The sequence below is a fragment of the Lissotriton vulgaris genome, chromosome 1_1, assembly GCF_964263255.1.
Source record: "Lissotriton vulgaris chromosome 1_1, aLisVul1.2, whole genome shotgun sequence".
NCBI classification, from domain to species: domain Eukaryota; kingdom Metazoa; phylum Chordata; class Amphibia; order Caudata; family Salamandridae; genus Lissotriton; species Lissotriton vulgaris.
In genome coordinates this window covers 947,595,037-947,739,215 of record NC_141685.1, presented here as the reverse complement: position 1 = coordinate 947,739,215, position 144,179 = coordinate 947,595,037, and the positions used below count along the sequence as shown (strand labels likewise).

General features: G+C 47.2%; 1 protein-coding gene across 1 annotated transcript; it reads right to left on the bottom strand.

Annotated features, from left to right (window-relative positions):
* Positions 1-30,402: 30,402 nt before the first annotated feature.
* Positions 30,403-136,601, bottom strand: LOC147748251 (uncharacterized). Its single transcript, XM_086959264.1, has 5 exons — positions 136,379-136,601; positions 49,582-49,687; positions 49,084-49,190; positions 48,783-48,955; positions 30,403-32,299 (listed from the first exon to the last, which is right to left on the bottom strand). Exons 1-5 carry the CDS (start codon positions 136,482-136,484, stop codon positions 32,021-32,023), a joined length of 771 nt encoding a protein of 256 aa, XP_086815390.1. The 5' UTR covers positions 136,485-136,601; the 3' UTR covers positions 30,403-32,020.
* Between the last annotated feature and the right edge of the window lie 7,578 nt (positions 136,602-144,179).

The following is a 144,179-nucleotide window of genomic DNA, read 5'->3' as shown; positions in this document are numbered from 1 at the left end:
AGATGGCTGCTCAGGTGGTCCCAGAAGGATAATAACATATATAAACGTTATCCGCTAATAGAATTAGCATTTACAAAACCTTTGAAATTTATTGAAAAAAAATATAGGTTTCACGCATGATATAGTTAGGAATTCGCATTTAAAAAACCTTGCAAATTCACTGAAAAAAACATAGGTTTCAAGCCTTATATAGTTAGGAATTAGCATTTAAAAAACCTTGCAGTGAATGTGTGTGTAGACCTAGGAATCAGTGAGTGCGTATGTAGTAACTGGTATTGGTGTGTCAATGGTTTCAAGAATGGTAGTCTGTATTGAACACTGGGTGTATCAAAGGTTATATTAGAGTGTGAGGCGGTGCATCGTATTATCACATGAATGATATCATCAGTGATGTCAAATGAGATGTCATCAGTGAAGTCATCAGTGAGGTCATTTGAGATGTCATGACTGATGTCACTGACCATGTCATGAGTGATGTAATATGTAACATCATCAGCAGTGCTTTGCGGGCATGCGAGTTATAGTTAGCTGAACTAACTACAACGGGGGAATTTCTATGGTTTTGTAGGAGTGAAATGTCCAACTAACTATAACGCCCCTGAAACCTATGTTTTTTTCAGTGAATATATATATATATATTACCTACTGGCGGTCGCCAGTAGGTATATATAGTTAGGACCTAGTTACCATAGGAAATTCCGAACATTCTATTGGGAATAACTTTGGCGCCGATTGAGGGATCTGCCAGTAATTTTCCTTAAATTTGCCTCGCTGCGCTCCGCTCCTTTCCTGAAAGTTTCGGGGGGATTCGTCAAGCGGGGGCCAACAAAAAATTGGGACATTCTGACAAGGCTACAGCTCAAACGGCTGAACGGAATTATACCAGATTTGGCAAAATGGTAGGGACTGGTATGCAGAAGTGCCTTTGTATGTGTGGTGTAAATCCCTCCAGTAGTTCTTGAGAAAATTGAATTTGAAATTTTTCAAATGGCATTTTCTATGGGACCTTTAGAGACGGCTACAGCCCGAACGGCTGAACGGAATTACACCAAACTTGGCAAAATGGTAGGGACAGGTATGCAGTAGTGCCTTTTCTATATTTGGTGAAAATCCCTCCAGTAGTTGTTGAGAAAATGAATTTGAGCAAATTATAGATCTATATGCGCTCAACATTCTATTGGGAATAACTTTTGCGCCGATTGAGGAATCTGTGTGCAATTTTCCAGAATTTTGGCCAACTCCGCTCCTTCCTTGAAAGTTTTGGGGGGATTCGTCAAGCGTGGGCCGAAAGGGGGGTCCCAAAACGTGTTTTCCCCATGTTAATTTCCATAGGGACCTTTAGACACGGCTACAGCCCAAACGGCTGAATGGAATTACACCAAACTTGGCAAAATGGTAGGGCCTGGTATGCAGATGTGCATTTGCTATGTTTGGTGAAAATCCCTCCAGTAGTTCTTGAGAAAATTGAATTTGATCAAATTATATATCTATATGCGCTCACCGTACGCGCACCGTATGCGTACGGAACGCGTACGTTCGCATACCCTTACATGCGCGAGCGAGTTTCTGATTGGCTGGCAGTCGACTGTCAACATTCCAAACTGTCCAAACCAGGAAGTGTTGGCCACCATCTTGTTTTTCAGGAGAACTGAGGCACAAGAGAGCCCAAAACAAGAGTGGAAAACACAAAAAGGGGGCAGGGTAGAGACCCCCCAACCCTCTAGCCCTTCTCAGGGAAAAATATATATATACACACATACATACACACACACAAATTTATCATTTGTTATTAGAACGAGCTATGGAGGGGGGGGGGGAGGGTCTCTCCCACCAGTTTACAGAAACATCTTGTCAAATTAAACTCATTGGTTAGATGTACCTGACTAACCCAACTTCCAAACTAACTCATAAATACAAGAACGAGAGATGAAGCAAAAAACGAAGTATGACATAATTACACTTGTGAGAAGTTGGCCTGATATATAATGTTCACTATTCTAGTGAGCACTTTGTATCAGTCCAAACAACCCTTATGGTGATTGGTTGTAAGTCAACCTTATAGACCAGCTATCCTAGTAGCGTGGATACGAGCAGTCTTCGGGCTAAACTCTAGAGGGCGTGTTAAGCCAGCTGTTATACCATCACATATACCCCTTGACCACCAAGTGAAAGGACACCACACAAGTGTTATGAAAATAAACAGTGTATTTATTTAGATCACAACAGCCCTGTACTCTTTATGAGGACAGGGTACTAAGCACACAACAAAACTCTTACAAAAATACTTTAAGTTGCAGAATTTACACAAATTCCCGAGGGGCACGAAAAACCATATACTATGGAAGTGGAATGCGAAATTACTAGCAGGTAAGTACTGTACTAATAGGCTTTGGAATCGCTAGGACTACGTTACTGAACCTTCAGATTACTAGTAGGAGGCCTAGGGGACTCGGGTGCAGAGTGTGCACTCTCACGCGGGATGCGGGACAAAGTCTATGGGAGCTAGTAAAGGCAAAGTTAGTGTTCTCGGGCGAACCCGATAAGGTAGGTCGAAAACGACAGTGGATCTGGACCCTTGGATAGTGAGGCTATGCTGGGGCACCGAAATGCCGAAGTTACCTAGCCCAGGGGCTGCGGCTGCATAGGTCTGAAGAGACGTCGGGAATCCTCGTTGACGAACCAGGAGCCTGAAGAAAGAGTTGCTGGCAGGCGACCAGTGAAGATTGTTCGGAGTGATCCAAGCCTGGATCAAAGATGGATGACACCTGAAAGCAGAGGGGACCAAGTACTTGACCACTAGCCAGTGATCAGATGGCACCAGGAGGGCACCGGATGGTAGTCACCTCGACCAGGTGAGTGGGCGACGCTGGGCTCTGCAGTCTCACGGACCAGGAGGCGTTGTCGGCGACCAGGAGGGAGGTGCGAGCTGTCCCACGATGGTTGATGCTGTCGACGTTGCTGGACCCCGGATTGGGGCAACGAGTCTTGGCAAATTCAAGCCCACGCGGTGGACCTAAAATGGCGTCTGGAGTGGACCAGGAGGGTCCGGTGTGCTCCTCTTTTGGAAGGGAGCAAGGGCCAATCTGGAGCAACCAGACCAGCAGTGGTGATGTCGTCGGGCGTTGTCGGGAAGGCCACAAGCCAGCGGGCTAGTAGCCAGACAACGCGGTGAGCAGCAAAAAGCAGAAGGGCCCCACGCAGATCGTGGAGATGCTGGGGGGCTGGACTTCGGTGCTGGAGCTGCTCAGGGTCGGGGCTTCTCGGACCCCAAAGCACTCACCAGAGGATCCCTCGGCGGTCGTGCTGGATAGAAGTCTTGCAGTTCTGATGATGGCCGGTCCCTCGAGGTCTCGTCGCACCTACGGTTCTCAGCTTAGCTGTAGAGGTAGGTAGAGGTCAGAGGTGCCAGGGAAGCCGGGTCTCGTCGTGCTGGTCGGTCGGATTCCGGAGGAAGGACGTGCAGCAAACCGCAGAGTTCTTAGATGGTGCCTGCGGATGCAGGGTGACTACTCCTTAGCCACAAGGGAGAAATCTTGAGAAGAAGTCGAGAGTCCCTTTCGTAGAAAGTAGTTTCTTGATTCAAAGATGATCTAATTTGGAAGGGTCCCCGCTCCTGCCTTTATCCTAAAGAAAGGGGTGGGTACGCGACTAGGTCCTGCCCTAGGGGTGGGACCAGGAAGGGGGGTGGTTACACCCCTCTCCCATGCATGACTTTCCCCAGGCCAGGGGCTGGTGTGCCCCTGGAACTGGTTCTAGACGGCAGATGCATAGTGAGCACCGGGGTGCCACTTGCAGTCACCTTCCTGTAAAGCCCTGCCTACCCAGGATACACAAAACCCTGTCTGGGATGGTGCTAGCACCGCCCCTGACAGGAAACCCTTTGTCCAAGCTCTCCTCGCTGGAAGGACTCCCAGGAGCAGGAGGTCAGACTCGTGTCTGTGGTGGCAGCATCCATTTTGTGGAGCTGAGGCTTGAGTTAACTTTAACCGGGGTTCACAGTTACATACATGTCGTGTCCCTCTAGAAGGGTGGAATGCTAACTCCGTCGCCAGAATTGGCGAGGGGTTAGTATTCCAATTCGTATGACACCTTACTCGACATGTTTTGATAAAGCAATACCAAAGATAGCATTTAACCGCGAGGATTAAATGCACTTAAGAGTATATGGTATGCGTTATCATGGAACAGCTATTAGGACTTAGTTCCGCAAGCTGCAAACGGGCTCAGCTCATGCCAGAGCACCATTTCACACGATTCCAAGCACTCTGCCTTCAGGATTGTCAAGGCCTGCCATAGGAGTGACTGATAGGAATCCGTGTGTCCATTTTTAGGGTTAGATATAGGTATACTATATCTAAAGCAAGGGGTGATTACACCACCTTGCCCCAGCTGTCGTGCAGCCAGTTGTGTCAGATTTAGATGGCCATCCAGGGGTGGCATAATACATGCTTCAGCCCCTGGTAGGCCCTGGGTACACCTATGCCCTGAGTTACAGGGTCTGATAAGGTGGCCCGGTACCAATTGGATAATGCACCTAAGGTACACATGTCAATTTAGTGAGAGAACAGCTAGGCTGTGGGTCTGATTGGCAGGCCCACAGCCAGAGAAAGTCGTAAACCAGTGAAACAAAAGCAAAAAATCTGGGTGATCATAGGATTGCAGACCCTACTCTCCTACAACACTCATGTACAAAAATATTATATTGCTCATATCAATATTAGATGCTCAGCACTTTTGGCTGTGACCCTCCGGTGTGCTGTGTACCTCCTTAGTTTCAAAGTGTATGTGCTCCTTCCAGGATACATTATGAAACCTTGCTGGTTTCGCCCACAAATATTTTCATTGGTATAAGTCAGCCCAGATTCTGAACACTGTCACCCAGCCTCGCAGCGCTGAGAAATGGCACTCTACTCCCCTCTCCCAAGTGCCGGGGTTGAGTTCAGCAGCTATGCCCAAGGCATATACCTTAGCGCCATATCGCCAGGATCCGTGCCAGAGTCTAGAATAGGTTTTGTACAGGAAGGCTACCCTTCCTGTGCAAAATACTATGCCTAGACATGTCCAAAACCATTTCCTGTTTTATATGTGTGCTGCACAGTGCAGCATGATTGCAAAGTTGGAAAAGCACGGAGAAATATAAACATTTCTCCATTTAACAACTGCTTTTCAGCGGCGTTAATTTTTGTCGATAAATCCTTTCTAATAATGTTGGTGAATAGGGTTTAGTGTCAAAAAGTATGGTTGGTTGCATGGGAACGCCCATGTGCCACTCATGTAACACCCTATTAACGCAAAGTAATGAAAAAAAACAGAATTTCTGGCTGCTTTTCATTACTTTACCATAAAAACCAACACAAATATTTATTTGCTTTGGTTTGTGAATCCTAAAACGTGTTTAGCATCAGTTTAGCGTTAAAAAAAGTAAGGCTGACCCGACGCTAAACCTTTGAGAATCTGGGCCCTCGTCTTAATAATAATATAACAACCCAGTCAGAACCTCAGCGAAGCCCAGGTGATACAAATTTGCCAGTGAAGTTATCTATCTTCTACTTACAGTCGTGTGACCTGGCCAGATGCGGTAAGGGGGTGCCCCTAAATATCACTGACCATTATTAAAAAAAAAAAAGAAATGAATAAAAAGTGCGTAAAAGGCCCGACTAAACATAAAAAATTGGAAACTATGTCATACATTGCAACACGTCTCTAATTATTTGTCTGTGTGTGACTTACGTCAGTGGTTAGTCAGCGACTAATCGTCGATATGCACTAACATGACAGGTAAAGTCTAAGAGGTGACCATATAGATTTGATTCTATTTATGCCACCATCAAAGGTATAGATTAGCTTTTATTTATGCCATCAGACAAAAGCAAAAACCTGGAGATGTCTTGCAGTGTATGACATATTCTACAAATGTTTAAGAACAACTGAGGTCACATATGAGTAGAGAGACAGAAGCATCAACGAAGACCAGTCAGTAAAGCAGCCATCATCATAACAAAATGACGTAAGGTCTCGTATTTATTCAACCCATTCCATACACCCGCGATTCTGCGCCTGTGCGGCAGAATCGCGAGTGGGCGGGTTTATGACGGCCCCCAGCCATCATCAGCACACGAGCACCGTAGTGCATGAAGGCTGGGGGCCGTCATCAGCATGCAAGGGGTTAAGCATTCGCTCTCAAAACACGGATGCATATTTTTCTACCACTAGAGGGTGCTGCACCCTTACGGAAGAGGCAAGGGTCCCCATCACTCTGTTCAGTTTTCAGCTCTGTCTCATTATCATCCAGTTTCACTGGTGGTTACCAGCAGGTTGACTGATGACTGAATTGTAGGTATGCATGAAAGGCTCCTCGAGCTAATGTCTTTCATTTCCAGGGAGTTGATCAAAAAGCAGAAAGGCGATGACCACAGAAGGATATGTATCGGACTCAAGTCAGACAGTCTGAGAAGGGTAAACTTGTAGAGATGCCAAGCACCAGAACTTGTAAGCAAACTCCAGAAAAAGACAAACAAAGCACCAACATCAATCAAAACGTTAATATGACACAGTCGCCATCACCACTACTTATGCTCAGGGAGTGTTCTCTTTTTCCTTATATTAAAAGATAAAGGGCCCCATGCATCAACATAAAGAATTGCAATTCCTTAATAGCGATTTTTCAGAAATCGCTATTTAGGAATCGCCATTCTTTATGCATGCAAACATCGCTAAAAAAATTGAGATTCCAACATATTCCTTAATTGCAAATTGCGATTCGCAATTCAGGAATAGCTTCCTATTAATTCCTATATGCCTAGACGCCCATAGGAATGAATGGGAATTGCATGCGCAATTTCCGAATACCAAATAGGTACTCGAAAATTGCGCATGCAATTTCAAGGGTGCCAAAAGGACACCCTGAGACACCCCTGAAATTTCCAAGTGACCTCATGTTGCGCACAAACATACCTCAAGGGCATGTGTGTTTATGAAATGGAACTTTGAAAAATGCACTTTAGTGCATTTTTCAAAGTTTTTGCAAATTGCCATCAACTTTAAATTGATGGTAATTTGCGATCCCTAATTGCGAAATCGCAATTTAAAATTGCATCATGCATTGCATTTAGGGAATCGCAATTTGCAATTCCCTAAATGCATTCACAATTTAAGTAATCGCCAACTTTGCGATTACTTAAATTGCGAATTTGCATTTGGGTTATTGTATCCCAAATTCAAAAATACCGGTCGCAAAGGGGCAGATTCTGTGAATCTGCCCCTTTGTGACTGGTATTTAGAATGATGCATGTGCCCCAAAGTGTTATCCGGGGAGGGTCTCATGTAAATCCTGTGTATGTTTAATGATTGATAGAACCGGCACCATTGGCGTGGGTCTCCCTTCCATTTTTTCGGTTGCCTCATGTATTTTTGCTGGTGTTGTATGCTTTGGGCACTGTGTCACTGCTATCCAGTGCCACAGTGCAAGTGCTCCCTATTGTAAATTGATGTACTAATCAGTGGTTCCATGTTTGGCTATTTGGTTTACTTGTCAGACCCTAGTCTAGTGCACGGAGTGTGCCCAGGGCGTGTAATCCAAATGCTGCTGGTGGCCCTGCAGCACTGGTTGTGCCACCCACAGAAGCAGCCTTGTAAAATATGTCTAAGGTTTGCCATTGCAGAGCCTGCGTGCAGTCTGGTACTGTCATGCTGAATGGGCAAGTGCACCCACTTCCAGTCCCTAAACCTTCCCTTTTCTTCATATCAGTCACCCCTATGGTAGGCCCAAGGGCAGGGTGCATTGTAAGTATAAGGTAGGACAAGCCCTGATGTGTGTGGCATGTCCTAATAGTGAATTACAGCCATTTTCGTTTTTCACCATTGCAAGGCTACCTGTTCTCCATAGGCCAGAATGGGCTGTAGAGTCATTACATTTTATAATCCTAACTGTCTCAGAGACCATGGTAGAAATTAGAGTTTAGTATACCTGGACTTAGAATAATAAAATACATCTTTTAGTGAAGTTTATTTTAATATTCTGTGTTTGCAAATACCACTTTTAGAAAGTAGGTATTTGCATGTCTAACCATTCAAACTTGCCTCTGCTAGTTTGTGTATTCCTATGTCTGGTTTTGTGAGTGACAGGGTTGGGGAATTCCAGGAGACAGGCTGAGTCACCCAGTGGTGAATAGAGAGATCTGCATCTAGATGGGAGGGAGGAGTTGTACCTGAAATTTGAATAGGGCTGTGCCTGCCTTCCACAATGCTGGCTCCACCCCCTGGGGAGCGGCTGATGTCTCTGCCCTGCACACTGAAAGAAGAGGAGTCCTGTAAACAAAGTGCTCCAGGACTGTACTTGCCTTTCACAATGCTGGCTCCACCTCCTGTGGGGCGTCGGATGTGCCTGCCCTGCACTGTGAAAGGAAAGAAGTCTGGTAAACAGAGTGCCTCAGAACTGGTTTGGACTGGGCAAAGGCCCCTCTCCCATCAGAGAACAAAGGATTTTGGGGTATAAATATTGGGATCCTGATCCCATGAAATTAGATAATCTTTGGACTACAAGAAGGAACCTTTACTGAGGAGAGGAACCTGAAAAAACTGAGGAGAGACTATTCCCAAGCTGAAGTATTGCTTGGGGGATTGGCCTGCAGTGGTTGCCTTACTGCCAAAGGAAGGAGAAAATAACTTTGTGTACTTTGCTTTCAACTTGTGAAGGATCACCAACTTCTTGGGAAAGAGCTTGCCTCCTGCTGAAGTCTCAGGGACAACAGACTTCACTCCCCAGTACCCCACAGTTCTTTTGGAAGTGCCTGCTGCTGTTTTGGGCCTTCTGAGGAATTGCGTGTTGCAAGGAGTTAGAAGCGTGACTCAACGAGAAGAAGCTCGTCGCAACTCTGAAGGAGGGTGTCGCCGCTGGAACTGTCGCACTGCACCACATCGGAGAGAAGCGTGCCGTAACGAGAGAAAAAGCATGTCGCCGTCGATGCTGCAGATGTCGCAACTCCGAAGGAGGGTGTCGCCGCTGCAGTTATCGCACTGCACCAGGAGAAGAATCTCGCAACGAGGTCGGAGAGTGACACCATCGCTGTGCCTGCCGTCACAACTCCGAAGGAGGGTGTTGTCGCTGGAACTGTCGCATTGCACCACATTGACCAAAAGCACCTAGCATCCCCAAGAAGAGCTCCGCCGTCAGAGCTGCTGCCGTCGCATCTTGGATGTCGACACTGTAATTGTTGCATCGAGTGGAAGCTTCACGCATCGTGGAGAAGAGCGTTGCCGCTGGAGCTGTTGCAGTCACATCGTAAGGGTGTACCAGCTGCAGTCCACGCATCAAACCGAGGACTTCTCTCATCCCTGAGAAGCGTGCCGCATCTGGAAGATCTTCACGTCTTTATTTCTTTGCACCTGACTTTGCCGCATTTCCCATCGCTGCGACATTGCTGGTCATGGAAGCGCAATGCAACTTAAGGTACATTGACGCAGACTGTCACATCTAAGAACTGAACTGAACTAAGCTTAAATCTACCCTCTTAAAGTAATCATAGGGTGTATTTTTGTCGTTTATGGTCTTGTGGCAACATTATTTAAAGTCTACTTATTTTTTATATAAAACCTGTGTGGTGTACATTGTAGTGTTGTCACTGGGTTACTGTATGTCGTCACAACTGCTTAACTTACAACGCCTCTGAAGTAAGCCTTGACTGCTCGCGCCATGCAACTTAGAGGATGAGCAGGGGTTATTTTAGGAGTGTAATCCGCTTGTCCTGACTAGAGGAGAGGGTCCCTACTTGTCACAAGTACCTACCTGTGCCAACTAGAGACCCCCAAATCTAATATTGGAAGCATCAGCGGCAAGGATTCTGGATTTGCATTTGTGACTCATGTACAGTGACTGGTGAACACTACTTAGTGAGTGCAGACCATAACGATACAGCATACTTTTTGGTAGATTCCTTTTTGGATTTTTTGTTCTATTTTTGAAAGATGCCTAATTCAGTAGAGAGAGCAGAATCTGTAGACTCCCTTAATTGCGAATGGAAGAGAGGCTGGAATGTTACACAATAAAGCAGATTAAGGACTTTTGCAAGAAATTCAATGTTTCCACTTGTGGATTTAAAGTGAAGGAAGAATTCTACAAGGCGCTGAGGGCCTGGGTAGAAGCCAGGAAAACTCCTATGACTGAGGAGGATGATGATGCAGAAGTAGAACAGGAAGAGCCATTGGGCTCAAGAGGAAGGAAGGTACCTTCCCCTGCAGGTAGCATTGGCTCTAACAAAAGTTTGTCTCCAGAGGAGCTGGAGGACAGAGAGAGGTCAAGAAGGCATGAAATGGAGATGACCAAGTTCAAGGTGAATAGGCAGTTTGAGCATGAAAAAGTTTTGAGGGAGTTGGAGTTTAAAACCAAAAGTTTAGCAGCACACCGTCAGTACATACAGAAAGTAGAGTGTATATTCCCAAAGATGTGGTGAAAGAGTTTATCAAAAATGATGATATTGGTCAGTGGTTCAGAGCCTATGAGGTAGCCATGTATTCCCACCAGGTCCCTGAGAGAGATTGGGGAGCGGGGTTGTGGGGAAGGTTCCTTAGTGAGGGGAGGGATACATTGTTAGACTTGCCTTCTGAGGTCCACAATTCATACATCCACATGAAAGATGCATCGATGTCTAGATATGGTTTGACACCTGAGCTCTATAGGCAGAGGTTCAGGAAATGCAAAAAGTTAGAAAACAGTACTTGAGTTGAAGAAGTCACTTTCCTTTGCAGAGCATTGGATGGTGGGTAAAGGGCAGCAAGGTTAATGATTTTCAAGGTCTCTTTTGATTGCATGGGAGCACTTGTCTGATAAATGTTTTCCAGAGCTGTGCCAGCATCTGATCGATAGCAAGCTGACTAACCCTAGGAAGCTTGCTGAGGAGGCGGACCGCTGGGTCAGTACCAGGGTCCACAAGCTTCACTCAGCCAAAGGTGGGCAGGGTCCCCAGCAGAAGAGAGGGGGGACAAGGGTAAACAGAAGGAGCTCTGGAAAGGGCCCCAAAGTAGTCCACAAGGGAACCCCGTGAAAGGTTCCCAGCCTCCCCCTGAGAGAAAGCAAGGGGCCAGACAGGTAGTCCTGTTCCCCAGGGGCCCCTAAAATGTTACAAGTGTGGTGATATGGGTCATAAGGCGAATTATACCAGGTCCCGCCTGTTTGGTAAACAAGCACCCACTGGTGCTCCACCCCGGCAGATGGCTAGTGTCGCCTTGGGGGAGGAGATTGATGTACACGGGGGGTCCCGCATAGATGAACCTTGTCTCCTTATGAGACTGTGAGATGGTCTCAGAAGCTCAGCTACCCAGGAACACTAAGAAATATGGGCAGCTAGTGACCGTCAATGGTCAAAAGGCTCTTAGAGATACAGGAGCCAGTGTGACAGCTGTCAGGTGTCACCTGGTGTCTCAAGAGCAGATTGTCCCTCATGCATTTTGCAGAGTTGTTAACGCCGACAACACAGAGTCATTGTCCAATGACTCAGGTTCCCTTTGAGTGGGGGGGGGTCTCTGATACTCTTCATGTAGCTGTGAGGCCCGCCATGCCTGTTGACTGTTGGGAAATGATTTGGAGAGCTCCCCTTGGGAAAAGGTGGATAAGACAACTCACTTGAAGATGGTTGGACTGCCTGACTGGACCCGGTCAATGTCAGCCAGTAGGGGTTCTCAAAAGGACCTGGAGCCTGGGAGGGAGGCCCAGGACCCTACCGAAGAGAGAAGTGGAGGGGGCGCGGGAAACTGGCGCCTGAAGTTCCCACGGCCCAGGAGGAGGTAGACCCCGAGGGGGATGCACTGGAGCCTACCGGGGAGCAAGTAGCTGAACTGGGGGACCTGCATGAGCTGACCCATTGGCAGCAAGAAGGAGGCCCCTCCCGGGAGAAATTTTGTAAGGAACAGAGAGAGTGCCCTTCTCTTGTGGGCTTGCGGCAACAGGCTGCAAGCCAGGCAGCAGGTGATCAGTTAGGGTCACTCTTGATTTACTGGGAAAATTGTCTCCTGTATAGTGAGCCTAAGGTTGCTGAACTGGGGTCAGCCCGTGTGCTGGTGGTACCCCAGAAGTTCAGAGCCTTCCTACTGGGGCTGGCTCATGATGTGCCATTAGCAGGACATTTGGGGCAGGACAAGACCTTTGAGAGGCTTGTCACCCACTTTCATTGGCCCCAAATGCGCAAGAGTTCCGATACTCATTGCAGGACTTGTCAGACTTGCCAGGCAAGTGGAAAGAGTGGGAGAAAGCACAAGGCTCCTCTCCAGCCATTCCCTGTGGTCAATACCCCCTTTGAGTGGTGGGGATTGACATTTTGGGGCCACTAGACCCTAAGACAGCCATGGGCAACAGGTTGATCCTGGTCTTGGTGGACCATACCACCCGGTACCTGGAAGCCATACCTCTGGAGGACAGTGATGGCCCCTGTGGTGGGACGAGCACTGATGGGAATTTTCTTACGAGTAGAATTCCCTCGCGAGGTAGTGTCTGACCGGGGAACCCACTTCATTTCCAAGTATATAAAGTCCCTGTGGCAGGAGTGTGGTGTAACCTACAAGTTTAACCCTCCTTACCACCCCGAAGGAAATGGGCTGGTTGAAAGGTTCAACCGGACCCTGAAGGGCATGATAATGGGTCTTGAGGAACCCATGAGGCGTAAGTGGGACGTCCTCTTACCGTGCCTACTCTTACCATACAGTGATGTGCCACAGAAATCTCTAGGGTTCAGTCTCTTTGAGCTTCTCTATGGACACCCAGTTCGAGGACATCTGAATTTGGTTAAAGAAGGCTGGGGCAATCTTCCAGGAAACCTCCCCAGGAATGGATATATATATAGATACATGCTGGCCTTCAGGAAACTTGCTGAGGCAAATCTGGAAGCGCTGGTATGACCAGAATGCCACTCTGGTAGAGCTTCAACCGGGCCAGAAAGTGTGGGTCATGGCCCCAGTGGAGCCCTGCGTGCTCCAAGATAAGTGGACCAGGCAAATTGAGGTTGTGGAGCGCAAGAGTCCAGTTACCTACTTGGTGGACTTGCGGTCTCCTAGGAACCCCTTGAGAGTCCTACATGTCAGCCGCCTTAAGCCCAACTTGGAGAGGTCTGAAGTGGGCATTATCTTGGTAACAGATGCTGGGATGGAGGAGACTGAGCCTCTTCCTGACCTACTGTCAGTCTCAGAGCAAGATGGGTCAGTGGATGGTATTAACCTCTCTTCCACACTGACCCCTGAGCAACAGAATGACTGCCGCCAGTTGTTGGGACAGTTTTCTGATCCGTTTTCCCTGGTTCCTAGAGTCGCAGATTGGTGCGTCAATGATGTGCACCGGAGACAGCTTACCTGTGAAGCACAAATCTTACAGGGTAACTGACAGGGTAATCGCTTGCATTAAAGAGGAGGTCTCAAAGATGCTTGCACTTGGGGTGGTTGAGTCATCTAGCAGTCCTTGGGCCAGCCAAGTGGTCTTGGTCCTGAAGGCTGCAGCGCCGGTTGCCACACCCGAACTCCGGTTCTGTGTGGACTACAGAGGGCTCAATTCAGTCACAAAGACTGACGCGCACCCCATCCCCAGAGCTGATGAGCTCATAGATTAGATTGGCTAGGGGCTGCACGGTACCTCAGCACATTTGACTTAACGTCACGGGTACTGGCAGATCGCCTTGACTGATGGGGCAAAGGAGAGGTCAGCATTCTCCACACCAGACGGGCATTTCCAGTTCTGTAGTAGAGGATCTCGGTGTAGAGTCATAATCTAGTGAATAGTCCCACCCATGTGCGTGGACCCCGGAACAATCAAAAATAATCTCTTAAGCGGTCTTCAGTGCAGTCCTGCATAGACACTTAAGAGAAAATTAAAGACAATAATGCAGCCTATATTCACAAGGCTACACTGTCCAGTACTTCAGCTAGAAATGCAAAGGATATTCCACCAATATCACATTTAACACAGTCCGCTAAGTTTCACCAATAGAGAAACTTCCCCTTCACAAAATCCTTGGAATGATAGAGAGGTAGGGATGGACAGACGAGCCCCATAGGCTGCCATTATGCGTCGGTAAAAGGGATACCGTGCCTTTAAGGAACTCTCCAGCGGCCCTCGGTATCCCAGGATGCACAGCAATAGTCCTTTTACTTTCAGCTCTTTTTGAAGGTGTATAAAGCAAGGCCTGTAGCATACATTACAGTACCATTTTCTCCACCGGGGAGGAGGGTGGATATAACAGAGATGCCCCTACTACTAAACTGGAGTTACAGGTAAGAAACTACTCCTTCTGTAGTAGGGTATCTCTGTGTATAGTCATAATCTAGTGAATAGAATGGCAAGCCCATCCCCACAAACAACCCAGCGGTGGAGAAAAAGACAACACCACTACTGTGCAAACAGATTTCTTAACTAAGCTTGCCCAACCTGAGCATCTGATCTGGCATCAGAGTCCAGACAGTAATGCTTAGCAAAGGTATGGACCAACTTCCAAGTGATAGCCCTGCAGATCTCTGCAATGGTAACATTTCGAAGCAAAGCTGTTGTAGCTGCTTTGCCCCTGGTAGAATGAGCCTTAGGCTTACCCCCTAAGGTCTTGTTCGTTTTGTGATAACATAGCTGGATACATGACACAGTCCACCTAGAGAAGGACTGTTTAAAAGTAGCCAGACCAGTCCTGACCGACCCATAGTTAACAAACAATTGGTCGGACCTACGAATCTCCTTGGTCTTATCCAGGTAGAATTTCAACACCCTTCTGACATCCAGGGAATGCAGAGACCTTTCCGCTGGGAGTGGAAGGATTCTGAAAAAACTTTGGTAAAGTTATAGTCTGATTAACATGAAAATCAGAGATCACCTTAGGAAGGAACTTAGGGTGAGTACGCATGACAACCTTAGCAGCATGAAATACAGTATAAAGTTCCTGGCAACACAATGCCTGAATTTCACTCACCCTGCGGGCCGATGTAATGGCCACGAGGAACGCCACCTTCCAAGATAGGTGCTGCAGTGAAGGCTCGAAAGGTTCCTTCATCAACCTGGACAGGACCACTTTCAGCTCCCGCAAAGGAAGCCGAACAGGAGGGAACACCTTCTTCAATCCTTCCAAAAAATCCTTTATCACAGGAATCTGGAAGAAGGATGTCTGCGAAGGACATTTCCTGTATGCAGTCAATACAGTCGTGGTCGTGGTAAAGAACACGCCAACGCTGATGGTCTGTCCAGATTTTTCCGCCTTAGTGAAGAGAATTCCCAGGAGTTAGGGTAGTTCTCCCCACTTTTCCGATGGAGGGGACAAGTGTTTGACCTGGCACCATTGGCGTGGGTCTCCCTTCCATTTTTGCTGTTGCCTCATGTATTTTTGCTGGTGTTGTATGCTTTTGGCACTGTGCCACTGCTATCCAGTGCCAGCGCTCCCTATTGTAAATCGATGTACTAATTAGTGGCTCCATGTTTGGCTATTTGGTTTTCTTGTCAGACCCTAGTCTAGTGCACTGAGTGTGCCCAGGGCGTGTAATCCAAATGCTGCTGGTGGGCCTGCAGCACTCGTTGTGCCACCCACAGAAGCAGCCTTGCAAAATGTGTCTAAGGTCTGCCATTGCAGAGCCTGGTGCAGTCTGGTACTGTCATGCTAACTGGGCAAGTGCACCCTCTTCCCAGTCCCTAAACCTTCTCTTTTCTTCATATCAGTCACCCCTATGGTAGGCCCAGGGGTAGAGTGCATTGTAAGAATAAGGTAGGACAAGCCCTGATGTGTGTGGCATGTCCTAATAGTGAATTACAGCCATTTTCGTTTTTCACTATTGCAAGGCTACCTGTTCTCCATAGGCCAGAATGGGCTGTTAGAGTTATTACATTTTATAATCCTAACTGTCTCAGAGAACATGGTAGAAATTCTAGTTTATATGCCTGGACTCAGAATAATAAAATACATCTTTTAGTGAAGTTTATTTTAATATTCTGTGTTTGCAAATACCACTTTTAGAAAGTAGGTATTTGCTAGTTTGTGTATTCCTAGGTCTGGTTTTGTGAGTGACAGGGCTGGGGAATTCCAGTAGACAGGCGGAGTCACCCAGTGGTGAATAGAGAGATCTGCATCTAGATGGGAGGGAGGAGTTGCACCTGAACTTTGAATAGGGCTGTGCCTCCCTTCCACAATGCTGGCTCCACACCCTGGGGAGCGGCTGATGTCTCTGCCCTGCACACTGAAAGAAGAGAAGGAGTCCTGTAAACAAAGTGCTCCAGGACTGTACTTGCCTTCCACAATGCTGGCTCCGACTCTTGTGGGGCGTTTGATGTGCCTGCCCTGCACTGTGAAAGGAAAGAAGAAGTCTGGTAAACAGTGTGCTTCAGAACTGGTTTGGACTGGGCAAAGGCACCTCTCCTCCCAAAGAACAAAGGATTTTAGGGTATAAATATTGGGACCCTGATCCCATGAAATTAGATCACTTTGGACTACAAGAAGAAACTGGAGGAGGGGAACCTGAAGAAACTGAGGAGAGACTATTCCCAAGCTGAAGTGCTGCTTGGGGGATTGGCCTGCAGTGGTTGCCTTACTGCCAAAGGAAGGTGAAAGGAACTTTGTGTACTTTGCTTTCAACTTGTGAAGGATATCCAAGGGCTTGAAAAAGAGCTTGCCTCCTGGTGAAGTCTCAGGGACAACAGACTTCACCCCCCAGCTCCCCAGAGTTCTTTTGGAAGTTCCTGTTGCTGTTTTGGGCCTTTTGAGGAACTGCGTGTCGCAAGGAGCTGGAAGCGCGACTCAACTAGAAGAAGCGTGTCGCCGTCGCTGTGCCTGCCATCGCAACTCCGAAGGAGGGTGTCCCCGCTGGAACTGTCGCATTGCACCGCATTGGAGAGAAGCGTGCCACAACGAAGAGGAAGCGTGTCGCCGTCGCTGCTGCTGCCGTCGCAACTCCGAAGGAGGGCGTCGCCGCTGCAGTTGTCGCACTGCACCGCATCAGAAGAATCTCGCAACAAGGTCGGAGCGTGTCGCCATCGCTGTGCCTGCCGCCGCCACTCCGAAGGAGGGTGTCGCCGCTGGAACTGTCACATTGCACTGCATCAACCAAGAATACTTCGCATCCCCGAGAAGCGCGCCGCCATCGGAGCTGCTGCCGTCGCATTTTGGATGTCGCCGCTGTAGTTGTTGCAGGGTGGGGTAGGAGAGGAGAGGCAGGATGTTGGGGGGAGGTTGTGAAAATCTGGACATCCAAAACGCCATGCTATCCTTAGGTGAAGGAATTTCCAATGGTGCATTTACCTCCAGATTTATCATTTTCCACAGAAATTGATGGCTTCTCCTTTGCCAGGCTTCCTATCAGATATATATTATTATACCTATCTCTTTTATTGACTATGTGTCTAAGTGTTATGGAGTTGATTTCTGAAATACATTTTCATTGATTGACTAACTGGAGAATGGCTGCAAAAACGCAGGGCGTCCTTCCTAGAGGTGAAACGATGCCTACGGGCGAATGACATTCAGTACTCATTGTTATTTCCTGCCCGCCTGAAATTCATCTATGCCGGCTCCACGCACTTCTTTTCCACGGCAGAGGAGGCCTGAGACTGGACTGATTGCCACTGCAAGCAAGAATCGGCTGCGGCCCAGCCCCAGAAACGCACCCACAGGACGCCTCGCAACAGAGGACTAGCCCCGCAGCAAACGCAGCAGCAAGGACAACAGAGCTGGAGGGACCCGGCCAGGCGTCAGGAAGTCGAATCCTCGGACCTGGAACAGCTCATGCAGGAGCGTCGAAAGGCCCTTCAGGCCATGGCGGATCTTGGGGCCCCTCAATCGGAGGAAGACGTCGAGGGGGTCCCCCACCTTTTTTCATCAAGCAGTGAAGAGGACAGTAATCCGGCCCGTCCCACAGCTGACTCCGTTACTATGCCCCCGATCACACTATTGATCGCTGACACCGCCCAGTAGGGCTAATACCGGTCAATGCCCGGCAACATACTCCACCGAAGGATTTCTACGGGTGGGTACCTGGGCTGGGGGCCACCCGCCATCCGCGTCAGAACGCATTGGACACACTATACCCCGAAATGACGACCATTTCTCCTGCTAACGCCCGAAAGGAATGTGCCTCGCAGGCTCGGCCTGGCACCCCTACGATTTGACTGTTCGCTCCCTGGTCCTTGGAGCACTTGTTTGGACGTATTGAGCTTGCCGATGCGTCCCAGGTATTGGGACAGTTCTCCCACTCAGTTGCATGTTCTGTTTACCCTGTTCTTTCACCCCTCATACCTCACAGAAGACATGAGCATTAGGGCAGATGACACACATGGAGGGGGGCACACGGGGGCTCTTTCCACGCGCAGCGCCACCACTCTATCCGTCACACCTGTGCATCCCACGTTCGAGAACACGCACCTTGGCGCAGGTCGCCTTTCACCCACTTACCTATGCTGCACGCAGACGTCAGTATACTCACCCTGAACGTGCGAGACCTGCACACGCCGCGCAAGAGATACACGACATATGCATATATTAAGCGCCAACGAGCCCACATCGCATTTCTGCAAGAAACGCATCTCACAGCGCCCGAGTCAGACAAATTGAGAACCCGCTGGCGGGGTATCCTATGCGCCACATCATACTCTGCGTATGCGCGAGGCGCGCTCATTTGGGTTCGCCCAGGCACCTCCTTTCGGGAAATGCGCAGAATAGTGGACAAGGAGGGGAGGTATGCCCTGATGGAGGGTATACTGGACGGACAGCCAATCCTATTAGGCAGCATTTATGCACCCAATGTCGAGCAGGATAGATTCTGGGACTCCCTCTCGGGCTGTTGGCCCAATTCGTCTATCTCCCATGGATATTAGGGGGCGACTACAACTGTGAACAGGACGTTACACTTGACCGGTCCCACCCACCACCACAACATTCTCCAGCCATTGCACGGTCAGAGAGATTCCGCCACTGGGTTAGTCACTGGACGCTCGCAGACGCATGGAGAGCTCACCATCCCCACACACGGTTATACTCATTCCACTCCGTTCCACATAACTTGCGGACCAGGCTCGACAGTTTTATGCACCCCGTCACTAATTCCTAAGATCCAACACACCAACTACTTAGGCCGAGTAGTCTCAGACCACGATGCACATAACCTATGCATCCGTTGGAGGCTGCCCCACCCTCCGGTGCCCACATGGCGCCTCCCAAAGGACTGCCTTACAGACCAGGTATTTAGGTACGATCACACGCAGACGGTCCAAGATTACTTCACTCACAACACTGGGACCGCCACCTCTAGGCTAGTGGAATGGGACGCATTCAAACTAGTTGCAAGGGGCGCTTGCATCAAACAGATAGTAGGGGCTCGCCACACACTTGCCAACTCGGAACGCACGCTAGCGACACTCACCAAAAAGGAGGATGCCCGGTCAGCTACGATGGCTCAGGTAGCCGAGGCATAAACGAAATACGCTACCGCCCTAGCGGACTTGCAGAAATTCAATTTCCGTGCTTATGCTGCTCATGTACACAGAGACCGCAACAAAACAGGTACACTACTGGCGTGGTTGGCGCGCCAAGACACAGACGCGGCACCCATTACTGAGATCCGGACATCCGCGGGCACACTGGTGCGCTCCCAACAGGACAAACTGGACGCGTTCAGGCACTATTACGCTGCCGTGTACAGCACCCAGACACACTATTGGCAGGAGGCGGTGACCCAGTTCCTGGACCCGCTGCCACTTCCCCATGTCACAGAGGCGACCAGGGTTGCCCTGGATACGAAAATAACCGCGGCCGACGTCTCCTGCGCGATACGCTCCTTGGCGCGGAACAAGGCTCCGGGCCTAGACAGGCTACATCTTGAGTACTACAGTACCTTCTCCGCCCTGTCGATTCCCCGGCTGACCGACATGCTCGCGGACGCCCTCGATCGGAGGGAACTTCCAGAATCGCTGCGGGAATCGGTCGTAGTGTCCTTTCTCCAACCGCACAGAGACCCGCAACAACTGTCCTCATACCGCCCTATCACGCTCCTCTCGGCGGATTGCAAAATCCTGGGGAAAATACTGGCCGCCAGGTACGAACAGATATTACGCCCCCTAGTACACCCAGACCAAAATGGTTTCGTCCCTGGCGGGAACACGTCTCAGAATATCAGGAGAGTCTTCCATGTCCAAAATCAGGTGAAAGACGCCTTCCCCCGAGCGGCCTGCATCATACTAGATCTCGAAAAAGCTTTCAATACAGTGACCTGGCCATACTTCTTTGCAGTTCTTTGCCGGACGGGAATAGGCCCAACCCTATTACAATATACTCTGCTTCTATACACCAACCTTACGTCTCGGGTCAGGCTGGGTCGCTACATCTCGTCCCCGCTGCGAGTAGAGAGGGGTACCAGACAGGGCTGCCCCCTCTCGCCCCTGATCTTCGCCTTGGCGGTGGAGCCGCTGGCGATCCGCCTACGCCGGGAGGGTACCACCTGGGGCATTCCCATAGCGGATACAGTCCACTGCGTCTCCATGTACGCGGATGACCTTTTGCTATTCGTCCGGGATGTAACCGCGGATCTAACCCCCATATGGACGGTTCTGTCCGAATTCGCGGAGGTATCTGGCCTCCGTGTAAACTGGGAGAAATCCGTGGTGTATCCCCAGCACCATTCCCTCAATGACCAGGAGGTCCGGAGTTGGTGCGCAGAGCCTGTCTTGGAACACGGGCGCCTCCCGTTAACTGGGTGTCCGCCTCTATCGTTCACCCACTGACATCTCGGAGGGCAATCATTGCAGGGTTCTCGCCAGCATCGGCGCCTAGTGGGCTTCTGGAAAAATCTCCCACTAGCCCCTATCGGTCGGGTAGCTCTGGCAAAAATGATCATCGTCCCCCGACTATTGTATTACTTCACCAACCTTCCGGTCGTCCCACCCGGATCTTTCTTCCGCGAGTTGGACACGCTCCTCCGCACACTCTTGTGGGGAAACGGCTGACATAGAATAGCCCTGACCGAACTCCATCTACCCACCACACAGGGGGGTCTGGGTACCCCCGCCTCCGAGTCATACTTCCTCGCAGCTCAACTCTAGTGGCTTTCGTACTGGATGGCGGGCAGGCACTCCGGGGAAACCTACACAACACACGGCCATATCCCCATACCAGAGCTCTGTTGTCTGTTGCTCCCTGGCATCAAACCCCGCCGGACCTACCCCCTAAAATTATCAGTGGCCCGCCAGTGCATGCAACGAATTCACCGCATGGCAGCGAAGATCCCTTGCTATTACCCACGGCTGCCGCAAGCGGGGTGGCCACGAGGGGACTCATACTTCACGAGCGCCATGTTGCGCGTGTGGACGCAATCTGAGGTCACAGAGGCGTAGGCACTTTTTGCGGAGGGCCAGCTTCGCCCGTACAACCAACTCATGGAGGACCATGGCGTCCCCCCAGGGCAGTTTCTGACACATCGCCAACTCATCGACTGCTATTGCCCGTACTGTGATCTTACAACCAGCGAGCCCGCAACACACCCCGTATTTCACACCATCCTTTACATGGGCAGTGGCAGACACCTAGTCACTTGGTTGTATAAGTCAATCAGAGAACTCACAAACAAGCCCCTACACACGCTGAGGGCTGCTTGAGAGGACGAGTGTGGACGACAACTACACGACCAGGAGTGGGACAGAGCGCTAGAATTCCCAAAGAAAGTGTCGAGAAACGCATGGTTCAAAAATATACAGTACTACATCTTACACAGGGCCCATCAGACCACGGCACGTCTCCATCGGTTCTACCCAGACACACAGTTCTTATGCCTCAGATGTCACTCCCCAGACGCACACTTCCAACACATGTTCTGGAGCTGCCTGACCCTTCAGACCTACTGGTCAGCCATACTCGACTCCATCGGCACTCTCACATGCCTCACAGGGCTACATTCCTGGGAGGCAGTCGCCTCGGGGATCTTTCGCAAGCCAAAGACACACAAGGTGCAGCTCCAATACGCTGCTCTGTCCCTGCTTTTAGCCAAAAGGAACATAGCCATGCAATGGCGAGCGATCACCGGTCCCTCGTTCGAGACATGGGCGGGGGCAGTGAAGAAGTGGGCAGCGGCAGAGGAGGACGCCCTTAGGGAGGAGGAAGCAAAAGGTCAGCGCAAACACCCTATATCCCTAGAATGGGCCACACTGTCTCACCAGTTCACGTTAGCCCACAAGCGTGATACCCCGTGTACTTCTCAACGCGTCGCCACGCCCCCGGCAGCACCAACATCCCATCAGGGTGTACCTAACGACCTCCTCCATCTTTCCAGTTCCCCCCCACCGTCTTCTTGCAGCTGTGCCCTGAACAATATGACTCATTCTGCTCCTCCTACTCAGTCTTCGCCCCACTACCCCCCCCCCCCGTTATTCTCTCCCTTCCGGGGTTTTTCCCTCCTCTCCCTCGCAGTTTCACTGCCTTAGCTACCAGTCTTCTTCCTTCCACACACGGTTCCCCGTTCCTCCCCCCCTAGTTCCCCCTGCACTCATGCTACGTCAGTCACTAACGGATCCATACCCCTAATTCGTTCATTATATGAATACTGAATACAATCTAATGGCATTATCATTGTAACATCTCTGATCGCAATATGATGTACCCTTTGAGCTCTTTTGGAAAAAAGTTAATAAAAAATATTTAATTAAAAAAAAAAAATTAAATGGAGAATGGCATGTTACTGGAGAGCACCAGAGCCCTAAAGGAAGAAACCGAACATGGAAACACTAATGTCCATATCGGAAAAAAGGTTATTTTCGGTGATTCGGATTGTTGGCCATGTGGAAGTAAGCATCTTTCAAGTCCACTGACTTCATATGTGGGGTAATTATTCATGGACTCACTCACTATGTGCAAGGTCCTCTTCCTCAGTACTTGTTCTACTTCTGACTGTCTAACATCATGGTACTTTTTTATTGATACGAGGAAGTAGACAGGTGGTATGTGCTATCTGCTCCTGTTGGGGGATCTGTTCTTGTTAATGCAAATTGTTATAATTTGAGACATTTTCAACAGAGGAAAAAGTGGCATTCCTTTACCTGTCTCTATGCCTACTTTGAATATCTGCAAATCATTCTTTCATAAAACACAAGTCTGTACCTTCAAAGAACAGCTACTACTTTCTTTTAGGCTCAGGGTTACAATAGGTGCACTGTGACAACCAGGTATTTGTAGAACTGAACAAGTAGCACTCCAGCAGAATCCCATTATGACTAGGTCAACCTAAGTTTTCACAACTTGGTCTAGAGCTAGTTGCCACCATTTCATTTCAGAATGGCTTTCCTTCTTACTGGCATTGTATAGCAATGGAAAGAATCACTTCATCTTCTCCCTCATAACTGGAGAAAGTGACCATAGAGTTTGCCAGTCTTACTGTTAAAGAAGCTCACATGATACTATTTTTGCTGAAGCTATCTAGTGTCCTGTCTACTTTCTCTTTAGGACGTAAGAGAAAAGTGCAGGCTAAAAGAAACCAGAGGGTCTCCTGGTTGTAGCACTTTGACAATCTGGCCTGGCTTGATCAGGTAAGGGGTTGACATTTCTAGCACTTTGCCTATTCCAATCACATTTGACACCACTGACTGCAAATACATTTTTGGAATCCTGGATTCCACTTTCCAAATGCATCCACAATGGGCGCTGTGAATTTAAAGTTGTAACCTCAACTTTGTGTTTTTTTTTTTTAACAACTACTTATTAGAGATTAAAGACCAGTCACTCAGGTTGAGTGGGTGGTGTGTTCACTTATTGTCAACATGGAATCAGGCGGACTTCACACTAAGATGGGTCTGGAGAAGGTACCAGAGATTTTTCAAGCATCATCCTGTGTGTCACTGCAGGTTATTTTGGGGTGTCTATCTGTCTGCAGTGTATGGAATGGGAGATCAAGATCATGGTTCTCTAGAAGGTAGTGGAGATGGTTCCCAAAAAGAAACATGTAGTCAAGTTCACTACAATCAATACTCAGAATTCAGCTGAAAATAGCTTGTATGACGCACACAGCATTACATCACAACACCCTGAGTTATCTAGCTTAGAAACTGGTCCTCTCTGGTGGCAACAGATCCAACAGAAGCTCAAATAATCTACTGAAACCAAAACGATTTGTCAAGAAGAAAACATATAAACAGCACCTTTTCAGAAATGGCTCCAGGAATTTGGAATGCTTTGCCCCCTGAAACAAGCCAGATTCGTTCTAATGCATTCTTCAAAAAAGGAGTGAAAGTTATTCTCATTTCCAAACTTACCTGAACTGACCTTATACCACTATAGTATTTTTCATGAATGTAGTATTTGTGAATATCTTGTATTAGACTCACCTTTTTCTCTTTATATTTGTTTTTCTATTACTGACATCTGCACTGTAATGCGCTCTGATACCCATAAGGGAGAAGTTACGGCATGACGTCATGCCAGGTGAGTGTTGTAGGGGAAGGGAAATCCTTTAAAGAGAGTCATATTCTCTCTGGATTTCCCTTCTCTTTGTGAAACTCAGGAGCAGCAGCATTGTTGTTGTGTCACCAGGGCTTTAAGTAAGCAGTGTGAGCACGCGCACATCGATGTGCCTGCTGTCACTGCAGTCTGGAAAAAAGCTGACCGCCTGTGACAGGGCACAAAACAGAGCCCTATAGAGACCCGTTTCGAGGCCCCCTTTAAAAAACGGCTGGTGTTCCGCATCGGTGAGACCCGCCCCACTTAAAGTCTGCCTGTAAGTCTACCATCCAACATGTATTCTTTGGCACACGTGTGGACACTAGAGCACTGGTCACTTGACACTCACATTTCCCTGTACATAATTACATCTACCTTTTTTCATTTCAATCTTTTTCATTTCCAGTTTTTGTAGGCACATTGCACTCTACTATGGATCACTTGTCGATGCCCTAAATTTCAATTATTTATCCTTCATATATAAGTGATTGTTAATAGATTTCTCAGTGACCTAGGATTGATTAAGTCTCTATAACTTTGCTCGTCCTGATAATGAGCTTTAGATTCCTTCAGGGGTTGAAAAAACAAACTCTATAGGCACAGTTTCCAAAAATGGCTTTTCCCTCATGAGCATATAGATCATAAACTAAACAATTATTACAGAATCCGCTGTTGATTTGGTTTTACTTAAGCATTTTGTCTACCACCGGTCTCACACATGATCATTTTAGCAGGGCAAGACACTTCACTAGCACTGTGCGATTCCCTTCACCATTGAGCAAGCACTGTGTGATTACCTTCACCATTGAGCTATGTGTATATACATACACTTTCTCTTCATTATTGCCGATGATCAATCAAATAAAGACATTTCTTGAAAAATTATAGTGTAACTGTTGGAGCAAATTGTCTCATTTATAAATAAATGTAATATATGGACCGGAGACTAAGGAGAAGATTTCTCTAATTAACCTAATTTTTTTTTAATTTAATGCCCACATGAAACGGGATTGAACCCAGAGGAGGCTCCTCTGCTAAGGCGGACAAGCATCGCAAAAAAATAAAAATAAAATGATAATAACACAATGTTATTATCATTTGATTTTTCGGTACTGAGCCACTTTTGGGGCTGGGCTGTCGTCACAGCCAGCAGGGGAGGCGTGGTTGGTGCACTTCAGTGAGCATGCCGGTTTGGCCGGCCGTCTTGCCAAACAGTCATGCGCACTTAGCATGTTCTCCACCTGGCTGTATAGCACAGCCTGGGTGGAGAACATGCACAGGTTGTCAGGCCTTGTCTGCGTGCCAAATCAGACCAATCATGACACTGGTGCCAGAAGTGCCATGATTAGCTAGGGGAGGTTGAGTGCTTCTTGGAGTCGAAGAGGACAGAGGAGAGGCGGCGGCAATACAGCGGTAAGTGTTCGGAAAGAGGCAAAAGGGCATGACCTGCCTAGATATTTCCTCTCCTTTAACACCCGTAACTGCAGATCCATTCTTTACTCATACCACCTACCAAAAGCAATGCCATGACTCTATCTTCCCTCACTTCTGTGTCAGAGTTTCCAACTTCCAACTACAGGAATGCAGGCAATATAGTTTCACTGTCTAGGCAAGTGATCTCCATCATTCCCCCTCACCCCCAATCACTCCCCCCCCACCATTTTGTGCCATGCTAAACCAGAGGCATCCAAAATGGATACCCCCCAGTTGCACTGCAGATGGGCCTGCATGGCAGGGTACATTCCAGTTTACCACAAATGGAGCATTCAAGTACCAGCACATACAAGGTTTGCTACTACATTCTTCTACAATCCAAATAGGAGATGAATGGGGGACCACATGCTAGTCAGCGGGGGTTACAATAGTTAAACTACAGTTTTTAATATTTAAAAGATTATTACTATCTCTTATCAATTATAAATTCTAATATTGAGTCAGTTCACCTGAGATTATCATACCCCAGTTGTTGCTTGCCCAATTCATTACATTTCTTTGGGTAAGCTGCTGTTTACAGATTCCCACGCTAACCCAAAACATACAATTAGGAGGCAGCAAACAAGAGTGAAATTGAAGCCAACAAATGGTAAGCAACGGGCGGGCTTCAAGCTCTTTATTGTAAAGAATAGTCTTGCAAGTAAAGGCACATGTGATGTCACAGGCTTGACTTAAAAACAAGAGCTATGACGTAACCAGTGCTGGCCACATTACAGTGCCTTTTTTGGTACGGGAAGGGTAAAGCGACTACGATTGTATGCGGGAGGCAGAGACACTGCAAGCGTTACAACGCGGCTATTGCTGGCCATGTCATTGCAACTTGCTCCTGGTGGGGAGGGGTGGAAGCAAGCAACAATGACGGGAGGGGGTGAAGGTGCAAACAACGATGAGAGGGTAAGCAACGACGAGGGAAGGGAGGAGAGAGGGAAGGCAAACAACAACGTCAGGAGGATGTGCAAACAACAACGCTAGGCGAGCGAGCAAAAGCAGAGGGAGAAGCTGGCAAGAACAGAGTGGGCTTGTAGAGCAAACAACAATGACAAGAGGTACCCATAGCACTTTTTTACTGGAGTGAGGGGGGGCGAGCAACAAAGATTTGTTCTGGCAGCCCAGGAAGTAATCCATCATGATCAGACTGGGTTTATTGCAGGACGCTATATGGCCACAAATACAGAATATCTAATTCAGGCATTGGACTATCTGAATGCCAATTTGGTGCCAGCTTGCATTTTAATGGTCGATGCCGAAAAGGCATTCAACTTGGTGAATTGGGAAGCCCTATTTTATTCTCTCGGCCAATTTGGATTCCCGGCGCAAATAGTTAAGATGCTACATAATATATATACTGGAGCATCTGCTCAGGTAATAATTAATGCGAAACAGGCCGGGAGGATTAATGTAACCAGGGGCACTAGGCAGGGCTGTCCCTTATCTCCCTTGCTTTTTACCTTTTTTATTGAGCCCTTGGTGGCAAGGATTAGGGATAATGCGGCTATTCTGCCCCCTATCATCGGCATGTCTAAACTAAAATTATTTGCCGACGACATTATCCTTTATCTAGCTCCTGAAAAGAAGTTAGTTGAGAACTTATTGAAAGAGTTTAAAGCTTATGAAAAGATGGGGGGATATAAGATAAATGCTAAAAAAACTGAAGTCCTTGCTTTAAATATAGATATAGGGTTTCTCCCTAGTTTCTTGCAGGTCCAAGCAGCAAGAAGAGACCCAATTAGATATCTGGGTATTTTTGTAACTGCAGAGTATGATGGGCTTTTTGGCCTGAATTACATTAGAATGAAAAATAAAATTAAGCACCTGTTAGATAAATGGCTTTTGCTTCCATTGTCAGTGATTGGCAGGGTGTCAATGGTTAAAATGTCAGTCCTGCCTTTACTTATATTTTTGTTTACTAATGTACCGCTAAAAATTATTATTTTTTTTTGTTTAAAGAGTTAGAAACAATGTTAAGAGGATTTATCTGGGGCAATAAAACTCCAAGAATTAAGCTCTCGGCAGTACAACTCTCAATAGATCAGGGAGGGTTAGCGTTACCCCACCTAAATACATATTATGAAGCTGCTTTTTTGACATAGTGGCAGGTCTTTTGAGGGTTTATCAGACAAGAGATATTTTTTTCCTGGAGAAAATGGTACAAGAAGCAGGTTCCCAAATCCCAATTTTTTTAAAGACCGCAAAGCTTCCTAAAAAATCGAGGTATAAGACGTTGAAAGAATAAACAACGCGCTTGCTGCTGCTTTTTAAAAAACATGGTTCTGATGGTTCCCAGTATCTAAGTTTGTCTGAATGTAGTAAAATAGGCCTTCCATTAAGTTTGTCTAAGATTAAAAAATGGGAAGTGTGTGGGTTTCTGGAGTTGAGAGACTTGCTAGTCCAAAATAGGGTTATTAGCTGGCAAGAGGTGGTAACTAGAACGAACAATCTAGGCGACCGTCTTTTCTTTAATATCTACAGGTTATTTATTTTATTAAAAAGGATGTAAGTGGCCTGTTGAATGCCCTAATACCCTTTATGGAAGGAAGAGCAGCGGAATAGGGCAATGGTATAAATTGCTCCACTGCTCGGGTCAATCCCCATTGATTGATAAACATTTGAATAAAGTAAGTCTCTCGACCCAGTGTATTTTCTCTTTGAAAGATTGGGAGGCTCTTTGTTTACTGGGAAACAAATCTTTGCGCGCTGCTAACTATAAGAGGATGGCCTTTTTGTCCCATTGGCTAGCTTATTATACGCCCGAGGCTATGGAAAGAATGTTTCCTGGAACAGAAAATAAGTGTTTCAGATGCTTAGCACATGGTCAGGGAGGATGGTATCACATATTTTTTGCCTGCCCGATGCTGGAGTCTTTCTGGAAAGAGATATTTGCGGAAATTGAATTGGCCATTGGAAAATCATTTTTGCCTATGGTAGAAGCGGCCTTGTTTGGTATAAGCAAGGATAGGAGAAGGTTTAACAAATCTGAAGAGGTATTTATATTTATATCATGTGCGGTCGCTCGCTCTTTAATACTACAAAATTGGAAATCAAGGGAAATTCCATCACTGATAAAATGGTTCAATAAGATGAGGAGAACCTGTCTTTTTGAAAAAGCATACGCGGGCAGAGTAGGTTCTATTAGGAGGTTTGAAAGGAATAGGAAGTATTTGGGGGATTTGGTACAATTAAAGGAGGGATGAGATAAGGAAAGGGTTTATACATTCGACTGCACTAGCACTTTTCTAGATTTCACTTTATTATAGCTTTTTGCACTTGCAGTAGCACTTTATTGCAGGTTTTTGCACTTTTTTGCAGCGTCACTTTATAGATTGTGGATTTTGCAGACCCTTCTTGATAAAATTGTTGATTGTATACCTTTCTGTGTTTGATGAATTTCTTCGCCTCTTCCTAATTTTTGTGTCTCATGTCTGATATATATATAATTTTTTTTTCCTCTCTTTTTTTTCTCTTAAGCCTTTTAAATTATTGAAATGGTTATTGAAAATGAAAAATGAAAAAGATGTTCTGTACCATTGATTATCCATTGCTATGTTCAATAAAAAAATAATTAAAAAAAAAAAATGATGGGAGGGGGAGGCAAGCAACAATGATGGGAGGGTAGGCAAGCAACAATGATGGGAGGGTAGGCAAACACAATGATGGGAGGGTAGGCAAACAACAATGATGGGAGTGTAGGCAAGCAACAATGATGGGAGGGGGAGGCAAGCAATGACAAAGGGTGAGGCAGTGCAGGATGCCAATGCGATGGTGCAGTCTATGAGAAGATTGGCGCACCCTGTGCTTATGGAGATGTAGGCTGACAAAGAGGTGTTGCAGGCAGGGAGTTGAGTGTTGCTGGAGTCTGTGAGGTTGTGGAGACACCAAGTAAGGAGATAGTGCAGGCAGTTAGTGAGACCTGTCGCCTTCATAAAGACAACCTCACCCATGTGCCGGCTCCATTGTGTCTGGGATGCTAACAATCCTCCCAAATGCCGACATGTCAGAAAGACACCAGTCAACATTTCAAGCATTGCTGTATTCATAAATCTGGTTGTATCCACTCAAAAAGAGACTGTGGGTTGCGACTTTCCCATGCTCTGCACAAGTGGTTCACATACCCCAACAGTGGTCTGGGGCAACATGTAGATTTAGCTCCACAATTAGACATACATGATGTCTGTCATCCACTGTCCGGCATGGGACAGGGGACTGAGGGAAGTGATTGCAGACAACTTGAGCTCTATTCTAGATGAATCGATAAAATGTATGTTTGTTTACACTTCATGTGAAGTCCTGTATGTACAGATGCAAGAGTGTACAATACCTGATTAGTATAGGTGCTAATTTTAAACAACCTGACAATCAAACATGCGAGCTACAGTTTCATTTGCAAAGTTATCCACCTTAATAGGATATTCATTAACATGCTTTCTAAGGGTGCCTTGTCTAGTTAAAGGGCAAAAATTAGCCACACAGCTTTCCTATATAATGAGAATTAACGCCAGAGTACACGGTTTCATGATACATGTATTATGAATTAAAAGTTGCTCCAAGCAGTGGAAAGAGGCTATAGCTGCATATACATATTATATATATATATATATATATATATATATATATTTGAATTTAAATAAAACACCTGGCAGCCTGTTATTTGGCATCTATTTTTAATCAAATATTCCTCACTAATATTTATTATCCTACTACACAAGTTACAATGACCAACACGCATATGTGTAAAAGACACTACTGCCAGCAAGCTGGAACAATACACAGAAATGGGTTACACTGCTCACAGCAGACTGACATTTCTGGGAGCAGAGGGATGCCTAGAGGTAGAAGATGAGGTGGGGATGTTGCCTCAGTACTGACTGGGAGGCACGGGCCCTCCCTTCCTCTCAAAGTATTCTGCGGAATAAACAAGGCTGCAGCTCTGTAGTTAAGGTGACTCACAGCACACACAAACGTGATATACTAACATTAAACGACAAAGAATGTTTGCGGAAGTTCCCGCTATGTTTCCCTCTTCTTTTATGTGCCACTCATTGTCATGCTTCAGGGGCAGATACACAACAGCAAACACAAACAAAATGCAGTGGCAAACACACAAAACCACACTAACATCCACTCTGCGTAGATGTATGCAGGACTAGACATGCTACAAACAAGGGCGCTGCGGGGGCGGAGTAGGCAGATGGAGTGAATGGAGGTGGGGGGAGCAGCAGATGGGCACGAATTAAGTGGAATCAACCTGTGCTTGGTCCATGTTCTACAGAAAGGAATGGAAGTGACATGCCCTGCGCTAGCCAATTAGGAGGCTGCATAGAAGAGTGACACGGAAGCCAACAAATGGTAAGCAATCGGCAGGCTCCAAAGCCTTTATTGTAAACAATATTATCTCGAGAAGGCATGTGCTGTCGCAGGTTCGACATAATGAGCTCTGCTGCGCAGTGCTGAAGTGTAATAGCAAACTGAAACACGTGTAATTTATTGGTAGGTGCCAAGTGTGGTCTAAGTGTGGGAACATACAACATTAAAAGCCACTCCAGTTTGCTGTCAAAGCATGAAAAAAGTTTGAGTCCCTTGTTGGGCTTCTAGAAAAAAAGCAAAAAATCTGCGTACTGTCACATTTAATTAACTTTTCATTCTCACATTTAAAAATGACTGTGCAGTGGAGAGGCTATCTTCCCTGCTGTGAGGTGGGAGAAGAGGGTATTAAAAGCATACACATGTATGCAGGCTATCAAGACTGCCACAACATGGATGCTGATGAAATATTGTTTTCCAAACTGGAAACTGAGGTAGTGCCTTGCTTATAAACACATTATCACAGGTTGAAACATCTTAACCTAAATTCTCTTGCACGGAGGCCCTGTGCGGTTTTCACTCTATTGTCACGGGACCGGCTTTTTTAATATGCATGATCTTTATAAAGTATATAATTCAATCAGAATTTCCTAAAATATTTCATAATTTTTTTAACCCTGAATTTTCCGAGTCTATTTTAATCAAAGGTGAGATGGATCACTTCTTGGGGCACATGCAACCACTGGTTTGAGTGCTAAAGAAGATTGCTCCCTTGTTTGATTATAAGCACAATGGAAACCTTACTTAAAAAACCCTGATCATGGGGAAGTCAAAGGCCAGAGCACAGGGGTCTTCTTTAAGTACTGCTGGTATGCAGGATCTCCTCCCCATTTCTTTAAGGCTTGCCGCTCCAGAATTGGGATGCCACTGACGTAATTCAACAGGAACCAAACAAAAAGTGGTGAGATTATGCTTATGTACTGAAATCCACTCATAACCGAGGATGCTGAAAGGAAGAGCCCGGTCCACTGTAAGATCTCTCCGAGGTAGTTGGGGTGTCGGCTGTATGCCCATAGGCCGCTGTGGATGAACTTGCCCTGTGAGGAAAGAGAAAACCAGATGAAAATTCTCAAAATTCCAATTAATCTCTGGTCATAGGAAAACCAGACGAAGCAGTACGTAGAAAGTATTGTACACAGGCCAAATGTAGTGCGCTCCTCCTCAAATTGTACAGGCCACTCTAATTAAAAAGTTACTTATCAATGATTAAACTTTGCTGGAGGAGTGGGAAAATAGCTCATTAAAAGTGCCTCAATCACCAAAAGATCTGTCAAGCCTCACACTTGCGCTGCAGTTCTGATTGTTTTTAACCTAAAGTAAAGGTATCAAGTCAAGTCATAAGCTTTTATTCGATTTGAAAATACAAATCACACAAGCATAGACATATAAACATTTCATTGCATACACGATTATTCTAAAAACATAATGACTCAAATGATCTCAGAGATAATTCATAAAGGAAGGAAACATATACTAGTCATACACTGGGCAACAATACATGATTAAAAAATTTAATATAGAGTAAAAAGCTAAAAGCTAAAAAGGGGCATGCATGTACAGACAGGAATAAAGATGATTATCACACAAAATACTTTTCCTGGCAGCTGTACATTTAAGCATTGTTTCAATAGGGCTAGAGCAAAATACAGTACAAAAAGGAAAGGTAGTGGGACCATACATTTACAGACAATGGGCATAATGCGAGATTAAATACAATATGCTGTTAAAAAGGAAAATATGTACAGACAGGAGTGTATATAATTATGGCAGCACTATACACTTCCTGGCAGCTGTACATTTCAGAATAAAAGTGGCAACGAAAAAACAGATATCCACATTCTCTAGGGAAGATAATAACTCTAGAGCACTCTTAAATGATCGAATATTGTATTTTATAAAGATAGGTTTTAAGTACCTTATTTTCTTAAAAAGTGATAGAATTTACAGAAAAGTAAAAAATGACAGCAGCTTTGGCGTGAGGTGTTGTCGCATGGACAGAGAGTCTCAGATCTTAATTTCTGTACTGGGAAGGCGACAAGGTGATGTGCAATACCCAACCTAACTCGGGTTAGTACAAACTGATTAGAGGGTCGAGAGACATTCGAAAGGTAGGCTTGAAACCCCGGAGTTAAATTTAATTCTTTATAAAACTTCACGGTGGCTAACTTGCCATACACCTTATCTCGCCCTTTCTTTTTGAAGTTTAAAAATGTTTGTTTGATTTCTTTTTTGGGGATTGCAACCGCCAGTTCGGGGTCCAGGAGAACATCAATTTCGAATAGGGTTTTATACCAGTAGTGAATGTATTTCAGCCACTCAATACGAAGTGAGTAATCCAGGCCTATACAGTCAAGAATAATTTCTTGAGTGAATCGAGTTTCTGTCTTAGCCCAAATAGAACGCCACAATAAGAGTGGCCGAACGGCTGCTAAGTCAGAAATAAACTCGATCCCCACCTCATCATGGATTAGTTGGACAGAGGCGGAGGGGGGGAGGCATAACAGTCTTTTTAGAAACTTATTTTCATCCTTTTGGAACGATGGGCCCTCAGTATGACCCCACACACCCGCCCCGTACAATGCAGAGGAAACACAACGTATGTTATATATGTTAATCATATCTAAAATACTTCTCGATCCGAGCTTGGATGCAAAGCGGAAGATACTACTAGTGGTTCGCAACATTTTCATCCTGATATTATCAAACTCGGGTATCCATGACCCGTCATTGGCGTAGGTAATTCCCAGATAGAAAAATGATTTTACCTGAGTCATCTTGTCGCTATCTAAGAAAAAGCTGGACTTCAGTTTGTTAGTAGACTGCCCACACTGCATTACATACGTCTTAGATTTATTCACGCGGAGCCTTCTGTTTTGGATAAACAGCATAAATCTGTCAATTAATCGCGGTAAACCAATCTGGGTACGAGATAAAAGAACAGCGTCGTCCGCATATAGTAATATTGGGACGGGTTTTCCTCCGATCAGGAGGGCATCTGCTGGGGTATCAACCAAGATGCGATCAATATAATTAATAAAAAGGGAAAATAAAAGGGGGGCCAACACGCATCCCTGGCGAATGCCCCGTGAGACTTTGAGAAACGGCGTACATTCGCCTAGGGTGCCATAAGGAACTTTACAGGAAAGTCTCTCGTAGAGCCTGGCCAAAAAGTGAACTATTTCCTTTGGTGCCCCTGACTCAAGTAAAACCTTCCAAAGAATGGCATGATCAACTAAATCAAACGCGCTGCTCAGGTCAGCAAAACATAAAAAAAGATTGCCCTTTTTTGCTACAGCATATTTCTTTAAAATAAGGTCCAAATTTACACATTGCTCCAGGGTGCCCATACCTTTCCTGAAGCCATATTACACTTTTGTTAAAATATTCATATCTGTAGCCCAAGTTTCTAATCTTTTGAGCAGAATTCTGCTCATGACCTTTACTGAGGCGTCCAACAAGGAGATCGGACAGTAATTTGAAGCCTCAGATTTACTCCCTTTTTTAAATAGGGGGATAATAACTGATTGACCCCAGGAGGGAGGGATATTACCTTCTACTGCACAGTTAAAAGTCCTCACCAGGATAGGAACCCACAGGTTAGGTTCAGCGTTTAGTAAATCAATGGGGACCCCATTGGGGCCTGGGGCCTTCCCCCCCCTTGCTATTAGAAAGCCCTTTGTGTCCCTCTTCCAGGGTTATTTCCAAGGGTAAGGGTATCCAGGAGGAGGGCTCAGTAGCTGGTGAAGTTAGGGGTATCCCTTCAGGGTTAAAAATATTAGTAAAGTGGGTAATCCACTCCTCACAAGCAACATACGAAGTTATTTCCGGGATTCCTTCAGTGTTCAGAAAGGGACTATTAATGGTTTCCCAGTAAAGTTTGCAATTTTTGGTCTCTGCTGCTTCCTTCAACTTGTCCCATGCTTCACTTTGTAAACCCTTTTTTCTGTTAGAAATTGCCAACTTATAATTAACCCTTAATTGTTTTATTCTATTGCTGTCTCGGGGTTTAATGCCTAGGGCTTTCTTCAATTCCCGTAGAGCTATTGTACAGGATTTGTCAAACCAGCCTAATTTTACAACTCTTTTAGATGAAGGTTTCCTAGTAAAAATAGCATCAATGATGGTATTAAGCCTGATAAATTGTGATAACAGGAAATCAGGATCAATAAAAATTTTTAGGCAATAACTGATTTCGGTTTTGCAACTATCTATAACCTCCCTTTGTTTAGCCATGGAGTTGGTTCCTGTCCATTTAATCCTCGGACCGTTTGGTCTAATCGGAGCTATGTCAGTGGAACAGGTTTCTCCAGTCACTATATTTGCACCCCGTCCCGGTAGGGTAACGCAGATGCTATTATGATCACTTAGACTTTCCTCTCTAATACATAGATTTAGGAAGTCCCCGTTGCTGGAATACAAGATATGATCAATAAAGGTCCCAGCATCCCTCCCTGTGAAGGTGAGGCAAATAACATTCAAACTGTTTTTATTACAATTTAACAGGTTTAAATCTAGTTTAATTAACAGTTTATTTAGAATGGAGCCATAGTGGCAATGTGGGAAATGAAGAAAATCCTCACTTTCATCCACACCCCCCCTAGGATTAACCATCTCTATACCAAAACCACATGGATTCCCTTTTGATAGATGGCAAGGCTGTAGATTAAAATCCCCTGCCCATAGGATATCAGCCCTTCTATTTGAGATCCCCAAAACCTTTACAATTTCCTTTTCCAAAGGGAATAAAATATTTCCTCTGGTTACATCAAAGATATTATTATAAAAGTTGACAAGGACCAAATCATTTCCCTTACCACATTCAACCCTTACTACCTGACTGTGGGTACCCACATTTGTGCTGCTTTTGACTTTGTAATTACACAACTTGTTGGACAATAGTATCAGAAGGCATCATTTTTACAGATGATTCCACGGTGTACATGGTCTCTGCATTCTCTAATGCTGGTTAACAAGCTCCTTTTTGTACCCTCAGATTGTGGCCACTTGGCAGAGTGCATGCTTGCTGCACACCTTCAAGTGTGATTGTACCGCCCAGGAATATTGTAGGGTGACAATGCTGGTTACAAAAGCTGATTTTTATTTGTGGTGTCACTGAACAAAAATCTACAAAATACATGCACTGGAGAGATTTAGGACTGGAGCAAGAAATGAGAAGAGCTCCTCTGGTCCTGCCGGTTGAACAAGGTATTTGCTGCCTGCAACCCGCCCCTTTTTATGTCTCGCGTAGCGTTGCAGCGCAAATCGCTGCTCGCCTCGATTTATTGTAAACAAGGAGTTTCAGAAAAGGTCTTTAAGCCCCGCACCTCGTTTCCATTGGCTGGCGCCACCGTTTGTGCTAAACGGTGTCCTGCCATTGGAAATGAGAGTTTTTGGTTGATGCCCTTTGGCCTCCGAGCTGGACTGGGTCGCCTGCTTTGCTGCGATCGCAAAGCACTTTCTTATCTTTATGGGGTCATGTGTTTCTAATTAGAAACACATAGCCCCATAAAGACAAGAGATCCCCATGCTCCGGCTGCAGCGCGGTCCTCTTTCACTTTCGGGACCCCGCTTTTTTTGGGTAGGCACGGGGGTTGATGCCGACGCCCAATCCCGGTTACCCAGCTCCATCGTCGGCAGCTTTAGCAATAAGGCTATTTCCGCGCCATATTGCATTACATTATTTTTTTTTTACCATGGCAACAGCCGCCACTTTCCGATTTCTACTTGCATATGGCATAGAGTCGTAACTGTAACACTCCCACCCAGGAGTAGCATTTTGCATGCCTTTCATCGGAAACATTTCCTTAAAAAGAAAACAGGGATCGTCATTCATAGCCACTTGATCGATCACCCAGATCAGCTTCTTCGGGATTGACAGCATCAATAGCAGTGTGATACCAGATCCATGTTACAACCCGAGGCATAAAAAGCAAGAAGCGCCCTCTGCAGGGGGTGTGGTTGTGATGTGAGATCCTTTCATAAACAAGTTTGGGAGGAAATACTTTCCAACGCAGCCTTGGGGTTTTCCACAGTACCCCATAGAGTAAGTGTAATTTCTCTGCAGGAGCAAACCACCACACACTGTAGCAGCCCACAGGGAAGTTCCACATCACCACTGTAGCTAAGACATCCCAGGGTCTCTATTTTGTTTTCTGGAAGGACACCTCCCGGTTATAGCAGGCAGAGATCGGTAATTGTTTCAATCTGTTGCTACCACAATCGCCATTAACAGCAGGAAACAACATCCAGCTTTTAAACCGGACAGTGGTGTGTGCCCAGAGGCGGTTCACAGGAAATCTGTTTCGAGGAATCAACGCCTCGATGAATGAATGCCTCGACTCTTGCCTTCCCCTGGGTCAGGCCTTAGTGCAATGGGGTAAAGTTTACAGCCCCCACTGCCTGCCAGAGATGCTTTTCTCGTGTTCCTCAATCTATTGAAGGGTTACGTTATGGAAGCTGTGTTCCTGTTCTTGGAATGTTTGTGTATTTAAGAAAAGGATGTGGTGTAACTGCCAGAGTTGCCGACTATGAAGCTTGGGGAACCAGGTTCGAGTCTCGGCATCCTGTGATTCTGGACGAATCACTTAATCTCACAGGGCCTAACAAAAATGAATGCGTCCTCGAGTAAGGTAACTGGTGCTCATGTAAAGGACTCCAATACCTTCGGGTTGAGTTCGCGCTATATACATCTGCAACAAAAAAAAGGTAAGGTTCCTAGATGTACTGACTGGTCATTCCACACAACACTTTCCACGTCTCACACCTCATGTGCACGAGTTTCCCTCTACACCTCCAAGCAACCTACTTTCATGCATCACCACATCTTGGGGTCAATCACAATGAATCGGGCACTTCGTGGTTGGGTTTTTGTGTTTATTTATGCAGTGTCTTAACATGGTCATTGAAACTTTGTCAAGTCTGAAAGAAGCAAACAGAGAAAGGCCAGCAACCTGCAACATAGAATTTGTTTTCTGTATTTATTTTCTAATTAAGGGGGGTATATGTTCTTAATAGGGCACGTGGATCTTAGGAGAGTTTGATCAGCCGACTGCGGCACATCTGCCCTGCTTCTGACACATGTGTGATGTGCCTTTGCAGCGAGGATTGTGCTAGGTCACCAGACCCTTCTCATGACCTGGGGTCCCTGCATGTCCACAGTCACTGAGTGTGATGCCACGGCGTCCACGCTCATCCATCATTTCACTGACCGTTCCTTCTCTCCCGCTGTAGCCTTATTCATGTATTCATTATATGTGATGCAGGCGGCCAGCAGGCTTTAAAAAGACGAGAACAATTGATCATGTTGGGTGTGCTGCTCTAAAACCTCCCCTTGTGTAATGCTTCTCAGATACAAAGTCTGAGAGCAGAGCTAGGGTGGGTAGGGGGCTGGTGAAAGGACCACTTACTCACCTGTAATACATTTTTTGAAATCTACTCTGGGATTCCAATTTGACCCAGAGACCAGAGACTATGGGGTTACAGTAGAAGTTATGTTTTCGGAGAAAAAGTGGCAAATGCATGGAACTGTGTCTAGTGGAAGTGGTGGAATGAAATTACAACAATGTAAATTGTAGGGGCACAGGGCAGCTCAGTCACTTCTCTGTGGTACTCAGCATGGGAAACATAAAGGCCTCAACAAACAGGGGCAATTAGCAGCAGTGCATAATGAAACACTCGCACACCTCAGCTCACTGGTGGGACCGGAAGTCACGAGCGACCCCGGCCCATTTATTTATAGCACCTGGCTAGAAGGTGATACAAAGTGTGGTAGTGTTTCCGGGGCTCATCCGAGACCCTCGGAAACACTAGAGCGCTACATCCCTTCCCAAGTTAGTCTTTTGACGTAAGTCCAAAATGATGACCTAACATGCAAAGTCTGCCAACCACTGGCTGGGTCTTGGGTTCGGTCTGAGATCATAACGTTGTCTTCCTCTGCTGGATGTACGGTTTGTACAGTCTCGTGGGGGAGATCGTGACATTAATCCAGGCATATCTGTAGGTGGTTCAGGATGCTGGTATTGATTCATTTTCAGTTGGTTCACTTGCAGGTGTTTCGTTGGCTTGCTCTCAACCGTTGGAATCAGACGGTATCCGTTTGAACCACAATATGTTTCTTGTTATCTCTTCCCCATTGCGCTGCACGGTACCATATGTCGTTTTGATTACCCACGGTTCTGGCTCGTATGGAGTGCGGAATTTTCTGCCTGGCCTTCTGGTTCGGATGAGCACGGAATCTCCTGGTGCCAATCCTCGATCATGAGCCCTCCTTCTCCGACTTGCTTTATCATTGTTCCTCCTCTGCCGTTCCTGGGTGGCCTCCGGGTAATAGGGTTCAGGCCTCCAACCTTCCGTCATGGGGAGCAAGTCCCTCCGTGGCCCCGCCAGCATGAGAGACCAAGGTGACCGTTGAGTCGTGCTGTGAGGAGTACTCCGGTATTCTCTTAGGAAGTGCTGGAGAGCCTCTTCGGGGTCTGTTCCTTCCACTGTGGCTATCCGCAAAACTTTGTTGATGGTTCTCATGAACCTTTCGGCCTCCCCGTTGGCCTGGGGCCATTGCGGCGTGATGCGGTGATGCTTCACTCCTAGTCCTTGCAGGAAATCTTTGAAATAGTTTCCTTGGAACGGAGGGCCATTGTCTGTTTTGAGCATCTGGGGGATGCCGAACATGGCAAATGACTTATTCAGGATGGGCTGGATGTTCACAAAGCTGGTGGACTAATGTACCTCCACAATAGGATATTTGGTGCAGCTGTCTATGAGCACCACTGTGACTCTCCCGTCGGGAAAACTACCAAAGTCTAAACTGACCCATGACCACGGGGCTGGCGCAGGTTCCTCTGTTGCAATGGGCGCCGGGGATTCAGGGGCACTTGTCAGCTGGCACGCTCAGCAGTTATGTACCAGGGTATCGACTTCCTTCTCAAGGTCAGGGAACCACACCTTCTCCCTCATTCTGGCCTTCATCCTCCGGGGTCCCTGGTGTCCCGCATGTGCGAGCGCTGTTGCCTGGGCCTGTAGCGTTAACGGAATCACGACTCGAGGTCCTCTCAGCGTGAGTCCATTCTCTGCGATGCTGAGTTCATTGTGTACCTTCCAGGATTTCCCTAAGCGTAGTCGGTCTGTCTTACTTCAGTCTTGGGTATTGTGTAGAAATCCTTCTCAGGATCCAGCTTGTATCGCCTCTGCGACTCTTTGGATGATTGGGTCGGTGTCATACTGGGCTATGATCATGGGTGTGGACAGTGCTTGAGGGCATGCTCACTGGGATATCATGTTTACAAATTCTTCTGTTTGTTTGTCCTGCTCAGTTATCAGTGCTTCCTCTATGGCTGGGTAGTGAGACAGAAAATCGGCAGGATTCTTCGATTCAGGCTTGTACACAAGATCCATCTGATACTGTTGTATTTGGATTGCCCAGCGCTCTATTCTAGGCGGCGGGTGAGGTGCAGTGCCCATGAACAGGGGTATTAACGGCTGATGATCCGTGACCATTCGGAAAGGGTGTCCAGTGATGTATAGGTGAAAGTGGTTGCAAGCCCACTTGACCGCTAGTGCTTCTTGCTCAATTTGAGAATCTCGCCTCTGTCGCTGTGAGTGCCTTACTTGCAAATGCCAGGGGGGCCCACACTCCCGGTTCTGTTTCTTGTGACAGTAAAGCACCTAGACCGACTGGGCTGGCGTCTACTACTATTTTGGTGTGCCTTGCGGTGTCAAAATAGGCCATGGTGGTTCCATCCAATAACGCCTCCTTGACTTTGTTGAACGCTTCTTCCTCTTCCTGGGCCCATTTGCATGGACTTTCCTTCTTTGTCAGATTCCGCAGTGGTTCAGCAATGGTGGCCAGGTTCTGGATGAATCATGAACAGTATTGAGCCATGCCTAAGAAACTTCTTACTTCAGAGGCTGTCGTTGGTGCCGGGGCATGTTTGATGGCTTGAGACTTCCTGGGGTCCACCTTGACTCCTTCAGCGCCGAATACGTATCCGAAAAACTCTATTGACTTTTGGAAAAACTTACACTTGTCTTTGTGCAGGGTCACTCCGTGTTCCGCTAATCTTTTGAGTGTGGCCCTCAGTCTTCGATGGTGTTCTTCGCTCGTCTTGGAGTGTATTAAGATGTCATCGCTGACGTTTAATACTCCTTGCAGCCCTGAGAATATTTCTTTGATGGTATTTTGGAATATTTCAGCAGCCGAGGAGATGCCGAAATTCAGCCTCTTGAATCTTCTGAGTCCCAGGTGGGTCGAGAACGTAGTGATACATCTACTTTCTTCGGCCAATCTCAACTGGTGATATCCAGCGTTCAGATCTAATTTTGAAAACCATTGGGCTCCATTCAAATCTGCCAAGATATCATCCACTGTGGGTGTGATGTGTCTCTCCCTTTTTATTGCTTTGTTGGGCATGCGCATATCAATGCAGATCCTTATCTTGCCGAGCTGTCAGGGCTTCTCCGCAATTACCATGGGAGACACCCACGGTGTTGGGCCAGTTACCTTCTCAATATCACCTTGTTTTTCTAACTCAGCGAGTTCTTGTTCTACCGCCGTCCGCAGGTGGATTGGAATCCTCCGTTGTCTCAATGCAATTGGTTGAATAGCTTTGTCAATATGTAGTCTTACAGGTGGTCTCTTAATCGTTCCTAGGCCGTTTAAGAGGGACAGGAACAGTTGTAATATGTCCTCAGTTTGGAGTGATTTTACGGCATTAGCGAATGCAATGAGTTTGAGGTCCTCTGCTGTGTGACTCCCGACAAGGAGGTCAGCTTCTTTGTCGACGACGTGGAACGTCGTCATTACCTCTCGGTCTTCAGATTTGACTAGTACTAGCATCTTTCCTCGCAGAGGCAGCGGCTCTTGACTGCCATATGTCAGGATTCGGTGGATGGCACCAATCGCGGTTTAGGGTTCAGTGCTTTGTAGTGTTGAATGCCCATCACAATGACGGTGGCGCCTGTATCTTTCACTCCGGTCACTGATGATCCATCTATTTGAATTTGACATTTGGGCTGTGGCCGTCTTTTTTTTTAGATCGTTTGTGAAGGATACGCAGTAGCACTCATCGTCTTCTTCGGTCGAAGAATCGTCAAGGCGTTCATAGCGTCTTTGCTGGGTCTTTGTTGGTCGTGACGATTGTGTCTCATCTAGGTCTTCCTTCCGGACTGATTTCTCCCTCGGAAACCGCCTCTGCATACGCTTGCGAAGTGGTTTGGTGTCCCACATTTCGAGCAGGTCTTTCCTCGCACGGGGCATGTTCCTCGCGACCACAGAACTCACACGATGTTCCTCGCGGTGTTCTGGTCGGCCACCGACCCCGTCCGCGGCTAGAGCTGCGAAGGGCATCCACTCTTTCGGTCTTTATCGTGGCTCCAGTGTCGGCGTTGGGGTTAAGGGCAGCTTCCATTGCTGTCGAGCGAACATCTGATAGCTCATGTGACCTTGCAAGGAGTAATATTTTTTCTAGTGTGATACGGGGTTGACGCAGTATCAGCGTCCTCAGCGGTTTATTTCGACATCATTGAATTAGTTGCGCAGTGACTTCCTTCGCTTGGTCGTCCTCCGTGCAGGTGCTTATTAATTCCCTCAGGCGTGCATGGAATGCCTCCATGGTCTCTTTACAATAGCAAATCTGTGGCCATTGCATTATATGGCTCCGCATTGTGGGGATATGTAAATGTGGAACCAATTCAGAGAGCGGAGAATGGATTTATCAGAACCCTACTCTGTACCCCAGTCGACCCCAACGTATTCTATACATAAAGAAGTTGGCCTACAGTTTCTTTCAGATAAGTTGAGTATGGCCCCTTTGATTCTTTGGTTAAAAATATGGATGAATGAAGAACTCCCATTAAACCATAAGATCATGACCGATGTCCTGTCCCTTGATAAATCCAACAAGATTCCTTGGCTGGCCTATTTGGCCAGGGCTTTTTTAGACTTAGGCCGCCCGGAGCTTTTTACCTCACCGGAGATTATTAGGATCCAAGATCTCGACTTTGTCAAAAAGTCTTTCATGGGAAGGAAGGAAATATGCCGTGAAGAACGTGAACTAGCAAAACCGGCAGTGAGGGATCATTGCCTGTTGGTCAGTTCGCCATCACTTGCACCATATCTTGGTTTCGTCACAATCCCCCTCCACAGGTTTCTTTTAACCAAATTTAGATTTAATTTGCTGCATTTTTACCTAGGCTCTTTTAATAATTGGCAGAAGCCAGAACTAGCCCCGCCCTGTAGCTGTGACCAGTTCTCAGTGCAATATACAATGCATTTTGTTATGTTTTGTGGGTTGTACTTAGAGCCAAGGAAAAAATTCTTGTTGCCAATTCTTAAAGAAGCCGGCTTCACCCAGGTGAGACCGGCTCTGCTCTTCTTACAATTACTACCCAATCCCCACATTACTTTTTGCGTTGCTAAATTTCTGGTAGCCGCCTCAAGGGCGAAAGCTGTCTGTCAAGATTAGTTATTTATGTTAAACAACTTTTTTTAACTGTTTGTCACAATCTTAAAATTTGTTGTTAAAAACTTTAAATCATGTGTATTACGGAAAATGTCATATGAAATGTATTTTATCCTTCTTCTCTTTGTATGGTTTTTAAATAAGCCGAATAAAGATATTTTGACATGACATGGCCTCCATGGTCTCTCCTTCTCTCTGCCTCGACTGCCTAAACTTGAAACGTTCGTAATGCGGGTTAAGTTGTGGGTCGAAATGAGCGTTTAGGGCTCTAACGGCAGCATCATAGTCATTATCTGCTCCTGTGTTTGGGAGATGTGCAAAGAGCTTGTAGATCTCATCTCCCCCGAAGTGCAACAACAGTGACCTTTTGACCTTCATTATCCTTTTCTCTGGTCGCTACGAAGTAGTTATTCAGCCGGCCAATCCAGACTGCCCACCTCGGAGCTGCTGTCGCTGGGTCAATCAGCTCGCTGAAAGGTGGTAATGCTTGTATTTATGCATGAGCTGACTGTTGCGCTGGGGGTCCTGCCTGTTGGGCTGGGGGTGGTCTTGCTGGAGGTGGTCCTTGCTGTGGCCCTCCTGCTGCAACACCTGGCGGGTTTCCTTATTGTTGCCCCCCTGCAGCGGCGGCACCAGGTTGGTCCGACATGGCGCTGGCCTGACTGCTGTGCCTTATCTCTGATTTACAAAAAGGGGAGTGGTGATGAACAGAGTGTCTGAGTTAAACAGACCACTCTTACCCAGTCCAAAGATCAGGGCTTGATCCATCACCGTTATTTATCTCACTGCCCCATCCCAGTTCAGAACCTGGCTATATGCAAATCAGTCTGTCCCTGGCCCAGTGCATCATGGGAACAGGGCAGACTAAACTACCAAGCCAATTCTTCACCAGAAAGGAGACAAGCTACCGGGGACCGGTTTCTGGCATTTCAGCCTTCTTCGGCCCGGCTTGCTTGAATCCTGATGGAGCAGTGAGAAAGGGACTCATGTCTGAGTATACCCTGCAACACCTATAGTGGCCAAAAACGATTTACAAAAAGGGGAATGGTGATGAACAGAGTGTCTGAGTTAAACAGACCACTCTTACCCAGTCCAAAGATCAGGGCTTGATCCATCACCGTTATTTATCTCACTGCCCCATCCCAGTTCAGAACCTGGCTATATGCAAATCAGTCTGTCCCTGGCCCAGTGCATCATGGGAACAGGGCAGACTAAACTACCAAGCCAATTCTTCACCAGAAAGGAGACAAGCTACCGGGGGATTTAAATATTTTTGTCCACCCTAAGCGTGGAAGGGTATTCTCCGATGTGAGACCCTTGCTCATTGCACCATCAGGATTCAAGCAAACCGGGCCGAAGACGGCTGTAATGCCAGAAACCGGTCCCCGGGAGCTTGTTTCCTTCCCAGTGTAAGAATTGGCTTTTGTAGTTTGGTTTGCCCTGTTCCCATCATGCACTGGGACAGGAACAGACTAATTTGCATACAGCCAGGTTCTGAAACTGGGATGGTGCAGTGAGCTAAAAAACGGTGTTGGATCTAGCCCTGATCTCTTGACTGGGTGAGAGCATTCTGCTTAATTCAGAGACTCTGTCCCTCACCACCCCTTGTTGTAAATATTTTTGTCCACCCTAAGCGTGGAAGGGTATTCTCAGATGTGAGACCCTTGCTCATTGCACCATCAGGATTCAAGCAAACCGGGCCGAAGACGGCTGTAATGCCAGAAACCGGTCCCCGGGAGCTTGTTTCCTTCCCAGTGTAAGAATTGGCTTTTGTAGTTTGGTTTGCCCTGTTCCCATCATGCACTGGGACAGGAACAGACTAATTTGCATACAGCCAGGTTCTGAAACTGGGATGGTGCAGTGAGCTAAGAAACGGTGTTGGATCTAGCCCTGATCTCTTGACTGGGTGAGAGCTTTCTGCTTAATTCAGAGACTCTGTCCCTCACCACCCCTTGTTGTAAATATTTTTGGCCACCCTAAGCGTGGAAGGGTATTCTCAGATGTGAGACCCTTGCTCATTGCACCATCAGGATTCAAGCAAACCGGGCCGAAGACGGCTGTAATGCCAGAAACCGGTCCCCGGGAGCTTGTTTCCTTCCCAGTGTAAGAATTGGCTTTTGTAGTTTGGTTTGCCCTGTTCCCATCATGCACTGGGACAGGAACAGACTAATTTGCATACAGCCAGGTTCTGAAACTGGGATGGTGCAGTGAGCTAAAAAACGGTGTTGGATCTAGCCCTGATCTCTTGACTGGGTGAGAGCTTTCTGCTTAATTCAGAGACTCTGTCCCTCACCACCCCTTGTTGTAAATATGTGCCTTATCTCTAGCACTCTTTATTGTTGGTCGCTGTGATCTTTCGATGTGTTCCGACGTGCTTTTCTCTTTTATTTTCTGGTTGGTGCCAGTGCTTGTTTCTCTTACTCTCTTACACAAGCTTGTGCTATTTTGATCTTTGCCAAATGTCTATCTTAATTGAGCTTCTGCACTTGCATGTGCTGGTTTGCTCGTGGGGCGCTGCCAATGCTTGTTTCTAGCGATGTCTTGCACTTGCTCGTGCTTGTTTATTCCCATGCGCTGTGTTCTTCCCATCTTTCTTGCTGCTTGCGTGGTCTCCCTGCTCGCCTTGGCCGCGCTGCCTCTTTCGGCGTTCGGGCGCCTCGCTCAGTGCCTTCACACGCGTCCTTTGCTCTGGGTGTGCCCCGTCGTTACAGCGCATGCGCACCTTCCTCGTTTTTGCCGATCGGGCCTCCTCGATGCTTTGCCCGCTGCTGGTGCTTGCGTTGCTCTGGACCTCGGTTCACCGGCTCCCTGCGCAGCTCCTGATATATGCTGCTTACCGGTGGTGTCTCAATGGGTCCGCTACTCTTCAGGCACCTCTCCGCATTCCCCGGACATCTTCTCACGCCGTTGCTTGCTCTGCTGTCTTCTGCTCACGAGTGCAGGTGCGTTTCAGGATGTGGTTCTTTTCGCCTCGGGGGTAGCGTTGTGGTATCCCATCCTCGTCGCCAGTGTAGGGGCACAGGGCAGCTCAGTCACTTCTCTGTGGTACTCGGAATGGGAAACATAAAGGCCTCAACAAACAGGGGCAATTAGCAGCAGTGCATAATGAAACACTCCCACACCTCAACTCACTGGTGGGACCGAAAGTCACGAGCGACCCCGGCCCATTTATTTATAACCTTCTAGGCACGCCTGGCTAGAAGGTGATACAAAGTGTGGTGGGGTTTCGGGGGCTCATCCGAGACCCTTGGAAACACTAGAGCGCTACATAAATTATACTGTGGCGAGCACGGGGAAGCAGGGCATCCCTGTACTTTTGTTTTCGCCGTCTGCCAGAACCAAACGCACAGCAGCCTCCCGATTTCATGACAACAGGTTACTTTCTGGCACCTATCTTTGACAGGAGGTCTGGGACGGGTAGGGTAAAAAGAGCGTGCAAATGAAAGTGAGGATTCATGAGAACATGTCAGCACCAAGGACTCCAGAGCCGATGCCAACCTGGACACACCAGCAGGAAGAGGTAAAAGGAAAATGCATTAATAAGCAGTCGTCTCAGGCACCAGCGAGTTTCTACTTGTCAGTAAAAGTAATAAACCATGTACACATTGAAGCTGCAGTCATGAAGTCATGCTCAGAGCAGACAAAGTAGAAAAGAATCAGAGGGATGACTCCAATATGGGCACCCGGTGGCACACAGACCGGAGGCCACCCGTGTGAGCCAAACACTCGCACAACAATCATAAGCTAGACAGCAGTAGTCACACCTGCAGGCTGACATGAAAGAAACAAAACACACATGTACAGAGAGGTATGCAGTCAATTATTCGTGCACACACAAAAACCTAGATAAGCTTATAACAGGGGCTGCCAAACAATACACACAATTACGCATAAATTATGGCATCGATGACCCTATGCGACTAGGTATCCATTGTTATTACGTAAGGTGTTCCACGGTTAACTATTCACTATCCCGTCCTTCCATATTTTTGGGTCTCTTTTTCGTAAAGAGGCTAGAAATGAAATGACTGCATACCTTTTTAGGGCGTCGGCCTTTCTGCTCACACTGAATTGGGTGCCACGCTCGAGCTAAGATGATGTATTATGACCTTCTGTGCACCAGAGATGTAGAAGGGATGGCTAAAGGGCTAATTCCCAAAAAATGTACAATAAAACACATGATCGCACTGACTGTCAAAATCCACCATGGAATGAATGAGTATCTCTATTTTCCACAACCTGTTACCAGATGCAAGTGTGAGCTGAAACCCTATTCTCGAGCTGTGCAGCAGCATGGAGACTATGCAAAATGACCTTTGAGGGCACATTCATGTAGCTTGAAGGTCTAAAAATATATAGTGAAGTACATTTAGTTCAAAATAAATGGTGATGCATTCAGTTTGAAATTCTATAGCAACCCTGGGAAAACCATTGAGGTAAAAAACATGTCTGACTGTGTTAGAGCCTGGGTCAGATACAAAAAGTGGATAGGTCCTGGTGAAAGTCTGCAAGTCAAAAAATCTCAAAAAAGTTTCCAAGACCGACCATACCGAGAGGGACTTTGTCACTTTTTAAAAGAAAACCGTTGACGTTGCTTTCAAGTCCCAATGTGTCTTATTTATTGTTTTCTCCTGCTTGCTGTTGCAGGCAGGACACCCGCTCTCCTAAAGCTTTCTGTTTATTGTAGCACGGGTGCCAAGTGCATTTGAAATGCAATAGGTCTCGCATTTGCGAGAGTTGGAGCAGTTTGCATTGTAAATGACAATGCCTTTTATTTATCTGTTTTAAAAACAACACATACATAAAAGGCATTGTCATTTACAATGCCAACAGCTCAAAACTCTCGTAAATGCGAGCCCTATTGCATTGTATCCAAATTAGTGTTTAGCTTCTAAAAAGCCTACATGTCGGTTTGAAAAAGTGCTAAGAACTTCCCCAGACTAGTAGTTCTATGCAAATAACTACATTTAAAAGACAACTTCGGACACTACTAAATTCTAGTTTTGATTTTTTTTATATAAATGTTGTGGCTGGATTTAGAATCCAGGAATAATAATTAACTCACTGCGTTGTCCGGGTCAGATTTGAAATTCCACTTCTGTTGGTCTGCGATGGCCTGAGTGAGGAAACCCACAGCCCAAATAGTCCATCCCAGGTACTCTCTAACACCCAAGGGCCTATCGTGCTTCTCCAAATTCAGGATCAAGGTTGGAGCAAGAGTCACAAATATCCAGATTCCTGTTAAAAAGACAAACCAGATTACCCCAATGAAGCACAACAGGATGGAATCTGTAATAGAATGAGTACATGGACGAGAAAAGGCTATTGTTCCTATGGAGCACAGAAGTGAGCTTGAAACCTCGCACCTTGCACTGTCCAGTACACAAAGAAAGTCCCGGGATTTTCACGAACATGGTTGAACCTCTTGTCCTGTCCCTCCTTCAGGATCCTCAAGAACAGAAAGCCACCCAGTCTGAGTAAAAAGAAACGAGCAGTCAATTTATATCCGGGAATTAGGGTTATTTTCAAGCATAAAGTGGATCAGCCCCGTGCAGTCCCATCAATACTAAACAAACAGTAACATCAAAAACAATAGGGAATGTGGACCCCTTTTTAAGTTTTACATGTAAAGATACAACATCCTAGTACAAGAAAGCATCCTTGCTTATTTCATCTAAAAGTTGTTCAGTGAAAATAGCCATTTGTCTCTTGGTTTTGTCTAAAAAGTTATTATTTAAACCGCAAACTTGTATTTATGAGCCAGGCCCCTAATCTGACCCAACTACCCCTTCTAACGCACTGATTTCTGCAAGGCATTTCCCTTTGTGACTTACTGGACGCATGACAGCACAAAGCAGACATACCTCAGGCCCCACACGGTGACCAGCCCGGTCTGGATCTTCTGGCGCAGGTACTTGGTACCGCCCCACCTAAGGCTCAGGTTCGCCAGTAGGACAAAGGTCCCACTTCCTAAAAAGGCAAAAACCTACTGTTAAGTACAATTTGAAAATAGCAGGCATAACCTGTAAGTGTATACATCTCAGCTTCTCCCTCCACGTACATTTATATGCACTCGGGAATCACACTTGCTTTAAGTGCACCAGGTACTAAACAAACTCCTGTGCTGACCAGTATAACCTCTTAAGCAAATCTGACCATAACAACCACTCTGTTACGGACACAGCAGCGGCTTGTGTGACGAATGCAGCCATTGATGACGAGCTAAGGTGTAAACTAATCCTGGGCAGAATCCGCAAAGTGCAAATAAACTCCGCTGTGCTACGTGGAGCTCCGCCAGCGGCATAGTGCATTAGATAAATGAAGTTCGCTGTGATTTCCAGTGCCAGGTGCTTGTTTGCACTGTGCAATCATCGCGAACTGCACCATGCACAGCGCAAGCAGGCGCGGCTTCCTTTCTGCCGCTCGAGTACATTTTTACTTGAGCGGCAGCTTTCTCAATGTGAATGGACGGTTGGGCGATCGTGAGCATGCGTGACCACTTGCAATGAGAAATCTGACCACCCGCATTGAGAAATCCCGCGGGGTGGTTGATTTTCCACGCTCGCCAACTTGATGTTGACAATCGTGAACGAGGAAAAATCTCGCCGGGAAGTGGATTTTCCTCGCTCACGCTCGCCAACTTGATGTTGACAAACGCAAGCGGAGTTCTTCAGAACTCCGCATAACGCAGCGTGCGGAAAACTCTACTTTACTGCCCAGACTTAGTGTAAACCTGTCCCCAGGTCCATAAGCACGTCTGTTGATCACCTTGCCACATTCCATTGGCACACCAGGCCTGCCCAGCTCTCCCATATCATTACCTTGTCTGAACACAGATAGCATATGGCAATAGACTTAAACATTCCTGTTCCGAAGGGGACAAACTTGGTAGTCACATCAGATTAGTGAAAGCAGCATCTCCCAGGAACGTAGAAGCAGCTCCTGAGATATATCTTGAACACCGAAAATGATTTTTAGCACTCTGTACAGCCCATTTGGAGGATGGGGACTGCATTTAATGAAAAATGTGAATAAAAGAGAGACCTCAGGAGTACCAGTGCTATGGCCTGCTACCACGGACCTAGAGACTATGGCAGCATTTAGATAACAACTATCAAGCTTCGACTTCTTTGGGGGCCATATTTCATTTTTGGAACTGAACCTTACCTGCACCTAAGCGTAGCCAGTGCGGTAGGCTGTCAGCTGTTGGTCTCCCCCACCGCCGCCTTCTAAACATCCACGTGGCCGCGAAGGGGGGGGGGGGGGGGGGGGGGGTGGGGGGGACTACAGCCCCCAGAATTCCTTGCTGCATTACCCCGCCCACCTACGCCCACTTCCGCACCCGGAGGCGCTCAAAGGGCAAAGGGCGGGCCGTCTGTGGCCATCCGGGGCAGGAGGAGGCTGGGCTGGGCCACCCCTCTAACGTGGCCCATATTCTAAACAAGAGACCTTGCCTGTGAACTCCGCATATTATCTCAAGTGCTGGTATTTTCTTGCTTTCACAAAGTCAATTCACAATCAGTGACTATGGCACAATGATCGGGGAAGGGGAGGAAGATAGTGCAGAATACTATAGGGTGCAGTATTACTGGGACACTAGACAACTTTATTACCAGAGCAGCGGTTGTCTTAGAACGTGAGATAGCCCTCACAAAGCAGCTGCTATCTTTGGAATCCCTTGGTTCAAAGCGCTCATCTTTGGGTAACATCAAGGACGCTATAACCCCAGAACAACATGGTAGTCAGAGACATAGCGGGGCCAGTTTGCCAGAAGTGTGTACAGGATTAGCTGGGTGTAATACCATCTCCTCCGTGGACACCACTTTAGGTAGTAGTATATCATATGCAGAGAGTGGGCTTGTTGAAACAAGCTCAATCAAGGACCTAGTTGAGCCCACACCACAAACTCAAATAATACACCCGAAACAACCTGGGAAAAGAAAGAGGGGTGGGGAAGACAAAAGGGTTGATGCCCAAAGGTTACTGAAACATCTAACACCGTGGCAAATTTAACCCCCCTAGTTAATCTCTCTTCTTCTGTTGCCCCCATCACCATGCAGATCGTACCCAAAATTACCATTTCCAATGCAACCTCTCATCCATCTAAATGCTCAAAATCAGCATTACACATTCCTGGCAGTCTTGTCGCACAAGTGGAACAGATACTTAAGTCATTCATGCTTCCACTAATTGAGAGATTGAAGGTAATAATTGAGAACTTGGGAAAACTGCAAAAGGCGACCTTGGAAAACACACATACACTAGAAAGTCTGTCAGCCTGCATGCAAACTAGCGGCCCTGGCCCACGACCCAAAAAACCTGCAGAGCCTAATAAAAGTCTTCCACTGATGTCACGTTCAATACCCACCACCGTAGTTGAGGAGCACCACGATCCATCCAATAGGGAGTACAACACAGAGTATGAAAGAATTAAATCTACAGGAATTACGGGAAAAGAATGCGCAGAGGGGATAAACAGAAAAAACAGCAATGTACCATTAACACAAGTAGAGGGAAGTCTGACTGCAGAAAAGACAACTAGAAGAGGGGAAAACCTTCCTGTTATGAACCTACCCCCACAATCTACCCCATTGGTGATAGTACTGGGTAATGTACCATCTCTCCCTGAGGGAGTCAAAGAAGATTACAGCCAGCTAAAAAAATAAGGTAACTCATTGGCTGTCATGTAATACTGTAGAAGGATACATGGCTGTGTATGATGTTACCATGGTTCACAGAGTATCTTGGCTGGGTAGTTCTAGAAAAGTTAGAAGGGGAGACTGCATAGTGATAAACTTTAACAGCATTGCTCCAGTAGAAAGGATTTTCAGGGAAGTGGAGCTGGGAAGAGTTTCCAGGGGCCAAGGTATAGAGATATTGCCACTGGGCTTCTTTTATAAGAGGGTGATCCCAGGTCGGCCGATAACTGGAACATGGGTCAACAAGATAGGCAACCCTACCCCAGAAACCAACCGAGGCCGGGCCCTATACCTTTGAGACCAAACGGGGTACATATTCGGGGTGGAAATGGCTATTCCCCGTTTCCAGTGGGCGCAAACAAATACGCAGTTCTCTCTGGTCTTAATGACTGTGACTGACTGCGTGGGAAATATACCATACCAGCCACCAAAGTTAACAGTAGCATACCCCCGGATTGGCACCTTCGAGACGATTGCCCAGCATCGGAGTCTCTGTCTGTGGAGCTATTCCCGGAAACTCCTGTTCCTTCCCTGGGAGCAGGGACTTGGGAAGATAACCCCCCCTGTAGAAACCATGGCTATTTCCCCTGCACTGGTTGTTCCAGGCAGTGGATGGCATTGGGCGTTGATATTGCCTCAGAAGAACTTAAGAAGTTGGGATTGGAAATCGAAGACATAGAAAAACAAATTAATGATAAGGGTCAGGTACCTGACTGTAAAAAACTCCTAGAAGATATAGCCAAAACTGTAGGAGAGTTCCATAGAATTGAGTTAAACAAAAAAACAACGAAAGTCAGGAAAGATATCAAAAATTTCTCGCAAGAAAGAGCATATCCGTATTTGGTAAAAGATTTCTACACTAATAGGGCATATAGTGGTCCTCAGAATTACAACCAGAGACCTTGGGGCCGCTATAATAAACGCCAAACATTAGTGGGCTTTTCAGACACCTCGGCAGACTCATCCGATTGTTCTGACCAAGGTGGAGCGCCTGGCCCCTCCAACAGACCTCCTTTTTTATCCAGAGGCCTAGCAGATCCTCCCAAGAGAGGGAAACTCAAGCCGATACAGCGGGCGCCTTATCCATCGGGCGAACGCAACACCAGACGACAGCACTACCAATGGTAGAGTCTGAACCTCACATTCCTACTGACAACATGTCTACCCCTAATGTTTCAGCAAACCCCAATTTCTTACCTATCTTTAATCTAACTCAATTTTCCCTTTCCAACAATGAACTATCTCTGCTCAGTAAGGGCCTTTCTTTTGTCCCCACTATACGTCCTAATTACCTAGACATTCAAACTGAATTATTACGGTTTTTCCGTAAATTGAGATTACATGCCTTCTTTTTACTCCATCCTAAGCCGGCACCAATTTCCAATACTCCTTTTCGCCCACCTTCCACGTTTTCACCTACCGGGAGCATGGTACCTCCTGAAATCTTAACTTTTGAGAAACTTGTCCTACAGGACCTTTCCATTTCAGAGAAGCGGCATTCTTTTATTCCTTACAACATATCTCTGGATGAGAAAAGAGCACTACTTAATCTGAAATCCAACTCTGACCTCATTATAAAATCAGCAGATAAAGGTGGAGGAATTGTCTTGCAACACATTGATGCATACAAGTCAGAAATTTTTCGACAGCTTAGTAATAAAGCACATTATGTAAAACTACCAAAAAACCCAATTGTTGAGATTCAGAACTTGATACAGCTAGTCACCAAGGAAGGCTTTGATCTTGGCTTCCTCAGTAAAAAAGAACACCTGTTCCTAAATTCTAAATCTCCCCGCACACCGGTAATTTATACGCTACCGAAGGTGCACAAGAACCCGGATGACCCACCCGGCCGGCCCATCGTGTCGGGCTGTGGATCAGTTCTTGAACCCCTTGGTCTCTTTGTTGATTATTTCATTAGGGACTTCGTCCCTGCCACTCAATGTTACATACGTGACAGTATGCATATGATTAACCTTATAGAAGAACTTCCTTTTGACTCCACGGCCATTGTACTTTGTACCCTGGACGTGGAGTCATTGTATACCAACATACCACAGAACGAATCACTATTGGTTATTCAAGACTGCCTGAACAGCCGCCCTAGACCACACCGGACTCCTACTATTTTTATTCTGCAACTCTTGGAAATTTGTCTTTCCAAGAACTACTTTCTTTTTGATGGTCAGTACTATGGCCAGATCAAAGGTACCTCTATGGGGGCCGTCTTTGCTCCCAACTTAGCCATATTGTATATGGACAGTCTTGAATGTGGACGTATCCTCGTTCCTTCTAACCCCTTCCATAGTGGCATAGCCCTATGGAAGCGGTATATTGATGACATTTTTCTAATTTGGAATGATGCGGCTGATTTGTTACCCCAATTTTTACATTGGCTTAACAGCAATTGTAGTGGCCTCACCTACACTCTTACCACCAATCAATTCAGCATCCCTTTCCTTGATCTCAACATTCATGAAAAAGATGGAGTACTAATTACCACTTTGTACAGAAAGCCCACGGAACGCAATACTTTGCTAAGTTACAAGAGCAACCACCCCCGTGCACTGAGGGATTCCCTCCCCTACTCGCAGTTTTTAAGGTTGAGGAGAAATTGTTACCTTAAAGATGATTATTTCAGGGAAGCAGAAGTACTTAGCACTAAATTAAGCGCTAGAGGTTATCCACGCAGACTAATTAAAACTTCATTAAAAAGAGCATGGTTTTGCCCTAGGGAGGTACTATTGGAACCTAAACCTAAAAAGACACAGAACCGATTGGTTTGTGTGACTACTTTCTCACCAGCATCCAATCATTTAACCAAGAGCATTAAGAAACATTGGCAAGTTGTGAATGCCGGGCAGCTTCAGCTTGACAAACCAATGTTCGCCTTCAGGAAATCAAAGAATTTAAAAGACCATTTGGTACGTGCTGCACTACCAGCTCCCGATCAAATATCCACAATAGACACACTTTGGGGCTTTCCTAAGCTCACTGGACATGTCAAATGTGGTAACTGCTGTATGTGTGACAGTACTGTAGAGGGTAAGGAGTTCAAGTACAATGATATTAAGTATGTACGTAAAGAATTTTCAAATTGTAACACTGCAAATGCTATCTACGCTATTATTTGTCCATGCCCAAAGATCTACATAGGTCAAACAACCCAAAGAGCAAGGACCAGAATGTGCCAACACAGGAGCAGAATACGATGTAACATTGTTAATGCTCCACTTGTAAAGCACTTCAGTGACTGTTCCCACACTGAAATGGACTTTGAATGGACCATCATTACTTTAGTCAAGCTGCCCACCCGTGGTGGCAACCTACAACAGATGCTAAACAGAGAGGAACTACGCTGGATCCTAAAGACAAAGAGTCTACAAACAGGATTGAATCGCACTGAGGACTGGACTACCCTGATCTAAGATGGCAATTTGGGTCCTGGATTATTCGGGACATTTTGAGATAAATGGACTCAGTTTCTCTGATCAATTCCCCCTCATGAGACCGATTCAAATAGTCCTCATCATGAGAAAAGACTTTTGCAATACCTTTGTTGTGTTCATTTGCGCAGAATGTGATGGCCAATAATTGCTTAAACTGCCCTAACCGTGCTAATTCGTACCATGTGAGACTTGTTTCATTTTTCGTAATTACGTTGAATATAATGTAAGAAGTGTTTAAAATGTTCTAATTGGTTTTATCATAATTTTAAAGTGAAAATTGGGTAGCACTAATACACCAATTCATGAACAATTCGGGCTCCACTCCAAGATGTCTGCCACATTTTTCCTATGTTCCCACTGTAACAGGGCACTTGGCCCATGTGCCTTCCTATTGGTTCATCTGTTCCACGTGAGCGCGAAGGTCATTTGCAACTTCCCTAACACGGCATACTCTGTTAGTGTCTACTTCGTACACAAGCAAGGAACCCCATTGCGGACCTGCTTCACTGACTATCAGGTAAGACCCTACAGAAACCATGAGGATTCCCTTGGACCGCCCCGCGGTGCTATGTGCTTATATGATTGTGATCGGATTATTTCTCTACAGATATCCGACTGATCGCGTTTGTTTCACTGGTAAGCCCTTCAATTAATGCGGGTTGCTATTCATTACCCCATTCTTTTCTCCCTACTCTGGGTTTAATTTCGTGCCCATATTCCTTCCCAGACTCATTATGTGCAGAACTGGAACTAACAACCTGGTAAGATTTCCAGTCAACTAGCCCCGTTATACTGGCCGTTAGACACCCCGGCCACATGTTCACATCACTCGGCGTCAGCATAGTCCATATTTCACCTCCCTACACCAGGTTCTACCCACATTTATATCCTGGAGATTTTATGATATGCACATTCACGCATGTTGTTTACAGCATGAGCACTTTTTAAATACTGCGTGGACGTTGTATATGAATCACCTCGTTCAAAAACACTGACGTTCTTAAGCATGGTTTACACCCGGCTGCATATGACACTCTGGCATGGTATGGTTCATGAGAATTTAACGCAGTTGATTTAAAGGCCCTGTGTATTGACATGTTTATCCTTTCATGTTTTTTGTTTCCTACTTTCTTTCCCCCAAACAATTTCTATTTTTAGTATGGTACATTGTTTCCCATGCAGCAAATAACTCTTTGAATATGAATTCTTTAGGCAAATTATTTGTGTCCTGAGGATGAACCGTTATTAACTGTGGTTCGAAACGTCGTCGACTAAAAATGCACTAAATGCATAGCTGATACAATATATACATGCATATGTGTATTGCTTTTGATTGTCTGTTATATGACTTACAATAATCAGACTACGTGCAATTTGCCTGCAAAGAAATTTTGTTCCTTGTTTGTTGTTCTTCAAGTGTGTTAGCCAGACATCGGCAGGTGTTCTGCTTCTACCGCACCTTGTGTGAAATTGTTCTATGACATTTTCTCTATCTATTTAATTAAAGTGCCCGGCTGGGCATTTCTTATAACAATATAGCTCCATTTGGCCTATATTTATTGTGTCCTAATATTCCTTGACTGTCTAAGGACCGTTGTCTTTGAAAAGTAACATTTACCCATGGTCCTTAGCTTATTGCGCCTTGGGTTCCCTTGTCTTAAGTAAATACTATTTCCCCTGGGGAGCAACTGGACGTTACTTTAGGTCCAAACGAGTACACCCTGGATCGTAACTTACTCACATGGAACATCGCGGGGTTGGCGGGGAAAGTCGCAGACCCCCTTTGGGTACAATTCATCAGCCACTTCTCGATATGTCTTCAAGAGACGTGGCTTGTTAACTGTAACCTCTTGCTCGTGGGGTATAGAGCTTTCTTTGTTCCAGCAACCCCATCTAATAGTGGTAGAGCAAAGGGAGGTTTGGCAATCTTTACATCCTTGGCCTTGAGATGTAACATCAGGGTCGTCCCTATTGTAAACAGAAACATACAGGCCATCTCCTTGGGGCAAAAAACACAATAGTTTCTATGTGATTAACTTTTACAACGCTACCCATAAAGAAGAGGGATGTGGAATTACTGAGCTGAATAATTTTGTAGAACAGCGCTGTGGCCCTTTTAGAAATAATTTGATCATTGTACGAGATTTTAATGTGCACCCATGTGGAGATCCTAAATCTAACGACTTAGGGACACTGGGTTGCCCGTTGATTTCTCGACTTCATTTCGAGCATTCCAAACAGGGTAATGTTCTTAATGATATGCTTAATATGTTTGATTTGTCTTCCGCAATGAGTTATACCACTCCTCTTAGCAAACAAGGGGAACCGACCTATATAGGCAGAAGAGGTGGATCCTTTATAGATCACATATTGCTCTCCAGAACAATTTTATCTCTTCTTCAGGGTTTCTCTATAGTACCAAGTGCATTCAGTGAGCATAACCTGGTCTGTGTCACTATAGGTGGGAGCATTATGAAGAAAAAGGGTTTAGCAAGAGGTACTAACGCGTTGCAACCAATCAATGTTGGGCGGCGGTTAAAATGGAACCAAGTAATTCCGTCCCTTTTTCACGATAAACTCAAAGAAGCTTGTGCGGCAGAAATTTCTCCTTGCCTCCACGACAAATCATCGGCCACTGTAAACGTAAATGTAAATTGATACTTGTATAGCGCACTACTCACCCGCAAGGGTCTCAAGGCGCTTGTACGAATACCGCTGTGGAACCCATCCTGACTTTCCCTGTGAGGTGTCCACTCCTGGGCACCCCCAAGGTGGAGGCCAGGCATCCTTAGCGTTGTGGGGGCCGTTGTGGAGATTAAGCAAGCTATTGCCCAGAGTTGCAGAGTGGGACTCCATGATTGGAATAGGCACAAGGCGAGAATTATCAGGTCTGTGGAATTTTGGGCCCAAGACCCGCCGAGGCGGGGAATTGAACCCTGGTCACGGGCTAGACCTCTGCATCAGGGTCTGCCGCTCTAACCATTGAGCCACACTTCTCCACTGTAATTCTCAAAGCTTTTGAAGGGATTGCTTCCAAAGTGGGGGGTATGTTATCAGCACCAGGGAAACCCAAGGTGTTTAGTGATCCTAAATGGTTCTGTCCTTTATGTGCAAGGCAGGACTGAAAGAAACACCTAGGGACAGAACCCAGATAGGTAGACTCCGAAAAAATTATAAAAAAGTGTTGGCCACCCGAAAAATGAGAATGAAAGAAGCAATCTGGAGGGAGCTCCTAGACCCCCTGACCTTATCTAGCAGCTCCAGATTCTGGAGCATTATCAATCGATCACCTTTTTTAGTGGAAGGGGTTAAAGAAGTGGGTACTAACATAACGGAGGACGAGTGGGTGTCCTACTTTGTCAAGATTTTTAAAAGAACATAAATCCCGCTGTACTGGCCAGACACGCCTTCGGGCAAGGAAGTAGTTGTGTTCTCTGTTAACGAAATGGAGGAGGGTATCAAAAACCTTACAAACAACAAAGCCCCAGGCCCAGATGGTATCCCTTCGGACCTTTTTAAATCAAATCCCTCCTTTTGGGCCCCAATCTTGGCCGCGGTGGGTAACGCCGCGGCTAAAGAAGGATGCCCAACATCTTGGGGAATCTCAACAATTGTGCCAGTATTTAAAAAGGGAGATCGCAATAGCACCATGAACTACAGGCCAATCTCACTGCTTGACTCCGTTGTAAAGGTTATAGGGGGAATCATTTTGAAGAGATTGATTGCTTGGGTGGAGGAGAAGAAGATCATCTCAGATATCCAGTATGGGGTCCGCCCAGGCCACTCGACCATGGCACAATGCCTAAATCTCTACCTGGTCCTAGGAAAGTACACCATCGCTCGCTCAGGAACCATCTACATGGCCTTCATGGATCTTTCGTCCGCTTTTGACTGTGTCAACCGGGAAAAGCTGTGGCAGTCCATGAGGGCCATGGGAGTGGAGCCCAATTTGGTGGACTTTCTGATGGAACTGCATAGAGACACCAAGGCAAACATCAGATACACCATAGACCTTAAGGTTACTAGGAATTTTAACACTGAAAGGGGTGGTGCGTCAGGGGTGTATATTGGCACCCTTCCTTTTCAATCTTTATATCAATGACCTGGAGGGATCACTGTAAGAAACTGGGGCAGACTATCCGTACGTGGGCAGGCGGGGTCTTCCCGTCTTGCTATACGCAGACGACGCAGTCCTCCTGGCACGTACCCAGAGAGGGTTAGAAACCCTACTTGATGCTTTCCATGGGTTTATGGCAAAAAGAGATCTGTCCATAAACAATTCCAAATCCTATGTGATGCAGGTAGGGTTGCACCCAAAACGACAGTATCCTTTCATGGTGAATGGTGATAGAGTGCCAATATGCATGATCTTTTCGTACTTGGGCGTCCTTTTAGACGACCGTCTTAACTGGGTCGCTCTCCATAACAAGGAAAGGGGAGAGGTAACCAGGGCTAACGCTGTGCTATTTGGCTTTGCAGCCAAAATGGGCAACCGCCCAGTGGCTGCAATGTTAAAAATTTATCGAGCCAGGAATATATCTATAGCCAGAAACGGGAGTGACCTATGGGGATATTCCGGACTTGAGGGTCTACAAGTGACGGAAAACAATTTTTTAGAACAGTTAATGAGTGTTCCAGAGGGGACTGCGAACATAATAGTACGCGAAGAAACCGGTACGCCTTATTTAAGTGATATCTTGGCTTTGCGTCCCGTAACTTTCTGGCTACAATGTTGGCTTAATAAACACCTTGATCTCACACACAAACTTCTTAAAGAGATCATGGGCCTAGACCAAATGATTAACATTCCATGGATGAAATATATAAAGACGTGTTTTAGTGAGCTGGGACGCTTGGACCTGTTTTTAACACCTGATAGTATTAATAAAGAAGACGTAGCACTTGTCAAACACTCTTTTACCTTGCATAAAATAATGGAAAGAGAGGAGAAAGAACTGTTGCAGCCAAGTGTTCGTAAATACACTATGTTTAAAACATCAGTAGGCTTGGAACCATATTTATCTTGGCCGTTACCTACGAGAGATTTTTACTAATCAGGTTTAGAATGGACCTCTTCCATCTTTTACTAGCTGTTCCTAGGGGATGTCATAAAGGGAAAGTGCTAGCACCCTGTGGCTGCAACAACCTGCCTCCACAGGACCTGCTGCACTTCATGTTTTTCTGTAAATTTTATGAAATGCCCAGGATCTTTTATTTAAAAACTCTTTTAAAAAAGTTTAATTTTGTGCAAGCACGTCCCGCTCTCTATTATCTGCAATTGTTAAAACATGAATGTATTCCTTTTGTGGCCGTTTTTCTGAAATGTATAGAAAATGTCTGGAACTCTAAATGAATTGGTTAAAGTATTTTATGATTTTATTAACTCATACTATTTATTGGATCTTTTATGATGCCCTCCCCATTTCGCTGACATTGAAGTTATATCACTTCTACTATTTTATAAACCGGGAACGAGTACATTTAATGTGTTTGTATATTGTGTATTTTAACCTGTGATTATAATGTATTTTCTAATTTGTAACTTTTATGGTTTCGTATCAAGTAAATCGAATAAAGTACATTGAATTGAATAACTATCAATAAAAGAAGTGCCACAGCCAGTATGCTGTGAGCTACTACTTTATTTTTTTCATGTGGGTAACTTGGTATATGTGCCGCAAGAGAGTTGTGCTACTGTAGAAGTTGTTCTTTCTTTGCAGAAATTGGAGTGTGCATGCAACCTTTGGGAAACACGATCTCTTTAAAAGTTAGAAGTTGCCCCTTGCTATACGTGACCCACTACAGTGTTAATACAAATTACATCTTTTTGGACGCACATGCCCCATATCCAACACCTCTCGCTCCTTCAACTTCCAATTCTAAATGAGTGCTTTTAAATACAGGAAACTGGTAGGCTGCGCAGTTGATGGCCTGGATCTCATCTCAAGAGACTTCTGTCTCTTCCCACTTAGGAGCTGCCTCATCTACTTCCATATCTACTAAGCTTATGCCAATCTCCCTTGAGATCACCTTCCAAAATTCTATGCTTTCCCACATCAAACTTTATATTAGTCCAGTGATCCACCAGTCTACCCAAATAGACAGCTACACCATACCTAAACCCCCTCTGATAGAAGGGGTGGAGGCAGAAGAGCATTCCATGGGAGCCATAACAGAAGCCATCAGAAATCTAAAGGGCACATTGGAACCAAAAATAGACATGGTGACCCTAGAAGTGAACCTAATCAGAATTGACATGTCTAAGTTAAGAGAGAAAGTCGCAGTGACAGAAACCCACATCGCCCAACTCCAGGCCACTACAAAACACCTAGAATCTCTTGGACAAACCCTAACCCAACAAACTAAGACCATGATGGCCAAATTGGAGGACAAAGAAGGGAGAGCAAGGAGAAACAATATTAGAGTAGTGGGGTTTCCGGAGGGGGGCAGAGGGCTGTAGTGAGGACCTATTCCTGGAGGACCTGATACTAAACACACTGAAACCCAAGAGACTCTCCAATTTCTTCTTTGTCAAGAGGGCCCACAGGGCGCCGATCCCACCACCCAGGCAGGGGGCTCCGCCGAGGAGGATTATTGTAAGAATTCTTAATTACAGAGATCGATATGTCATATTATAGATTTCAAATAGCCAGAGTGAAAGCGGACATACAATACCAGAATGCTCAGATTTGTTTCTTTCCTGACTTCACCCTGCTTAGACAAAAGTAAAGAAGAAGCTTTGAATCAGTGAAAAGTGAACTTCGTGACTGCAACATTAAGTACATGATGTTGTTCCCTGTAAAGCTCAGGATAATGGCAGATGGTAAAACATGGCAATTCACTTCCACGGATGAGGTGTGGGGATGGCTGGAGGGAATGAGAGGAGATCCTTACGGCAGGCTGAACGCAACTGGAAACAGCACCTGTCAGCAGCCCATCTACATCTTCTTCGCCAGTCCAGAAACGCATACAATAGGAAAATCCGTAACTCAAAAAAAGAATTCTTTAGAACAGAACTGGAAAACGCCAAGAAGAGACCGCGCAAGCTACTCGAACTGGTTAAACACCAATCTAACAAACGAGGAATTTTCCTCCTTTTTCTGTGACAAAATTTCTGCCCTAGGAAATTAACTTAAATCGGCAACGTACTCCCAAACCACATTGGCTCCACCTCTTTTCTCCGCTCTGACTTACCAGCGTTCACCCAAAAACCTAGCGCACTGGTCCAACTTCAAAGTTTTCGACAGACATTCTGTCTCACAAATTCTGTCTTACTTAAACCCGAACAACCACTACAACGATCCTCTCCCCTCTAACTGCCTAGCCGCCGCAACTCAAGGTATCATCCCCTCTTGGACTGCAATAATCAACGCATCCCTCCTCCAGGGAACGATACCTGACTCTCTTAAAGCCGGCCAAGTTGTCCCTATCATAAAAAAACCTATGCTGGATCCTGCATCCCCTGACAACTATAGGCCTATATCCAGCATCCCACTCCTAGTGAAAGTTCTTGAGAAATGCGTGCAGCAGCAGCTGAGCCAACACATCACCAACTTCCACCTACTAGATAACCTCCAATCGGGTATCGGATCTGTCACAGCACTGAAACCACCATCCAACGCGTCGTGGAGGATGCCCTAAAAACCCTTGACCAAGGCAAAACATGTCTCCTAATCCTCCTCGACCACATCTTCGGCTTTCGATCCGGTCAACAATGAAACACTCCTCGAACACCTCAAACTCAGGATGGGATTGGATGGCACTGTTCTCGAATAGTTTAGGTCCTTCCTCAAGAATCGTTCACAGAGAGTCCTAATCAATGGTAGCTTATCCACTCTGATCACGGTTGGAGTTCCCCAAGGATCAAACCTGTCCCCAACCCTCTTCACTCTTTACCTTGAACCGCTCACAGAGTTGCTTCGTACTGCCAATATTGCATACCACATCTATGCCAACGACAATCAAATCTACATTAAAATCTCTTCTCCTGAGGATATTCTCTCCCCGAATGAGGCCTTGAAGCTGACGGTGCATTGGCTCCCCTCTAACCAGCTCAAACTTAACACAAAAAACACAGAATTTCTCCTCATCTCCCCCCAAAAAAACAACCCTGACATTCAAGAATGGATCAAGGCTATCACAGCGTTAAAACTGCCCCCTATCATTGTAGACTCGGCCAAATCCCTTGGAATGCCCCTTGAAGGCTGCTTGAATATGCGTGGCCATATCAATTTGATGGCCAAAACCGCCAGATTTCACCTGAGCTACCTAAGAAACCTGAAACCCTTCCTCGACACTCCAACCTAAAAATGACAATCCAGGCGCTAGTAATCTCCAGACTAGAATATGAATGCTCCACCCTCGCAGGTCTACCCAAGAGCTTGTTGGCCCCACTGAAAGCCTGCCTCAACGCCACCGCCAGACTCCTAACAGGTTCAAAGAATTTTGACCACATCTCTCCTCACTTGAAAGCTCTAAAATGGCTTCCTCTAGAGGCCAGGATCCAACTTAAGCTGGCTTGCATCACTCACAAGGCTCTATACTCCAATTTCCTGGCATTTCTGGCCCAGAAACCCGTGATATCCGGAGGAGCCAGAAACTCCTGATCTGCCGGAGACCTTTTGCTCCAACCCGCACACCTACGAAAAAAAAAAAAGTACAAACAGGCCGTTGTCTGTTGTTTTCACCTGTTTTTCCCCCACAGGTATCCTGGGATCGAAACCGCCTGCCTCTGTATAATGTATTTCCCCCTTTTTTTTTCATCCCAACTGTTTCCTCCCCACCTAGGCCCTGGTTGCCTCTTATCATTCCTGTAAAGCGCTCGGATACCCTCAAGGGTCTGGTTCGCGCCCTGAACCAAAGACATAATGGGAAATCCTGAGGACGTACAAAAAAAAAAAAAAAAGAATTCGATAAAGATATGGTCATGGAATGTCAATGGCCTCAACAATGGATTAACACTGGCCACGGTGTTGCAGTTCCTTAAACGGCACTCCCCTGATAACGTTCTGTTACAAAAGACCCACTTGGTGGGGAACCAATGCAAACCCTTGAATTGATATGGCTACACCCTACTATCACACTCGGGATACAAGTCAGGGTCCAGGGATACTAACATATTAGGCAAAAACTCCCTTTCCTTCATGCAGGATAGATCCTAGACTGACCCATAAGGGAGGTTTACGGCAATAAGTGGGTCTTGGGAGGGTAGGAGACTGAATCTATGCTCCCTCTATGCCCCTCCCCTCACCCCGGGTCTGCAATCTGCATCACTGGATGCGTTGGGCCCACTACTGGTGGAACTACCGAAGGGAGGTGGGTACTTGCGGGGACATGAACGATGTTGTGTCGCTCGACTTAGATGTCCTGGGGGCTCGGCAGTAGGAAGACGAACAGGACCGTTGAAAGAATTCCTCTGCACAATGGGCCTTGGTGACATATGGAGACACCATTACCCTTATACCAGACACTTCACGCACAGTACCACCTCACGTAAAAGCCTCTTTAGACTAGACTACATACTAACTCAGACACACAGCTTCGGGGAGTTTTACAAAGCAACACACATAGCAAGAGGGGTGTAGGACCATTCCCCGGTGGAGTTAGTTCTGGAGGGCCCTCGTAGAGACTAGACGCTGCCCCCACAAAATCGACCCATGGCATCTTAAAGATCCCAAAATTAACTAGCCGTTAGGAAACGGACCAGACAAATGTGCGAGGAAAACAAAGGCTCAGTGGCGTCGGAGGGGACACTCTGGGAAGCCTTTAAGGTGGTAATCAGAGGCCAGACTCGGGCATTAATAGGAGGAGTCGAAAATTGAAAAAAAACAGCAATGCCTCGCTCTGGAGGATGCCATTTCCAAGTTGGAAGCTCAGGTGGTGAAGCAAGAGGCGGGCGACGCAGAACTGGGTCACCAACTAGGGCTTCGACAGTGAGAACTAAGTCTTAAAAGAAGATAAGGCCAGGTCAACACAACACAGGCTCTATGAGGTGGGCGACAAAGCATCCAAACTCCTAGCCTGGCTGGATAAAAAGAGCACTGAACACAATTGGGTACCAAGCATAATAGACGAGAAAGACGAGATCCATGTTACAGGCAGTGAGATAGCTGAGGTATTCACCTCATACTATGAGTCCCTCTACTCCTGCTCCGACCGGAAGTCTGAAGAGGAATGCACAGAGTTCCTCTGAGACATTCAGCTGCCAAGGCTATCCACAGACGACTGCGATGCTGGAGGAGGACCTCTTGGTGGAGGAAATTATAAAAGGTGACCTGCTTGCTGCAGGCAGGAAACGGTAGGGCCTAAGGCCTACTGGTTGAACTATTTAAAAGCGCTTTCGATCATGCAACTTAGCACCTCCATAACATGTTCACTGAGGCTGGACACTACCCGATGATCAAAGAACCGCAGTGATCGTAGTAAAAAGGCAAGCCCCCAACCAATTGTGGGCCATATCAACCGATATCTCTATTAAACTATGAGGCCAAAGTACTGGCCAATGCCCTCTCAATTCGACTCTGTAAAGTCATAACTTCCCTCATTCATCCAGATCAGGAAGGGTTCATGTCCAATAGAAGACGGCTGTTTGGGGTCCTCCATATAACATCAGAACCAATAACGAATTCAGTGGCCCTGCTATCGTTAGATGCCAGAATGGATTTTGACAGTGTGAAATGAGAGTATCTATTCACAGTCATGGGCCGCTTTGGCCTCGGACATAACTTTGTGACCTGGGTGAGGCTCCTCTACCACAAACCACTAGCGAGGGTGCAAGTCAATTCCGTGACGTCTTGAGAATTCGAGCTGCAGAAGGGGACACGACCAGGCTGCCCATTGTCCCCGCTTCTGTTTGCCTTGGCTCTGGAGCCACTTGTTGCGGGGGTACAGCAAGACCCCTTGATCTGGGGAATCCCTATCAGGGATGACTGGGAGGAACGCATCTCGCATGACGTACTATTATATGTTGAAAGACCCAAGCAGTCAGACAGAATACTGCAGATCTTCCGGCTTTACGGAGACTGGACTTGGGCTACTGCATCAGCTGGGAAGAGTTGTTGCTGTTTCCATTGGTGGGGGGCACACCAGCTCTCACCGCCAGATGCAAAGTACCTCTGGAGATGTTCTGCTTTAAATACCTACTGATACACATAAGTAGGGACTCACAGGTGTTCTATCAGAAAAATGTAGAGACTTAGTTAGCAAGATTCTCCATAGATGCCAAACGCTGGCACTCTCTTCTTCTCACACTAATGGGCCATGCCGTGCTACTTAAAAAGATGACGCTCCAACGGTTACTATATCCAATCCAGAACACACCCTATGAAATCCCCAAGTTATTGTTTCTGAAAATTGACTCGGAATTGAGGGCGCTCATATGGAATGGGCTTGCGTCGTGCATAGCCCTAACTAAATTACACAAAGGAGTCTACGGGGGAGGACTGGCTATACATGTATGGGCTGACTACTGGGCCTCCAGATGGCATGCATTAAGGACTGTGTCTTCACTGATAGATCAGAACCCAAGCATTCTGGGTGGACAGAGTGGCGATGGGACCTGGGGGCTATCTCTCCCTCCTATACAGCAAACTGAAACTGAGAGACCTGCTGCCCCACACACGACTAGGATGGGAAGGGAAGTTAACTAGGATGACCCCACTTTGGTCTAGTTACCAACTGGCAGGAGTAGACAAACGCAAGGATTCTGAAAAGTGGAAACTGTTGGGTCTGGACAGATTGGGGATGTTTGGAGAGGACAGAAGCATATTACATACACAACGCTACAAAAGGAATTTGAAATGGGGCGGGGTTGCTTAGATACATTCAACTGGGACATGCCCTAAAGCAATATATACGTGAAGGGGAGGTCCTAGTGCAAGCACCCTCGTTAGAAGATATGTTACTTACTGATCCCTTGAGTGAAAAGGCAATCTCACTAATATACAAAACAATCCTCAATAACTCCCACGACCCACTCGTGGCATTAAAGACTTCCTAGGAGGGTGACATCAATCAATCAAGGAATTTGTAAAGTGCACTACAAACCCGTGAGGGTCTCAAGGCGCTGGGAAGGGGGAGCCTCTATTGATCGAAGAGCCAGGTCTTGGGAAGTCTTCTGAAGGTCAGCAGGTCTTGGGTCTGTCGAAGGTTGGTGGGGAGAGTGTTCCAGGTCTTGGCGGCGAGGTAGGAGAAGGATCTGCAGGCGGTGGTCGTTTTCCGTTTGCGTGGGACCGCGGCGAGGGCGAAGCTGGCTGAGCGGAGGCTGCGGGTGGGGGTGTAGTAGCTAAGTCGTTGAGGTATGCTGGTCCGGCGTTGTGTAGGGCTTTGTGTGCGTGGATGAGGAGTTTGAAGGTTATCCTCTTGTTGATGGGGAGCCAGTGTAGGTCTCTCAGGTGGGGGGTGATGTGGCTGCGTCAGGGGATGTCGAGGACCAGTCGTGCCGAGGCCTTCTGGATGCGTTGCAGCCGTCTCAGGAGCTTGGTTGTTGGTCCTGCGTAGAGGGCATTTCCGTTGTCCAGCCTGCTGGTGACGAGGGCCTGGGTGACAGTTTCTCGTTTCCGAGGGGATCCACTTGAAGATCCAACGGAGCATTCAGAGGGTGTTGAAGCAGGATGTGGAGACGGTGTTGACCTGCTTGGTCATGGAGAGGGTGGAGTCGAGGAGGACCCCCAGGTTGCGAGCGTGGTTGGTGGGTGCTGGGGCTGTTCCCAGCGAGGTGGCCCACCAGGAGTCGTCCCAGGCTGCGGGGGTGGAGCCGAGGATGAGGATCTCAGTCTTGCCAGAATTCAGCTTCAGCCTGCTGTCCTTCATCCATTCGGCGACGGCCTTCATTTCCCTGTGGAGGTTGGCTTTGGCGGTGGAAGGGTCTTCGGTGAGGGAGATAATCAGTTGGGTGTCGTTGGCGTAGGAGATGATGTTGAGGCTGTGCTGGCAGGCAACGTGGGCGAGTGGAGCCATGTAGATATTGAACAGCGTTGGGCTGAGAGAGGATCCTTGTGGTATGCCGCAGATGATCTCGGTGGTCTTGGAGCGGAAGGGTGGGAGGCGGACGCTCTGGATTCTGCCGGAGAGGAAGGATGTGGTCCAGGCCAGGGCCTCCTCTTGGATTCCGGCGTCGTGGAGGCGCGTTGTTAGGGTGCGGTGGCAGACCATGTCAAAGGCGGCTAAAAGGTCCACAAGGATGAGGGCGGCTGTTTCTCCTTTGTCCATCAGGGTCCTGATGTCGTCGGTGGCGGCGATGAGGGCGGTTTCTGTGCTGTGGTTGCTGCGGAAGCCGGACTGGGATGGGTCCAGGATGTTGTCTTCGAGGTATCGGGTCAGTTGTCTGTTGACAATTTTCTCTGTGACTTTTGCCGGGAACAGGAGCAGGGAGATGGGCCGAAAATTCTTGAGGTCCTTGGGGTCCGCCTTGGGTTTCTTCAGTAAGGCGTTGATCTTGGCATGCTTCCAGCTTTCCGGGAAGGTTGCTGTCTCGAAGGAGATGTTGATCGTTTCCGTAGATGGGGGGCGATGGCTGTGCTGGCTTTGTTGAAAATGTGGTGTGGGCATGGGTCAGGGGGGGCGATGGCTGTGCTGGCTTTGTTGAAAATGTGGTGTGGGCATGGGTCAGGCAGGGATCCGGAGTTGATGGAGTTCATGGTCTTGATGGTGTCTTCGTCGCTGATGTTGGACCAGGCGATCAGGCGGCTGGTGTGCATGGTGGTCGCAGGGGTGGTGGGCTCGGCGGTGGATGTGGGGGGTGTGGCGTTGAAGCTGTTGTGGATGTCGGCGATCTTGCGGTGGAAGAAGTTGGCCAGTGAGTTGCACAGGTTTTGAGAGTCCGGAATGTCCTTTGTGTTGGAGCTGGGGTTGGAGAGTTCTTTCACGATGTTGAAGAGCTCTTTGCTGTTGTGTGCGTGGTTGTCTAGGCGGTCCTGTGAGCGGTCCTCTTAGCGGTCCTGATGGGTTGGTGGTGTCTACGGGTGGTGTTCTTGTGGGCCGTGTAGCTGTTTGGTGTTAGTTTGCGGAGCCAGTTATTTTCCAGTTTGACAGGTGCGCTTGGAGGTCTTCAGTGAACCATGTAGCTTACTTGCTGGAGTGGTTGGCGGCGGGGGTCCTGAGTGGAGCGAGGGTGTTGGCGCAGTCGTTGATCCACTGTTTGAGTTTGAGAGCGGCGGTGTCTGGGTCAGTGGGGTCCGGTGGTGGTCTCAGGGCGAAGGTGGTGGTCAGTTGGTCTTCGGTGACCTTGCCCCAGCAGCGGTGTGGCATCTGTTGGGTGCGGTGGTGCGTGGTGGGTTTCCTGAAGGTGAAGTGGACGCATCTGTGGTCGGTCCAGTGGGGTTCAGTGGTGTGGTTGAAGGAGGCGTGGGGACTTGCGGAGAAGATGGGGTCAAGCTGGGGTCAAGCTGGTGTCCAGCGGCGTGGGTGGGTGTTGTTACGAGCTGTCTGAGTCCGAGGTTGTCGATTAGGGCGGTGGTGTTGGCATCGTTGTTGTCCTCGAGGTGGAGGTTCAGGTCCCCGAGGAGGATGTAGTCCGTCGAGGCGAGGGCGTGGGTGCTGATGAGGTCGACGATGGAGTCGCTGAACTGTGGTCGGGGTACGGATGGTCTGTAGACGAGGGTTCCTCTGAGGGTGGTGTTCGGGTCGGTGTGTATCTGGAAGTCCAGGTGCTAGCCGGTGTTGAGGGTGTCGTCGGTGTTGGTCGAGACTCTGATGGTGTTCTTGTGGATGATGGCGATCCCCCCTCCCACTCCGTTGGTGCAGGCGGGAGATCTTGTAGCCTTCTGGGATGGCGATGTCTGGTGCTGAGGTGGTGTTCAGCCAGGTCTCCGCCAGGAAGGCGACTTCGGGGGCGGTTGATTTGAGGAGGTCCCAGAGTGTTTGCGAGCGGAGCGGGTGTTGAGGAGGATGCATTGGAGGTGGTTGGGATCTTTGCTTGACGGTTTGGCGGGCTGGATGCTGGTGAAGCTGCAGTTCAGGCAGGTGAAGGGCCCATGGGTGCGCTTCGGTGTGGCCCGGTAGCAGGCGTGTTCTCGTCCGGGGTTGAGTGCGTGAAGGGTGCTGGCACCGTAGTGCAGTCGGGTGCAGGGGTGTCTCCGGGGTCCAGGGGTTCTGGCACTGGGCGCGGTGGGGCGCAGACGGGCTTGCCTTTGACGTGCCAGCGGCACACGTGCGCTGCGCGGCTGCCATAATAAGGGGAGGTGGGAGGGAGGAGCAGCTGGGTGGGAGGAGCGGGCCAATGAGAGCGGGGGGGGGGGCGGGGTCGCAGGGGACGCAGCGGCGGGAATGGGACCGGCGAGGGGGGAACAAGCACAGGCAAAGGCAACAAAGCGGGCACAAAACCAGGCACTAAGCAACAGGCACAATTGAAATACGGGCAACAAGCACGGGCAAAGGCAACAAAGCGGGCACAAAACCAGGCACTAAGCAACAGGCACAATTGAAATACGGGCAACAAATCAGGGCATTAAGCAACAGGCACAAGGGAAATACAGCACAGAGTAACAGAGAAGAAAAACAGTAGCGTGGGCAGACACAAACCTATGGGTCAACCACTGGCCACCAGAGATGAGGCGCAGGTGGCAGCCTGCCGATGGAGTCGGGCCTCGAACACCCTCAGCAGAGCAGCTGGGCACAGGAGCACAGGCGCAGTCTGGTGGAAATGCGCGGCGTGGGGGGCGACCTGCCTGAAAACATGGCCAAGAGTCGCTCTCACTGCCGCCGCCGCGGGAACGGGACCGGCGAGGGGGGAACAAGCACGGGCAAAAACAACAAAGCGGGCAACAAATCAGGCACTAAGCAACAGGCACAATTGAAATACGGGCAACAAGCACGGGCAAAGGCAACAAAGCGGGCAACAAATCAGGCACTAAGCAACAGGCACAATTGAAATACGGGCAACGGGCAAAGGCAACAAAGGGGGCAACAAATCAGGCACTAAGTAACAGGCACAATTGAAATACGGTCAACAAATCAGGGCATTTAGCAACAGGCACAAGGGAAATACAGCACAGAGTAACAGAGAAGAAAAACAGTAGTGCAGGCAGACACAAACCTATGGGCCACCACTGACCACCAGGGATGAGGCACAGGTGGCAGCCTGCGGGTGGAGGCGGGCCTCGAACACTCTCAGGACAGCAGCTGGGCACAGGAGCATGGGCGCAGTTGGGTGGAGCTGCATGGAGTGGGGGGAGACCTGCCTGAAAACAGGGTCAAGGGTCGCTCTGGGGAATATAGACAATGAAGAATGGACAGAGGCCCTTCAGGGCTCCCGGGAAGCAGCAGTCTGAGCCAGATTCTACCTGATACAGTTAAAAGTCCTACATCGAGTTTACTACCCCAGGCCACTACTTCACAAACTAGGCCGAGCAGAGAATAGCTTCTGCCAAAGGGGCTGCGGACAGAAGGGGACCTTCCTGCATACACTGTGGGAATGTTTGAAGATACAAAGCAATTGAACTAAAATAAGAGATACCATGGCCGGGGAGGTGGGAGTAGGGGTCCCACTGGAACCCAAATGGTTCCTGTTAATGATTTTAGGAGATAAGGACTGGCCTAGACTTGCAAGAATATGGTTGACACGGACTACCGTGGTCGCTAAGTGCAATATAGGGAAACACTGGGGAGCAATACAACCCCCAAGGCTGTCAGAGTGGACAACCGACTTGGACTGGTGCCAACAAGCAGAACAGACTAATAAGGCTAGGGGTTGTCCACGGAAATGGGAGAAAGTATGGGGTCCTTGGCGGGCTTTTGAGGTTTGTAAGCCTGGGATGGGGGGGGGGGACCTTTTATTACCGGAGTTTTAATCGACCATTCGGATATAATCCACGTCTGCTCATCCTCCTGTGACCAAAGAATGACTCCGACATCTGAAATGTATAATGTACCTACCAAGCTATTTGCTGAGCACAAAATAATAAAACTATTCATAGAAAATTAACTCATGAAATAAGCTTTCACAAACTGTGCAACTTGCAGGAGCTGAAGCATTTTTCTACCAGTCTGATTCACAGGAAACTCTAGATCTCATGAAGGCAACTAAACACATTCAAAACAGAAGCACCAATACATTTAAACCGGTCTGACCACTTAGCAGTTTTCTCTAAAACGATCCTCACGGCCCACCTTTTAAAGGAGTACGTAGATCCCTCGAAAAAGGTTGTTTTTCAACATTTAGCACTTTAAATAAGTGACTTAAAACTTCAATTCCAGCATTTATTCGTCCAAGTTTTTATCTATTGCAAATGATAGGTTCATTGACACTTGTGAACGAGATTGAAACACCAATCCCACATTTGTCGCTAGATTAACCTCGCTGCAACACCTCAAGTCTCCATAACATTCATATTTGGACTTGACTTTCTATCTATCAGGTTGCTATTTGGCTGATGGTGGTCAGAATTCCCTGACAAATAATGAAGTGCCCAAACCTGTGGATAACAAAACTGTGGATACAAGGTCCTCCTCTGTAATGCGGTCAGTGGAGGTTCAGACTTATGCACAGCCTGTAAAACACAGTGGTGTCCTGGCAAAGGAAAGTCATTGAAAACGTTAAGATTTCTATTATTCTCAAGCAGATTTCTGAATACATTATCAGAACCCTTAAAGTCAAAAATATCTTTGCCTCAATCAATCCCACGGGGGATAGTATGGAATCATTTAAATAAACACAGACATGGGGGGAGGGGTCGGTGTTCATGATCCCACACATAAATGTGAGAAAAAGGTGAATTTGTTTTCTAGGTAAATTTGAGGTTTGCAGGGGGTTTGGTTAAGAAACTCTTGAGGAATCTATGAAGCCACACATTCTTGGACTCCTCCAATGCGGTTAGTTTTCAGAAATGTCTGGGGTTGGTAGGCTTAACTAGATGGCCGCCGAGCCCAGGACCAAAAACGCAGGTGCCCCCCCATGCAAAACCAGGTTGTTTTGCGATACATCATTTTGATATCTCTACAATATGTTTTTGGGCCTTTCCCTGTAGGAGGCACTTGGCCTACCCACACAAGTGAGGTACCATTTTTATTGAGGGAATTCCGGGTGGTAGGAAATATATGTCGGCCCAGTGATCCCACAATACTCCCACACAGAAAATGTGATGTTTTTAGTAAAAGTTGATGTTTGCAGGGGTTCTGGGTAAGAAAACATTGGGAGAATCCACGCAGGCCACATTTTCCTGAACTCACCTGGGTGTCTGTTTTGTGATAGATATGGGGTGGGGGTGGGGGGGGGGGGGGGGCTGGGTTTTTGTTCCAGGACCTGGCAGCCATCAAGGGAAACATACTAAACCCAGACATTTCTTAAAAACTAGACACCCATAGGAGTCCAGGGAGGTGTGGCTTGCATGAACCCCCCAACGTTATTACCCAGAATCCCCTGCAACCTCAAATTTATCTAAAAAAAAAAAACACACATTTTCCCTCACATTTCTGTGTGGGATCAGCGTGCTGACACAAATTTCTTACAACCCAGCATTCCCTTCAGTCTCCCGATGAAACTGATACCTCACTTATGTGGGTGAGCCAAGTGACTTTTTACATATTTTTAGGTTGCTTCTGCTATCGGTACCCACACAAGTAGACAAGTGAGGTATCATTTTTCAGGAGATTGAGAAGAACACGAATTGTTAGGAAATGTGTGCCAGCGCAGTGATCTTTCAAATTTTCCACACAGACTTGTGAGCAAAAATGTGACTTTTTGCTAAATTAGAGGTTTGCAGTGGATTATGGGTAAGGAAATGCTGGGGGATCCACGCACATCACACCAACAGCCAAGCACCAGTCCACACACACCACCAGCCAAGCGCCAGTACACACACAGCCAGCCAAACACCAGTACAGTCAGCCCATCAGCCAAACTCACTCTCTCTCTCTCCCTTGACTATGGGGCCACTCCCTAAAATACCCATAAACATATCCCTGGTGCTTAGTGGAATTTCTGCCACCACTCGAAGGTGGCGGCAGATCGGGTGTAATAACCACCATCTTCCCTGCAGGGTGGGCAGAAACACTGTGCCCATTTTTTGGGTGGGGTGGGGGCATAAACCTGCCCATTCTGGGCAGCCCCCACCTCTATAACAAGTACATTTAAGTCCCTGGTGTCGACTGAGCTTTCAGTTTGGTGGGTATGGCACATATCTGCCCCCAGGGGGGCAGAAAGACTGTGCCCCCCCCCCCCCCCCCTAAAGAAATAATGGGCAGCGGTATGCCCCTTCAGGGCAGCCCCCACCCTTGCACAAATAAAACAAAAGAATAATCACTGGTGCCTAGTAAGGGGGGGGGGGGGGAAGATTGGGGGCCATTGTCTCACCTGCCCCCTAGGGGAGGCAGGAAGTCTTAGGAGGTCCCCATTTGTTTGGGATGGGGCATGGCCATGCCCTTTGTGGCCAGCCTCACCCCTCTTATTAAAAAAAATTAAATAATGCCTGGTGTTTAGTGGGTTTTCTGCCTGCCCCGTAGAGGCTATTGCCCCTATCTGCCCTCCGGGGGCGGGGTGGGGAGGTGGGGGGTGTTAGAAAGACTGTTCTTATTTTGGGATAGGGGCATTACAATGCCCATTCAGGGCAACCTCCACCCCTACATTTACATTTTAAAAAACCCTGGTTCCTAATTGGGCTTTCTGCCCCCGTGGGGGGGGGGGGTGAAAGACTGAATATGCACAAAACTTAAGGGGGAGCAAAATCCCTTACCCAAAGAGCTGCTCCCACCTCCCAGGGGTCTGGTCATGGATCCCTGCTTGGGAATCACCCTTGTGAGACAATCCTCAAGTAAGGATCCACTAGGAAAGGGGAGATTCACCTCAATCCAATGATACCTTTCCTGTGTGTTTCAGTGCTCGAGGCGGAGATAGCCCCGCGAGCACCGGAGCAGTGAAAGCGAAATGAGCCAATTGGCTCATTTCACTTTCAGTGTAATGACGTCAGCGTGCCATGTGCGCAGATCGTCATTACACTGGGAAAAAAATGCCTTGGAAAGTTGGGGAAGGTCTTTCCCAGCTCCCAAGGCCCAAAAAACGAAAAAAAAGGAAATCCTTCTGCTGTAACCATCAGAAGGATTTGGTGGTCATGTACAGAGGACAGAACGGTTCTGTCCTCAGCACACGAGCACCGTGATGGAGGACGGAACCGTTCCATCCTCGGCAACGAACAGGTTAAAGTTGCTAAATTGGTGTGTCAAACTTTGCATTAATTTTCAAAATGAATGAAATTTTAGGACCAAGTTTTGACAGTGCAGCTGTCAAACAGACCTATTGCTAACAATACACCTAAAATGGGTTTTGGGTTTACCAGTTTCAAGCACTGGCTATTTGCAACCAGCCTCTATCTGCCATTGGCTTGATAGAAACGTTGTCCGTCATGCCATGGCTCAGCCGAGTGGAGTATTCATCTCTTACTTACTGTTACTGCTGCTTGAGTGTATCCTTCCGCCTCCACTTGAGTCATTGTACTGAAAAGCTTTACCCCTGTAGCTCTTTCGGTCTGTTGTTGCTGGCCCCGTCGTGTATGTTTGGCTGCATTTTTTAGCATATTTAACTCGCACCTAAGCCAATGCTGGTTTGAATATGACTTAGTCACAGGACTTGTTTGAGGTAGACTTGCTGCGCAATCAAAATTAAGATCCTTGGTGGGTATTAAGTATGTGTAAGAAATTAAGTTATTTGTTTAAAGGGGTGTTAAACCACTTAATGAAAAATTATCACAATCCTTTTCAGGTTGAACCACAAATGTCAATTAAGAAACCAGTGCTTAACCCTCTGCTAGCTTGGTACAAAGCAGTCAGGCTTAATTTAGAGGCAATGTGTAAAGCATTTTTGGCACACTCAAACAGTAGTAAAGGAGAAACACAAGGAAACCCCCAAACCAATTTAGAAAGCCAAAATATTTTAATAAATAAAACTACACTCCAAAAACAAAAATTCACTAAAGAGTACCAGCGGAACAAATTTTTAATGTTTGAACTAAAAACAGTACAAAAAAGCACAAAGCACCAACTGCAGTTATCTGAACACGCTAGACCAAGTCCAAGTCAAAGGTTAAGGACTGCCATGATGGAGCATGGGTCAGATAGAAGGAGCAAGCTCGCCCTAGTGGAAAGTTAACCTTTGTACTTATAGTCGTGTGTCGGGCTGCAGGCTGGAACCGAAGAGGGGTTTGTCAATGTCAGTCGGCTGAAGAGCAGGAACTCGGTGGGAGCATAGGCTCCAGGAGGAATTTTGAGACGCTCTGCATTGGGAAAGCTCCGAGCTGAAGAATACTTTGTGCCTTCATCCGGGATTAGGAAGGTGTAATTGTTGATGGGTTGCTGCTCTGGCTTTGCCCTGGTGAAATCCTCCACGTTCAGACTTAGAAACTTTTCTGGAAGTCGAGAACCTTTCAGCGAGGCAAACCTGAAAGTTGAATCCTACCAGTGGTTTGACACCGGCAGCTGTGGCTTGGCAGTGGTGGTAGCCTCTGGTGCCTTTAGCAGAAAAGTTCGAAAAATAATTCTAAGTGTCCAGTTTGCAGTATGTTTGACAGGAAGAGTACACCCCATCACCAATTAAGTGTCTATCACCTTGGGGGGTGATGGCACCACTTTGGGGTTAGGACTCACTCCAGCAGGTCAGTAGCAGGATCCACAGCAGTTCAAGTTGGAAACTTGTCAGCAGGAAAAGCACTAAAGTTGCAGAAGATGGCCTCTGGAAGCATGTAGTGTCCATTTAGCTCACAGAGGTGGTCAGCCAACAGACACTTGGAGTCACTTCTGGGGTCCTGGTCTCAAGGTGAGCAGTCCAAGTCTTCCATCAGGCTTCACATACCAGGGCAATTTTTCGGAGTCTTGACAGGTCCAGGAGTGTTCTGATATCAGGTTCTGTGTTTGCCACTTTTATGCCAAGTCCCAGCCTGTTGGTGAAAGATAATACTTTTTCTAACCTCAAAACTAGTTCTAGTCAGTTCACCCCTCTTCCCGGAGTTTGGTTCCAGCTTTGATTCCGCCCCCTCACCGCCCGCTCCCGCCTCCCAGCTGCTCCTCCCTCCCTCCCCGCCTTAAATGAAGGCCACTGCGCGGCAGTAAGAGCGACCCTTGACCCTGGCCAGGTAGCTCCCCTCCTGCCGCACAGCTCCACCTGTGTGCCAGGGCCTTCCCCCTTGCGGCCGCGAGTTCGATCCTACTGTGCAGACTGTTTTGACTGTCTTCTTATCCACATCTGCTGCCACTGTTTTTCCCTGCTGTGTGCCATTTACCAATGTATTGTACGTTTTGTGCTGCCCTCAGCCGTAGCGCCCTGCCGGTTCCCCCTCCCCCCTTTTTTCGGCTGTACCCTCGCCCATTTCCCACCGCGGACCCCCTGCGGCCCTGCCCCTTGCCGCCCCGCTCCTGCCTCCCAGCTGCTCCTCCCTCCCTCCCCACCTTAAATGGCGGCCGCGCAGCGGGAGCGCCGAAGGAGCGCTAAAGGCAAGCCTGTCCGCGCCTGGACCGCGCCCAGCGCTCGAACCCAGCAACCGCCACGCCACCAGACTACACTTCGAGACCAGCACCCTCCACGCACTCAATGCCAGCCAAAACCACACATGCGTCCAAGCCGCTCCGAAACGAACCCGCGGACACTTCTCCTGCCGCACCTGCGGCTTCACCTGCAACAGAACCAGCAAACCTTCAAGGACTAGACCCAACCACCTCCGCTGCATACTCCTCAACACCCGCTCTGCACACAAACACGCCGCCGAGCTCTGGGACCTGCTCGACACCTCCGCCCCAGACGTGGCCTTCCTGACCGAGACCTGGTGGAACGACTCCTCGGCACTAGACATCGTCATAGCCATCCCGGACGGTTACAAGATCACCCGCAGGGATTGCGCCAACGGAGTCGGAGGAGGAATAGCCATCGTCCACAAATCCACCCTCAAGGTCGACTCCCACACAAACGACACCCTCCACACCGCCAAACACCTGAACTTCCAGATCCACACCGACCCCAACACCACCCTCGGAGGAACACTGATCTACAGACCCCCGGAGCCCGGGCTCAGTTCAGCGACTCCATCGCCGACCTCGCCAGCACCCACGGACTACATCCTCCTCAGGGACCTTAACTTCCACCTAGAGAACAACAAAAACGCCAACTCCGCCACCCTGATTGACAACCTCGGCCTCAGACAACTCGTCACCGCACCCACCCACGCCCCCGGCCACACTCTGGACCCCGTCTACTCCACAGGCTCACACGTCACCTTCAACAACACCACCGAACTCCACTGAACCGACCACCACTGCATCCATTTCACCTTCAAGAAACCAACCACACACCACCGCACACAACAACTACCCCGCCGCTGCTGGAGCAAAGTCACCAAAGACCAGCTGATCACCACCCTCGCCCAGAACCCGTCCACCAACCCAGACGCCGCAGCCCGCAACCTCAGACAGTGGATCGACGACTGCGCCAACACTCTCGCCCCGCTCAAGAAACACCACAACAACCACGTCAGCAAGAGAGCCAACTGGTTCACCGTTGAGCTCCAGACCTCCAAACGCGCATGCCGGAAACTGGAGAAGACATGGCTCCATGAACGCACATCGGACAACCACACAGCCCACAGGGACGCCATCCGCAGACATCACCACCTCATCAGACTAGCCAAGAGATCCTCCTTCAAAAACCACCTGGACAGCAACGCACACGACAGCAAAGAGCTCTTTAGCATCGTAAAGGAACTCTCCAACCCCAGCACCAACGACGTCCTGCCCTCACAAGAACTGTGCAACTTACAAGCCATCTTCTTCCACCGCAAGATCGCTGACATCCACGACAGCTTCAACACCACGACCGCCCCAACTACGCCAGACGCCACCTCCCCTGTGAACACCACCAGCACCAACCGCCTGACCTCCTGGCACAACGTCAATGACGATGAGACACACAAGATCATGAACTCCATCCACTCAGGATCCCCGTCAGACCCATGTCCACACCACATATTTAACAAAGCAGACACACTCACCCACGCACACAAAGCACTCCACAACACCGGACCAGCCTACCTGAACAGCAGACTCAGCTTCCACACCCCCACCCACCAGCTACGCTCCGCCAGCCGCAGCCTCGCCACTGTCCCCCGCTTCCAACGCACGACCTCCGGCGGCAGATCCTTCTCCTACCTCACTGCCAAGACCTGGAACACCCTCCCCACCCACATACGGCAGACCCAAGACCTAAATTATTCAACATCGTCAAAGAGTTTACTAACCCCACTGCCAACTCCAACGACATCACTCCCTCTCAAACCCTCTGCGACTCCCTAGCCTCATTCTTCCACGACAAAATCGCTGACATCCACAACAGCTTCGACAACCAACCCGGAGACCAACCCACCCAACCTTCTGCCGCACCTTCACCCCCTCGAACATCCTTAATAACTGGAACCCAATCTCCACTGAGGACACCATCCGCCTGATGAACTCCATCCACTCAGGATCCCCCACAGACCCTTGCCCTCACCACATCTTCAACAAAGCAGACTCCATCATAGCACCACACCTCCGAGACGTCATCAACTGCTCCCTCAACTCCGCCACCTTCCCGGAAAGCTGGAAACATGCCAAACTCAGCGCCCTTCTGAAAAAACCCACAGCTGACCCCACCGAACTCAAAAACTACCGCCCCATCTCGCTCCTTCCATTACCGGCCAAAGTCATCGAGAAAGCGGTCAACAACCAGCTTGCCGCCTTCCTCGAAACCAACAAATCCCTCGACTCCTCACATTCCGGCTTCCGAGCCAAACACAGCACTGAGACCGCCCTCATCGCAGCAACAGACGACATTCGAACTCTACTGGACAATGGAGACACAGTCGCCCTCATCCTCCTCTACCTCTCCGCAGCCTTCGACACAGTCTGTCATAGCACCCTATTACAGCGCCTCAGAAACATCGGAATCCAAGGAAAAGCACTGGAATGGATCACCTCGTTCCTCACCGGAAGAACCCAAAGAGTCCGCCTCCCACCATTCAAGTCAGAGGCCACTGAAGTCATCTGTGGCGTGCCACAAGGATCTTCACTCAGCCCCACCCTCTTCAACGTATACATGAGCCCCCTCGCGGTCATCGCACGCCAACACAACCTCAACATCATCTCCTACGCTGATGACACTCAACTGATCCTATCACTCACCAAAGACCCTAACCCTGCCAAAACCAACCTACATGAAGGAATGAAAGAAGTAGCCGAGTGGATGAAGCACAGCCGTCTAAAACTGAACTCAGACAAAACAGAAGTCCTTATCCTAGGTACCTCCCCCTCCACCTGGGACGACTCTTGGTGGCCAGAGGCCCTTGGAAAAGCACCCATCCCGACGGACCACGCACGGAACCTGGGCGTCATCCTGGACTCCTCACTCTCCATGAACAGACAAGTCAACGCCGTTTCATCATCTTGCTTCAATATTCTTCGCATGCTCAAAAAAACATTTCGCTGGATCCCCACCGAAACTAGAAAAACGGTCACCCACGCACTGGTCACGAGCCGCCTGGACTACGGAAACACCCTATACGCCGGTACCACCGCAAAACTCCAGAAAAAACTCCAACGCATGCAGAACGCTTCAGCCAGACTCATACTAGACATCCCACGTAAAGACCACATCTCTGGTCACCTGAAAAACCTCCACTGGATCCCGTCAATAAGAGGATTACTTTCCGCCTCCTTACCCACGCACACAAAGCACTTTACGAACTTGGACCCGAATGCCTCAACACACGACTTTCCTTCTACACCCCCTCCCGCCAGCTACGATCCTCCAACCAAGCCCTTGCTTCTGTACCTCGCATCAACAAAACCACCATGGGAGGTAGATCCTTCTCCTACCTGGCAGCTAAAACCTGGAACTCTCTTCCCACTTACCTTCGCCTCACTCAGAACCACCTAGCATTCAGAAAGCAACTTAAAACTTGGATATTGGACAAGTAATTCCCCACCCTTCTTCAAGCGCCTTGAGACCCTCTGGGTATGTAGCGCGCTATATAAATCATTTGACTTGACTTGACAAGTACTCTGATTGATTGATTAGTTAGTGAAACATAAGACAGAGGCAGACTTCTTGTCCAGTATTTTTATGTGTTTGGGGCAGACCCCTTTGTTGTGTAATCAGGCAAGGGCACAGGTCCTCCCCAGATATTGTATCAGAAGACCTACTCCCCTCTACACCCAGGCCCTTTGTCTACTCTCTTGTTCCAATATACATGTCCCATTGGGGAGCCATCAACAGTCCAAGGCGGCTGGACACTAACAGAAAGGCCCCAGAAACTTTAGGCAGGAAACAGTAAACTTTCTTAAAGTGGCATTTCCAAAATAATATAGTCCATGGGGGGCCAGTTTTGCCACAGTGGAAAGGGCTTTGTTTTTTTTTACTGCCAGGATATGTAAAACCGTCAGTATACATGCCCTATTTTTTAAATACCATGCACCCTACTCTTTGAACTTTTAGGACTTACTTTAAAGGTGAATTAGAAGTATTAAAAAGAAAAGGAAGGGTTAGGCCTGCCAAAAAGTTTTGCTTTGCTAGGCTAAAATGGCAGTTTTAAATTGTGCTACAGGCTGAAATGGTAAGCCTGAGACATGTATTTCAGTGCTAACTTAGAGTGCAGCACAAGGAGTGCTGCAGCCCACCTGTAGTATTTCATTTATAGGCCCTTGTACATATAGTACTGTATACTAGGTACTTCTAAGGAAATTAAATATGCCAGTTAGGTGTATTACAATGTTATCATGTTTAAAGGAAAGAGCAGCAGAACTTTCACACTGATTGGCATGGGGTAAAGTGCATAGAGTGCTATGGCCAACAAAAAAAGGGTCCAGCAACAGAAGGCCAAAAACAAATCTGGGGTGGCTCTGCAGAAAGGGCAAATTTCCAACAGTGTTTATTCAACATTACAGGAGTGCTATCAGGTGGTGGCACATCTACTGACAAGCTGTCCACAAATAACTAACTGACTGACCTCCCTGTGTTAAAGATTGCAGGAATCACTGTTAGCATGAGCTGAAAGCCATTTTATTCTTGGCAGCCATCTTAGTTAGCCATGTGCTCGCATGTGCTTTCTCCTTCTTCCAGAGCCCTGCACAAGCTCGGAAAGGCCTAGCTGGTAGAATGCACCTGCTCCTAGTATAGAACTGTCAGGCTATTCTTGCTGATGTAAGGAGAAATGTCTCTCCTCTCACTTTGTTGAGCACACAAATTTTGTATAGCCTAATTAGTCAGTAAGTATTCTGGTGTGTGCCAGGACCTCCCCTTGGTTTTATGCGGACTATGTAACCTATGCATATATAAGGCCCCTGTTCTCTGTACTTCTTAGACTGTCTCATACAGTGGTCTGAGGGTACCATATGACACAGTCTCTCTCATGTGAGGTTAATAGATGCATTCTTTTTATATTACAGCTTCAGTGCCAATTTCTTCTTTGTTGGTTAAAAGGACCAGGTGTATCAGTGAACCCCTTAGAAGGTTTCTATTTCTTCAAATGGCGCCCGAAATGTGGACCTCATCGGAGAAGCGGCTATTCAAGGGAGTGGTCTTTATGGGAGATAGGAATCTATTGAGGAGGAGAGGACAGGAATCTACTAAGAAGGTACCACAGGCACGGAGTTTCTCTGTTTTTGCAGCCCAGTATATTTCTGGTCTCCCTGATCTGATCTTCCGACTGTATGCCGCTCCCAACTGAGAACTTTTTTGGCGTGAGTATTCTTAAAACGACCGTTAGGTCATTCAGAACTTGGCAGTGAGAGGTTGGAGATTTGTGCTTGGAAAGGTCGTCAACATTAGCTTGTTAGGTTGGCCAACATCTTGGAATTGTTTGGAAATATATGAATTGCAATTTCTGTGGGCAGGTAATGAGGAGATTTTTCTCTAAATTGTGAAAACTTGAACGGCACACATTAAGTTAAGTGCTACTTTGTGTATAATATTGTATATGCTGCAATATTCTTGCCATGCCAGTTTCAAGCGCACATCAAAGAATGTGTTGCTTTCTTGGAGGTACCAATGTGAATCTTGAATGAACTCAACCGGTTCCCCTAGAGGGGATACCTAAATAGGTTTAGGTATATTATAAAAATGTATTTCTTTCTTGGTGACCAAGTACCCCATGGAATTAAATATGAACATAAAAAAGGATCCTGATTTGTGCACTTTAACTTTCATAAGTGGTAATATGCAGAGCGCTTTTTGAGTGTTCTGCCAGCCAAACTGGCAAATTTGGTGTATTTTGGCTTCTTGAACATGGAACAGTCTTTTTGTCTGTTTTTGTGCAGTCTTTTGGGCTTCTTTTGAGAGCTTTTCTTGTAAATATGACTTACAATTAATATTTACAAAGGGACTGAAACAAAAGACAGCCCACAGGCTGTACTTAAACCAAACCAAAGTGTTGATTTGTGGGTTAATTGTGTGTTTGAATGTCTATGTGGTTTGAGGTTTGACACCGGTGGTACTTGTGTAAGTGAGTAGCGAATGCGCTTTTTGTATAAGAATGGCTAGCTTTAAGCGCGCTGTATTGTGTGTTCTGAATGTATGACCCCCTTCTGAAAATGTCTAAAATGAGCTCAATGTGTTTTTGTTGTCATCAGACTGTTATGCAAAATATCATTGAATAAAATACATTTAAAATAATCCAGCCATGTAACATATGCTAAATGGCTGCATGCACCATTAAACTGACAATGTAAGAAACTATACATGTGTGCAAATTGCCACAATGCTAAAGATAAAATTAGAATTCACATTAAATAGGAATAACATTTAGTGTTGGTGATCATTATTTAAAACAAGCATTTACAATGCAATAGGCCTCGCATTATTAAAGTTTGAGCTATTGGCATTGTAATTGATAATGCCTTTCATTCATTTGTTTTTAAAACCTGCAATCGGTGCATAAACACGCACTTTGAACGTATAGTCCTTGCTTACGATGAGCAAGGCTGGCAGTAAAAGAGACTGCCATCCTTGCTTCTCCCAAGTATGGACTATAAATACAAAGTGCTTGTTTACGCACCAATGCAAATGAGGTGCGAGACCTAAAAAAGGGGAATTTTGACTATATAGAAATAACTTTTTGTTAAAAATAAATTGCATTAAAATAGTTTTTGATCCTTATAATATATAATACTCCTACTGTGAATAATATATGACTTAGCATTAAAGTTCAATTTAAGCAACCCTTTATCACAATGGAGGGGGGGGGGGGGGGAGAGCACTAAAATGTGAAATGCCACTTTACCCAGGCGTACAAAACTCATTTTTATAAGGGTGTACCGTATACATTTCTGATCCCCCATTCCTGGGATATCTAGAGGAAACTCTGGGGATCCCTATTATGCAAAAACATTGTGGGTTATTCATTTTTAAGTGCTCCTACCACCAAAGTCGAATTTGGGCAAAATGTACCTTTTAAAAGAAGTTCTGCCACGCAGGGCAAGTGTTCAAACTGATCTTAGGCTTCAGTAACACACACATATAAGCATAGAATGAATAGCTGACCTCTATACTGCTAGAAAAGCACACCACACACTGCACACAAATGAAAATAAAGTATAAAAAAACAGCAGAAGTTATTATCCTACCCAGGGATGTGGAATTTTTAAAAAAGTCTACTTGTCCAGGGGACTAAAAGTAACAGAAATCTACTTGTCCTGTAAAAAGATCAACTTGTCCCAGCTGTTGCCTAAATGGATTTGCTGGTCTATGGATGCTAAACCTATTGGTTCCTTTGTTCTCTCACACCATAGGCTTAAGTATCTCCATACACCTGACAGACTTATGAGTTCCTTCCTTCAACTCTTACAGTATAGCATAAATTACCTTCACCCTCTATTTTTCTTTAACACTCTATGCTTTTCTCCTGCTCTCCCACAACAACCTGCATGTTCCCTTTCGTTTATTCTCACAATGCAGTCTTCCATTTTTGCTTCATTATTCCACAATGGAGGCTCAATTCCTTTTATTGCCATTTTCTCATCACAGGTCCAAACTTGCCTTATGGTATCCACTCTATCACCAGAGGCGCCATTCTCCCTTTTCTTCCAATCTTTCACCACAGGCTGGCTCCAGAACGCTTGCTATATCAGTCACCTAGCTTTAGCTACATACCTATTCTTGTTCCAATTTCTAATCATAAGCAGGTTCTCTTCTTTCCGCACAGCTACTCTACGAGCTCCCTTTTCCTCTACTCTTTTAACAAATGCTCCAGTCCCCTTCAACTTCTTCCCGTCATCACAGACTCAATGTCATTTCCACAACACACCAGATGCCTGTTCCCATTCATTCTCCAGCATACTGGCTCAAACTCTCCCTTTTGTTTCGTGGCAACTGTTCCTGCTCCCTTGCCACCTACCCACAGACCTTAGGATGATTAGAAGCTCCTTTTTCAGCATGTGAATTGAGCTGTGCTTGCCAGTGGTAAGACTTCTTCACAAAGTGGAATGCAGTCAGAGGGGAAAACACTTGCATCCCAACGACCTACTATTGCACTGGAAAGAACGACAAAAAGTAATTTTTTAATAGTCATCTGAAGTGGTAATAGCCACCATGATAATGCTCCAAAATAAGTTGATCTCTCTTTTTTTGGCACTAGACTAAGTGGGAAAAAGTAGACTGTGTTTTGGTGTCTTGGACTTGATAAACAAATACCAATAATTTACTTCATTTTTTCCAACAACATGGGTTTGAGAAAACTGGCCCATGGTAGTTGCTGATACAGTTAAAACGAAAATTTGATTGAAGCCGTAAGTGCAGGGATTTTTTTTAACGCTATAAAGGACATTATCCTGACTTCAGTTGGAAATGGAAAAGGCATGCAAATGTTGCAGCTATAACATTTTCTGATAGTCACAATCCCCGTCATCAATTATGACACATTAATGTAGATTAATGACTGAGAAAGAACACTCCACTCTGTGCCAGATTAGCATTTGAAAACCGTGCATAAGATTTTTTTTTGTGTGTGCACATTTAACAGTAACACAAATTGGCATACTCTTAAATAGACCTGTTAAAAACATACTTCCTTTTTAGTTGCGATTCCACAGGTTGACCTGAAATTTACCCTGCATGTCAAAATGTGCCAGGTGCACTTTTGGCAGTCCTTGATTCTTGCATCCTCTGTTTACAGTGTAAGGCAGGGTTCTTCAATCTGTGGGGCGCGCCCCCCTGGGGGGGCGCGGCGCCATCCCAGGGGGGGCGCGGGCTCCACTTCGATCTTCCCTTTGTGCCCGTTTCTTTGTCTGGGTGATTCTCCCAGGAGGGGGCCAATTCACGGTGACAGCTTCGGCTACTGTGCGAGGCAAGGGTCTCCTCTGCTAAAAACGAAAGCAAACAAACAGACACGCTTTTAGTTTTAGCAGAGGAGACCCCTTGCCTCCCACTGCAGCTGAAGCTGTCAGCTCTGTGAATTAACCCCTTCCTGGGAGAGTTAGCTCTTCCCAGAAGGGAGAGAAGGTTTCGCAGAGGTTTTGAGGCACGGGCAGGGTGGGCTCTGGTCCAGGGCCCCAGCCTTTCAAGGGGGGTGGGAGTGAGGGGGAGTTGGGGGAGGGGGGGGGGGGGAGGGAGAGGTTGCAATCCGGGTTTGGGCCATGAATCGGGACAGTGGGCTCTGGTCTGCGGTCCTCAACTCATGAGGATCTTTGTGTGGGCACCGGGATGTTGGTCTGCAGATTCGAATTTGAATCATAAAAGGTGTGAGGGTGGAGTGGTGGATGTATGGGTGGGGGGTGGATGGATTAGTGAGGGGATGGATGGTGAGTGAAGGGGTGAATGGATGGTGGGAGAGAGGATGGATGCATGATTGGAGGGATGGATGGGAGTGGATGATGTGTGTATGGTTGGAAGGGTAGATGGATGGGTGGAGGGGTGGATGGATCAGTGAAATGGTGGATGGATCGATGGGGGGTGGATGGTGGACGAGTCGGTGGGTGGATGGATGAGAGAGGTGATGGATGGATTGATGTATTGATGGGTGAAGGGATGGATGGATGGATGAGTGAAGGGGTGGATGTGGGGATGGATGGATGATTGAGGAGGTTGGAAGGGTAGATGGATGGGTGGAGGGGTGGATGGATCGGTGGAGGGGTGGATGGATCGGTGGAGGGGTGGATGGATCAGTGAAATGGTGGATGGATCGATGGGGGGGTGGATGGTGAACGAGTCGGTGGGTGGATGGATGAGAGAGGTGATGGATGGATTGATGTTTTGATGGGTGAAGGGATGAATGGATGGATGAGTGAAGGGGTGGATGTGGGGATGGATGGGTGATTGAGGAGGTTGGAAGGGTAGATTGATGGGTGGAGGGGTGGATGGATCAGTGAAATGATGGATGGATCGATGGGGGGGTGGATGGTGGACGAGTCGGTGGGTGGATGGATGAGAGAGGTGATGGATGGATTGATGTATTGATGGGTGAAGGGATGAATGGATGGATGAGTGAAGGGGTGGATGTGGGGATGGATGGGTGATTGAGGAGGGTGGATGGACGGGGGATGGATGGAGGAGTGAAGGGGTGGATGAGTGGTCAATGGATGGATTCATGAGTGGATGAGTGGATGGATGAGTGGGTGGATGGGTGAAGGGTGGATGGAGGGATGGGTGGCTGGGTGAGGGGGGAATGGAGTGGATGGGCAGGTGTGTGCATGGATGAGTGAGGAGAAGAGCATGGAGATGGATGGGTCAGAGAGTGCATGCATGAGTGGGGGGGGAGGGTGGAGAGCGGGATGGATGGGTGGATGGATGAGTGGGGGGTTGAGTGGGTGGACGGATGAGTGACTGGGTGGATGGATGAGTGGGTGGGGGGATGGCTGGATGGGTGAGAGGGTGGGTGGTTGGATGGATGAGTGGAGGAGTGGATGGATGAGTGGAGGAGTGGATGGATGAGTGGGAGGATAGCTTGGGTGAATGGTTGGATGGATGAGTGGGTGGATGGATGGGTGGAAGAGTGGATGGATTGGTGAGGGGATAGATTGGGTGAAGGGATGGATGGATGGATGATGGATGGATGGGTGAGGGGGTGGATGGAGGGATGGAGAGGTGAGATGATGGATGGAGGGATGGAAGGTGGATGGGTTTACAAGTGGTTGAAGGGGTTTGGATGTGGATGGGGCTCAGATGGAGGGACGGAATGAATGGTGGGGGAGTTGGTGGATGACAAGGTGTATATGATGGATGGGGAGGGTTGTGATGACTTCCTTTGCTTTCTTGGTGCCATGAGAGCTGTGGTTCAGAGTGGAAGGTATTTGAATTGTTTGGCTGCTAATTTGCCTATGTGTTACTGTTCTGTATTCTATGTGTGCTCATGTGTGGGATCTATGCATCATGCGTGTGACATTTTGCGTGACGTCCAGCTGCTACTTGAATGCGGGGCCCCCATGGGCAAGGTCGGGTTCCATGTTTTGGGTTCCGCTTGGTGAAGCACCCATGGTGTGTTCCCTATAGTGGGTTCATCACGGCGGTCCTCCCTTTGGCTCACTTGTGCATGGTGCTTTACATCCTACAATGTATTTGTTTATTTGTTGGGGAGTTTGTGAGATTGGGTTCTCAGCACTTGCGGTGTTGAAGACTAGGTACTGTTTAGAACTGGATGTGGAGCACAGCCTGAGGATGGCAGTGGCAGGGATTCACCCACAGTTTGAGAGTCTAGGTGTGGCTGGGCACCGGCACACCCGTCACATTCATGTTGGTGGTGTTGTTGTTGATCTGTGTCCTGTGTAAGGCAGGGCATCCTAGTGGGGAGAATTTGCGCACATTTTGTCTTGGAGGATTGTGTTTTGAGCTGTCTGGTACGCCTCTGTCGTTTCGTCACACATACTCACAGGCCTGCAGTTTGCTAGGCACTCTTGTTGTGTTGAGCATTGTTTGCCGGATATGGCCCGTGGTGTGCGCGTGGCAGTCGATCATGTGGTGTGCCGGATTCCCGAGGTGTCTGTCGGGTGGTGGGGGGGCCCAACATCTGGGGGAATTCAGCTGGGGGGGCTCAACCTGGAAAAGTTTGAAGACCTCTGGTGTAAGGCAAGACAGGGGTCGGAGCTGTAGTCAATATGGAAACTCACTTGGCACATTGCTAACAATCGCAAGGCAGACATCTGGGTTTCCCTTGGCAGACTTGGTTAGCTAATGACAAAGCAGTGGCGGTGGCAATTAAAGACTGACGGAATCCGTTCCTTCCAACCCTAGAACAATCCAGTTTTTCTGTATTACATCAAGAAATCTTTCATATTGCCTCAACTACTTACATTTTTTCTTGCACCAATGCTTCACGAACTTCAGAAGCCTTGCAGACTCCTAAAAGCACAGCCCACCCACCAGAGGTGAAGGTGTGCAATAAAGAACTGCTTAACACTGGCTCAGTGGGAATAAATAAATATCAGTATTTGGTTCTGTGAAAGGGAGGAGTGTCATGTGTAACGTCCTTGTGTTTCTCCAGTGCTCATGTGTTCACTGCGCCCTGGGCTCTCTGATTTTCTGTGAGAAAGGGCGCTTACCCATAAGAAAAAAAAACAATTGGTACACTTTCTTAGCAGCAGGCAGTTTACCTCCTGCACTGCCTTAGGACGAGTCAAACTTTCCACTAGAGAAACCTCCGGTCTCTTTCTAGGAAGCCGATTAATCACGGGACTTCTTTTGAATTTTAATTGATGTCTGGAAGTTGCTGGAGGCCAGGAATGAGGCAGCAGGTGTATTTGGTCCATGCCGAGGAGGAGAACAGCAGTGAGTGCACTGAGGGAGGTCGACGACTGGGAAATAAATGGAAAAACTCGGGCAGTGGCATGCACCAGAGTAACAGCCAATCGGGCAACAAGAATTCAAGGCAATTGAATTTGCCATTAAGGCTGGAGACCACTGCAGCTTGTTTCCAATACTGTGTTGTCTCCGGGCCGATTGATCGGCAGTCCCTCTCTGAGGCCCTTGGTCAGGCTGGGTCGAGTTGCATCTTCTTTCGGATCCCCCAGTCCTGCAGCTTTACTGGGCCCACTGCTTTAGCGCTGCCCCCGCGTTTAATGCTGTCTCAGTCACGCTACAATAGCAGCAATGATACCCCACGTTTTCTGCAGCCACAAGCTGAATAACATTAGACACGGTCCGTCACAGCAGGTGCACCAGTTCTAATTTCAGAGCTATCTGCAAGCTGAGTAAATTAGAACACTTTTGCACACTCTAGCAGTGCTATGGCCGGCACTATGGCAGTGCTTATTTTTTTACTTTACCTGAAAGTATTCCCTTGCGGCGGCCACGAACAACAGTTTGCTGAGACTGAATGACGTTTCACTCCCTCAGCCAATCACTGCCCAAAGCCCAGCTGCTAGCCAATGAGAGGCCTCCAAAGGCTACTGTCCAGCTTTTCTGGTTGGCAGTGAGCCCCAGAGTGCCTGAAGCCTGTTTTATTTACGAGATTGAATGTCTACTAGTCCGTCGGACAAAATAGACAGTAAATCTTCTTGTCCATCAATAAAAACTGCATGGATCGGGCGTCGGGCGATATGATTTCCCCCTCCCCTGCTACCTCTAAATTACTGGCAAACAGGAACGGAATAGGACTGCTTTTCAGCTGTGGGTCTCTATAAGTTGCTTTGAATTGGAAAGTCTGCATGGCGTAGCTCTTCTCAGACAGGGGACAACAGGTTTAAGGGACAAAGGCCAAAGTCTGTTTTTAGAACTAACCAACTGAACGTGCAATTTCCACTTAGGGAACCACTATGACAGTATGTGATTTCTTTGTATTACTTAAATATCTTGATTCTCACACTGTAGGGTAAAGGGCTATAAGTAATATTTTAGATAACATTAGATAAAGGAAAAATTGCATATTTTGTTAAGAGCACACAGGGATATCACTGTTTTCTTGAGATATAATACAAGTTTAGGAAATGTGCAGGTGGGGTTATCCTATTGAATAACATTATCAAGGGATAGCAGCATATGTAAGTCATATGCAAAGATAGCTCTGCCATGTATATAGCACTGATAGTTTTAGCTTAAAGATTACTGTGCAAGGGCTGAGAAAAAGAGGCAATGGGATTTCGTTTGAATTCATACGCCCTCATGTTACACTAGTAAAATTGCTAAAAGAATTGGTAGTTGGTTATTAATGTGTTCTAGCTAGCTAAGTGTGCTATTTACCTCCTACAAGTTTGCTTGTGCCCAGTTACCACAAATAGGGGTTGATAGTGTCGACAGAAGTAAACCTGTTTCAGGTTTCCTGCTGTCGAAATGGGGGAAGGAGGTTAGCTCCTCTATCAATCAATCAATCAATCAAGAAATTTGTATAGCGCGCTACTCACCCGGAGGGTCTCAAGGCGCTTGGGGGTGTGGGGGTCCGCTACTGCTCGAACAGCCAAGTCTTCAGTTGCTTCCTGAAGGAGAGGTGGTCTTGGGTAAGACAGAGGTGGATGGGGAGGGAGTTCCAAGTCTTGGCCGCTAGGTAGGAGAAGGATCTTCCTCCCATGGCGGCTCTCCGGACGCGCGGAACGGTGGCGAGGGTGTGGTTGGCGGGTGGGAGTGTAGAAGGTCAGGCGGTTGTTGAGGTACCTGGGGCCCAGGTGGTGGAGGGCCTTGTGCGCGTGGGTGAGGAATCGGAACGTGATTCTCTTGCTGACGGGGAGCCAGTGCAGGTCTCTCAGGTGTCCGGAGATGTGGCTGTGATGGGGGGATGTCCAGGATGAGTTGTGCGGAGGCGTTCTGGATGCGTTGGAGTCTTTCCTGTAGTTTGGCTGTGGTTCCGGTGTAGACGGTGTTTCCGTAGTCCAGTCGGCTGGTGACGAGTGCCTGGGTGACAGTCTTCCTGGTTTCGGTGGGGATCCAACGGAAGATCTTTCGGAGCATGCGTAGGATGTTGAAACACGATGATGAGACGGCGTTGACTTGTGTGGTCATCGAGAGGGAGGAGTCCAGGATGAAGCCCAGGTTGCGTGCGTGGTCCGTTGGTTTGGGTGCGCTGCCCAGGGCAGGGGGCCACCAGGAGTCGTCCCAGGCAGAGGGTGATGGTCCAAGGATGAGAACTTCCGTCTTGTCTGAGTTCAGTTTCAGGCGGCTGTTCATCATCCACTCGGCTACGTCTTGCATCCCTTCGTGTAGGTTTGTTCTGGCGGTGGCTGGGTCGTTGGTGAGGGAGAGGATCAGCTGGGTGTCGTCGGCGTAGGAGATGATGTTGAGGTTGTGTTGGCATGCGATGGTTGCGAGGGGGCTCATGTAGACGTTGAAGAGGGTTGGGCTGAGTGATGATCCTTGTGGTACGCCGCAGATGACCTTGGTGGCCTCGGATCTGAACGGAGGGAGACGGACTCTCTGGGTTCTCCCGGCGAGGAACGAGATGATCCACTCCAGTGCCTTCTCTTGGATTCCGATGTTGCTGAGGCGTTGAACTAGGGTGCGGTGGCAGACCGTGTCGAACGCTGCGGAGAGATCCAGGAGGATGAGGGCCGCTGTTTCCCCGTTGTCGAGCAGGGCTCGGATGTCGTCAGTGGCTGCGATGAGGGCGGTCTCGGTACTGTGGTTGGCTCAGAAGCCAGACTGCGAGTGGTCGAGGGATCCGTTCGTCTCGAGGAAGGCGGCAAGCTGTCTGTTGACGGTCTTCTCAATGACTTTGGTAGGAAACGGGAGGAGCGAGATGGGGCGGTAGTTTTTGAGGTCGGTGGGGTCTGCTGATGGTTTCTTCAGGAGGGCGCTGAGTTCGGCATGCTTCCAGCTCTCCGGGAAGGTGGCGGTGTTGAAGGAGCAGTTGATGAGGTCTCGAAGTTGGGGTGCGATGACGGAGTCGGCCTTGTTGAAGACGTGGTGGGGGCTTGGGTCAGATGGTGATCCGGAGTGGATGGTGTCTTCGGTGCTGACCTGGGTCCAGGCGCGGAGGGTGGTGGTGGGGGGCGTGGGTTCTGTGGTTGGGTGCGTGGTTTGTGCGCCGAAGCGGTTGTGTGTATCTGCGATCTTGCTCTGGAAGAACGAGGGGAGTGCGTCGCAGAGGTCTTGTGAGGGAGTGATATCGTTGCTTCCGGCGCTGGGGTTGGAGAGCTCTTTGACGATGCTGAAGATTTCCTTGCTGTTGTGTGCGTTCTTGTCTAGTCGATCGTTGAATGCGATCTTCTTGGTGGTGTGGATCAGCTGGTGGTGTTTGCGGGTGGCGTGCTTGAGGGCGGCCATGTTGTCTGTAGTCGGGTTTTTTCGCCAGGTTTTCTCGAGGGTGCGGCAGTCCTTCTTGGAGTTCTTGAGGTCGTCGTTGAACCAGGAGGCTTTCTTGCTTCCGGGCCTGCTGGGATGGTTTTTTAGGGGTGCGAGGTAGTCAGCGCAGTTGGTGATCCACTGTGTGAGGTCGTTGGCTGCTTGGTTGGGGTCCGTTGATCTGGCAGGGGGGTTCTGGTTCAGTGAAGTGGTGAACTGGTCGGTGGTGATCTTGTTCCAGCTCCTACGGGGAGCCTGTTGTGGGTGGTGGTGAGTCGTGGTCCTTCTGAAGCTGAAGTGGACGCAGCTGTGGTCTGTCCAGTGGAGTCCGGTGGAGTGACTAAAGGAGATGTACTTGCTGGAGGAGAAGACTGGGTCAAGCGTGTGGCCTGCGTAGTGGGTGGGGGTGTTCACCAGTTGCTTGAGTCCGAGGTTGTCCAGCAGGGTGGTGGTGTTGTTGTCGTTGTTGTTCTCCAGGTGGAAGTGGAGGTCAACTACAAGGATGTAGTCAGCGGAGGGGAGGGCGTGTGGGCTGATGAGTCTGCGATGTCTTCGCTGAATTGTGTTCGTGGTCCTGGGGGTCTGTAGATGAGGGTGCCTCTGAGAGTGGTCTTGGGGTCGGTGTGTATCTTGAAGTGAAGATGTTCGGCGGCTGTGAGGGTGTCGTCGGAGTTGGTCGTGAGGCGGATGGTGTTCTTGTGGACGATGGGGATGCCTCCTCCTGTCTGGTTGACGCGGTCCCTCCGGGTGATCTTGTATCCGTCTGGGATGGCGATGGCGATGTCGGGCGCGGAGGAGGCGTTCATCCAAGTTTCCGTGAGGAAGGCGACGTCTGGAGATGTGGTGTCGGGTAGGTTCCATAGTTCCACGGCGTGTCTGTGGACGGAGTGGGTGTTGAGCAGGATGCACTTCAGGTGGTTGCTGCTGGTGTTCGGCTTGGCGGGTGCGGTGCAGGTCCGGATGCAGGAGAACTTGCAGGATTGGCAGGTGAAGGGTCCGTGGGTGCGTCCTGGGGTGACTCGGTGGCAGCCAGGGATGAGGCCGGTGTTGAGTGCGTTGAGGATGGCGGGTCGTACGTCCGGCGGGTGGGATGGCCTCTGCGGGGGCCAGGGGGTCTGGCACTGGGCGCGGTCCAGGCGCGGACGGGCGCAGACGGGCGCAGACGGGCTTGCCTTTGGCACACCATTGGTGCGCCCGCTGCGCGTACGTGCGGACTCTGCCATAAATGGAGAGTGGGGGGGGGGGGGGCGGAGCGAGGGAGGAGCAGCTGGGAGGCGGGGGTGGGGAGGGGAGCGATGCGATGTGTGAGGCTGAAGGAAACGGGGTGGGGCCGCAGGGGAGCAGCGGCGGGGAGCGGGGTGGAGCAGCGGAAGAACGGTGAGAGCAGAAAATACAATCAGGGGCACAACAGTGACAAACAGGGGCACAACAGTGGGAAAAAAACAGCGATAGCAGACAAACAGTCAGGGGCACAACAGTGACGATCAGGGCACAACAGCGGGAGAAAACACAGAATGCTGGCACAAAACAAATAAGGCAGAAACAGTTACTGGCAGTGGTGGCGGCAAACGGGGACTGGGCACACGCGGGTGGGCCACGTGGTGGGTGGAGCGACCGGCACAGACCAGGTCAGGTCAGGTCACAAATTAAGGGTAGGCAAATTTATGTTTTCTCTCTCTTTTTCTCAATTTTTTTTTAGCCTGTCTAAGCAGTCTAGGAAACAGCCATGAGACATTTAATTGGCTATTTAGAAATACTGTTTTAAAAATTGCTAGCATTAATAAGATGAATAAAAAATATGGTATGTTACTGGATTGTATGACTTAACAACTACTGCCTAAACCACGACTTCTGGAACAACGAAGGCTAAACCACGACCATTACTTAACCACTACATTTTAAACCACTACTCCCTAAACCACGAAAAAATTTGATTTAATGCCATTTTTTTCTAAAATACTAGTTAAGATCTGTTTACAATAACGAGCACACTGATCACATTCTGTTTGTGAATCGAAAGCATTTACAATTGTTAAAATCAAAGCAACACTGCCATCTCCTGGCATACACGGGTAATTTAAGTGTAAACTAATTTCTTCAACAACCTTAGCTGTATTTGAATTTTAACTATTACGATTTTAATCTTCACGTATATTTCTAACTATATATATATATATTTTTAATCATATTTGTGGGGGGAGTCCCCCCACATCCCCCATCTACCTTTTTAAACTTTTTCCTAGCATGCGTTTTTGTGGGGGGAAACCCCCCACCCCCGATCTACCCTCAATCACCTTGTAAAAGCATGCGTCTTATTTCTTGTCGAGTTCTATCCTGTGTGCGTTAGAACGTGGCACTAGCAATACATTTATTCTGTTTGATGTGCAACTCCGGAGTTCTAAAAGTCGTGGTTCCATCCTTCGTTGTTCCATCGTTCGTGGATGTTACTTTCGTGGTTCAGCCCTCTTCGTTGTTCATTCTTCATTGTTCCGGTAAGTCGTTGTTTATACATCGTGGTTAAGGATGTTTCCCATGTTACTGCCCATCCGGTCTGATGAAATTATGAAAGGATAAGTGGTCTAGATTGCTGTTCCCTTATTTGACCTTTAAGGCGAACAATATGTGGGTAGTTTTTGTTAAAAAATTCCCAGGTGATAACACCATTATTGTTTATGTTATTCTCATGTTAGATCCCCAGCAAACATTTTTGAAAGAAAATATTGTTCTATAGGAGTTTGATTGTCACAACATTTTCTACTGGAGAAATGTATGTACCCACACTTTTGAAGGTTTTTTTAAAGTTCTTTATATAATAAAAATCCCTGTTAAATTAGCAGTTTTAGATTTTCCTGCTGCACCTATAACATGAGAGCATGGTCCTAAGCGTACAATGTAGTTGCTTTCATTAAGAGAAATAATTTTAGAAGTGTCTGCAGTCCTGTACAAGTAATGCAAGGTTTATGAGTAAAAGTATAGAACATTTCATTTTTTCTTGAGGTTTTGTCAGATGAATAAGATGAATAATATAGGAATGCACAAATGTAAGGATTTGGAGTATGTCTGTATTGTTTTTCTTTTTTCCTTAAATGAACACAGACTTCCTTAGCTGCTTCAAATAGTGTAAAAGGTTCAGAGTGTTTACTCTCAGATAGATAAAGTAGTTCTTAGGTGCCTTGCTAATATATGGGGCGTCCAAAGACTAGGAAGTATTCTGGGACTATCCTCTCTGTTGATAGATTATTTCTATGGCTTGCCTAAAGACCTTTTGTTCTGTCCACCAACAGATATTTGCTGCCTTACAACCATTGCCAAAGGGGCCCGGACTTCAGATCCAGCCTGGTGAGTCAGCACCAGTCCAGCTTAAAACCAAGGTGAAGGTAACCAGCACAGGTGTTGCTGCCAACTAGTACCTCAGTGAAGGCTGAAGCACTGGGATGTGAAGTGTGTACCCCTGCCACTGTCTTGGGAGAAAGACAGGGTCACAAATCAGAAAGGAGAAGCTGTGGATTACGTTTTTTATGCCCAGCTGAGAGTCACAGACCGACAATGACGGCAAGGAGGCTTTTGCTTGAGGTGACCCCTTTTGAAACCAAGGCTTGCTTCAGAGATCCCAGCATCAGGCCTCTGAATCCTGGTCTCAAAGTGAATGGAAGTTTGCACCTTTGTTTGTTGATCAAGAGGTGCCTGGGCCCACTGGATATAATTTGTGACTCCAACAAAAGAGCAGTGCGCCAGCAGAGCAATACAGGAGTTAGCAAAGGACTTGGATTTCGGGTACTGGTGCAGTGCCCTTGGTGCCTGCTAGATCGAAGTGAAGAAAACTGGTGCACTGCCTGAGACACTGGACAGGATAGTTGAGGGCATTTGCCCTGGGGGCGATTGCCCTATCCTGAAATAACTTTTTTCTTCTCAAACTGGGCCGTGATTCCTGAGTTGCGAGTTGTGCAGCTCCACCATGGGAACAGCAAGAGCCTGCCTATGAGGCTCATGCAGACACAGGGAGAAGTCTCCCCTCTGGCTAGTTGTACAGTGGCTTCAATTTCCCAAGGACTTCTTTTTTTGTTAGTAATGTACCCCTTTCGGACGTCCCATTTTGAGGAAGAGTAGCCTTTGGCGGCTCCTCGTCCTAATTTATATGGCCCTATGGGGTCCTCCTGGTCCCATGGAACCAGGATTGTTTTTTACTATATTAATTGATTCTCTAGCCCTTATAAAAGGAACACTGGAAAAGTCAATTGAAAATGTTTTTTTTACATAGAATTGGACTAGATGGTTCTAGGATTTTGCTTTCTGTTTAGGGTTGAAAAATATTGATGGTTCTGTTTGTAATAATAGCCATTACTCTCTCCTGCTACCTGTATGACCCAATGCTATGTTCCCTTTGTACTCCTGCTTATACCTTATATATATATATACACCCACTTAATGAAACGTTTAGAATGAAAAATGCCTACCTAGCAATGGATTAGGATATTGATTAATTTTTGAGAATAAATGTGTAAAATATTTTCTATGTTCCTACTAGATTTTAGGAATATCTTTAGCTCATGCTAAAAGGACCATTGTTAAAGATTGCAGGAATCACTGTTAGCATGATCTGAAAGCCATTTTATTCTTGGCAGCCATCTTAGTTAGCCATGTGCTCGCCATATGCTTTCTCCCTCTTCCAGAGCTCTGCACATGCTCAGAAAGGCCTAGCTGGTAGAATGCACCTGCTCCTAGTATACAACTGCCAGGCTATTCTTGCTGATGTGAGGAGAAATGTCTCTCCTCCCACTTTGTTGAGCAAGCAAATTGTGTATATTAGTCAGCAAGTATTCTTGTATGTGACAGGACCTACCCTTGGTTTTATGCGGACTATGCAACCTATGCATATATAAGGCCCGTCGCAAACAGATTATTAAGCATGGAGTGGTAATTAACTGTAATTTACGGATAACACATTTTCCATTGTAATGTCCTCTTAATTTGCACACATACAGTTTTACTGATAACATTTTAGAGGACAAACGATAATGTGTGGAAATCGGATTTCAGCTAATATTGTCATTCGCGCAGCAAGTAGTGTCTTGATTTGTGCTGATCCTCATAATATCTTCATTTTCATAATTTCAGAAAAAGGGAGCAGTTCATTTGTGCTATCCTAACTCCTGATATAGTTTTAAATACTTGCAAAGTTCATTTATAGGTATTTACATTTGATTGTGTTAAAAAAACATGACATTTTGCATCCTTTCATTTCACACCAGCACGGTTGTTGCATATTTCAATGTCAAAATCCTCTCACACTGCACTCTGAGAAAGAAAAGTACACAAGAGTCTCCAAGTTAAAAGAATAAGCAGGAATTTGTCATAAGACATAACCTGTAGCTGAGATAAATTGTAAAGGAGTGGCGAGTACAGGAGCGTGAGAACTAGTCTCACGAGAAAAGCCGCGCAATTATTGGTTGGATTTATTTTGAATTCAATATTTTGATTGGTCACTGAAAAATAAAAGAAGCACTGGTATTGGAAATAATTTTGTAAACAATTTGAGAGTTATCCTAAAGATTTGCGTTTAAATTATATGTGGCACATAGGTCCACTTTCCGCTTGTAAGAGGTAGACCTGATAGGAAATATCTAGGGTTTGCGCAAGAGCAGTATATATGAGTGAGTGATATGCTTTATTTCGATACATAAATATCTTAAAAGCAGTACATACATTTAAAAAATACATTCTCAAGGCCTGTAATAGAATACAATTATGGTTTTTTAAAAAGGATAAAATAATCAGGATTAATACAATAAATAGTTAAAAAGAGAATTACATTGAAATGGAAAGCCTTTTAGAACGAATCACCCATGCCCATTTTAAAAACTTTGAAACACCACAGACAATGGAGGGGGATGTATCAGTCAATAAAATGCGGAGGGCCACCAAGTGCTGTGGTGTACCTAAGAGCCTGCACAATGGTATAAGCCAGCGCCTCCTTGGAGCACAATAGTCCGGACATCCAAAGAAAAAATGGGCCACCGTCTCCACCCGTGTCGAGCACATAGCACAGAAGGACGAGGACTGGGAAGATGATCTCCACCTGGACACCAGGTTGCCTAGAGGTAAGGTGCCCACTCTGAGCTCGAAATAGAGAGCCCTGTCCAATGGGATGGAGATTAGGTCCAGATAAGGCTCATATGCAGCCACATCTTTAATTCTTAGGAATGCTGCCGTCGAATTGCAGTGACGAGGATTGCAAATGAGTTTGGAAGATATCCAGTCCCAATATAGTTTCTTCAGGGTGGCTTTGGGAGGAGCAGAACGAGTAACCCAAGAGTCTTCCAGACCCAACTCCCCCAGTAGGCTCTTAACGTCCCTTAGCCATTTTATTCGATGCCATCCCTGCATTGCAATCACCTCAGACAGACCTGCTGCATATGAGGCTAACTGGGGGATCCTCCACAAGCGGGCCCACAAAAGCAAAGGCTGCAGTCGCGCCTGGTCCGCAATTGGTCTACAGCCCAAGTCGAGAAGCACTGGGACTGTGGGAGTGCTCAGTGGAACAGCCAAAAGTTCTTTCAAGAATTTGTTTTCTGCCTTGGCTAGTATCCCAAGGTTTGTGGTTCCACACAACCCCGCCCCATACAGGGCGGCAGCAACCCCTCTAGCTTTATATATATCTATAACCGGGGAGATACAGTGTTTAGGGGATGAGCGATGTTCCCTGAGTAGGACGCCAGTCACCCTTTTGTGGTTGAGCAGCATCTTTTGAATATGTGGGGTCCAGCTCATGGAATTGCTGAGGTGAATCCCCAAATAGTCGAACTCGCAAACCCTCTCCAGGGGAACGGTATTTAGAACCGGAGGGGGTCCTAGCGTTTTAGGAGGGTTCATGGTCAGGAATAGTTCTTATCTACGTTGATCGCCAGGCCCCTAAGGCAGCAGAACTCCTGGAAGCGGAGGAGGAGCTTTTCGAGACCCTGAGGTGTCTTTGCAATGAGTAGGGTGTCGTCAGCAAAGAGCACGGTGGGGATCCGAGTGCCCACCAGGGACGGAGCATCAGCTGGTTCTTTAAGCAGGTGCTCTACCACACCATTCACATACAATGAAAATAGTGTGGGAGCCAACACACATCCCTGGCGGACACCCCTACACACCGGAATCCTGTTGGTTTTCTCCCCATTCATGCCCCACCGCACCTTTGCATAATTGTCTGAATTAAGTTTAATCAGAGAGGCTGGATGTAGGGGGGCAGCCCCAGCCCCTGCAAAACCCTCCATAGCTCCTCCCTAGGTACTAGGTCAAAGGCAGTCTTCAGGTCAATAAAGGCCAAATAAAGACTGCCCTTGCCCAGCACCACCACCTTCCAGTACAGGAGCATCAGCCTGAAGGCCTGTTCGATCGTTCCAGTACCTTAACGGAATCCTGCCTGAAAGTCAGACAGTATCTTGTGGTCATCAGCCCATTGAAGGACCCTCCCCAAGATCACCCTCCCTGCCATCTTTTGGGAAGAGCCGATGAGACTGATGGGCCTGTAGTTAGCGGGGTTGTCCAGACACCCCTTTTTGAATATCGGGACAACCTCCGCCCCCTTCCAGGAATAAGGTACTAGTGAACCCTTTGTGATTGCATTTAATAACGTAGCGACCAATTGTCCCCATTCCTTGGGATTGGCACGAAGCAAGTCACCTGGTATCCCATCCGGCCCAGCTGCTTTTAATGGGACCAGAGACTTAATTACAGCCTCCACCTCCCTCTCAGTAAAATCATCAATGTCACTAACAATTATGCCATCCTCCAAGGAAAAGGACTCACTAAGGTCCCCTTCAGGTTGAGAATACAGGGCCTCGAAGAGGTTATACCAGAGCTGGGCGGGGATGTTACACGTAACCAGCGAAACATTTGGCCTATTTCTATTTCTAATCAAACTCCAGAAAGCCCTTGCATCCTTTCCCTTGCTTGCTGCCAAAAGGTCTTCCCAAAACTTCTCCTCCCACTCCCTTTTCGCTGCCTTTAGGGTGAGAGAGTAGTCCTTCCTTGCTGTCCTAATTGCTAGTAGGGACTTAGATTTAACTGCCCCTATCAAGGCTTTTTTCATGGTCCTGCATTTGGTCGTAAACCATCCCTGTCTAGTCAAGGGTTTGTTCCTGTTAGTCATACCAGAGGCACTGCTAGGAGAGATGAAGAGCTTGCTTAGGGCCCAAATTAGGTCACAAAAAACCTGCGTGGCCTCCTTGGGTGCCTTGATCCATGAGCCCAGATTGCTCAGGGCTTCAGCCAGCAGAGCCCCTATGGCTATGATTTTCTCACCAGACAGGGCAAGCTTTGGCCATTTCAACCGCCTCCCACAGTTAGATACACCGGTCGTCTGGGAGTTGGGAGCCAACGGTGGTTGTTGAAACCCAGCCTTACCCCTTAGCCACTTGGGAGACAAGACAAGCGAGAGGAGATTGTGGTCACTCTCAATACTCTGAATAATCTCCATGTCACTCAGACTACTCCATAAACGTACGTCGAGAAGAATATAATCTATTCTAGACGTATGATTGGGCCTGTTGTATGTGTGTGCACCCTTCAGATCAGATTTGGACCTCCCATTGACCGCCCTCAGATCAAATTCCAAGTTAAGTGTGTTGATCTGCAACGCCACTTGTGACCACTTTTTAATAGGGGGCAGAACTAGGGCCGGAATCCCCTTTCTCGAATCCTCCTCTTCTATGCCTAGCGTGTCATCAAGGCCTAGGGGCTCAAGCGTGCAATTTAGGTCACCCGCCACCAAAATACACCATTTTTTTGGCCGTTGCCTTAGGAGATCTTCCAAAAGTGCAATGGTGGGCGATTGTACTCCTCCCCTAGTACCTCTAGCATAGATATTAAAAATGTTCAAGAGCAGGCATCCCCGAGAATACTTTAGCGTAATGTTGAGGATATCAGGTGAGTTTGTGGGGTGTTCCTCCACCCTACAATCTTGGTTGAGACAGCGGGTGTGTAGCGGAGATAAATTGTAAAGGAGTGGTGAGTACAGGAGCATGAGAACTAGTCTCACGAGAAATGCAGCGCAACTATTGGTTGAATTTATTTTGAATTCAATATTTTTGTATTGGAAATAATTTTGTAAACAATTTGAGAGTTATCCTAAAGATTTGTGTTTAAATTATATGTGGCACATAGGTCCGCTTTCCGCTTGTAAGAGGTAGACCTGATAGGAAATATCTAGGGTTTGCGCAAGAGCAGTATATAAGAGGAAGACCTTATATCATGAACGGAGAAAAAAGAAAAATGACATTCATTAAAAGAATTAAGAATTATTTCAAGAAAGATAAAGCAATTAAAACAAGAGAAGGGATTATTATTCCACCACCAAATACGCCCACATCATACATGATGGTCGAACGGGGCTATCACACTTGTGTGTGGTTAGAAAATTGGATGGAGTACACAAAAGATGATGGTGTTTTAGCATTTCCAGAAAATGGTACGTTTAATGGCAGAGTTTTGTACAATTTGAGAACTCGCATGAATGAATTAGATCCCAGACCTAGATTAACGCAGTATGCGGCATTGGAGGAATGAGAAACTAAGTCTTTTGAGAGAGATAGACCTAGAAGTAACAGGAATTGGATTAAGTTTTATCCCCGATTTCCAAAAGAGACTAGAGACAACCAAATGAAACAATGGAGACAGTCATGTTAGTGGAAGGATTATATCCTGTATTGACTTTAGAAGAACCCACTGGAAGTAAAAGGACTGAGAAAACGAAACATTTAATGACTAGTGGTGAATCGGATGATGATTATTTGGAGGATTTATTAATGAAAAATCCACCACCTTATAATCAGGAACCAAGCACAGTTAATCCAAATGCTCCGTTCCTGAAACCACCTTTGATTCTGCAAGTGGTACATGAGACTCCATTAGAAAAAGTACTACAAGACAGGGAAAGAGAAGCATTGAATAAACAAAGAAGTGAGTTGATTCAGAAAAGTTCCCAAATACAAGTCCTGAAGCCCTAACAATTCCGGTAACTATTGGCCCAGTTGTTCCTTGTACGGAGATAAGCAGGATAGTCCTAAAACTCCCGTTCTGACTGCACCTGTGGTTCAGCCAAGAAAAGAACCCTTAATAGTTGATGATCAAGCGAGTGAATGAGAGTCGGTGATTGCCCTGATGGATTTGCCAATTAGAGAACCAGTGAGTGACTCAGTCAGGAAAACCCCTCCTATAAATTCTAGGGAAGTACAAATGGAGACATCCTCAGGTACAAGTAGTGCCACAGTAGTAACCCCAGAAGAAATAGAGAGATGGACACGAGAAATAGAGAAACCAAAGTCACAGCCAAAAGTATTGGATATATTTAAATTAAGAGTCGAATTAGAAGAAATGATGGCTGTAAATGTGGGATTGGACAGATTAAATACATTCAGTGAAGATGAGTTGTTGTTCATATGCAAAAGTATTACTAGAAATACAAGAGTGTTTCATGAAAAGTTAATGGACATGGCAGCTAATATGGGAATTGACATTGGCAAATTTAAAGTGTTACAGAAACCATATCGAGCTGAATTTTCTGACAAAGATTTGGAAAATATGAATGTGTCAGGTAGAAAGGTACAGATCAGGGAGCTTATGACATTATTGCAAAAATGGGGTGACATAGAAAAAGGGAAATCTAGGTGGGCAAAGAAAAAAAGAAGAGGCCCAATCAAAAGAAACCGCATCCGAATATGTGTTAAAAGAAGCAGACATGGTGGAGGTTATGTACATGTCCCATGGTCCCGACAAGATATTTTGTCATTTACAAATGACTTCCCTAAACTTTGCGAGAAACCTGTAGAATGGTACAGAAAAGTTGAGGTTTGTGAAGGTTTCCAAATGTCTTTTGAAAGATTTAGATGGATTATTTGACATTGTAGTTCCTGTAGATTTGTGGAAAGAATCTAAAATTGCTATTGATTGGCTTAGTGATGAGTACCCTAGAGATCCATAGACAGGAGCACCTGCTGATGAAGTTATGAAGAAATACATCCAGGTAATACTCTACCTCAAAGGGAAGTTGCCTGCAAAAGAAACTGATTGGACTAGAATAGATAGAACCACTCAGAATAAAGATGAATCTGTGCATGCATATTATGAACGTCTGTTACAAGTATTTAAACAGTATAGTGGTTTGGAGAATATCGATATTAAAGACATGACGCATTTCATCTATCGGTTTGTGTCAGGATTAAGGCCAGAAATTTCACAATGGATTAAAGATCATAAAATTTGCTGGCAGGCCAAGCTGATTGATGAAATTCTTCAATATGCAAAGTATTGTGAAGATGAACTTGACAATAAACGAAAAGAATGAAAAGAAAAGGTAATGTGGGCACAAGTGAAATTAGCAGAGCAACAGGAACTTCAATTGAGCCAAATAAACAATAACCAGACTCAAGGTGATGGTAATGGGGGTAAGCCAAGGGGAAAATTCAATAGAGAAGAAGCCAAAAAGTAGTTCCCTTGTCACGGGTGCGGCAAGTTGGGGCACTGGAAGAACGAGTGTAAGGCTGTGCAAAACAGTAATATGCAAACTAATGATTTAAATCCACAGACGCAGAATGAGGTGCCACGGAAGCAACAGCAGCAGGTAATACAAAACCAGTTACCCCTTGCACCTATGCCAAATTTTAGGAGCAAAGCACACCAGAGTGTGGATACCACAAATTGGGAGGGAAGTGAAAGGAGAGACACAGCAACATCACAATTTCTTTTGAGTGATACGTTTTTCAGTGAGGATACATACCGACGGTGCCTGAGAGGGGAGGACGAGGAGTGCATACTTGGTGCCTCCTTGCCGGTAGATCAGTCAGGTCCATACATTGAATGAAAGGTTGTAGGAAATGAGGTCACCTTTCTATTGGACACTGGTGCTACCTGTTCTACTGTGAGAACAGCAGACGTTCCAAACCTAACCCTCTCGGGAGAAGCCATCCAAGTAGTGGGCGTTTCTTATAAACAAATTAGTACCCCAGTTACAGAACCAATGGAAGTTAGAATAGGCAATTTTAAAGAAGTGCACAGATTTGTTGTGTGTGATTCAAGTCCAGTGAACTTGTTAGGCAGAGACGTGTTGTGCAAAATTAATTGCACCATATTTTGCACCCCAAGTGGTGTTGAAATTCAGACCCCAGATGAAGACGGAATCTATAAATTCATGTTAGCAAAACAAGAAATAGAGAATAAAAAGTTAACTGTAGAAGACCTACCAGAAGAATTACAACATACTGTAAATCCTAATGTATGGGATTTTACCGGAAAAGATGTAGGATTAATGGCAAATGTCGAGCCAATAAAAGTGACAGTAAAAAATGCAGTTTACCCAAATATTCAACAGTGCAAAATGAGCCCAGAAATAAAAGCAGGTGTTGCAGCAGAAATAAAGCGTTTGGTTGAAACAGGTATTTTACAAGAAATAATGAGTAGTCCATGTAATTTGCCTATAATTGGCACAAAGAAGCCAAGTGGGAAGTATAGGGTCGTACAGTACCTCCACAAAATCAATAACATTGTTGTCCCATGCTGTACAATTGTGCCAAACCCTGCAGTAATTCTGTATCAGATACAGTGGGAAGCTGGATGGTTCACCGTAATAGATTTGTGTCACACATTTTTCTCGATTCCTTTGCACCCAGATAGCAAATTAATTTTTTCTTTCGAATTCGACAGTCATGTGTACGTCTGGAACTGCGTTCCTCAGGGGTATACAGAAAGTCCATTGATTTTTAATCAGATTTTGAAAAAATGCCTTGAGTCTTTGGTGCTGCCCGGACAGTCAGTCTTGGTCCAGTATATAGACTAACTATTGGTGGCATCTAAAACTCGAAATGACTGTTGTTGATACCATTGCTTTACTGAATCATTTAGGTGAAGTGCCAACTGAAAAGTTGCAATTTTGCACCCCATCATTGAAATATCTGGGGCACCAGATAGAAAGAGGTGTCAGAAGGGTTACCTCAGAAAGAATTAGAATAAACAAAAACATGAATCTACCTCAAACTCAGAAAGAAATCAGAATGTTTCTCGGAGTTGTAGGTTACTGCAGGCAATGGATTGTGGGATTTGCAGTCCTAGCAAAACCATTGATACAAATGATAAAGAAAAGAGCAAAAGACCCAGTAGAATGGGATGATGAAAGCATGACTGCTTTCTTGAAATTACGAGAAAGTCTGTGTACAGCACCAGCATTAGGGATGCCTGACTATTCAAAAGATTTTGCACTGTTCTGCGATACACGAGATAATTGTGCACTATCAGTTCTGACCCGAACTCACGGTCTGATGAGACGTCCTGTGACATATTCTTCTTCCACACTAGACCCAGTGGCATCTTCATTGCCAGGATGCCTGAAAGCAGAAGCTGTAAGCAGGCCCTAAGCCTTGAGCAAAGGGAGTCCATTATTATGGGACATCCAGTGACAGTGTATGTTCAGTACCTCACTCCTAGTCGGCTGACTAAGTATGAGTAAATTATTGTAGGTGCAGGAAACGTCACCATTGCCAGATGTAATACTCTAAACCCAGCAACACTGCTACCTGATTCACACTTTGCAGAAGTGAAGGGAGAAGTCGAACATGATTGTATCGACTTGACTGAATACGTACAAAACCACGTCCAGACATAAGAGAAGAGCCATTAATTGATTCTGAATATGAACTATTTGTAGATGGTTCATGCGTGAGACATGAGGAAGGAGGTTTGAGTGCTGCCTATGCAGTATGTACGTTGGGGTTTCCAGTTGAAGCATCCTATTTACCTGGAGTCAAGTCTGCACAAGTAGCCGAATTGGTTGCATTAACAGAAGCCTGCAAATTCGGGAAAAATTGGAATGTAACCATATGCACCGATAGCCAATATGGTTACGGGGTTGTGCACGATTTTGGCCAGCTCTGGATGCAAAGGGAGTTTCTGACTTCTTCAGGTACTCCTATTAAAAATGGCCATTATGTATAAGATTTGCTTGAAGGAATCCAATTGCCAAAATAAGTGGCTGTGGTCAAGTGTGCTGCTCACTAATCTGGAAATGACAAAGTGACAGCTGGTAACCGATATGCTGACCAGTTAGCCCAACATTGCGCAAAATTTAAAATGGCTATAACGAAGAAAATTGAAGTGGGTTGAAACAGCTGCAAACGTATGTTGCTTGAAGGTGTGAGAACGTGGGAAGAAGTGAGAGACTCTTAAAATGAAGCAGAACCAAAATAAAAGGAAGAGTGGAGGAAGATAGGTTGTCAGAGAAGGGTTGAAGATGGTGTCATTGTTTACCTTGATGGTAGGCCTGTGTTACCAGACTGTTTGCTTGCTCCTATGGCTAGGATGTTCCACGGAGATTCCCATTTGGGGAGAGATGCCATGATACGTTTGTTCAGACAGTCATGGTTCAATGCGAAATTCAGGAACATAGCAGAAACACTTTGCCATAGATGTTTAATTTGACAACAAATGAATCCTGGAAAGAAAAAACTGTAGTGTTACTAGGAAAGATTGGGAAGGCAGAGGGTCCCTTCAAGCGATTGCAGATTGATTTCATTCAGTTACCCCCTTGTCGAGGACTAAAATGCATTCTTGTCATGGTCTGTCTATTTTCAAAATGGGTGGAAGCTTACCCCACACTAGGATTGATAGCATCACTGTAGCCAAACTCCTACTTAGAGAACTCATACCTAGGTTCGGTTTTCCAGTAACAATTGAATCAGACCGAGGCTGTCATTTTAATAATGAAATAGGCCTAATCTGTGAAGCATTCAACGTTAAGCAAAAGCTGCACTGTGCATACTGCCCAGAGGCTTCTGGAGTGGTAGAACAACTGAATGGCAAAATCAAGTCAAGATTGGGAAAGATGTATGAATCTAACCGATTAGAGTGGCCAGATGCTTTACCTCTTGTTCTGATGGGACTCAGAAGTATTTCAGACCAGAACACAGGCTTGAGTCCTCATGAAATACTAATGGGAAGAGCAATGAGGCAAGCATGGGTGCCAGGGCACAAGCTGATAAATATATCTGATGATTTAGTACTGGAGTACTCTAAAGAACTGGCTGACCAAGTGTGTTCTATCTCTCACCAGGTAGGGGAAGACGCTGTCGCCAGACAAGCAACTCCAGCACATGACCTGAACCACGTCAAGTAATTCTGGTTACCACCACAGCTGTAAAGTGAGAAGGAGTTCCACACTGGATCCATGCAAGTCACACAAAAAGAGTGACTGAACCGGATGAAACTGAAGCTGAAGGTTGTACAGCTGAGGGGTCTCAAGCTATCAATCTTGAAGTAGCTGGAGAGGAACAACCAAGCACCAGTCAAGATGACTGGATTCCAGTAGTTGAGATACCTGCAGAATACGTGAGAACCAGAAGTCAGACATACCTAGACAGTCAGAGTGATAGTGAGGACAAGATAGGTCTAGAAGAACGTACTCGGATTACAGAAATCCAAGCCAGTAGTAATTCTGAGGAGGAACAGATAAGGAAAGATCAGAATACTCAGACAAATGACCCTCTACCAAGAACTCTTGAGTCCGAGGAGGGACAGATAGGTAATAGGGCGAGAGCTCAGGCAGAAGAAAATCAAGGGTTCGAAGAGCTTGAGCAGGGCCAGATAGGAGTAGAAAAATGTGTCAGGAAGAAGAAGGTGAATCAAATCAAAGTCAAATTCAGCAGATACCTGAACAAGGCCAGATTAGTAACCAGGCAGAAGAAACAGAAATAAAACCTGGACCTAGTCAGAGGGGGATACAGAAGACAGTATTGAAATAGATGTGCCACAACTGAATGAAAATAAGAGAGCACTGGGAGAAGGCCAGAGCACAGTGCTAGCTGAAAGGCTCAGAAAAGGAGACAAGTGACCTAGGTTTGTCAAAAGATTGAGATTTCGTCTAAAGACAATAAATGAAGAGCCAGAACAAGTAAATGAAATAACAAGTCAAACTGAACAATCTACAGTACAACCAAGAGGGGGAAGTCCATGACTGAAAAGGCTGAATAACAAATTCAGAGGCCCTGAATGGACTTACGTTGTCCTTGAAGATTTCAAAAACTTAGAAATAAGTGACGAAAGTGATGACGAATTGATTGTTGATCAGACTGATGGAGAAGTGAGACACACTTGAAAGGTTTTACAGGTTAAAGACTGTGTAAAAGCTACAAAGAGGGGTTAAGTCTCCTTGGTCAGAAATGGCTGATCATCCTGTTAATGGAAGACCGAAAAGAAACTGTTTAAAAACATGCTGTAGAATATGCACATGTAGTATAGCGATAGTACTCATAGTATGGTTAGGATTGACAATAGCTATTCCTTACATAATGAGTAGAGTCATGAAGAATAATACTAATGAGCTACAAACGATAGATACACCTAGAAGAATAGATACACAAGAGAAAGCACTTCGCATTAAACAGTAGAAAGTAGATTTAGAAGCATCAGATGAGGAAGGACTACATTATACTAGAATCAAGAACATAACTCACTTAAATGTATTTGCAAACCTATTAGTACACTATTGTAGAAGCTATGGAAATAGAAAATTGCTATGTTTGTATGAAGTTACCTACTTCGGTAGCCGAGGGTGTGACTTACCACCATTTACCGCTAACATATGGTATTTCATGTAGTATTTTAGCTAGTTTAATCTATAAGAAAGGACCTTTGCAGTACTACTATTCGAATTCAGATGTGATATTTTCTGAACTTCCTATACGTAGTAACCTGAATCCTGCACATACTAAGAGTGATGTAACATGTTATATGGGTGAATATTTTCTAACAATAGGTACAATAGATATAGCTGAAGCACACAAGAATAATTTAACATGCTTATTACGTGAAAAAGAGAAAATATTTTTGAATATGGTTGAGAAAAGGAGACAGAATTTCCAAAGAAAGGCAAATGATAAGAACCATAAAATTCCTAAATGGGCTGAAAATATAGGGTTCACCCCAAATGGCAAGACTCATGCTGCTATGTTGCTGGATTTTTAAAAGAAAGGGAAACTCGGTCTCCATAGAGAAAGAACAATAACAATATATTCATTGGTTCTAGTGAATGTGAACACAATTATAAAGTAATTGGGGGTTGGGGTTTCAAAGATGGAACTGAACCTGTGTTTCCTGGAATTTATTTTATATGCGGAATAAGGCTAATTACAAACTGCCAGATCATTGGTATGGGAGCTGTTATTTTGGAATAGTATTCCCAAAGATATATCATGTAGACAAAATCACTGGAAACAATGAAGAAACTAATGGATTAATACGTAGCAAAAGAGATGGTTTTGGATGAATAGTAGGTGATATATTTAGTGCATTAATACCTACAGTGTGAGTGGCTCTGAATACGCAAAGAATTTGCAAATTGTCAACAGTAGTGGATCGTTTATCGACTGATACTGCTGGAGGGTTCTTAATGGTCAATACCAAATTGGTTGCGATCAGATCAATGGTTTTATAAAATCGACTTGCTCTTGATACATTATTGGCAAAAGAGGGCGGAGTCTGTAGAATGTTGAAAGCGCAACATTGTTGCACTTACATACCTGACAGAAGTGTTGAAATTAAAGGGTATGTAAGAAATATTACACATTTGGGAAAAGACCTCAAACCACTGGAGGTTGATAGTGCATGGAAGAGACTTACTGATGGTCTCTCCTCTACAGGTAGTTGGCTTTCTAATGTAGGAAACAGTTTTGTAGGTAGAACACTGATGCCAATGGTGGGAATAGGCTTACTGATTTTAGGGGTAATAATTTGTTGCAAATGTCGGAAGCACAAAAAGACATATACAGTAAATAAGAGGGAAAAAGAGAAATATTGATGAGCTTGAATTAGAAGAGTTGAAATATATACAAGAAAGTGAAAAACTTTCACACTAACAATGAAAAGAAACAAAATAGAAAGTTTGAAGAAATTGAGCTGGGTGGAATGTGAAAAGTTGGCATCTGTTTCATTAATTGGTGATGATATAAAATATCATCAAAGACGGGATTGATGGAGCAAGAATTCGCCCGTAATGCGACTTTCTTGTATTCAGTCCTCTAGACATAACGTTGATATACTAATAAACATGGTTTGTCCTATTAATATTGCATTGCATGACATCTAAGTGAATCTTGCATATGTGCTTTTACTAACGATAATCCGCTTGCATTAATATGGCTGCTGCTACGCGGGATTTCTTACTGCGCATGCATCTGTCACACTCAGGTGACATGACGTACTTTCTGTTTTGGAGGTTTGGAGGGAATCTTTTGCTTCTGAGCACTAGAACTAAGATGGCTGCTCTATGTCCTCACATGCAAGAAGCTTGCACTGCTGCATTTGCTAAGCTGTTCATTCTGCTTAACTCAAACGCAATAGTTAAATATAAAATAATGTGAATAGAGTAGAGATAAGTGGTATACAGTGCATTTATTTAGTCTTGTTCTAAAACGGTTTATTTTCTATTCGTTCATGTAATCACGCTCCTGAGCCTGAAATGTACCCGATACTCCAATTTGAAACCCACTGCACTCCATATTGAAACCTTTGAGCCTGCGCACCAGAGTCTGAAAACCAACAAGTCATGGGATTGAATGAGTGCCAGGGACAGTCTTGACCAAGAAGCGCCTGGGAACTTCACCTCCTGAACTCTACAGAGGAAACAGAATTGTTATATGGACTACTTTGTAACCGACATTGATACATTCACTGCTGGGTGGAATAAAACATACATGGGAAAATAAATTGATAGGCGGGAACGCAAACATGAATATTAATTCTAAAAGTTTCATTTTGGTATGGTGTGATGACCTCTCCTCATTCTTTTGCCCAATCAAAATTAGGGATCCTTACACTTGTAACATTGGGGGTGGTACACGGACCTGGAAAATAGTATAACTAGAGTAGCCTTAGCTAGTTAATTTGTCCGACTTGTCCGAATAGCTGACCTGTCACTTACCCAACGCACTCAATAGGTGATCGGGAGCAGAGGTGCTGGCAGAGCCCTCTGCCAGACAGTTCAAAACCCAGATCGGGGTTTGAGAGCTGAAGTGCTGGTGAAGCACTTTTTTGGAGAGATCGATAACTCTTACCGGGTTCTGGCTGTTAGCTGCAGAGAGGGAGTAACGCAGGCGTTGCAACTTTAACTGCGGGTGCTGGTCTTAGCCCTTGGTGGTCCTGTCCTGATCCAATTTGGCTTTACCTGTCCGGATTCTGATCTGTAAATGCTTGCCTTTATGGTGCCTGCACTTTCCGGTTTCTGTCCTTTAAACTGACCCATGTCCAGGGTTAGCTCTTCACACCATTCTAGGTAAATATTCAATGTGGGTATGTCATTGTATTTTTTTCCTTCTCTCTTCCCCCCCTTAATGTCAAATGTGTAAAGACTGCTTTATACAAACTCTGCATATTTTCATTCTAATCGTTATTGTCCTAATTGAGAATTTTCTATTGTTCAATGCTTGGATTATGCCATTTTAAAGATTTTAGATAAAGAGTTTAAACCTTTCCCGAGTTGTGGTTATTTTATGAGTGCAAATGTTCTTGTTCTACCTATTATTCTAACACCTTTGATCCCTTAGGACTTTAGGTACCGATGACGAAGATTGGTAAGACATTGGTATAGGTCCTAAATGAAGTTTATAAATCACTGATTAGAGTAAGTGCACAGGTTACCTGAGTACATCTCATCATATGTTGTTTATGGGCCCAGGTGAGTATGGTAATCTGAGTCGGGTGACCTGCGCGCTCTATCATGTATTCTAGATCTGGTCAGAACCCAGGACAGTGGCATTTTCAGGAAGGTTAGTCCATTGGTCTTACCATCACAACTACTGCCACATCAGTAGTGGTAGTGTGAACTAGTTAGGAACTATGGATCAAGATGATGTGCTTTTTAATATAGGCCACCTCTTTTGGCCAAACTGTTTGCACTTGGACAATCATGTTTTAGGGTATATCCCTGAACTCATATTTAACTATGCTTGGGAGTCTTTAATATTAATTTAAAAGGGTGGAGGGTACTAGGTCAGTATATGAATATGTGTTTCATGGTCTATTAACCAAATTGTATTATGGTGGTAAATGTATAGGGGGGCGTGGCTTGGATGCCGAGGAGGTAGGCAGCGTGAGCCCGGAGCTAAGCGCCCGATCCCAGATATCATCCTGATTATCCACGCGAATTCCAACGAAAATTGAAAAATCCGTGGTCTAAAGGTGTCACGGAGGCAACGGCGTTCGGAGTGGGCGACCTGTGGCTGCTTATTGTCCTGAAAATCGACCTCTAGCAAGTGCATCGGGTGCGATAGACATTAATCTAAGATGGCGCCCTGAGGCCTGGACGAGTGTCGCAGAGAGCGGAGGTGGCTTGTGGCCCGGTTCTCCTGTTGACCCAGTACTGGCGGTGATTGCCGGACCGGAGGGCCTCTCTCGACCCTGTAAGCAAGTACGGGTGGCCTTTTCCTCGCTTTGGTGGCGAGTCGACGGGGACACGAAGACACAGGAAAAAATATCCTGGGAGGTCCCCAAAATGGCGGCGGCTTTGTGAAGGCGACTCCAACTCTCCACGCATGGACCGGGGCCTCGAGACCCCGTCATCGACGTTGGTTTCCGAGAATTGGATTGACCCCACGGGTGAGATCCGGACAGTGCTCAGTGCCCTGCGGGTGTCCTAGATCCCCGGTACCATTGTTCGGGGTACTATCCAGTGGCGAGGTCCAGCACTGCGGACGACTACGAGGAGATTGATCGGGATCCCGGGGGCCAGTAACTTCTGTAGCCGGGATGGTGAAACCAAAAGGAAAGGGGGACGGAGCGGCTGACTCGGAAACGCTGGATGGAGCGGACCACGACCACCTTGCTCTCCAACGCATGCAAGACCGCATACTGGAGGCCATCACGACCACAAAAGACGCCCTGCAGCAGGACATCGCCCAGGTAGCGACGGGCCTGGGTCTCCTGAAAGCGGACCATGATAAACTTAAGGACAGAGTCAAGAATATGGAGATATCCATACAAGAATTGACCCCGGATCGCGCAGCGGTGAAGGCCCAGATGGCGGATGCCCTGGACAGGTTGAAGGTGCTGGAGAGGAGGGCCGAGGACGCGGAAAATAGGAGTAGGCGCAACAACGTTCGCCTGGTGGGCCTTCCGGAAAAAATCGAGGGAAACGACATGGTGGGCTACCTCGACAATTGGCTACGCACTGAAGTTGCGCCAGAGGGGCTCTCTCCTTTCTTTTCCCTGGAACGGGCCCACAGGGTTCCGGCCCGGCCACCAGCCCCGGGCCTGCCGCCTCGCCCGGTGGTGATTAAGCTGCTTCACTACAAAGATCGAGACTGGCTACTGCAGAGGGCGAGGGAAGCAGGGCCCTTCCAAGTTGACAATAACAGGGTCACCCTGTTCCCGGACTACACTTTTGAGACCCAGAGACTCAGGGCCAGTTTCCTGTCGCTCAAGCGTGAGCTCCGTGGAGAGGGCATCAAATACTCCCTTCTCTTCCCAGCGAAGTTGAGGGTGGTGGTGGACGACGAGTCGCTTTTCTTCACCTCCTCGGCGGACGCTTGGGCTTGGTGGGACACGTACAAGGCTGGAACGGACGGGGCCAGAGCCAGGGTGGAGGATGCTCAAAAGAAACAGCCGATTAGGAAAACCCAACGCATTCGCAAGAATCGGCGGAGGACTGGGAAACCATCGGTGTCGCAGACTGAGGCAGAGAGGAAGGCTGCCCTACAGGCGGTGGTGGATCTCTCTGGTACGGCGCGGAGCCAGTCCGGGAAGGGAACGGACTCTGAGGAGCAGGGTACGGGATCGGAGACGGAACTCTCAGAATTCGGGGGTGCCAAGGGCCCTGTTGTCACGCCTCAAACGTCTGGAGAGATCGTCGAGGCCTGAGACACTTGATTTGGGGAACGGCCTGATGGTCAGACACTGGGGCGCTGTGTCCGTGTGCGCAGCTTTTCGTTCTATGGGACTTCGTGAGTTTTTCATGGGGGGGGGGGGATCATGGGGCGGGATATGCGGGACTGATCTGGTTTAACGAACTCCTTCGGTAGCGGTCCGCGCCCTACTGGCCCTTAAGGTCATCGCAGTGGAGACTGCGAATTATAGTGCCTTTCTTTGAGGGGGTTATTTAGTTGCAACAGTTTGGATGGGTTCTCTTCCAATTGTGGGGGGTCCTGTCCTGGGGGGGGTGGGAACCGAGAGTAGTTGGGGAAGCTCAGGTTGGGATCAGAGGGGTGTGGGGCTCATTTGTTTGGAGAGGGTGGGGGGGTCAGTATTGTGTTGGCATGAGCGCATGGTCGAAGGATGTTATTGTTACGACTGGGGATGCAGGGGAGTATGGCTAATACGGGGGCTCTGAAATGTGTGACCTGGAATGTGCGGGGTCTCCATACCATGGTGCGTAGACACAAGGTTCATGCGTATCTGAAACGTAGGGGAGTGCATATAGCTTTTCTTCAAGAGACGCACCTCACCAAACAGGAGGGAGTAGCGCTGCAGAGAAGGTGGAGGGGGCAACTGTTTAATACGACTTATTCGGCCTTTGCAAGGGGTGCCTTGATTTGGATACGGGCTGGGGCTCCCTTCCAGGTCACCAAAAAAGTAGTAGATCCTGAGGGTAGGTTTGTGGCTGTGGAGGGGAGACTTTGCAGTGTGTATGCTCCGAATGTGTATTTGCCCGCTTTCCTGACAGCGCTTTCGGGCAAACTGGCGAGTTACTTGGCGGGGCCGATGGTCATGGGAGGGGATTTCAACTCGGTGGTGGATACCGTATTAGATAGGTCTCATCCCCCATTGCACTCCTCACCGATACATAGGATAGCGAAACGAAGATTAGACTGCCTTGATTTGGATACGGGCTGGGGCTCCCTTCCAGGTCACCAAAAAAGTAGTAGATCCAGAGGGTAGGTTTGTGGCTGTGGATGGGGAGACTTAGGGGCCGAATAGTGTCACTTTGCAGTGTGTATGCTCCGAATGTGTATTTGCCCGCTTTCCTGACAGTGCTTTCGGGCAAACTGGCGAGTTACTTGGCGGGGCTGATGGTCATGGGAGGGGATTTCAACTCGGTGGTGGATACCGTATTAGATAGGTCTCATCCCCCATTGCACTCCTCACCGATACATAGGATAGCGAAACGAAGATTAGACTGGCAAGAGAGTTGGGACCTGGGAGATGCCTGGAGGACACTACACCCTACCGCGAGAGATTACTCCTTTCATTCTAGTATACACGACCTTCATGTTAGGTTGGATGTGTTTTTGTGCTCTTCACCTGTGCTTGCAGCGGTGGGAAGTGCGGAGTACTTGGACCGCACGTTGTCGGACCATAACCCTTTGTTATTGTCCCTGAACTGGATGGTAGAAGTCAATTGTGTCTCAACTTGGCGGCTACAACCTGATACCCTAGATGATTTGCTATTTAGGGAGGCCTTGGAGGAGCGAGTGACGCGCTATTTCGAAGAGAACAGTGGCTCCACTTCCACCAGGGCTGTGGAGTGGGATGCGTTTAAGGTAGTGGTCCGGGGGCACTGTATTGGGACCGTTGCAGGTGCTCGTAAAACATTGTTGGACGACCTTCATCGAGCAGAGCGGCAGTTGAGAGAGAAAGAACGAGAGCGCCCAAATCATCCTGAGCTTCAAGAGGGGGTTAGTAAAGCCAGAGAAGCAATGGCGGTGGTGTTGGAACGGTTGCGTAGTTTCGATCACAAGGTCTATCTGACGAGAGCGCATGCGGAGGGCGATAAGGCGGGGACAATGCTGGCTTGGCTTGCCAATCCGCTTCGGTGGGGTGTTCCAATCATGTCTATTCGAGAGGAGGGAGGCGGGCTCTGCCACACCCAGGCCGGGATCCTGGATAGGTTCAGGGCGTATTATGAGGGTCTGTATGAGAGCGGACCGACGGGCGGGGCGGAGGAATTGGACGCCTTCCTTGGAGGGCTGCAGTTGCCACAGCTAGAGAAATCAGAGGCGGAGGGGCTGGGTCGAGCTATAACGGTCGGAGAAATAGGGTGCGCAGTGAAGCAGATGGCTAGGAATAAAACCCCGGGGCTTGACGGCCTGCCGATTGAGTTCTATAGCAAATATATGGACCACTTAGCCCCGCAGCTGCAATTGGTCTACAACGAGGCACAGTCGCGAGGTAGACTGCCGCAGTCAATGTGTGAAGCCCTTATGATCCCATTGTTGAAACCTGGTAGAGCGAGTGACGCCCTCTCCACTTACCGTCCATTGTCAATGCTCACGACGGATTACAAGATACTGAGCAAAATCCAGGCGAATAGATTGTTGACCCACATGACAGGCCTGATCCATAGTGATCAGTGCGGTTTCATCCCAACGCGAAACACCACCCACAACATCCGCAGACTGACTAGACTGCTAGGAACTCAGTTCCCGGAGGGGTCTACTCCTTTAGTGCTCTCCATAGACATCGAGAAAGCTTTCGATAGCCTAGAGTGGGATTATTTATACGAAGTGATGAGACGTTTCGGACTAGGGGAGGGCTATATCAACTGGACCAAAGTCCTATATACTGAAGCCACGGCTAGAGTTAGAGTGGGCTCGTTGATCTCGAGTCCATATCCGGTACGACGCGGCACTAGGCAGGGGTGCTCACTTTCCCCCCTTTTGTTCGCGTTGGCAATGGAGCCTTTTCGAGCGGAAGCCAGGTCTGGCCGCTATTATAAGGGATTGGTCTACAGGGCCAGGCCACACGTCATCTCGTTGTATGCGGACGACCTGTTGATGTTTTTGGCCGATGCGGAGGAGGAATTGATGGGAGCGAGACGTTTGCTAGAATTATTCGGGCGGTTATCAGGCCTGAAGGTCAATTGGACCAAGTCTTGCCTATACCCGTTGAGACGGGGAGAGCCGTGCCCTCTCACCGCGCAGGAACTCAGATGGGAGCCTCATTGCCTGCACTATCTGGGCGTTTATGTGTATCATACTCCTGCAGATATGTTGGACGGTAATATCACTCGTTGCATTAACTCCATGGCTGCTAGAGCAATTCCCGCTGGGTGCTGAAATATTCAGAAACCCCTGCTCCATGACGAGCTCAGCTCGTCATGAGTGTATGAGAGGTGTACATCATGACGAGCTCAGCTCGTCATGAGCGTCGAAGGTGTTAAAGCCTTGAAGGGGTGTATGGACTTCTGGACCACTCTCCCACTCTCGTTGGCAGGTCGTGTCTCCTTGCTTAGGATGGTGGCTTTACCTAGGCTACTATATTATTTTAGAACCCTCCCGATATGGATACCCGGCTCAGTCTTTCGACGTCTGAGATCACCGATTATAGCGTTCCTATGGGGCACGGGTCAGCGGCGAATAGCGCTGGACACCCTCTTGCGACCCAAGGATGAGGGAGGTATGGCGGTGCCTGATTTTGAGTGCTATTACCTAGCGGCTCAGCTGCAAACTTTTACCCAGGAGGTCGCGAGAGTGTATCGAGGCCCAGAACACAGTAGAGATGAGGGCACTCCGCGGCATGTGCTTGCGTATATCACTCTTCATCGGAAGATCAGGGACCTGACAGTGGAGGAACAGACGTTTCGGCTTTGCTGGAACCGGGCGCGTAAACGGGCGGGAATCCGTCGCATGTATGCACCGGAGATCCCGCTGGGAATGGTCACAGCCCTGCCTCATGGTGGGGATTGGTCGAGACTGCTGGGCTGGGAGACCTTTATGAGGACGGAGCCTTGCTTCCGTTCCAAGAGCTACAGGAGCGTTTCGACCTTCCAAGAGGTGATTATCTCCTGCACGCGGCAGTGACGGGCACCATGCAAGACCACTGGGGCGAAGGCCTGCAGGAACCCGCGACCTCTATGGTGTGCCAATACGCGATGATGGCGGCGGGAACCTTTAAGGCGGTGACCTGTCTGTATTCTAGAATGGTGCGGGAGGCCTTGCAGCCGCTCACTGCCCTAAAGGCTAAGTGGGAACTGGACCTCCAAATGGAGATTCCTGACGCCACTTGGGGCCAACTATTACGGAGGGCGCGGAAGAGCACGAGGAACGCCAGATTTCAACTTATACATTTCTATATTATTCATAGGGCATACCTCACGCCAGGGAAACTGAAGCAGTACTTTGGAGTGGAACAAGCGGCCTGCCCTAGGTGTAGTACACTGGGGGCGGACTTGGGACACATGCTCTGGGATTGCCCTACACTGGGGGAATATTGGCGGGAAGTCGGGAGGGCTCTAAACAATGCCACGGATAGAGAGATACAATACACCAAAGCAGTGGGGGTGCTGCACTGGTTTCCACACACGCCTAAAAATAAGACGACCAGTAGGTTCATAGACATGGGGTTGATATTGGCGAAGAGGGAAATAACCAGGAATTGGAAGTCAAAAGTGGGGCCCACGTACAAACGCTGGTATGGTGAATGTTTGAGGTGGGCGGCATGTGAAAGCACTCTACGATATCAGATGGCTAGAAGGGTTGCTGATGAGAAAGCCATGGAGAGGGCAACAGCGTGGGAGATGATAGTACAGGCACTCCGGGATGATAATGAGGAGGAGGACAGAGAGGACACGGACTCTGAAGTGGTTGACCCCACTAGCACACCAGGAGCGCACCTTTAGCGGATGTTTAACTCCTTCTTGCACACACCAGTCCTTACTTTTCTCTACGATTCTACTGCAGCGCTGCCACGGGGGGGGGGGGGGGGGGGGAGGAGGCTGGGGAGTTTGGGGGGGCGGTTGACAGGGGGAGGGGCGAAAACTTAAAAGCAGTCCGCGTCCTCCTGTGCTTTCGGAAAAGGACATTGGAAGACGGAGCAGAGAATGGACTTATAATAGTCGTTGCTCTGCTTTCTATTTGGAAGCTCGAGCAACATGTTAATAGTAGCCGACTGAATGTGTACCATACTGCTATATTGATATGTTACTCATTACTGTAATGTCTATGCAAACTTTTCTGGTACTGCAATAAAAACGGTGTTACAAAAAAAAAAATGGTGGTAAATGTATATCTATTCCAGCAAGTTGTACTGTGCTGCAGTCTCTGGACTCCTATTTTACCCATATGTTTGATCCTGGGGAAATCTTACGCTCTTTGCCCTGATGAGACAATATGTGAGCAGTGCGATTTATGCTGCATATAAGGAGCACACATCCAGAGGATATTTCCAGAACAGGCCCCCAGCATAGTTTTCATTTACATATTAAGGGCTGTTTAAATACAATGTCCATTTTCACTATTAGTATCTCTGAAGGTTAAAAGAGTTCCTTGAGCTCGGTTATGCAGGTCTGCCCCAATGCTGCAGTGTCCCCTCCAACCCCCCCAGTCAAGCAGTACACAAACATTTCAAGAAACAACTACCAGTACTGCAATTTTTTTTAAAAACAATTTTGTCTAAAAATATCGGATGCGAAGATTCGAACTCACGTTAAAGGCCACCATTAAACCTCTTTCTACACAAACGAAAACTACGATCCCCAGAATCCTGAGCGGGACATCGAGTTGAACTATCGCGAGAACAACGAGTCCGCTACCACTGCAAATTATTCAGTGATTAGGAGAGCCACGAATTCCCGGCGTGTCCACCTTTACTTAAGGTAAATACAACATTGTATGAATGACTTATTTTCTCAGCGAGCGTAGCTTAATATATTATAGATTTGTCTAAATCCCGGACCCCTTGTAGTGCGAGTGAGACATTCTTCGATACAATGATATGGCACTAAAACAAGCCACTAAAATACCAACAAACCAGAAAGGCTCTTCTAGCCGAACGAAGCACCGTAAACTAATTAATGCCCACATAACATCACAGCTAAATGAGTTTTTAACTCCTGATGCTGAGCGCCAATACCAACTCGAAGAAAAATACCGCAAATGCTTTCTTCTTGTTTTTCAGAACTCTGTTACCACAAAGACTCGACATAAGGAGTTTTACTCGAAAGACACCATTCAGGTATGATATATTGTTAAGACCAGGTACCACCATTATATCAACTGCATGCACCTCACCAGCGCCCCAATTTCAAATATGCGCCATGCCTCTCATTTCAGAACTACATTGGATTGTGAACTGGTGAATTAACTACCCAGAGCCCCTTTAGGAGGCTCCATCAAACGCAAGAGAAACACAAGTAAGCAAAACGAATGTTGACATGTACAAAACTGCCGTTGCCCACACTTAACGACTTTGAGTGAGGATTTTTATGATTTTCAATTTCAATCTTCTAGAGTATATGTGCCAGCTTTCAGATTGAATGCTAAGTGAGGTAAGAGAGCTTTAACTGCCGTACTGGCTTGTGAGTGGTTGTTACGGTTTCTACGTAGTATAGTAAGACAAAGTTTTTCTTGTTTTTCTGCAGAACTGTTGAGGTCCTGAAGAGAGTTCCTTTCCATAGGGACTCGAAACGCGTCAACCACCTTCTTTTGCTAGGCCAGTCAAGCAAACTTGGTTAACAAGTGTTCTAATTTTAATGCATTTTCAGATGGCCTATTGCTCAAACTAGTAACTGTTTGGATAAAGTGGGCTCTGAGTGAGCATACTGATTTACCCTTTATTCATTGTGTGTACCCATTTAGGGTTGTTAGTTGTTTTCATAGTCTTTTTTCGTTTTTTCTGTCCTTTTTTGTGTGAAAGTATTTCTGGTACATGGTGCAATTTGAGTATGAAAGAAAAGGTACGTGGGAGTTTGAATGTATTGAAAGGTACGTTGAATGAAAGAAACAATTGAAATTCAAATTTTCCTTCTTTTTTTGTATAGGTATAGATTTTAGATAGGGTTCTCTGGGGTTAGTTAGGAAGTGAATGTGAGTGAGTGCCCTGAATGTATGTATTGAACAGATTTATTAGCTGGTGTGGTGTGTGTTGGATCTTTGTTTTTTCATTTTAATTTTGAAATTAGTGACATTAGGTGACGCTTTCATACCCTTCTGACTATGACAGAACATGAAACTTTTGCTTAAAGCGAAGACCACATTCAGAAATTAATCAGCAACGCTCCACTCTTCAGCTCAGCAGCATTAAGCTCCACAGCCAAAATTATTAATGAATCAGAAAAATTAATCCGGCTAAAAAAGAAACCAATTAGAACAGATCTCCATGGTCACTTCCTAATACAACATCTGAGATCAGGAACTATTCCAAACGGACTAATAATAAGAAACATACCGGTATTTTTTACCAAAGATCCCATATATAAGAAATGGTACAGTTTCATTGAGACAAAATGCAGTAGGGACCTGATGGTCCTCACTGTTGAAACAGCGCAACAACTTTCAAAAGAACAACTCCAAGAAATTGAAACACTGGAATCAGAGATCAAATCAAATCAACTGATCACTGATTCAAAAGCTCTGTTAGACAAGGTTGAAAAAGATATCTTGGACTTTAAGGACTTCACAATAAACCAAAAAGAGATAAAAATTTGAAAAAGACAAAAAGAACTTCTCCCTGGAAAAGGCTTACCCTTATTTTCATCAGGATTTCTATACAAGAGCCGATTCAAGACGATACTTGTCAGATTACCAAGGGAGATCTAGAAATAATTTCATAACCTTTTCAGATACATCCTCATCATCAAGTGGGAGCGATACTGACAACGTAAACAACAGAACCGGATTTAATAGAAGAGGCAATTTCCATCAGAACTTTCAACAGAATCCTCAATTACAACAGCAGCCTTTTTACGGGAGAGGCCAACAAAAAACACACGGGAAATCCAGGTTCAACGATCAGCCTTGGGAGATGTCTACGAGACAACAAACATGCAGAAACTAAAAGAAACCTCCATTTACAATCTATCAAAAAAACCTTGTCGAATACAGAAATTTGTGCATTGGAAAAGGGACTTTCTTTTGTCCCGACGAGATTTACGAAATACGTTCAAATGAAAACAGAATGCATCGAGTTCTGTAGAAAGATTAGACTAACCACCTTCTTCTCTAGACAAGCATTACACAAAAGCACAGAAACCACAGGACTAAGAAGACCCTCAAAGTTCTGCCCTCCACCAAGCAAAATACCTAAAGACGTAACCATCTTTGAAAGAACAATACTATCGGCAATTGCAGACAAGGAGAAAAAAAAGACAAGGCTTTATCAAATATAACATGAAAAAACCACAGAAAGAAGCCATTTTAAATCTGAACATCGATCATTCAATTGTCATAAAGCAAGCCGACAAAGGCGGGTCAATAGTGATTTGGGGAGCACCAGAATACACTATGGAAGTCACACGACAACTTACAGACTAACAGTGTTACAAAAAAATAGCCAAAGACCACACGAGGGAGCTGCAAGGGGAACTTTTTAAGATTCTACAATTTGGATTTGAGAATGGATTCCTTGGTATGAAAGAATATGAATACCTGCAGAATAAACATCCTAGGATGCCCATATTCTACGTATTACCAAAGGTGCACAAGGGCGAACGTCAACCACCAGGAAGACCAATAGTTTCAGGGTGTGAGTCCCTGTTCGAACCAGTTTTGAAATTCGTAGATTTCTTTCTCAAACCCTGTATGAGCCAAGTCAAATCCTATATACGTGACACAATGGATTTTATTAACAAACTTGAAATGATGGAATTTGATGAACAGAAAGATCTATTAGTAAGTATGGACGTAGTATCCCTCTGTACACAAATTCCTCAAGATGAGGGATTGGCAGTGTTACAATCATTTCTTGATGAACGAACAAGACCAATGAAGGTGCCTACAGAGTTCATTTTAGAACTAGCCAGAATGGCACTAAAGAAGAACTATTTTAAATTTAAAGAAGACTTCTACTATCAGATCAAAGGAGTCGCAGTGGGGTGTCCTTTCGCCCCAGAGCTAGCAGTGTTGTTCATGTCGAAATACGAGGACAAATTCATCTACCAAAATAATCAATTCAATCTATAATTCGGATGTTGGGTCCGATATATTGATGACGTTTTTATGATTTGGACAAGTCCCGAGGAGAATCTACACAGATTCTATGAATGGCTGAACCACCAAACGGAGGATATTAAGTTCAGCTTAAATGTATCAAAACACAGACTACCCTTTCTTGATTTCGAAATATACCCCTCTGAAGGTGGACTAAAAACAACTCTATATAAGAAGAAGTCCGACAGGAATAAATCCCTTCATTACACCAGCAACCACCCCTGTAGTTTAAAAGACAACTTACCAGTGGGCCAATTTTTTAGAATTAGGTGCAATTGCGCATTTAAGGACAAATTCTTTTTCCATGCAAATAAACTAAAAGACAACTTGCTTCCGAGAGGCTACCCGAAAAAAGTGCTCAAAACGGGCGATAAAACAGGCTTAGTGGACACCCCGAGAAGTGTTAATAGAACCAAAACCAAAAAAAACCATGGACAGAATAGTCAGCGTTTCAACTTATTGCTCAACATCAAATTGGCTAAAAAAAACAGATTAAACAAAATTGGCATTTAGTTCAAAATTTGGATACCAAACTATATAAAATGCCGCTGTTTGCCTTTAAAAAGGACAGAAGTATAGCGAACCAAATCGTGTGAGCCGCTCTACCAAGAGAACGCACACTTACTGTACGGGACTTTGTGAATTTGCCACCCATTAAAGGCCACCATAAATGTGGGACGTGCATCAGTTGCAATTCAACAACAGGAGAACTGTTTAGCCACAAAGGAATCTTTTGGAAGCACGTAAGCTTCACGAAATGCAAATCAAAGTACGTCATTTACACAATCATCTGTCCTTGCCAGAAAGTCTATATTGGCAAAACCAATCAGGAGATGCGCCACCGCATATCCCAACATAAATCGAGGATTAGAAAAAATGTGAAAACAGCTCCTCTTGTAAACCATTGGCTCGCCAACAACCACACAGAACAAGAACTTCAAAGGTTGAGCAAGATGTAAGAAGAGGTGACCTGGATGAAAAATTAACAAAAAGAGAAGCTATGCTTATCATTAAATTTAGTACAGCCGTTGATGGATTAAATTAACTCTCTGAATTTTTCATCTGTAATTCCTCACATTGTTACAACAGACATAAGACCACTTATCCAACATCGTTAGGATTCAAGAATTCCATCCATGCCCACATAAGATTGAAAACTATGATGCATTTGAATAACCGACGCCTCCATTCTATGGCCGCTACAGCAACATGTCCCACATTCTAAAGTGTATGAATCCAGAATATCCGTAATACGAGGGACACACGCTAAGTTGACATACAAATGGCTGACTTGTCCGACAGCCAAATGAAGAAGAATCGGTTAGATCCCGTGTACATTTTGAAATATATTGATTTCCCTCCTGGAATTCGGAAGCCACATATTTGGTAGATGATGATTGGATGCCAAGATTTTCACTACTGGCACGCGCACCATAAACCCATGGATGTAAACAATTCTGCAACAGCGATTCGCCTTGCACATTTTATAATACACCGATTTCATTTCGGAAATACGGGAGACTGAGGCTCCGCCGAGATTTAAATGTACAGAAATATCGGATGCGAAGATTCGAACTCATGTAAAAGGCCGCCATTAACCCCTTCGATGCGGCCGCTTTTTTTCCCGTGTGCGGCCGCCGGCCGAACACGGGCGGGCCATGACGAACCCCAGCCGTCATCAGCACACGAGCACCGTAGTGCATGACGGCTGGGGTTCGTCACCAGCATGGAAGGGGTTAAACCTCTTTCTACACAAACGAAAACTACAATCCCCAGAATCCTGAGCGGGACATCGGAGTTGAACTATCACGAGAACAACAAGTCCGCTACAACTGCAAATTATTCAGTGATTAGGAGAGCCACGAATTCCCGGCGTGTCCACCTTTACTTAAGGTAAATACAACATTGTATGAATGACTTATTTTCTCAGCGAGCGTAGCTTAATATATTATAGATTTGTCTAAATCCCGGACCCCTTGTAGTGCGAGTGAGACATTCTTCGATACAATGATATGGCACTAAAACAAGCCACTAAAATACCAACAAACCAGAAAGGCTCTTCTAGCCGAACGAAGCACCGTAAACTAATAATGCCCACATAACATCACAGCTAAATGAGTTTTTAACTCCTGGTGCTGAGCGCCAATACCAACTCGAAGAAAAATACGACAAATGCTTTCTTCTTGTTTTTCAGAACTCTTACCACAAAGACTCAACATAAGGAGTTTACTCGAAAGATACCATTCAGGTATGACATATTGTTAAGACCAGGTACCACCAATATATGCAACTGCATGTACCTCACCAGCGCTCAATTTCAAATATACGCCATGCCTCTCATTTCATAACTACATTGGATTGTGTACTGGTGAATTAACTACCCATAGCCCTCTTGGGAGGCTCCATCAAACGCAAGAGAAACACAAGTAAGCAAAACAAATGTTGACATGTACAAAACTGCTGTTGCCCACACTTAACGCCTTTGAGTGAGGTTTTTTATGATTTTCAATTTCCATCTTCTAGAGTATATGTGCCAGCTTTCATGATGGAACAGATTGAATGCTAAGTGAGGTAAGAGAGCTTTAACTGCCGTACTGGCTTGTGAGTGGTTGTTACTTTTTCTACGTAGTATAGTAAGACAAATATTTTTCTTGTTTTTCTGCAGAACTGATGAGGTCCTGAAGAGAGTTCCTTTCCATAGGGACTCGAAACGCGTCAACCACCTTCTTTTGCTAGGCCAATCAAGCAAACTTGGTTAACAAGTGTTCTAATTTTAATGCATTTTCAGATGGCCTATTGCTCAAACTAGTAACTGTTAGGATAAAGTGGGGTCTGAGTGAGCATACCGATTTACGCTTTATTCATTTTGTGTACCCATTTATGGTTGTTAGTTGTTTTCATAGTCTTTTTTCGTTTTTTCTGTCCTTTTTTGTGTGAAAGTATTTCTGGCACATGGTGCAATTTGAGTATGAAAGAAAAGGTACGTGGGAGTTTGAATGTATTGAAAGGTACGTTGAATGAAAGAAACAATTGAAATTCAAATTTTCCTTCTTTTTAGGTCTCGGCTAGAAGCGAGCGAAGCTCGCTCTCGCCAGAGACCTATAGTTAGCGGCTCAGCTTCCGAGGAGGACAGCACCTGGCCGCGCGCAAGGCGATTTGCGCCGGCCACGCGCGCGCAGTGGCCAGGTGCTGTCTTCCTCGGAAGCTGAGCCGCTAGCTATACCTCCCGCTGCTTGCGCATGCGCCGTGCCCCATGGAAGGTTTCGGGCTTCCGCATGCGCTGTGCCCCTTTCTGCAGGACCGGCCGCGGCAGACCCGGGGCTGCGGCCGTCCACGGAGCGAGCGAGGACGATGTAAGTGTTTGTTTTCTTTCTTTGGCTCCTCCTCTTGTTTTTATTACAAAAGCGATCTCTGTAATCAGCACTAAAACATTATGAGGGAAACCCTCTTCCAAGAGAGATGTTCCCTAGTCTTGCCAATCAAGTGACAGCTTTTACACCACTTGCTGCTCTGGCTATTTTATTATAATTTTGGTCCACACGGTGCAGTGGAATTTCAAGTTTGCCATTCCCAATGATAGTTTTGAAAAAAATACATCACAATTGTCTTTGGCGTGCATAGTGACCCTGGCGTTGGTGAGACTAGAGGTCACAAGTGACAGAGGAGGGTAACAGCGTATGACAGTCATTGGCCGGGTGACGGCTCACAGACGACCCCCTCTGACACCGGTCTGTTTACAAAGCGCCTACTGCAAGCACTACCTGCCACTGGAAGTGAGCGCAAGACAGTGCAGGAATCTCCTCAGAGAGATCGGATTATTTGAACAGTTGGTTGTAGGCAGTGGTGGTTTATTCTCATGGCAGTTTAATCGCCGTGGTGACAGTGCCATTCCTCCTGGGGGTAACAGGGAGATGTGTGCCAAACGTGTACGGAAAGGCCGAATCACTGAGCCGCCTAGGGCAGAAAGGCAAGTCTCGGGGAGTTGACTCCCCACCCGCTTAACGCAGCATTCGCCGTAGTTGTCCAGTGTCGGTCCTGTTTCCTCTGTGGAACGTTGTGATAAATGTCCTACAATAAACACAATTTAGTAGCTGCATCCTTCCTGGTACTCAATCATCATAATATATAAAGCGCTCTTTCACATTTGGGTGAGGGCCGGCGCTATATCAAACAGCACTCCTCTCTCCACCCACCGCACTGGCTAGCCTCCTCCCCCAGGCACACTTCACCTGCCCTCCCCCGTGGTTTGCTTTCCATGCCTCGCCCGTCTCCCAGCACGGGCTCTCCCTTTTATCACGAGCCTTTCCCCCAATCACTTCAGCACTACCTCCCTGCACCCTTTTTCATCTGCCAGCACTGGATCACTCTTCCCCTCGCCACTGGTTCTCACCCCTCTTGCTCCTCAGCCATCGCTACCTCTCCCCCTCCCCGGACACACTCTCCATTATCTGCCCACAACCAGCTGTAACTCAGAACCCGACTCCGCCGTCGCTCTCTCTCCCGCCTATCTCTCACACTCCCCGGCACCGACTTCAATCTCCCTTTCTCCTCTACCACTACCCCCCCGCCCCCCCCCCCCCCCATCCCCCCCTTGAGCACAGGTTTGGAATGTAGCCTCTCCTTTGTCCGGTTATGGTATTTTCTCCTCTCATTTTTTTTGCACTTACTTTGATTATTTTTCTCTCGCCCTGTTCTTCGATTCCCCCCTCCCCCCATCCTCCAGCACCACCCCCTTCCACTCCCGTCATCCAGGAGTAGCTGGCTGTTTTATCTCTCTCCCACATCTCCAACACCTCTATTGCCCCTCCTGCCCCTCTCTCCTTTACTAGCTCGCGCTCCTTCACCCACCGTTTCCCCTCTGTCACCACATCTCCAGCCCCCCTCAGCAGGGTGATCAGTATGTGGGTGTCCAGGGCCCAGCCGTCGCTCTCTCTCCCGCCTATCTCTCACCCTACCCGGCACCGACTTCAATCTCCCTTTCTCCTCCACCACTGCCCCCCCTTGAGCACGGGTTTTTATTTATTTATTTATGCAATTTTATATAGCGCGGACTTTACCCGAAGGTGTCAGAGCGCTTCACAAAAGGACCAATAATGATACACGAGGAACAAAATACAAAAGCAAACAACGGGTTTGGACTGTAGCCTCTCCTTTGACCGGTAAGGGTATTTTCTCCTCTAATTTTGTTTGCACTTACTTTGATTATTTTTCTTTTGCCCTGTTCTTCGATTACTCCCCCCCCCCATCCTCCAGCACCGCCCCCTTCCACGCCCGTCATCCAGGAGATGCTCGCTGTTTTTTCTCTCTCCCACATCTCCAACACCTCTATTCCCCCTCCTGTCACTCTCTCCAGTCCTAGCTAGCGCTCCTTCACCCACCCTTTCCCCTCTGTCACCACATCTCCAGCCCCCCTCAGCAGGGTGATCAGTATGTGGGTGTCCAGGGCCAGCAGTGTGTGTGTGTGCAGGGTGCACGCTTTCACCAGGCATACACCACCAGCCGTCAGTGCACGCTTTCACCAGGCACACACACACCACCATCCGGCAGTGTACACTTCCACCAGGCACACACACACCCAGCCATCAGTGCACAATTTCTACATGCACACATGCCACCAGCCATCAGTACACACATCAATTGTTAACGCATCTACAATTAACCATTGTAGCAATCGCAGTATTGCGCACTTTACTTTTAAACATAGTCATCTAAAGCACAGCATGCCACCATTGCTACAATTCCAATCCAACCCACATAATCCCACTACACACCACATGCATACACTCCATAACACAAGGCAAAAAGACATTGCCATTTACAATGCCATTTGCTCTAACTCAAATAATTCCGAGACCTATTGCATTTCCAATGCTTGTTTTGTATAGGTATAGATTTTAGATAGGGTTCTCTGGGGTTAGTTAGGATAAATAATTTATACAAGTTTTGTAAAATGATATGATGCAATTCTTAGTTTGAAAAATAAATTGATTAATTCAAACTGAAAGAGTGGTTCGAAGAGCCAGTTTCATTCTGTTTCTTCTTGTTGTTATTTTAAACGTGCATTATAAAGGTAGGCTCCCAAAAAAAGTGATAAAAAATTGAAGTTTCAGGTGAAAAAAGTGCCTCCAAAATATACATTTTAGCAACACGCAGACTGTACCTAGCACAAAAAAAATTGTTTACACCTCCATTAAAAGCACACCTTCCACAGCTCAATTGGTAACACCCATAAAATACCTCTAAAAAAGAATACATCTTAGTCATCACAGAGTTTCAAGGGGCTCCGGCAATAAAAGCCAATACTGTCATCCAAGAAGCCTTTACATTGGCTGATTAACCACTTCAAACATACAATTGTGTCACTGCTTGTACTCTTCATTATATGTGGTCTTTTCCTCTCCACTCCTTTATGTGTGCATTATGATTAACAACTTTCACACACTTACATTATTTTTAGGCAGCAGGCACCCTGACAAGAAGGCTAGTTTCGTGTTTATTAGCTGCCTGTTCCTCTTCTTCACACAACAGAACGCTCCCTCCTTTCCACGTCAGCTAAGACATCAAAACTGTTGGAATTAACCATTCCAGGACAGTTGTATTTATTAACAAAGTAGGGTGAACTGTTTTTGTTAACTTAAAAACATAAAGGTGCATTGTGCTCCATAAGATCCCACCCATTTCAACCTCTGGGCGAGAGCAACAAATTCGCCAGGGCATACCAGAAAAAGACAGCAAAACAGAGCAGGGGATGCAGAAGCATATGAGCTGACCTGACCTGACCTTGTCAGAGCCGGTCGCTCCACCCGCCGCGTGGCTCCTCCTAAGTGCACCGGTTCCCCCTGCTGCTGATGCCTGTTCACCGCTGCCCCCCTGGGCTTAGGTGTCCCTTGGTTGGGTTTCTCTGCTTTTGTGCCATTTTTGTGTTTATTGTTTGACCGTTGTGCCCCTGTATTTGCCCGATTTTTTGTGCCTCTCTGCTGCCTGTTTCCCGCTTTTTTTCCCCGCTCCCTGCTGCTGCTCCCCCGCGGTCCAGCCCCCCTTCTTTGTTCTGTACCCTCGACCCCTCCTATTCGCCACCCCGCTCCCGCCTCCCAGCTGCTCCTCCCTCCCACTGGCTACTTAGGCAGACCTGACCTGACCTGACCTTGTCAGAGCCGGTCGCTCCACCCGCCGCGTGGCTCCTCCTGAGTGCGCCGGTTCCCCCTGCTGCTGACGCCTGTTCGCCGGTGCCCCTTGGTTGTGTTTCTCTGCTTTTGTGCCATTTTTGTGTTTATTGTTTGACCGTTGTGCCCCTGTATTTGCCCGATTTTTTGTGCCTCTCTGCCGCCTGTTTCCCGCTGTTTTTCCCTGCTCCCCGCCGCTGCTCCCCCGCGGCCCAGCCCCCTTCTTTGTTCTGTACCCTCGACTTCTTCTATCCGCCACCCCGCTCCCACCTCCCAGCTGCTCCTCCCTCCCTCCTCCCTTCCACTCTCCATTTATGGCAGAGTCCGCACGTACGCGCAGCGTTCACGTGCAGCGGTCGCGCCGATTGCGCGCCCTAAGCAAGCCCGTTTACGCCCGTCCGCGCCTGGACCGCACCCAGCGCCAGGAACCCTGGATCTCGACGATGCCAACACACCCGACGAACCTACAACGCCGCCACCCTCCACGCACTCAACACCGGCCGGAACCCAGCCTGCTACCTGGCCACCCCGAAACGCACCTACGGACCCTTCTCCTGCCAAGAGTGCATATTCACCTGCACCCGTCCCGGACCAACACCCGCCAAGCCTACCACCAGCAAGAATCACCTCAAGTGCATCCTGCTCAACACCCGCTCCGTCCACAGGCACGCAGTCGAACTCTGGAACCTCCTAGACACAGCAGCACCGGACGTCGCCGTCCTCACGGAAACCTGGATGAACGCCTCCTCAGCCCCCGACATCGCCATAGCCATCCCGGACGGCTACAAGATCACCCAGAAGGACCGCACCAACCAAACCGGAGGAGGCATCGCCATCGTCCACAGAAACACCATCCGCATCACGACCAACTCGGAAGGCACCCTCACAGCCGCCGAACACCTGCACTTCCAGATTCACACCGACCCCAGGACTACCCTCAGAGGCACCCTAATCTACAGACCCCCAGCACCGCGCACTCAATTCAGCGAAGCCATCGCAGACTTCGTAAGCCTGCACGCCCTCACTTCCCCAGACTACATCCTCCTAGGAGACCTCAACTTCCACCTGGAGAACAACAAAGACAGCAACACTACCACCCTGCTGGACAACCTCGCCAACCTCGGACTCAAGCAGCTAGTGAACACCCCCACCCACTACGCCGGCCACACGCTTGGTCCCGTCTTCTCCTCCAGCAAGCACATCTCCTTCAGCCACTCCACCGGACTCCACTGGACAGACCACAGCTGCGTCCACTTCTCCTTCAAGAAAACCAGGACCCACCACCACCCGCAGCAGGCCCCCCGCAGAAGCTGGAGCAAGATCGCCGCCGACCAGCTCACCACCTCCCTCAGCCAGAACCCTCCCGCCATCACGCCGGACCCCAACGAAGCAGCCCGCAACCTCGCACAATGGATCACCGACTGCGCCGACGAACTCACACCACTGAAGAAACCACCCAGCAGACCCCACAGCAAGAAAGCCTCGTGGTTCACGGACGACCTCATAAACTCAAAGAAAACCTGCCGCTCCCTGGAGAAAACCTGGCGCCAGGACCAGACAACAGAGAACATGACAGCCCTCAAGAACGCCACCCGCAAAACCACCAACTGATCCGTACCACCAAGAGATCTACTTACAAACAGCGCCTGGACAACAACACCCACAACAGCAAGGAACTCATCAGCATCGTCAAAGAGCTCTCCAACCCCAGCGCCTGCAAAAACGACATCACACCCTCGCAAGACCTCTGCGACTTCCTCGCCTCGTTCTTTCACCGCAAGATCGCCGACATACACAACAGCTTCAGCACACAAAACAACCACCGAACCAGCGTACCCAACCGCCAAACTCTGCACCTGGAACCCGGTCAGCACCGAAGACACCACCCGCACCATCCACTCCGGCTCTCCCACCGACCCATGCCCACACCACATCTCCCCAACACCCCAACTCCGCAACGTCATCAACAGCTCTTTCGCATCAGCCACCTTCCCAGAGAGCTGGAAGTATGCCGAACTCAGCGCCCTCCTAAAAAAACTCACCGCGGACCCCACGGACCTCAAGAACTTTCGATCCCATCTCGCTCCTCCCGTTTCCGGCCAAAGTCATCGAGAATACGGTCAACAAACAACTCTCTGCCTTCCTCGAGACAAACGGATCCCTCGACCCGTCACAGTCCGGTTTCCGAGCTAACCACAGCACTGAGACCGCCCTCACCGCAGCTACCGACGACATCAGGTCTATGTTCGACAATGGGGAAACCACCGCACTCATCCTCCTGGACCTCTCAGCAGCCTTCGACACAGTATGCCACCGCACCTGATGCAGCGCCTCAGCAACACCGGCATCCAAGGCCCGGCCTTAGAATGGATCATCTTGTTTCTCGCCGGTAGAACCCAGAGTCCGCCTCCCCCCGTTACAGTCCGCGGCTACCGAAGTCATCTGCGGCTTCCCACAAGGCTCCTCGCTCAGCCCCACCCTCTTCAACATCTACATGAGCCCCCTCGCGGCACAACCTCAACATCGTCTCCTACGCCAACGACACACAGCTGATCCTCTCCCTCACCAACGACCCCGCCACCACCAGAACCAGCCTCCAGGAAGGAATGAAGGACGTCGTGGAATGGATGAAGCTCAGCAGGCTGAAGCTGAACTCAGACAAGATGGAAGTCCTCATCCTGGGTCCCTCCCCTTCGGCCTGGAACGACTCCTGGTGGCCACCTGCCCTGGGCACCGCCCCCAAACCCACAGACCACGCATGCAACCTGGGCTTCATCCTGGACTCCTCCCTCACGATGACCAAGCAAGTCAACGCCGTCTCCTCGTCCTGTTTCAACACCCTGCGCATGCTCCGAAAAATCTTCCGATGGATCCCCACCGCAACCAGGAAGACGGTCACCCAGGCCCTCGTCACCAGCCGCCTAGACTACGGAAACACCCTCTACGCCTTTCACTTCTTGGCCTCCTCCCTCCTCTTTTCACTTCTTGGCCTCCTCCCTGTGGAATTCTCTGCCACTGACGTTAAGGCTTCACGAAGACCTGTTAGCCTTTAGACAGGCTTTTAAAACTTGGCTCTTTAAGCAAGCTTACCCTTAGTTAACTCCGTTCCTTTCTGTTATATGTTATGTTTTTGCTAGTCTTCCTACAGCGCCATGAAGCCTACGGGCGTACGTGCGCTTAATAAATTTAATTTAACATAACATAACATACGCCGGAACCATAGCCAAACTCCAGAAAAGACTACAGCGCATTCAGAACGCCTCGGCTAGAATCATCCTGGACATCCCCCGCCACAGCCACCTCTCTGCCCATCTGAGGAACCTGCACTGGCTTCCCGTCAACAAGAGAATCACATTCCGACTCCTCACCCACGCACACAAGGCTCTCCACGACGAGGGCCCCGTGTACCTCAACAACCGCCTCGCATTCTACATGCCAACCCGCCAGCCTCACCCTTGCCACCATTCCACGCATCCGCAAAGCCACCGCCGGAGGAAGATCCTTCTCCTACCTGGCAGCCAAGACATGGAACTCCCTCCCCACTCACCTCCGGCTGACACAGGACCACCTCGCCTTCAGGAAGCAACTCAAGACTTGGCTGTTCGAGCAGTAGCGACCCCCCCCCCCCGCCTTGAGACCCTAACGGGTGAGTGGCGCGCTCAACAAATTCCTTGATTGATTGATTGAGCAATAGCGATTAACACAAAGCTCGGGGGGGAAGAGAAGTGTTCAATGAAGACTGCTGTAAAACAAGCACTGTCACGGATTAGTCAAGCTAATTGAGAAAAGTAGTTTTCTAAAAGAGAGCAGTGAAAGAATACAAGTAAAGAGTTCTTTGGTAAAGAGAAGAAACAAACACAAGCCATCAAATAAGAAGCAACTAAAATAAGTAACTATAAAGCCAACCAATAGAAAGCAACGAAGGGGTTTAAAGCCACTGTTAAGTAATTGATAAACCGACAATAGGTATTTTGCCGCCAGACAGCGAAGGTTTTTTTTAGCCTCGGCACTGGGGTGGAGGGAGGGGGAGGTGGGACGAGGGCCACAACAGTTAAGGGATTAACTACAATACAACTTCTTGAAGATCAAAGGTCAGATTGAAAGCAAGGCCAAAAGGCTTCCACCTTTGGGAAGTCGATCTAAAAAAAAAGGTTGAGTAAATGCAACACTAATTATTCGCAGCAACTGAAATGGCGAAAGTGCGGCACGAAGTGTTATAAAAAAAAGTTACCTATACAATATTCCACTTCTGGCACACCAGTTATACAAACCCTAAAACCCCGCCCCTACTTTTACAAATCACGCCCTCTCCTTACACAAGCCCATGACGCTCACCTGTCAGGTCGTAGAATTTCTCTGTTTTGAGCAGCGCTGAGAGGCCCCACATACTCCATTGCACCGCTAGATCAATTGCTGCCCCCAGAGCAAGTTCTTGCAGCATCGCAGCACCTAGAAACCTCAAGGCAACCGCTGAACAAAAATCTCACTCTCTGTCCCTCAACTTCAGTTAGGAGCTCCGCCTGCCAGGTCTACTCCCACCAATGTAAGACTGACGTTTGACATCTAGCCAATAAGATGTGTGCCTTGTCCCTCCACTATGTGGCTATTGTTGATGCCTGTTGCCATCGTGTAATTTGAAGAAATGCTTCTGTATGTTTTTATTTAAAAAAACATTGAATCAGTTTTTCTTTTTTAGCGACGGGCAAGTTGTTTGTAAAATATATCTGTTATAAATCATAAAACGCGGATTATTACACATAAGACGTTTATAATATGACTGCCTAAATCCTGTTCGAAAACAATTAAATGAATCCACTTTTCCTTCCTTTGTGCTTTTCTAAAGTGAGACCATTGGCAGTATCAAGATGGCGATTTTTTTTAGGAGACTACACAGTAAACATCAGCCACAATCATCGTGCAGCCGCAATTTCTTCCGATCTGATGGCCATGCGCGATGGGCGTGGCAAAGCCACCGTTCTATGACAAGAGCTAAAGCCCGCACATACCAACTCCGTGAGTGCTAAGGTCACGTGACAGCAAACCAATAAAAAGCTCGACTCTGTTATCTAGGCGGGAAAAAGAAAGTGACGGAGGGGGACACCCTTTGAAGTATCTGAGGCAGTGCTTTAAATGTGTAAAAATAAGTGCAGGTACTCTTTAAAATGAGCTAGAGATGTGGTGAGGGGGCGGGGCTAAAGGCAAGACATGATAATACTTCATGACTTCTATATTAGTTGCAGCACACACCAAAACACATGAGAATTTCTGGCACCGGCTTTCTGAACCTCTTCCGATCCTCGTGAAACCTCTCACCAGCATGGCGTACTACGCAGAGAAGGATGAAGCATATCAGGAATTGTTGTAAGTGCCAAATGAGCACCATATGGAAGAGAGGTTGGTGGAGGCACTGGATAGCCACATGCAGGATTCATTTAATAGTTTGCTGATTACAGCTCTCAAATCTCTCACCCCCAGTCACAGATCTGGGTTGAATCCATCATCGTTCTTTAGCTCACTTCGCCACCCCAGTTCAGACCCATCTATATCCAAATCAGTGTTGACCCTGTGCCTCATGTTAACAGTCCAGCCCGAAACTGCCAAGCCAGGTCTTCACTGGACCCGAAACAAGCTTCCTGGGACCGGTTTTGTTGGCTAGCTTGAATCCAGTGCCAAAGTGAGACCCACGTCTGGGCATACCCGGCGCACTTAGGGAGAGAAAGCAAAAGACACACAAATGATGGACGGAATGCATAACAAATCAAAACATTCACCCCCAGGCGGAGGTCTTATCACAATTTGCTGCCTTGGTCCTCTGGGTGAACAAAGCGATACAAAAGGGGATGATGGACGGAGCGGTTGAGCAAATCAAACACTCACCCCCAGTCAACTGATCTGGGTTTAATCCATCACCATTCTTTAGCTCACTCAGCCACCCCAGTTCAGACATGGCCATATGCAAATCAGTCTGACCCTGTGCCTCATGGGAACAGTCCAGCCCGAACTGCCAAGCCATGTCTTCCCTGGACCGGAAACAAGCAACCTGGGACCGGTTTCGGGTTCATAATCCTCATCAGCCAGGCTATCTTTAATCCAGTGGCCAAGTGAGCAAGGGACTCACGTCTGAGCATAGCCTGCAAACTTAGGGCAAACAAAGCGATACATTTGCTCAAACGCTCCGTCCATCATCCCCTTTTGTTTCGCTTTGTTCACCCTAAGTTGGCAGGGTATGCTCAGACGTGAGTCCCTTTCTCACTTGGCCACTGGATTCAAGATAGCCTGGCTGATGAGTATTATGAATCCGGAACCGGTCCCAGGATGCTTGTTTCCGGTCCAGGGAAGACATGGCTAGGCAGTTCGGGCTGGACTGTTCCCATGAGGCACAGGGTCAGACTGATTTGCATATGGCCATGTCTGAACTGGGGTGGCTGAGTGAGCTAAAGAATGATGATGGATTAAACCAAGATCAGTTGACTGGGGGTGAGTGTTTGATTTGCTCAAACGCTCCGTCCATCATCCCCTTTTGTTTCGCTTTGTTCGCCCTAAATTGGCAGGGTATGCTCAGACGCGAGTCCCTTGCTCACTTGGCCACTGGATTCCAGATAGCCTGGCTGATGAGGATTATGAATCCAAAACCAGTCCCTGGATGCTTGTTTCCGGTCCAGGGAAGACATGGCTAGGCAGTTGTGGCTGGACTGTTCCCATGAGGCACAGGGTCAGACTGATTTGCATATGGCCATGTCTGAACTGGGGTGGCTGAGTGAGCTAAAGAATGGTGATGGATTAAACTCAGATCAGTTGACTGGGGGTGAGTGTTTGATTTGCTCAAACGCTCCGTCCATCATCCCCTTTTGTTTCGCTTTGTTCGCCCTAAATTGGCAGGGTATGCTCAGACGTGAGTCCCTTGCTCACTTGGCCACTGGATTCAAGATAGCCTGGCTGATGAGGATTATGAATCTAAAATCCGTCCCAGGATGCTTGTTTCCGGTCCAGGGAAGACATGGCTTGGCAGTTCGGGCTGGACTGTTCCCATGAGGCACAGGGTTAGACTGATTTGCATATGGCCATGTCTGAACTGGGGTGGCTGAGTGAGCTAAAGAATGGTGATGGATTAAACCCAGATCAGTTGACTGGGGGTGAGTGTTTGATTTGCTCAAACGCTCCGTCCATCATCCCCTTTTGTTTCGCTTGGTCCTCTGGGAGCACGTGTATGGAAGCTTGGCTCCTTCAGGCTCTTCGGGGGTCTCTTCTGTCCCAACAACGCACACAGCAGACTTGTCACCTGCGTCCTCCCCTCACTCATCTGATTCCAATCAATCAATCAATCATCGCATTTATATAGCGCACTACTCACCCAGAGGGTCTCAAGGCGCTGGGGAAGGGGGGTCCGCTACTGCTCAAACAGCCAGGTCTTGAGTTGCTTCCTGAAGGCGAGGTGGTCCTGGGTCAGGCGGAGGTGGGTGGGGAGGGAGTTCCATGTCTTGGCGGCGAGGTAGGAGAAGGACCGTCCCCCTGTGGTGGCTCTTCGGATGCGGGGGACGGCGGCGAGGGCGTGGCTGGTCGATCGAAGCTGGCGTTTGGGAGCGTAGAAGTTGAGGCGGCTGTTGAGGTATCCTGTGCCTTGGTTGTGTAGGGCTTTGTGTGCGTGGGTGAGGAGACGGAAGGTGATTCTCTTGTTGACCGGGAGCCAGTGCAGGTCTCTCAGGTGTCCGGAGATGTGGCTGCGACGGGGGATGTCCAGGATGAGTCGTGCTGAGGCGTTCTGGATCAGCTGGAGTCTCTTCTGGAGTTTGGCGGTGGTTCCGGCGTAGAGGGAGTTGCCGTAGTCCAGATGGCTGGTGACGAGGGCCTAAGTGACCGTCTTCCTGGTCTCGGTGGGGATCCACCGGAAGATCTTACGTAGCATGCGCAGGATTTTGAAGCACGACGAGGAGACGGCGTTGACTTGTCTGGTCATGGAGAGGGAGGAGTCCAGGATGAAGCCCAGGTTGCGTGCGTGGTCTGTTGGTTTGGGTGCGCTGCCTAGGGCGGGGGGCCACCAGGAGTCGTCCCAAGCGGCGGGTGAGGATCCCAGGATGAGGACTTCCGTCTTGTCCGAGTTCAGTTTCAGGCGGCTGTTCTTCATCCATTCGGCTACCTCTTTCATCCCTTCGTGAAGGTTGGCTCTGGCGGTGGCGGGGTCGTTGGTAAGGGAGAGGATCAGCTGGGTGGCGTCGGCGTAGGAGATGATGTTGAGGTTGTGCTGGCGTGCGATGTCTGCGAGGGGGCTCATGTAGACGTTGAAGAGGGTTGGACTGAGCGAGGAGCCTTGAGGAATGCCACAGATGACTTTGGTGGCTTCAGATCTGAATGGAGGGAGGCGGACTCTCTGTGTCCTTCCGGCGAGGAAGGAGATGATCCACTCCAGTGCCTTCTCCTGGACTCCGACGTTGCTGAGGCGTTGTACTAGGGTACGGTGACAGACAGTGTCAAAGGCCGTGGAGAGGTCGAGGAGGATGAGGGCTGCTGTTTCTCCGTTGTCGAGCAGCGCTCGGATGTCATCGGTGGCTGCGATCAGGGTGGTCTCGGTGCTGTGGTTGGCCCGGAAGCCAGACTATGAGGGGTCGAGGGATCCGTTCGTCTCGAGGAAGGCGGCCAGCTGCTTGTTGACGGTCTTCTCGATGACTTTTGCAGGAAACGGGAGCAGCGAGATGGGCCGGTTCCAAACCCTCTCTAGAGGACCTGCAACCCACAGCAAAACGGAGGCGTAAAGCTCACCACCCCACAACCGAGGTCCGGGGCCAAGTAACCAAAACTTGCTGTTTGATCACGAGAATATGTTTTCCCCATGCTTCACAGAATGGGTACCATACATGGAGGTGGGACAGGCGCGCAACACCCATTGGCCTCAAAGGGCTTCAGCTCCCCCCCGTCGTGTGTGGCAGCCCGGATGAGACACTTCCCGGGCCTGCTCACAGCCGCACCCGAGCACTTCACAGGTCTTTAAAAGACCTTGTGCATGTTAATAGGGCTTTGTTGTTGTTTCACCCCTTCTCAGAGCCCCTGCAGCTCGACTCGGCTGATTGCCTAAAGATTCAGCCCCCCACGAAATTTTTTCTTAGCCCCCCCCGAAATTTGACTCTAGTTGCGCCTCTGAGGTGGGACATTATGTCCAGGACAGGTTGCACAGGGGGTTCGAATGCGAACTGCGTAACACCTTGAGATCAGAACGCTCTTGTTTCTTGACTCTCCGCGAGGGTGCGGAAACCACAGAGTTAGACCTCAATATAGCGGCCAAGGATAAGGGATTATAGAGCACTTGATACTTTACAAGCCAGTTGCATGGCTGGAAGAGGCAGTGGGCCTGCAAATTGAATGCAAATTTGATACAAGATGGCTGTCCCTGAGGTGTCAATATGTTGTTAATCCCCTGCTCAATTTTAACTTTTAGATCCTCTCTCAGATAATTCACCATTAGTTCCTACTTAGTAAATAAGGCATCACAATGGGATTTCAACATAGTCCTCATATTGGTTACCAAAAGGGAATTCACACACTTTTCATGATGCTTCCAGTTACCAGAGAAGCCCTACATTCACCCTGGAAAGCAGATGTCTTGGACACCAGGGATATTTGCCTGGCGGAATATGACTGTGAGATAGACTTTTCTTTCACTCCAGAGGACTCCTTTGCTCTAACTTCTCAGATTCCCCTCAGGACCCTAGGAATTCAGAAGGGTATTAAGGAACTCTTAAACAAGGGGCAGTGATTCAAGTACCAATTTAGAGGAGAGATCAGATGTTACCCTCTCATGTCCTTGGTGCAGAAAGCCTCAGGGGACTTTCATCTGGTGCTGGATAATCGTCGGGAAACCCTTGTGGGTGACAGTGCACTTTACAAATATGCATAACATCTGAAGAGCTGCAACTACTATATTCCTCATCAGAAGTTCCAAATGGTGAATCGCCATGATATCCTACCCTTGGTATCTTGTAACATTTTTCTGCCCTCAATTGACTAGTTAGATGCATACCTGCATATCCCCATGAGTCTCTCCTCCCAGAAGTACTTGAGGTATTTTGCCCTGGATCAATATTATCATGGATCATATATTATTATGGTTCTAGCGCCGGGACGCCCCGTCGCTGGGGCAGCTGTTGCGCTCTACAAAACGTATAACATAACATGTTGTGTTTTACCATTTGGCCTTTCCTCAGCACCAAGGGTGTTCACTAAGACATTAGCTCTCTTGGTGGGAACCTTCATTCCTGGGGTTTGTTGTTGTTACCTTAGCTGGATGACTGTCTAATCTGTACCTCTTCTTTCTCTAAGACTCAAAGGGTGGTCCAGGTTGTCTGCAGGAGTTTGTCAGCTCATGGGTTCCTTCTCAACCTAGCCAAGTCGAATCTAATACCATCTCAGGAACTCCTGTACATAGGGACTTCATTCCAGACAGACGCAGTAAAGGTGTTTCTCCCACCATTTTGTCGCAGAAATTGATCTTCTGGACTCCCATCCAGCTCAAGCAAGGCACTGGCTCAGAGTAAAGGGGACATGGTAGTGGTCTTGTTCTTGGATCCATGGGCTCGCTTGATGTACCATCTATTGCAGTTTTGGGATCTGACTTGTTGGGATTATGAGACTCTGGTGCCAGTCTTTCCCAATGTTTCTCAGAAACGTCAATGGAGGTTATACCCAGTTAATCTAAGCAATGGGGTATTGCTGTCTCCTCCTCTTCCACAGATCATAATGATGGGTGCAAGCAGTCTTGGTTGGGGATAACACTGGTGTCCTGATCAGTGCATAATCTCTGGCCTAGTTGGGAAGCCTCAATTCTTTGAATTGGAAGGAGCTGGAAGCTGTCCCCAGAGCTTTGTTGGCTTGTGTGCCTTTCATCAGAGACAAGCTTGTTCTGCTTTGGCTTCCAATCAGTCATCTTGAGCTTATATCAATTTCCAAGGGAGCATCAGAGTTCCCCTTTTGGCTCAGGTGGAGGAGCAATAGATGTAAGGGCAGAGAGCAACATTCTTTCATTGACAGCAATGTATATTGCAGGGAGGGAGAATATGCGCGCAGATATTTTTTGTCTTCCATTCCCCTCCTTGGTATCAATTTTGCTGAATCCAGAACAGTTCCAGCAGATTGTCAGGAGATTCGGGGTACCATGGCTAGACCTATTCGCTTTTTCTCCGGACACCCAACTTCCCAGATTCTGCTCTCTTTTTCCATCCCTAGATCCTGGAGAGGAGATGCATTGAGTATCCCTTAGCCTTGAGGTTTTCTTTTTGCTTACCCTCCCTTCCTCTACTGTCCAAAGTGTTGGATAAAATCAAGAAAGAACAGGTGAAAGTACTGCTGGTGCTCCAGCCTGGAGTCATCTCGTCTGGTTTCCATTGCTCAATCAGATGTCAATCTATCCTCCATGGATCTTTCCCCTGAATACTTCTTCACTCAAATTCTGAGACGTTCTGGAGAAATCCCTGTGGTGTCAGTCACTGGGTATTTGGAATTTGAGAAGTGAAAATTGGAAGCAAGTGAGATTTCTCCACATATAACCTTGTCAGTCCAGAATCCCAGAAAACCTTAAGGTTTATGAGAAACACTGGAAAAAACGTAGCCAATTAGTGGGCTCATGGGGATTTCTCTCCATTCTTTTGCAGGGGTTTAGGGTTCTTGAGAGATGGGGTTTTGCTTGGGTTGGCAGTATCCATGCTCCTCAGTCAATGGGCAGCGATTAAGGATATAAGAGGTCCACCTATTCTCTACTTTGATCCCTTGGTCTTATTATTTGCTCAAAAGTTTGTCCCTGAAAAGACTGGTGATTCATACCCCTGTCCCTTCTTGGGATTTTCCACTAGTCTTAAATATGTTGCAAGAAGCTCCCTTGAGCCCTAAGCTACCAGTTGATTACCAATGACCCTCAAGTTTTCCATTTTAGTGGTAGTAACTTCAGGAAGAAGGTTTGGAGAGATAGGGGTATTGTTATGCCATGACTCCTTTATTTGCTTGTTCTCTATAAGGTGGTAATGAGGCGTGGCCCTTCCTTCATTCCCAAAATAGCTTATTTTCCCTGCTCCCAAGATATTGTTTTACCAGCCTTTATTCATCTCTTCCTCAGAGCAGGAGATACTTCTGCATACTTTAGACCTCCATAGGGCTC

Bases quoted from the DNA above. Each gene is read 5' to 3' on its own strand.
- LOC147748251 (XM_086959264.1), bottom strand. From the start codon at position 136,484: ATGCTGCAAGAACTTGCTCTGGGGGCAGCAATTGATCTAGCGGTGCAA. The intron at 49,191-49,581 runs GTATGTCTGCTT...CTTTTTACTCAG, and splicing joins GTCACCGTGTGGGGCCTGAG to ACTGGGTGGCTTTCTGTTCT. The intron at 48,956-49,083 runs GTGCGAGGTTTC...TCTTTTTAACAG, and splicing joins TGTGTACTGGACAGTGCAAG to GAATCTGGATATTTGTGACT.